General features: G+C 47.3%; 7 protein-coding genes and 4 long non-coding RNA genes across 15 annotated transcripts; 1 reads left to right on the forward strand and 10 right to left on the reverse strand.

The window, feature by feature from the left end:
- Positions 1 to 5,296: 5,296 nt before the first annotated feature.
- LOC135384220 (neprilysin-1-like) lies at positions 5,297 to 14,115 on the reverse strand. The gene is made up of 2 exons (XM_064613430.1): positions 13,921 to 14,115; positions 5,297 to 7,495 (listed from the first exon to the last, which is right to left on the reverse strand). Exons 1-2 carry the CDS (start codon positions 13,948 to 13,950, stop codon positions 5,354 to 5,356), a joined length of 2,172 nt encoding a protein of 723 aa, XP_064469500.1. The 5' UTR covers positions 13,951 to 14,115; the 3' UTR covers positions 5,297 to 5,353.
- Positions 14,116 to 24,335: 10,220 nt separating this feature from the next.
- Positions 24,336 to 48,303, reverse strand: LOC135385127 (uncharacterized). Its single transcript, XM_064614303.1, has 13 exons — positions 48,107 to 48,303; positions 46,819 to 46,991; positions 43,723 to 43,809; positions 43,326 to 43,437; positions 42,791 to 42,823; positions 42,486 to 42,631; positions 41,782 to 41,850; positions 39,634 to 39,806; positions 39,506 to 39,543; positions 33,670 to 33,784; positions 25,610 to 25,747; positions 24,543 to 24,892; positions 24,336 to 24,478 (listed from the first exon to the last, which is right to left on the reverse strand). Exons 1-13 carry the CDS (start codon positions 48,189 to 48,191, stop codon positions 24,336 to 24,338), a joined length of 1,662 nt encoding a protein of 553 aa, XP_064470373.1. The 5' UTR covers positions 48,192 to 48,303.
- A 2,914-nt stretch (positions 48,304 to 51,217) lies between these two features.
- On the forward strand, positions 51,218 to 71,131 carry LOC135386322 (uncharacterized). Of its 3 annotated transcripts, none has more exons than XM_064616165.1 (3): positions 51,218 to 51,459; positions 55,679 to 55,808; positions 65,035 to 71,131. In XM_064616165.1, the coding sequence occupies exon 3, from the start codon at positions 66,148 to 66,150 to the stop codon at positions 70,369 to 70,371; it is 4,224 nt and encodes a 1,407-aa protein (XP_064472235.1). In that variant the 5' UTR covers positions 51,218 to 51,459; positions 55,679 to 55,808; positions 65,035 to 66,147; the 3' UTR covers positions 70,372 to 71,131. The 3 variants fall into 3 exon arrangements, with proteins under 3 accessions (XP_064472235.1, XP_064472236.1, XP_064472237.1); XM_064616166.1 differs by having other exon boundaries at positions 66,132 to 71,131; XM_064616167.1 differs by lacking the exon at positions 51,218 to 51,459 and adding an exon at positions 51,500 to 52,118.
- LOC135386324 (uncharacterized) lies at positions 61,049 to 61,942 on the reverse strand. The gene is made up of 2 exons (XR_010420664.1): positions 61,746 to 61,942; positions 61,049 to 61,671 (listed from the first exon to the last, which is right to left on the reverse strand). It is a non-coding gene; the product is annotated as an uncharacterized LOC135386324 (long non-coding RNA).
- Positions 71,132 to 79,077: 7,946 nt separating the features above from the next.
- On the reverse strand, positions 79,078 to 81,041 carry LOC135386323 (uncharacterized). Its single transcript, XR_010420663.1, has 2 exons — positions 80,876 to 81,041; positions 79,078 to 79,418 (listed from the first exon to the last, which is right to left on the reverse strand). It is a non-coding gene; the product is annotated as an uncharacterized LOC135386323 (long non-coding RNA).
- Positions 81,042 to 81,930: 889 nt separating this feature from the next.
- LOC135384221 (uncharacterized) lies at positions 81,931 to 85,467 on the reverse strand. The gene is made up of 2 exons (XM_064613431.1): positions 85,314 to 85,467; positions 81,931 to 83,913 (listed from the first exon to the last, which is right to left on the reverse strand). The coding sequence occupies exons 1-2, from the start codon at positions 85,368 to 85,370 to the stop codon at positions 82,048 to 82,050; spliced, it is 1,923 nt and encodes a 640-aa protein (XP_064469501.1). The 5' UTR covers positions 85,371 to 85,467; the 3' UTR covers positions 81,931 to 82,047.
- Positions 85,468 to 88,035: 2,568 nt separating this feature from the next.
- On the reverse strand, positions 88,036 to 93,571 carry LOC135384222 (neprilysin-1-like). Of its 2 annotated transcripts, none has more exons than XM_064613433.1 (2): positions 93,438 to 93,571; positions 88,036 to 90,269 (listed from the first exon to the last, which is right to left on the reverse strand). In XM_064613433.1, exons 1-2 carry the CDS (start codon positions 93,501 to 93,503, stop codon positions 88,104 to 88,106), a joined length of 2,232 nt encoding a protein of 743 aa, XP_064469503.1. In that variant the 5' UTR covers positions 93,504 to 93,571; the 3' UTR covers positions 88,036 to 88,103. The 2 variants fall into 2 exon arrangements, with proteins under 2 accessions (XP_064469503.1, XP_064469502.1); XM_064613432.1 differs by having other exon boundaries at positions 88,036 to 90,272.
- A 4,620-nt stretch (positions 93,572 to 98,191) lies between these two features.
- Positions 98,192 to 101,403, reverse strand: LOC135384223 (uncharacterized). The gene is made up of 2 exons (XR_010420295.1): positions 100,909 to 101,403; positions 98,192 to 98,636 (listed from the first exon to the last, which is right to left on the reverse strand). It is a non-coding gene; the product is annotated as an uncharacterized LOC135384223 (long non-coding RNA).
- Positions 101,404 to 104,761: 3,358 nt separating this feature from the next.
- LOC135384224 (uncharacterized) lies at positions 104,762 to 110,326 on the reverse strand. 2 transcript variants are annotated; one of them, XM_064613435.1, is made up of 2 exons: positions 110,182 to 110,326; positions 104,762 to 107,019 (listed from the first exon to the last, which is right to left on the reverse strand). In XM_064613435.1, the coding sequence occupies exons 1-2, from the start codon at positions 110,245 to 110,247 to the stop codon at positions 104,854 to 104,856; spliced, it is 2,232 nt and encodes a 743-aa protein (XP_064469505.1). In that variant the 5' UTR covers positions 110,248 to 110,326; the 3' UTR covers positions 104,762 to 104,853. The 2 variants fall into 2 exon arrangements, with proteins under 2 accessions (XP_064469505.1, XP_064469504.1); XM_064613434.1 differs by having other exon boundaries at positions 104,762 to 107,022.
- Positions 110,327 to 114,925: 4,599 nt separating this feature from the next.
- On the reverse strand, positions 114,926 to 118,147 carry LOC135384225 (uncharacterized). Its single transcript, XR_010420296.1, has 2 exons — positions 117,653 to 118,147; positions 114,926 to 115,370 (listed from the first exon to the last, which is right to left on the reverse strand). It is a non-coding gene; the product is annotated as an uncharacterized LOC135384225 (long non-coding RNA).
- Positions 118,148 to 121,597: 3,450 nt separating this feature from the next.
- Positions 121,598 to 123,712, reverse strand: LOC135385128 (uncharacterized). The gene has a single exon (XM_064614304.1). It carries the CDS (start codon positions 123,710 to 123,712, stop codon positions 121,598 to 121,600), a length of 2,115 nt encoding a protein of 704 aa, XP_064470374.1.
- Between the last annotated feature and the right edge of the window lie 13,353 nt (positions 123,713 to 137,065).

Raw genomic sequence — 137,065 nt, forward strand, 5'->3', positions numbered from 1 at the left:
GTTCCGGCAACTTTCCTCTACCATAGCTAAGGTTACGCGACCTAGACATCTTAACTTATACCCTAGTCAGACAGCATTTCAAATGTCAATTGCGAGAAATGGCCTTCGGCCTCTCAAATGACCTTTGTTCGGGGGCGCCTGCCAGACAGGCGGGAAAGGAGTGCTCCTCCAACTGACTGCCCTCACCGGCTCCCTTTTTCGGTTTCGTTTTCCCTGTCTGCTGTGGAAATTTGAAGTTGGTCTGTGCGCCACAAATCAAGATGCAGAAGCCATATGCACTTCTCTAAATAGGATCTAAATACGTTCACACAGTTTCACTCCATTATCCGCATTTTATAGGTTTTCCTACATTCAGATGCGAAGGTAGCGAGGGTACAATGGCATAACACTGTTGTCGAGATTGCTCCTTTCTGCACCTCAAATGTCGTTGGGGGCCTCCTTTCGCGTTGATGGTCATTTCTTAGAAAGGTCCTTTGAGCTGCCGTCTGACACGGCTCTGAGAGGTCATTTTTTGCAAATGAAAATTCCCCGAAGTCCTTCGAGCATGCCGTCTGACTGGGGTATAAGACATCCAAGGTCTTGCGCTAGCGCAACTTTAGACTGAGGCGGCTTCTAGCCCTGTACTAGAACTCGCGCTGGATGAGCCCTGGGCCGATCGCTGGTGACTGGGCCGTTTGCCATTTTACCGCGGCCGTATACGCCGAAAGGCCGACGATGAACCGTTTCTTCCCATCCAGAGTGGGCGCTGGGTGAGCCCCTGGGCCGATCGCCGGTAACTGGACTTTGCCATTTTAGTTATGTTGCACGTTTTATCAGATCCTGCTTGGTGGGTACATCAACGGCATGATCGGCGTCTTCACCGCACGTGTCATCTGTGTCAAACGCGTGATCTACACCAGCGTTGATTGAAGCGGCGCTACTGAACTGACGCCATCCCTTACGTGAAGACTTTCAATAGAAGATCGCACTGGCGCTAAGGAAATTTGGCAGCAACGCCCTCTTATCGTGGTTTTACTGAGAGGCTAGACACTGCACGTTTTAACAGGTGGGTGAAGCGTTCAGAAGAGCGTTAACATATTATCTGAAAATATTCTTTTTGATGCTGATGCCATTAGAGTTATTTACCTTTTGTTTCGCTACAGTTTTATTCGCTTAGATACAATCGTCACTGCGAGTTCAATCATGTCTATGAAAGAGATATCGAAGACATTGGAAGAATTAAAGACAGAAATTCAAAGAGCTGGTGGAATTAAATCAAAGCATTTGTCGTCCGCGATGACAGGAAATATGTAAGAGAAATGAAACAATCCCTTGACTTCGTTAGCACTAAATATGACGAGCTTCACGCCCAGGTCAGGGCCAGGTTTCACCAACCCTGATTACCACTTCAACCGAGATCAGCGGCCCATCAGCTTGAATTTAACCATTAACACTGCTTGACGAATTAGGGTGTAGTCACGGAAACATTCATAATCTCACTAACGTCGCAAAAACAAAATAATTCATTATTCATTTTAGCGACCTTGATCTCGGTTCAAAGTGAACTAGCCTTGGCGAAACTGGGCAATAGTAACGCCATAACGGCAAACATGAGCCAGTTAAGCCACTTCCCCCGCTTATAAAGGTAACACGAATAGACCCTGGTTTTATCTTTTTAACAAGGCTCGGAGGGAACCGTTATTTTTTGTGGTTCGGTCCAAGTTCCGGTTCGAGGTTATCGGTTCGGTTCGGGTTTGGGTTCAGAGCAACCAAAATAACGGTTTGAGCCGATATTAATCGGTTCGAACCGGTATACGTGTGCTGTGCTAATCAGTGTACGACATGTGAGTGATAATATCAGGTTCCGGCGATGGCTTGCTCCTCCTTCCATCCTCTTACCCCCTCACCTCTACACTTCATAGGTACGAAGAGCCATGATGCAGTTCACGACAGCAGATCATCCTTTACTGTACCGAAAAGTGCTGGGAAATGGCACACAGCGTACCACTGAACTCCATTGCAAAAGGCTATCACTAATTTCCAAAGGAAAACTGGGAAGAAAGCGGTCTCGTGGTAGACAGGAGTACCCCAGAGTCCCATGCGCAGGCCGGCACGTTGCTCCCCGTTGAAAAAAGGGAGAGAGGCCGCTCCTGTGTTTTCTTCCTCCATGCTCTGGACTAGAGCCCTGCGCGGATGAGATTTTTGGCATCCGCATCCGACCCGCATCCGCGCACACGTTATCCGCATCCGATCCGCATCCGCTGCATACACGACCGCTTAAATCCGCATCTGATCCGCTGAGCAAAACGCAATATTCGCATCCGATCCGCAAAGTCCGCAGGTTTCGAAGGACGCGTAAATACCGCCGGAAGAATGTTGGTATAATTTCGGATGCATCCATGGTGTCATGGAAGGACTCACGACGACAAGCAAAGGTAAACCTTTCAACAAACGCGACATGGGGAGACTTCTGGAACGCGTGGAACGCTGCCTCGTCAGTGCTCGCGTGGACGCCAGAATGCCTCCTCTCCCGTCTTGGCCGTGCATGGTCAAAGGTGAACCCGAGCCTGCGCTCGCTGTCGGCTCGCAATACCAATAAATTGCTAGTGGAAAAATTACAGGACGCGGTATATCCGCATCCGATCCGCTGCCTTCGCATCCGCATCCGATCCGCATCTGACCTCGAGCCATCCGCATCCGATCCGCACACCGCAGAAAGTGATAAATTTTCATCCGAATCCGCAAGTATCTTGCGGATATCCGCGGATATCCGCTTCCATCCGCGGATGGTGCAGGGCTCTACTCTGGACCACACGCCAACCCCTTTCCCGTGGTCGCTAGAGATCTGCGTTGCTTGTGGATATCGCTGTGGACTATTAAAATTTACGTCGCCTTCACAATGCGACGCTGAATGAAAGGAAGCAGCCGAGGCAACAATGCAAAGCGTAGCTGTTGTGCAGCACATTTTTTTTTACACTTTGAATCGCAAAAATGTACAGGGATGCCGTGAACCTTTTGGAGGTGAGGTTGTAGGAGGTGCATGGACTCACCACTTCTTGGTTTATCAATTTGTCGCGAAGATTCCGAGCGATGCAGGGAGCTGGTGCGCGGCAGTCGACGGCAGGTATAGGCCTTTGTACCGTCTGGCGAACCGGTTACCGCATCATATTTTTTTCGGTTCAGTTCCGGTTCGTTCAAGGGGAGACAAAAAATGTTTACGGTTCGGTTCGGGTTCGGTGCGGCGAAAAATAACGTTTTTTTTTTTTTGCGGTTTTCGGTTACGGTTCAGTTCCGGTTTCGACCCCTGCTTTTTAACGACAAAACTGTCTTTTTGTGCGTGTATGTGTGTGCTTCCTAGCAAATTATGCACTCAAAGTGCTGCACTTAAGAATTCTCTTTTTCATTTGAAAGTTCGATCAACTACAAATAAATACAACAGTTTGCTTACGTTACTGAATGAACTGCACTATGAGTATGATGCATTTATACCAAGACTTATCTTATACGCTGGGTATAAATCTTTCGACGTACATATATAGAACGAACAAACATGGTGGAGGTATAACCATACTTATGGAACCCAATGGATATGACGCGGTCCCTGAGCTTATAACAGTAACGTATCACTATGAAATGCTTAGCATATAACAGACGGTTCTCAACCACTACCGTCCACCCAGTGTGAAAATTCCTCGCGTTTTCCAGGACTTACGGCAATGGCGATTTCAATATTGAGGTGTCTGATGATCCTCCAAACTTCCCTAGCGACTTCAACAACCTCTTGCTGGCAAATGGTTTCCTGAATGTCATCAGTAGCCCCACACGAATTACCTCTATATCAGCCACAACTATTGGCCTGTAGCGTCACGAATATTCTTGAACATAACGTAGTATCATCCCGCACGTTATCATCCGATATCAGTTCTGATCTTCTAGTCTGTTTGTTCACAGCCATGCAATGCGGAGAAGAGATTCAGAACATTGTCCGTCAGGATGTTAATGAAAATATTTAACATGCATTTCGAGAGAATCTCCAGGAAGTCGCTGATGTTTATGAACAGATCGATGTAAATGACGCATACAACGTATTTTTCATACAGTGAAGACGTGGTGTCGAACGTCATGGGTTTCTCATCGTTCAATATCAATTGTATATAAACGGAAGAAACTATATTAACGGTTTCGAAAACCCAGAAACATAGCTGAACATACTAGTAGACCTACAAGAACCAGGTGAGGCGTGAACGTCTAAACGCAAAGTCAAATTATTACAATAAATTATTTGAAAATACTGTGCCGTAGACAATACAGCACTTATGGAAATCAATCGACGTACCTATTAAGCCAAAATCATATAACTGTGCAAAAAAAGAAAGAAAGAGAAGAGAAATATCTCGATCGGCGGAGTGATTCTTACAGGGCGAAGTCCCCGCTAACTAATTGAACGAACATTTTGTATCGGCAGTCGCATTTCAGCGCCCCCACGTCTAATCGGAATGGCTAAAATGTCAAGGAAAACAGATATTCGGTCTTCCTGACGCCTATACAGCGGAAGAAATCATAAAATTTACAGTCCTCAGGAATAATAAGAGTATAGGAATATCAATCATATATGAAATTTACTATTTTTTCGCTCCTCGCTCCGTGTTTAGAATACATTTTTAACGTGTCATTTTCACAGGGAAAATTCCCGGTGAGGACGAAACAGTCAGCGGTATCATTATCTTTAAAGGAGGAGACAAAAACAAATTTACGAACTACAGACCAATGCATCTTCTACCTGTTTTCTGAGAGCATGACTTGGAATATTCACGTTGATCATCTAGCGTCGCAAGTTATCTGAAGAGGTCGTTCTGTTCTACCCGTAAAAATCCTGAAACAAATTTAAATCTCAACTGTCTTGTTCCGGCCTTCCTTGTCGCGCAATAGAGGAACCATGCACGTATTGTAAATGGCATTTTTCTACCCTTGTATGGTCTTCAGATTAATAGCATTGTTTTCAGATGCTGTTAGTGCCGTAAACTTTCTTCATTTGTGATATCCTGCAGTTCTTTAATTTCGTATTCTTTTCCTTTTATAGGCTGTACGTACGTGCTTGCGGCTGAAATCGGCGGCATTTGGCAACTTTTTTTCTGCCATCCTCCCATGCATAATGGTAAACTGAAGAAAATGAAATAAGGGAAATGAATAATGAAATAAGGTCCGTTACGTCCTGGACCAGTTTGAACTTTAACCGAGCCAAAACTTCCCGAGTTACGCTAACTCATTTCAACGCCAATTCCACACCACCCGACCCAAACTCAAAAGACACGTGCACTGTGACATATCTCTTTTACTTTAATGGCTGTAGCAGTCCACAGTCGCGTAACGGTTATTACCAGAAGGAACACTTGTGCGACGGGTTCATGGGTGCGTTCCGTCGGCACCTAAAGGCCTGGCTGAAATGAACCGAGTTCATGTAAGGCAAGTTACACCTGTCTTCCGCCGGAGGGTGCACTCCGTCGGCAATCGTCTTCCCGCACCACAGGAGGCACCAAGAAACGAAGAAGATCTGATCCGAAGTCAGGCCCTTGACGTTGCCCAAAGTAGCGACGGATGTTTCCGTGGCCCTCCTGTACGCGTTGAAGAGGGACGTCCGGCCCATAGAATCGGCGAGGTACTCGTTCAGTTGCTCGTCAGAACGCCTCGCCTTTGGCGCATTGTCGATATTGACATTATGACACCTTACCAGAGCGCTGTACGAGCGCTTACTGGCATCCGTGAACCACCCGGTCACTTGTCCGTAGCCGTCGTGCTGACGACCGTAGATGTCGTAGCCGTGCATCAACTCGTGCGTCAGCACCGCTCCCAGTGCCCCGTAGTTTATTTCTGGCGGTCCTCCGCCCGCGAAGGCCGGCCTGTACAGGATTCCAGCTGGAATGAAAATGGTGTTGAACTGCGCAAAATATGCGGCGTTCCCGCTATAGATTGGCAGCTGTAGCTGGCTCCATCGTATAGATTCCAAACTGCCGGCGTAAACGTTGCTCCAGAGCGTGTTTGTTTGCGCACTTTTTGCATTGATGAAATCGACGATGAAGGGACCTCGTAAGTCGGGCATTGCTTGGAGCTGTCTGTTGACACCTGCGTCAGATTCGAAGCCCATGAGGAATCCGATACGCTTCCCAAGCAGCGACAGCTTTGTCCGTGCACCTGATCTTGTTGCGCTATCGAGCCAGGCAGATCTAGCGAAAGATGCGTCGATTTCTGCTACGAGGTTTTTAGTCATATCTTCGACTTCCCCTATTTTTTTGGGCGTGACACTGCGAAGCATTGCTCTGGAACTTGCGGCGTTTGGAAACACTTGAAGCACGGTTTGTAAACATTCGTTGGGGGTTGCCGCTTTGTTCAAAGTATTGTACAAGTACAACGTGGTCCTCCACGCGAAGTACGCCCGCAAGGCCCGCGTGGACACCTGACTGTTCTTCCCAAACACGCCGATGAAAAAGTTGATGTCATCGTTCCTGATACGGACTTTCTTCTGTCCTGGAAGATTGGAATTGCTATAAGTTTGAAGGAGAGTTGTCCAAGTTTGCGACAAGGTGGTGTCGGATTGTGTTGAACCAAGATGGGAAAGTTGAAGTTCGTAGTAGTCTTGTGAAGTCTGATAGTTTGATAATGACACTACCTGACTCTCTGCAGTGATGATGTCGTTTACATAATTTGTTCCCGCTGAAAATAACTCCCTGATTACGTTGTCGATATCGCTCGACTGAGTCTGCTGATTCTTTGACTCAACAAAAACTGGGTGCTGATCCATCAGGATCGCGATGGTGTTTCCGTCTAGGGCAGGCTGAAAGCTGAACAGCAAAGGAATGTCCAGGGTGAGCAGGAACTTAACGAAAATGTCGAGCGGAAGAAAATTCAGCTGATCCGTCAGCGCCAGCTGATATTTGCGCAAGAATTCCGGAATCTGTTGCACGTTGTAATCATACATATTCCGAGCGTCTTCGCAGTGCTGCAGCAACGCTGCCGCCTTTTGAAAGCCCGACTGGCTGCTGCTTCCTACGCGTTCGTTCTTCAAACTCCAGTATATGGCAGTGGTGATGTTGCCCGCCATTACTGACAGCATGCCGCCGCCGACGCGGTCGAAGTCCGCCTCGAATCGTCGATTGGCTCCCGAGCAGACGTAAGAGTAAAAGTTATCGCAGGGATCCAAACTTTTGTCCACGGAGAGGTTGATGAGCCACCGCATGTACTGGCAGTCGTCAGACCTGCATTTTGTTCTCTCTTGGCTAGACGTGTCCTCGTCGTCCCAAACCGGCGTGGGCCTGTTGCCAGAAGGGAACTTCTTTATCGTCACAATGGAATCGTCGGAGTCGTCGACGTCACGAGGTGGGCCCCTATTTGCCAGCACAAAGGCCGCTAAGCCAAGCACGGCCGCCGCCGCTCCAAAACACGCTATGCCAAAGAAAACCTCCTTGTTTGAACCTCTAGCTGCATTTCTCCCTGGTGTCTGTCCTCCGGTTTCTTCCTGTTGCTGAAAGAGCGAGCGAGTGTAAATATGAAGGTTAAGAACGAAGGGTTTGTTTGAGACTCTAGGCATAAATAAAGGTAAATAATATGTATACCTATATAAGTTACTCTCTGCATACCAATTTGGTAATGTTGCGTATCAGCACTTCCTAAAGACTACTTCAGAATTAGAAGAATTCAGTCGTACGATCTACCTCCGTGGTAACGACAAATGGAAGATTCCGTTCTTAAGCACAAATCACGCAAATCACTTCGTCATAATTTACCGCAGTTTCTCAATGAACAACTCAACAATAGTGCTGCTCTAAACATATGTACTAAGAAAGATCTTCTTAACTTTCTTTGTTAATAAATAGCAATTGTTATTTTTCATCATTACCAGTTTTTTCACATTGTTATTTATTTCATGCTCGATAAAAAATACTGATTTGTTATTATTAGTTTGTGTGTATAATATATGACATGATGTATGCTGCTGAAACTTTGGGCGGCACAGCCTTGTCAAGTTACTTCCGGTAACTTTTAGCTTTGTTGTCCCACCATGTAATGTGGTATATCAATAAATTGAAAATTGAAATTGAAATTGAAACATTAGCCATGAAATGCTTGCATGAAGTGTCGCGCTCGTTGCTGAAACGTGATCATGTATTAATGTTTCAGAAGGAACCGTACATTAGGGATGTCCATTAGGGCGATTGTAGTAACCAGTTACGCAGTGCGTAACATTAATACCTCTAAACAGGCCTATATTTAGCCATGAGGGAACTGAGGGTTCTGAGGCTGGAACAACATAGAAAGGACAAACACATACAAAGCCTCAAAAATGCCTAGGAAATTAACGAAGAAAGATGAAAGTCATTGAAATGGTTAGCCAGCTGTAGGACCCTGTGGTACAGCCCTGGACCGGTAATCCAGAAGATGTGGGTTCGTGTCCTACACTCTTAGAAATGAACTTCGCCGCATAGCGCGCCTCTAGCCAACCATCATCTCGTATGATATCGTTATCTGCCCTGATTTGCTGAAAACGGGAGGCGTACGCCATTTTTGTGACAATTATGAACCGCATAAGTGTCATAGAAAAGGCGTACGCCTCCCGTTTTGAACAAATCAGGTAACATAGCGATATCATTCGAGATAATGGTTGGCTAAGAGCGTGCTATGCGGTGAAGTTCATTTCTAAGAGTGTAGGACACGAACCCACATCTTCTGGATTACCGGTCCAGGGCTGTACCACAGGGTCCTACAGCTGGCTAACCCTTTCAATGACTTTCATCTTCCTTCGTATACCTATCAACTCGGACGCCGTGCATGAGAGCCGTGTTTAACAGAACTCGTAGGGTATAATCACACTGTTTTTATGTACAACCCTCTAGAATTTGCCGTTGTGATGGCACACACAAAGCTCAAGTTAATGATGATGATGATCACGATTAGTGGTTTTAACGGCGCAGCAGCGACGGAGGCTATAATGCGCCAAAACGTTGTTGTCGTCAGTTATGAATGGATCGATGAGGTTAGAACCAGCATATGACACAAATTAGCCCAACTGTTTCATTGTCATCTAATAGTTTGCTTAAAATTATGTGCCATTGAAGTAGCCGGCTCCTCTAGGGAAATTGTAGGCTCTGCTGAAGGATAAAACAGCTCAAGTTAAAGGGGCAGTAAACAGGTACGCAAGGTGCACTTTTTTGTAATGCAGCCTGATTCGCTTCCTGCAGTGACGTTTAGCAAAAATTTTTGTCGCAAAAAAGTAAATAGTGACTCCAAACCAACCGAATATTCACTGCACTCTTTCGCGGTCATGCCCCGCCCTGCGATGCCCTGGCGACGATAGCCATACGTCATTTTGACGTCGCGCACCATCAACCATTCAAAATGAGGGGCGCCTATATACTGATTTTGTTTTAATATCGGGTAGTGAGGTCAATTCTAAACACATTTACACTTGTCAAACCCAAAGTAGCCAGATCAAAAGGTACCAAAAGCCCACAGTATTGCATTTCATGGGCGCACTATGTTTTCAGCGCTGTGTTGCTCCGCGAGGTCACGGCGGTGTTCCCACAACCGGTTCTCCCCGCACGCCGCTGTTTGTGTCAACCAGGCCCGTCATTGGGTAGGAGTCCGAAGTCTCCCCCCATCTCCAGTGACTGGAATGCAGCTTTGCTACACGTGCGAGACGTGTGACCAGCTCCGGTGACTGGGAGGAGACTGGGAGGTCCGCGGTTCGAATCCGCGGGCCGGCTGTGCCGTCTGGGGTTTTTCCTGGGTTTCCCTCAGATGTGTAATAGGCGTATGCCGGCACAGTTCCCCTGAAGTCGGCCCATGGACCGAGCGGATTCCGCCCCCCCGAGCGGATTCCGCTCGGTCTTCCACTTCACCCTTTCCTCTCCTCCTCTCCACCACCTTTCCCTTCCCGAGAAACATGCCGCCTAATCAGGCAGGCAGACCTCTCGGGTTCCTCCCAAACGACACTCCTCCTCCTCCGAGACGTGTGACGTAGGTGCTCTCCGAGTAGGAAGGAAGAGACTCACGCGGACTACGCTGTTTGACTGGCATTGTTTCGTGGTAAAGGCGCTCGCTAGGAGTAAATGAATTTCATAATTCGATATCGTGAGCCACGTTCTTTCATAGAGCATACTAACTGGAGAATATTCCTGCCCCTTTAATGTATATGCCTTTCATCTTGACGCGTTTTTAAAGGAGCAGTGTAGAAGGCGCACATCTTTGTTTCTGTCTTTGGCCGGTATGGAATGTTAGGCGTTCAAAAACCGTTTTCCTATCATTAGTACAGCTGTACCGAACTTGCGTCGCCCACAACAGCGCCACGAATCTCCCGTTGCGTGAAACACCTTCAACATTGGCGCCCAGAAGTTTGGGAGTCGCCCCCTGGTGTTCACTGAACGAACCTCGTTCGTGAGGATGTCCCCGCGGGCAGTATTCTCACATTGCATTGCGTATAAAGGCATTGCACTTGTTAGGGGCTGTCCAGCATTGATATTTCCTGGTGATTCATGAAGAAACGACATATGTGTCCCAAGTAAATCGCATTTTTATTCCAATATGACAGTTTTTACTGTAAGTAACAGAAACGAAACCGAAACGGGGATCCCCACCAAGAGACGGCACAGTGGCGCCCCTAGTGAGGGTCTCGCCGCGAATAGCGCCACCACCACGGATACCGCCTTGACGGTGGACACCTGATGAGCGCCGGAACGTGTCTGGCATGTGAGTAGGGGACGCTCCTGAAATCAGGGAAAGGTATCGGTAATGGTAACGGAGGGTGTATCCAGTTTGAAACCATTAAAAATAATCTTTCAAAAATAAACGCGTAAGTACCCGCTGTTAAAAATATATCTCACAGAATATGCGCTTAAATATCAACGCACAAAAATAATCGCCGAAATATCCCCGTTTAAATAAAAACGCTGAGGAATCCACGGTTAAAAATACATCGTTACAAATAAATCGTTTCAGAATCCCCCCAAATCTACCCTACAGTTGCTAGGGTCATGCGGTATGGCCCATATCAATGTGAACTGCAAGCAAGGGGTTTAAACTAACCCTCACAGGACCAAACTAGCTTAAACTATCCCAAACTAAACTAAACCAAACTAAACTCACCTAACGTAACATGATCTAACCCGTCGCAAATTGCAATCAGGCCGCCTCCGTGCTAGATGACGAGGGGATTTTGAAACAGTTTATTTTTAATGGTGGATTATTAAACGGTGATCTCTAAGCGGGGATAGTAAGCGGTTTATTTTATGGGATATATTTTTAACCGTGTATTTTTAAGCGGATTATTATTGAATGTTTTATTCTTAAACGTTTATTCATAATGGTGGATTTCGGGGACCCCCCGTAACGGAAACAGAAACGGTATATCACCGAAATTGGAGATGGTAACGCTAACGGAAACGGAAACGCGTATCACTGTCCTTCATTACCGGAAACAGAAACGGACACGAAAATTATCGTCCGGTATTGAATTCGGGTAATGTCCGTTACCGTTGTGCGATGGCATTTCAGTGCTGATTTCATCGCTCGACAACACCGTCACGTACGCAGTAATCAGTCACTGTTAATCAAAAGCAGGGATGCCATGCGCATTGAAATGACGGGCATTAGGAACGGCGACGCACAAACGACAACAAAGCACGACACACAGCCCGCCGAGAGGAGCCGAGCAGACGCCGCAAAGGCCGGAAGAGAACACTCCTGACGTCACGACTGTTCCAAGTACGGGTTTTAGTCGGCGGCAAAAGATGCAAGTTGAGAAATGCATTGCAAATTATGCATTACAAGTATCAGAGTATCGAAGTATAGTCATGCTCATAAGAGCCCAATGAAATTATTCCATGACGAAAACCCGAGACTGGGAAAAAGACGAAAAACAGACGACACAACACAAAGTCTCAAAGTCTCAAGTCTCTGAGACTTTGTGTTGTGTCGTCTGTTTTTCGTCTTTTTCCCAGTCTCGGGTTTTCGTCATGGATCTTAGCCACCAGCTCGCTTGCTTTTTAACCATTTTATCTAAATTATTCCAACTTCGGGACTATTTCTCGAAGCGGAGGGTCCATTTCACTCGCGGCTATGGGCGGCGAGACCCTCACTAGGGGCGCCACTGCGCCGTCTCTTGGTGGGGATCCCCGTTTCGGTTTCGTTTCTGTTACTTACAGTAAAAACTGTCATATTGGAATAAAAATGCGATTTACTTGGAACACATATGTCGTTTTCTTCATGAATCACCAGGAAATATCAATGCTGGACAGCCCCTAACACGTGCAATGCCTTTATACGCAATGCAATGTGAGAATACCGCCCGGGAACATCCCCACGACAAGGTTCGTTCAGTGAACACCAGGGGGCGACTCCCAAGCTTCTCGGCGCCAATACCATGTGACTGTAGCAACCGTAGGGTGGATTTGGGGGATTCTGAAACGATTTATTTTTAACGATATATCCTTAACCGTGAATTCCTTATAGTTTTTATTTGCACGGGGATATTTCAGCGATTCTTTTTGTGCGTTGATTTGTAAGCGTATATTCTGGAAGGTTTCTTCTTAACAGTGGCTCCTTTCGCATTTACCTTTGAAAGCTTATTTTGTTCGGTAGGACGCTCACCTAATTTTGTTGGAATCTTTGTGAAGTCTCCGTTTAAGGCTAGTTACTGCAGTAGCTGTTAGAAGCGCTACCTCATATCATCGGGCACAAGAGACGACGTGCACAATATCATCATCGCTGCTACCTGGTTGCATGGTCTGCTACGCGCGCGCTACCTTTTTTTTCACTTTCCACGTTATTTATTTCGTAAGAAAAAGGATATATATATATATATATATATATATATATATACAGGGTGGGTGCAGATAAAGTAGCCCCACATTTATGCACCTACTTACCGCATGAACTTCCGTTGGCGCGGGATGATGCATTTACCGGATGAAAACGAAGAAAGAAATCGTAGTAACCACACTCCAAGTAACAAAAAGTTTTCCATGCAAACGTTGCTCTCCGTACATCCCGATTTTCCTATGCAGAAGTCAATATGGCGCGGTCAAGGCACAGTGGCGTCTAGCTCCCGGTAGGCGTACCAGAGCTCGTTTTGTTTCTGCGTGAGCGGCACCCCTAGCGGTAGGGCGATGTATCTGTGCTACGCTGCCATGGCCCATTGGAAATAGACAGAGCGAAGTTCGCGTTGCTAACGATTTTATTGAATGTAGTTCCGTATCGGGACCACTGGCTTTTTTTAAAGAAAAAAAAAAGAATACAAACAAAAATCAAACACTTTTACATGAAAGAGGAGCTAATTAGTAACGAAATTAAACAGGAATGACCCTCGTATGTTGCGTGAAACGTACAAAAATTAAATTTTATCGCCCGTTTCTTGAAGCCGATCCGCCATTTTGACTGAGGACCTTCTGATCTAACCCGAGGCGCAGTCTCGGCGCCAGTACCGCCCAGCGCGTGCCTGGGGTGGGGGGTGGGGGCGCTCCCCCAAATCTGTAGAACCTAACCTAGACCAACCTCACTAAAGTGAGGTGATTTAGCCGAATTCAACGACCCTACCTCTTGCAAGATGGCATGTATGGAGTCCGTTAGGCTTAGCATTCCCGTGTTTCTCCTGCGCTAAAAGTGAATCAGGTGAGGTTGTTGAAATGCATATATAAAAAAAAAAAAAACTTCTAGTCCACAGCATTTTATAATTCTTACATTTTTAGATTCCGTATATGACCTTCTTCCACTTCTGTGCAATATTTACCTTCCTAACGCTTTCGCTAATTTTTAAAGAAACGAGTGGTCCCGATACGGAACTACACACGGTATATCTTTTCGTTCCATGCAATATCGCGATAAAGTTTCATGTAATCGTCCGTTGATCATCGGTACTTCATGGCACCTCCTATCCCCGAGCCGCCGCTGACTTACCTCAGCTCCACTCAGTTCTTCAACACTCATCGTTGAGGTCTAGAGGACAACGTATTGCAGAGACACTCGATATCGTGGCTCACACTTCAAGTATGGAGCTGGTAGAGGTTGATGGCACTTCTCCTTCGCAAAGAGTGATAACGCGTACCAGCTTCTTCTTCTTCTTCTTCCACCTCAGAGGCCACGGCCGTTAGCTATCAGCCGCGTACCAGCTCTTTTCGAACAGATATCACGAGGCGTTATGACCGTCCTTCTTTCTTTCTTTTCAACTTCCGTCAGAACTGCCTCCACCTATAGCTTAGTTCTAAGTCCTCCAAGTCCCACTGACCTAAGTTTACAAGATTCCTCAGAACTAGCTCGACGAGACGCCAAGGGAGATCGGTCAGGTCTAAAGCAGCGCAACCTATAGATCCCGAAGGACTGTTTAATGCTTCTATCCCTCCTTCGCACATATAAAGTCATGTAACGACACATACGAAGACATATAATTACTTTGGTGCTTGAGACGTAACCTGAAGCATGCCTCGTGGCGCGCAAAACTAACTGCTACTAACTGCTCTGTAACTGAAACTCATATCAACTTCGTTATGCAGCACATGCAACACTCCGGAAGACACACTTCACATAATCATGCAGTGTTCCTCTTACGAGACTCACAGAGAACGACTTCAGGCTGTGCTCGATAAGCTTGACTCTCGACCTTTGAGCTTGTGCAAACTATTGGTTACTGGCGCTGCAAACAGCAACAAGTGAAAGTAATGAAAGCCCTCTGCGCATTTTTAAAAGACAGCGGTATCGTCAACCGCTATTAAGCTGTTCTCTCGCTGATGTGAAAATGAGAGAACGAAGGAAACAGTGAACGCTCATGGCAGAGCGTCGCACGTTCAAGACACGTCTTCACACTACGCTGAAACATTAAAAGAAATGAAGCTGCAGGTGCCCACCAGGGAGACCAAATAGCTCCAGACACTACGCAGTTAGATGATGAAGAAGAAGAAGAGGTTTGCAGAGGGGGAATTCCGGAATGCTCTGAACATACGTCATCTGCTCTTGCCATTCATTACATGAAAATTAGTAGAAACAACATCACTACAGGATGTCAACTGATGTTCTGAGGCTTGAACACATGGAAGGGACAAATACCTACAACGCCTCAAGTGCCTCAGAAATTAATGATAAAAGAAGGAAGTCACTGAAGAGGTTAGTTAGCTGTAGAACTCGAACCCACATCTTCTGGATTACCGACCCAGGGCTCTGCCAATTGAGCTAAGCTAACACATCCAGAACCCAGAAGATGTGGGTTCGGGTACCACTCCTGGCTAACCTTTTCAGTGACTTGCTTCTTTTAGCATTAATTTCTTAGGCACTTGAGGCTTTGTTCCTTCTATGTGTTCCAGTCTTAGAACATTAATTGCCATCTTCTGGTAACGTTGTTTCTGTTAAATTTGATCAGGGAAGGATAACGCACGTATTTTCGTTACCGTTTCCATCTTTGTTGCTGCTATGTTTTCGTTTCCGTTATCCGTTTCTGATACGTTTCCGTTACTGTTTCCGGTAATGGAACGGCTGTTACAGGGCTGCGGGAGGACAGCCCGCCCGGCTCTGTCAGCACCCTGGTTTGCCCAAGTGCTGCTTCGGCGTCATGCATACACAATACAGAAGTAATTTTACTTCGTTGGGTGTCGCACATCTTGCAAGATTTTTAAAGAAGTGTAGGAACATGTCTTCAGTCAGCCTTCCATCTTCAGTCACTCTGAATCCAGCAACCCTCCATGGGCGTAACCTTCATCCAATGTTGCATTCATAGGCGGACGCTCTGAGTAGTAAACCATACCCCCATAGCCACGGTGAAATGAAGAAAGTACAAAAAATCATATGCTGTCATCCTGGTGCTATTGTGGAGTAGAATGCGTGGGGTCTATGTTGTGTACGTCTCATGTCTTGATGTCATGTAGGTAGGTGATGCCACAAGTAGGTAAGCGAGTGATGCCCCCTCGATATACAATACTGCGCTTTGTTTCCATGCTGTCGTATAGTATTTAGAGCATTACAGGGAATGGAGTCATCAAAATACAAAAATAGAATGAAAAGTTACTGAAATGTCATCGCACAACAGTAATAGCCATTACCCGAATTCAATACCAGATGATAATTTTCGTTTCCGTTTCTGAATGGAGGATAGTGGTATGCGTTTTCGTTTCCGTTATCGTTACCATCTTCAAGTTCGGTAATATACTGTTTCTGTTTCCGTTACCATTACCGTTACTCTTCCCTGATTTTGATGTAATGAATGGATGTAATGAATGTTGAGAGCATTTCAGAATTCCCCCTCTGTAAATGTCATGTTGGACAAAACCCATCATGGGGCGACAGAGAGACCTTGGCGTCCTACAGCCGGGCGGGAGTGATGGCGCCTAGAGTTCGCGGAGAAGTCAGAGATCAGCTCGTGGAATGCTGTTTCTTGTTAGCGTACTTTGCTTTTGTACAATGAGGAGCGTAACACCGTGCTCTACGGAACATGGTCACGTCAACACTCACACTGGTAAGTAAGAGTCGGCATATTTACAGAGGACTTTTCGCTTAGTGCTCTGCGGTGCGATCGCAAAGCAGACGACCTGCGCTCAGAGAAGTTACGTACCTGCACTGCTCTCCCATTCATGTGTCCGGCTTGCATCATTCTGGCTTAACTGCAGAGGGAGTGCATATCCTTAACACTCGTTTACTTAATAAGGACGTTGTCTTCGGAAGAGAAACTTATCCAAGTAGACTGTGAAACCATGACGAACATTAATTACCGTATCGGTCTCTTACACACCTTTCCGGATGCGGGAGTACCTTTAGCAACAACCGTGGCGCAATAGGCGCCTGTCATGGCGATACTGACACAGCTTCCATGTCGTCTTGAAGAACCGTCTAAATCATGTTTTGTCAGAATCTTTTAAATCATTCGGTCATTTCACACGTCATTCGTCCTGGAACAGCTGTGACACCAGTGTGATCTACGTTTCCGTTTTTTTTTCCTTTCTATTTTTCTTCTATTCTATTCTATGTTCGAAGGGAGGTGTTCCTTCCCTTGAAAACTGCTGGACCTAGATGAGGCGCTTTAAAGAAGCCTGTGAGCACGCTTACCGAATTCCCTACACACATCAATTTTCATGCAGAAAACTTGAAACACCAGATTCAGTGTGTGTGTGCAAGGCAGTAGACATACATGGGTCTTGGTTCAATGGTTCGCACTAGGGCTCGAAGCCCACCAGTGTCCCATTGGAGGATTGAATCGATAAAGCACATCTTTCAGAATCGAGAAGAGGGCTCTGGTGGCCGTGGTCACATAAAATCTAGCAAATACCTTCTCAACTTCCAGACATTGTTTAACGTACCTGAGGCGAAATAGTAGCTCGGTTCTTGCGGGCTTATGTCAGAAGCCTCGTCAGCAATCACCGCATAAAACCCTGCATCCTGGACGTCTCTCATTATAGGGAGCGAAGCATGTTCCGGGTAAACAGCTCTAGCTTATCGTTCTCCACTTCCTGGGAAATCCGCTTATACCTTGTTTTGTTGAGCCGTGCCCATATACCTGGTATACATCAGCTTCGCGGAACATTAAAAGTTGCCTCAACTACCCCTCGTCTTCATTGTGAACGCGCCGTGCGAGACCTTGGCATGCCAAAAAGCGAACAGACGACAATACTGCCAACAGACTTCGGCGACTATCCAAAGCTTTGACCGTAAGAGCGCAGACGCTACGTTGAGTCCTGTGCTTGTAGTTCTCAATGTCGAACCGAAAGGTGCGCGATGAAGCGATGAATTTTCCTGGCTTCTGAAGCGCGTAGTGCTTTTTTTTTTTTCAGCTGTGGAAACCACCACTTCTAACAAATGCGATGTATAAATCCTTGTCTCGCGATGTGCATGGCAGCGGATATTTTTTTTTTGTCCCCGGCAGTGACACGGATGGCACAATGCACCTTACTGGTCTTTGTATTGCACGAAAGCCACTTGTAGGTGCTGTATTCCAAGCTATTCTTCTAGGCCCGCCAGCCGTACCTTTTGGTGGATGGCAGCACAGACTTTTCATGACAGCCACGAGTGCTTCGTTTGCCAAAAAGCGAACAGACGACACGGTAGCTGGAGACTGCCCCAGAATATCGCCTGCGTTAGCTGCTGACCGGCCAGCACCAACGGGCATGTCAGCCATAAAGGGACTGCAGGCGTTGTCATTGTTCGGTGAAACACTGGCATGCGCATCTCCAGAGCTGGGAGTTTCAGATGCTTTAGTTGCGCAACAGTGCGCAGTTGCGCAACAGTGATCCCTTGAATATATATGTGTTCATTGCACATACATCCCTCCTTGTAGACTGACGTGTCAAGCAGCGGGTGTCTCCAGCTCATCAGACGAGCGGCCAAGCTGTACATTCCTCGCCGTCGCGAAACGATGCGGACGCCGACACCGGAATCTCACAAACGTTTGGGTCTGTGTTAAGAGGGTAGAATGTCGAGCGAAAGCTGGTGAACGAAAACGCGACAACGAGACGAAGACACACCTGTGTCTTCATTTCGTCGTCGCGCTCTTCGTTTCGTCATGTGGGTTCATGTAAACCCCGCATGGTGAAAGGAGGGTGGAGGCGTTTCGAACTAACGCGCCGGAGGAAGGGGCACGAGTCCGGCTGCCCCTGTAGTCTACGCCTATGCCTGCCACTGTAGGAGTGTACCTGTCACGATAAAGCATTCCACACAGAGTCACCAAAACTGAGCGTCGTCGTTCTTAGCCATGTGGATGAACAGGTCGATGGACCATTGGGGTACCGAGAGGGGGGCATGGGGGCCTTGACCCCCCTGGAAATCCAAGGTCGCTTGTGGAAATAGATCGCTCTTTAGTCATAGGTCGTAATCATTGTTCTAAGGTGTCATAATTGAAACCTCTGGACACTCATATAGTGCGCAATGTCCGCCTCCAGCAAACATTTGCTAGGGGGTGGGGGTTCGCACGCTTCCCCCCTTGGAAAAAAATCCCGGGAACGCCCATGCGATGCACGCATTGGTATTGAACAAGTTTGCAGCAGTATGCAAGTCGTGGAACACAGGCTATGGAATATATATACAGACTATAAACAGAGACAACAAACGCAAGCTGTTTCGGGAAACAAAATCTTTGTTGCCAGTTCAGTGCTTTGTGCTTGGGTGTGTCACAGCACTGGAACTCTTTTCACCGCACACATTTATTCACCAGTATTTGCTCACGTCTGTAGCAGGGTCCACGCACTGCCCGTCATAGCAGACCTGAATGAGAGAGAACATACGTTGCACTATGAAGAAGAAAGACTGGAGAAACATGATGGTTACAAGAGCCCTTGTTTGACGTTAGGGTTGTAGGGTAGTGTATTACGTCTATTATTTGGTTTATTGCTTTACGGTTTATGAGCTGGATACAGTCGGGAGTAATAAGGATATAGCGTGGTCAAGAAATATGGTCATGAGCGATGCCACAGCTGTCTGTATATATGGATTAATTTTGTCCGCCTGAGTTTTCTTTGACGTGCTTTGAAATCAGCTTTAAAGATAATTAAACGCCAGAAATTTAAGGCACTCGCCTTTTCTTGCTTTTGTGCAGATCCTGCACTTCTTCATGTTATCGTACACTACAAGGCACGGCATATAAATATGGAACTTCCAGGAGAGGAGGGTGCAGAGGGAAAAATACAAATGAAAACTACAAATGTACATGTTTTTCGAGAATACCAAGAAGAGCACGTAAGTCACATAAGCCTAACCTCTAAAAGACAAAACAAAGGCAATGATAGGCTTGAAGGTGAGTTGCCGATCTTGCTACAGCTAACTTGATCACGAAATATTCCCATAATGAGGTACGATTGCTTCCAAACGCAAATTACTGAACACAGTCCAGGAAATTGTTCACAGGCGAGTCAAATGAAAAGTCCAGCTACTTTGGCAAAGATCCAGAATTATCTTTGAAATTTATCCTGGATCATCATCGAATTAGCTCGACTGTTCATCTCGGATTCGCCTGCGGACAGAAATTTCGGCGCACAGCAACCGTGTTTTACGTCTCTAGCAGAAGACTGCGTATCTAAATTACTTGTACACTGCCACCAAGTCGCAGGCGTCCTCGGTCGTGATCGTACCCGCACCTTAGGATCAGAAGGCGGACGCGCTACCAATTGATATCCACCAAGGCCTTGTTTTTGTTTTATTTTAACGAGAATACTTTATTTGCCCTTTACAGTTTCACTATATTCACACTGCAGGGACACGAAGCACAGCAGAGCGTGTTGCACTCCTTGGAGTATCGGGCAACACTGTGTTATCCCGTATCTTAATTCGACTATACTAAGAGTCCACTTCAACATTCCCAGGAAATAGTCCCAGGATGACGTCAGGTCCATTTCCCGGTCAGCCACAGCTGTGTCCAGGTCAGCCATTGAGAATGAAGACCGCGTACCGAGACTGATCCACCGAGGTCGGTGGTACAGCCGAAAACATGCCGCATCGTGAGCCTAGGCTGGTTAAGAGGAGTGAGATTGTGAGTTCACTTCTTCACGCTGATCGAGGACCTGGCGTTATTTTGTCTCAGTGGCCCCCCAGTTCCAAGTGGACAGGCTCCACAGAGATGCCTTCACAGGAGAACTCCCAAGGGCGGTCTTCTTAAGTAAGTCGTGCACCAAATTTCCAAGAAATCACGTGCCTTTCGTATGGGACGCGGAGCGCTGGCATCGATCGAAGCATGAAGACACAAGCGGTTAGGTTATGCATTGGCGCATATTCTCTTCGCAAACGTAGGCCCTAAGATTATTTTTCTGCAATCCAGCAGGTCCGTGCTAGCCGGTCAATCTCACCACCAGAGCGCAATTACCCCCATCAGAATGCCATGCCGTCGCTTGGGCTATATCAAAATTCAGGCCATACTTCCATGGCCGTCACTTTCATGTAGTCACCGATCACCACGCTCTATGCTAGTTTGACTCGCCTCAAGAATCCCACCAGTCGACTATGAAGTTGGATTCTTAAACTTCAAGGTTACTTCACCACAAGTCTGGTATCGAGCGTATGAATGCCGACGTATTGTTACGTTGTACACCTCCGTCGTTTTCACCAATGATGGCAGCAGTTGTAGCCTCGGCTATGGACTTATGAACATTACGCAAGAACAGCGTTGTGATCCTACCCTTACTTCGCTCTTTGGAACATTGACTGACGAAACACACCGCGCATCTTCAACAACAGGACAGTTCATCATTGTTGATGGCGTACTCAACAAACATAATTTAGGAACTACGGTTCTCCTCTGTGTCACTCGTCGTACCAGGCCGCCTACAACATGATGTCATCTCCGCAAACCACCATGGGTATAGCCAAAGCCAATGGCCGGCTACGAGAATGGTTCCGTTGTTCCGGCATGCATAAAACTGTAGAAAAGTATATAAGATTCTGCAAGCCGTGTGAGCTGAGACAAGCACCCACTCCTGCCCCCGCCGGCTTTCTCCAGCCACACGCAGCCACAGAAGCTCCATTCGATCGAGTTGGCGTTGGTTTACTGGTACCCTTCCCCGAGTTCTCTTCTGTAAACCATGAACAATAGTCCTAATTGACCACTTCTCTCCGTATGTCGAAACTAAAGCTGTTCTATCTGGCACAGCCACTGAAATAGTCCAATTCCTGCTCTGAGTCATCTTCTTACGGCACGTAACACCACAAACCCTTCTCAGTAACCGCGGCGCACAGTTCTTGTTACATGTTGCCAAGAATTCCCGATCCGCAACATCCACCGAACGCCCACACTTACCATCCTCAGACCGCTCGGCTGAATCGCACCATTGCCCAGATGATATCAGTGTACGTCACTGCTGACCATCGAAACTGGAACGGCATCCTTCAGTGTGTGGCGTACCCTTACGACACTGCCCGTCAATCCACCACTGGGTTTTCGCCCCTTTTGCTTCTGTAAGACTGCCGCCTCGAACGCCCTCATACGTGATGCCTTCCTTACTTAACCAGAAAACTTCCAACTGCATCCGTTCTCTGCTGCGTCCACCCATAAAGCTGAGGAGCTTGGCAACTCGCCATATGCCGAACCTTCTTATCCCAGGATGATCATAGCGACCGCTCCAACGATTTCCACTGAAGCGTGTCGTTAACGCTATAGCCGATCTCGTGTCCTTTTGTGGACCTCCATTCGTCAGACCGGCCTTACTGAAAAGCTCCTGCCGGGATACACGGAACCGCACAAGGACATTCGGACCTCGATTACCAGGTCGAAGACACTTCTACCCAAGAGACGTCATCATCAAGGCGGTAGACAGACTGAAACCGAAACAAATCGGAAGAGGAGGGCTGGGTTCCACGAACGGGCACCTGTTTGCTGCTTCCTCTAGAAAAAAAAGTAGGACCGAAGGTCGCGCCCCTTTCAGGGTCTATCGTAATCCCCTCAAGACCGTGGCTTTCAGGCGCGACCTTGTTCGCCCCCTAGCTCCGAGCATAGTTCAAGCCTACCAAACTGGTCGCGCTGTCGAACACTATGACGCCATTTGTTTACAGACAGGGAGAGGTCTATTAGAATGTGGACTCGTCGAGCCGGACGGTATTGTTAAGAAGCGTCCTTGAAGAGATTGAGAAAGATTCTCTTGGCATCAGCGCGGGCGCCCGCATCAGATCATTCTGGACGCGGAATACACAGTTTGACATGTCTGACATGCGGTAACATCCTGGCAGTTGCAGTGGTACAGGCACCGGGGGTGCACCAGACCGCTGTCTCTGAGCGGGCTGACAGCCACTTCCCCCAACACCATCCCCCACGCTCCACACCCAGAATAAATCTGTCCTGCCTCCTTTGACCTCACTATCTAGCAATACTGCTGTCACATGCTTCAGTGGATCAGTTCTTAGCGTGTCCCCCTACTGATCCCAATTGCGGGGTCGATACCGAGAGAGAGCGCCAGGTACATATCAGGTACATATCAGGTATACAGGTTGGTGGCAGGGTACATATACAAGTTGCTTAGACACGCCGCCTTCCGCGAGGGACGTCAAATACGCTGTGCTGAGATTTGGGACCCCGTTAAGGAACCCTCATATGGACGAAACACCAAACTACTACTTGAACCGAGGACTGTTGCGTCACTGATGATCACAGTTGTCTCGTCACGTAAACTGACGCCACGAATTATTGATATTGCTGTGTTGAGAGCATATCGCTTCATGAGGTGTCCCTCTCGCACTCAAAGATCGTTTCATGTCTTCGATGACACAATTGCTTTTCATGCCACTACGCAGAAATAAATGGGTAATTGGTTCACATTCCTTTGCAAATTACAAGTACTTCACCAGAAATTTTATATATGCTACTGTCGCTAGGATTTGTACCATCCTCCTGATTTCACCAGTGCTTGCTGTTTCTGTCTGTCTAACCCAGTCTTTAGTTTAACGTATTATAGTTTAGAAATATTGTTAAAGGTGTTCAGCACAGTCCGAAAAACGCTGCTACTGTTTCATGCATCTCATAAAGTCCCAGAAGGAGAATAGCTCTGCAAGTTTCGTCGCATTTAGTAGACGCAAACATATTTTAAAATTGTTCCCAAGTATGTAAAAACTCGCTGGTTCTCAGCTGTTGGCAACCTGTCCTGCACGAACGGAAGCTGCCGCCTTCGCGTCTTCGCAGTTGGCCGCAACCGGCTATTTGGCTCCGCTGCGACTTTGACTCGGGGCATTCTCCTGCGAAATGGCCTTCCAGTCTGGTTCACCTTGACCGCAACCGGCTACCCCGAGATCAGAAGCACACGCCTGACGGCTGTCATGGAGGTGTGACGTAGTATTACACACGGAAATGGCGCTTCTTTTGAGACGGCGAAACGGAACGGTTAAACGCAGTTAATTACCAGTGTTCTGTAACAATCACAGAAACCAATAGTAGCGGACTATGGGATTTGAGTTCACGCAAGAATTATGCACCCAACATTAGAAAAAGTTTCGGTCTCTCTGTGCAGGACTCCTGTAAGAGACAGGAAAGAGCAAGGGTAGACTGAACAGGCGAATGCCTGTGAATGCCTAGAATGAACAGGCGAACGATGGGGATGACAGCGATGACCCAGTCACACAATATTTCCAAACGCAAACCATTCGCGAATACAGGTTCCTTAAATAAATGAGGTCTGGATCACCATTTTGCTGTTGTGACATCTGAACCCGTCTAGCGACTTGTAGGGAATTTGATGGTACAGGCTCCAGTAGGATCCGTGGCATCAACGAGTAAAGCACTCGTCAGGCTTCCATCCCATAAGGTTGTAATAGTTCTGCAAAAGGGCGACACAAATGTTGTCCAAGTCACATTATTAACAGGTTGATTGCTCTAAATCAGAGGCAAATCAGTAGGAGAAGAAGAAACAACAACGAAGCGGGAAAACACGCTACAACGACGTGATGCCAACCACGTCTTTACGAATAGAGCCTCCTTGTCTCCTCCCGCGTTTGTGAACCATCTTGTAGGGCCACACCCCTCTGGGCTCACCCCAGGAATCACCACCATGATGACGCTGGTGATAAACAGTACCTGATATCGCGTGGGCGCTTTAGAGTAGGGTAACTAAATAGGGAGCAGAGTAGCGACACCGAACCAAACCGGGGAGCGAAACCGCCATTTTGGGTCCGGCGCGGCTGGGTCGCGTAGCAATGGGACGCCAATCTCTCCCTTTTCCGCCGGAGAAGTAAATAGCCTTTCCAAATGCCAGCAAATCTCGATTGCACGCATAAGTATTTGCTTACCCCGCAAAGGAAGACATATTTATCGTCGCGTGCCTGCATGAGATATTTGCAGAACTCATTCTCGTCGACTGTCTGGCCAGGCAATTTGTCACTGATAGATTCCATGGAGCTATAAGGCGACTCAAAGCATATCGTCTCTCCGCTTTCGTCAGTGTCCAGTGATTTATTTTCCTTCAACTTGAAACTCGTGAGCAAGCGACGCCTGAAATTCAAAGAACGCCATAACACTTTAACATCCGGCTTGTGTAAAACCTTATGGAAGTTCTTCGCTGAAACCAGTGGCGCCGGCAGTCCCTCACGGTGGAGGGGGGGGGGGCCCTAATCTAACCCAACTTAACCTAACCTAGAGTAGCCAATGATGTTCTAACGATTTGTGATGCAATGTGATGTCTCCGATGTCCGACCGAATCTTTTTCCCCGGTTCCGATGTAGAGCAAGTGCTTGAAACGTTAGTCGAGATTTATTTTCCTTCAACTAGAAATTTGTGAGCAAGCGACTCCTGAAATTCAAAGATAACCATAAGACTTCGATTTCCAATTTGTTTTAAGGAATTTTGTGGAAAGGCTTATGGAAGTTCTTTGTCGAAACGTCCCTTCATCTGGGTTTCATTCTTGACATGCGGTGCAAGGAGACTAATGCGTTCGACTGTTTAAGTAGCAATCTTCCGGTACAACAGCACAGGGGAATTCACAGAACTGTACGAATAATTATCGTTCGGCTCCAGTCTGAGCATATCGTCTTCTGTAGCACGCTAGTGTGATGCAAAACGTAGAATTCGCTCATCGACCACTTGATTATTAGTCGGACGCTCTTTGTTTTTATTGATAGCTATATGTTTCCATTCAACCAGAAGGTCAATTCCGACACTCAAGAGTGTGCAGCTTATTATGCACCTCCTAACCCACAAAGGTGTACTTACCTTAACGTCTCCATCATCCCCTTCATGCTGCAGTCAGAAAACTTGTACATATTTATAGTCAACACCGTATAATTTCCCATGATGTATCCCTTATTCCATTCACACCCTTCCGTGACGTTGTCAAAGGGGGCACCTAGCCTGAGAAACAATTTGATAATGAACATTATGCGAACAATTCTATAAAAACGCTCATCGAAGCATATGACAGTGTGCAGAAAGATGTCTCACAATCAAACTGCTTATGCTTCCAAAGATTTTCTGGATCATTCACCCATGCATAAATACTTGGGAATTGAAGGGGAAGCTTCATTAAAATATGTAGGCTGGCTATTAAAACAAATCTAGATCTAAGACACATTTACGCCTAGAGATCAAACACATTAATCTCGTATACGCCAATGCTGGCATGCAGTTTAGATGCATACAGAAATTTTCTAATTCCGAGGAAGTGCAGCACACTCCAAGAAAAAGCACATTTTTGGGAATTTTAGCAGAGACGACAGCACTCTACAGAACGATAAAGGAAGCTGTAAAATCAATGATCTACAACTCGATGTCAGTCACTTAAAAGGAGTCATGATTTCCAGAGCATTACCTTAAAGACCCTTTGAACTGCTAAAATACCGTACACGATCACTTGGAAGATTCCGTCTGCATGATCTTCAATTCCAGCGATGCGTGAATGCTCCACATTACGTCACCTACGCTGTAAATCCGTGCCATCCGTGGTATTGGACGACAGTGACGATATTACACGAAACGTACCATGCAGACACTAGGAAGTTTCAGCAGACCGCAACCCCTCTTTGAAAACGATACAATGAAGGACAAAACAATACTGAGTTTTAGTATAACGTACGTTGTCGCTTCTGCCCACAAGGGATAGCGTGGGATAGCGTGGCGGTTCTGCGCAATGCACGAAGCACTGCTTGTGGCTAGCACGTGCACAGAAACACCAACGCTATACGGAAAGGCGATAGTGTACGACTCTCTATCATAACGTTTTAATACAGGGGAAGGGCTCGACAAAAACGACCACGATAAAGAAAGTTATCAAATCCAAGCATACCAATGTGATATATCACCAAAGAAACAGAGCGATTGGCTTATAGTGTTTTAGAAATGCCGATGCACAAAAACTCTTCTATACAGGAAGGTGGACGGAAAAAAGGAGGCTGTCAAACCAACGATCCATCACGGGGTTCTAGTATATCATATGCTATTGCCTTTGCATACGAAAGGCATAGCGTTGATGGTTCTTTTGCACGCCCATAACAGAAAGAGAGCTCCGCCCAGTGCGCAGAACCACAAACGCTATCCGCTGCAAGGACCCAATCTAGACAACCGTGTTAATTTGGGCACGTTGGTATAACGCATCCATGTAGGTATGCAGCTCACAACACTGTGGGATAAAGAGAGAAGCACAGGACACAAACAACGTGTTATGGAATACAAGTTCATCTGCGTTGTTCGCACACAGGAGTGGCCTAACATTAAGGAGCTGCCACAGGGCGTGCCTTTATCCTGACAGTGATGAATGCACCGATCCACCTCTTCTGTCTGTTTCTTATCTTTCATCCCCCTGACGTGTGAACCAGGCAGATGAACATGTTACTGACAACTGGACAGCTGACCGAAAGAGCGCATTGTTAGGCTGCTTCACGCAAGGAATATGTAAACCAAAACCAATTCATTACTCTAAAGATCACTTGTGTCAACGCAGATTTTTTCATTGAATATCTTTTGGTGGAGGTCCCGATCGGTAAAACAGAGGTTCGGAAAGCATCTGAAGTAAAATTCAAAACTTAGGGAATTCATTTAATAAATGCGCGTATGCAAGTGAGCCGTTCTCTGCTCAGTTCATGACTGGTGTCGCATGGATGATGTCTAAAAATAAAGGTTGTCAATAGCGCCACCTGTTTACGAATTATTCAGCCATGGGACCTTTGTGAAACACCCAGTATGTGTGTCTGGTTTTTGACTTCTCCAAAGGGGACCTGTGACACCCTTCTCCTTAGAGTGCAATGCTGTTGACTAGAATTGACTGCGAAATAAACATCTTTGATTGTTCGTACTTCAGATGAACACGAACAATAATCTAGTACAGGAAACTGAACATCCCAATATCCAAAAAGGTGCTGCGATTTCCAGTGGTAGCTGTTAGCCACTATTGCTGACGCTGTTCTTTTTTTGTTTCTGTGGAATGTATTCGATTTTGCTTCTTGATTGCCAAGATCAGATTTCATGCATGGTCTTTCTTCTCTTTTGCTTGTTGAATGTTAATATAAGAGCAAATATCATTAAGGGTAGGACAAAGGAAATAATCTTGCAATTCAATAAATGATAGGAGGGCTTCTATAAGTGGTTTGCCGCTGCCAAGCGCGTCCTCAGACAGGATGTGATATTGTCATGTAGCGGCTCCATTGTTTCAGGTGTCTGTAGCAGTTGCGTGACCATTTGAGGAAAAAAAGTGGAACCTGAGAAAATGTGAGGATTGGTTATCGTGGTCGTGGTATCGGTGGTATTGGTATCGTGGTATCGATGGTGTGCATCTTTATGGACTTTGTGGTGACCGGATTTATGACAAGGACTCTTTCAGTAAGAGGAGTGTGTGTGTGTGTGTTTAGAAATAGTTTGATGCTGAAGAGTTTGTTTTCTACTTTGTTCAAGTGTTCCTCTGTACTTGCTTACCTCTGTTTAGCAGTCGCATGATTTTTCCTTGTGTGACAGTGCTCGTTGAGCAATTACCTGACGTGCCCAGTCGTGCTCAGTTATGCAGATGCATGCATGCTTTCCTTTTGTTGATGCATCTAGTTCTGTATATTTCTTTTTTTGACAAGAAACATTCCTGTTGAAGCAGTGTCTTGACAATGACGATGGTGCTGCCACAGCCTTCATCTGAATGGGAGCAGCGCTGGTATGATTCTTAATAATTTCGCTATTCAATCAGTTCAGAAAGTAACCTCAGGTGTGATAGATATGTGACTTTATTCAGAAGGAAAAAGGCATCATTATTCTGTTCTCTGGCTGGCTCTCGGATGGAGCGGACGTGCCTCACTGAGCTAGTTGTTATTAGTTATTCATGGTGCTCCTTGTTAGGATAGTTTGTTCTCTCTTAATTTTGGTAAGACTACATCATTTAGAAAGTCTTTGAGTTTAAAATGCTTAAGTGCTACATTCAGCTTCCATGCATGGTGCTTTATGCTTTTCTCCAATAGTTTTTCTGTTTTTATGCAGTCATGATAGTGGGATAAAAGAAATAACCTTGGAATAGTGATTCAATAAATAATATGCCTCCTAGCTACATAGGTCACCTATAGGTCGCCTGCAAAGGGCACAAGGATTCGCTTTTGTCTTAGCCACTCTCAAGTATGGACGGGTTACTGGTGAATGATGTGTACTGATTCTGTCTGTAGCAGTTGCGTTAGCTGTTAGTAGAAAAGTTTAGCCTCAGTGCAATTCAGTTTGCCTGGTGAATGACGTGAATCACAGTTACTAGTGTATCACGTGTACTGATTCTGTCTGTAGCAGTTGCGTTAGCCGTTAGTAGAAAGGTTTAGCCTCAGTGCGATTCAGTTTGCCTCTCACGGGGTATGAACGTGTGGCTCGTCACTGGTGGGTGGTGTGCGACGATTCTGGACGATTTTGTGTGGAGCGGATTTCAGATGAGGTAGTGCTCCGTATGTGAAAATTTTTCAATGCTGGTGAGTGTCTTTTCCACTTTGTTCAAGTGTTTCTCTGTGGTTGTGTTCCTTTGTTGCCCAGCTGTCGTTTGATCTTTTCCTCGTGTGGTTGTACTCTCGAGCAATGTCCTGACGTGGCCAGACCTGCACTGTCTTTCATAAGACAGAACTGGTCTGGGCATGCTTTGTTTGTTGACACATCTAACTCAATATTTTTTCCTTTTTAGACAACACAAGGTTCTTGCTCATCATTCTTGTGTTGACACCACGTGATGGTCAGCAGCCATTCTGGACCCCTTTCTTCAAAATGACGTGTATGATATCAAACTGTTTATCTCCAAAGTGATATTAAACCGTTTACTATCACTCTGTGATTGTCTCACCACCGGCAACTTGACATCGCCTATTTTTCTGCCTTTGTATCTTTCTGTTTTTCTCCACTGTAACTCTATCTATTTTGTTATTTTTTATGACCGCTAGGTGCCAGTAACACACAGGGTGATCTGGACACGAGTGAGATGCTCCCCAATTACTGTAATGACTCTCAAGATGATCCTAATTACTGTAAAGGGTCCTACCCTAGTAGCACAAAACGTTTTGTAAACGTCCAGGAAAGGTCTAGCCACAACGATATTTTCATCTAGGAGAAGTCTTCAATCTGATCTACATAACGTCTTCTACCCCAGGATAAGTTGACGCTTTCCCGAATCTTGAAGATGTGTTTGTGGCCGTCTTGAAGACGTTCAAAAAATTTTTAGAACACAAAATTCATCCCTGTGGATATCCACCGGATTCGAGATCTGCCTCTTTTTTTTCATTTTTCAATCTCAGTCACCGTTACCACACGTTCCATTTTCTGTTTCTCCAAGCAGAACTGCAAGCAACACTGTCACGTGGCGTTTCAGCCAAAATCGAAGACGCGGTTCACCAAGGTGAATCGCGTTAGCAGAGGTGCTCCCACCGTAAGAACACCGTGTTCCTCCACGGCGTTACACGTGGGAGAACCAGAGCGTAGAGGTATTCTATTCCCTTGCAAAGGGAAAACAGATACTATACATTTCTCGCCTTAGAATCCCTCATAAACTCGATAGCCGTGCTCACCTTTGAGTCAAAATGGAGGGTGAGGCGTCTAAGTTTATTTCAATTACACACACAAACAACACTGAAGTGGGAAATTTATGGGATTATTAAGTCAACGCCTGTGTTTACTACTGCTTTTGGTTTGAGACAGTCAGTAGGTCCACCGAAAGTAAACTTATTCAGTGTACACAAATCGTCCTCGTCTAAGATACGTCTTGAACACAGTTGGCAAAGACGGATTATAGATGGAAAGTTGGTACATCTTGCAAACGTGAACAGAAGATATTTACAGGATGTCTTCCTTAAGGATACCTCTTCAACAGAGATGTCGAAGACTTATTATAAACGGAAACTCGGTACTTCTTGCAAACGTGAACGGAAAAAGTTTACGGGAGGTCTTCCTTTACTATATCTCTTCAACAGAGATGCTGAAGACATATTATAAACGTTAAATCGGCGCGTCTTATAAACGTACTATAAATTACGGCTTCTAGACGTCGCGTTGACGTCCTGGTCGTCTTCTATCCTAATTTGACCAAATAAAGACGTTTCTGCGTCGTTTTGTGCTACTAGGGTAATTGTTAATTAAATGCTTTTAATTGTGTCCAGGCCCCTTGGTTTGACCAGCTCCGGTGGCGCAGCGGTAACGTGTGCGCTTGGAGACTGGGAGGTCCGCGGTTCGAATCCGCGGGCCGGCTGTGCCATCTGGGGTTTTTCCTAGGTTTCCCTCAGATGTGTAATAGGCGTATGCCGGCACAGTTCCCCTGAAGTCGGCCCATGGACGCAGCTATCCTCCCCCCGAGCGGATTCCGCTCGGTCTTCCACTTCACCCTTTCCTCTCCTCCTCTCCACCACCTTTCCCTTCCCGAGAAACATGCCGCCTAATCAGACAGGCAGACCTCTCGGGTTCCTCCCAACGACACTCCTCCTCCTCGCCCCTTGGTTTGATGTTGGCAGTGAGTGGTCAGTGCTTACTACTCCTGTTCAGTGGGAATGTTAAAAATGAGAAAGATTGTAAAAGATTTAGCAGATACGATAACAGTTCCGAAAACAGGGTATGCCAAGCACCCGATTCCCCTGCAGTGGTTGACATCACGCTGCTGGTCTCGGGTTTGAAAGCTTTTTGCTTTTTTGTTTTATTTCCGTGGAACAACTTCCATCTGTTAAAATCACATAATGTGTGCTTGTTTTGGATGTCTCAGCTACACAAGCAGATACCGCTCTCTAGCTCCGCTTGCCCTTCCCACACGTGCGTGCGCATCTGTTACTCTGTTATCCTCGTCTCCAGAGCGGAGAGGCGGGGAGTCCTTTTGACACAAGGACACGGCGATCCAAGCAGCGTGTAAGTACGTACGGATGCCATAATGTACTTGTGCTATGGCGCCTGCTACTTTCGCATGTCGCAATGCTCATTGGGATTGCCTTCCATCGCCTAGCTGAAGCGCCTAGGTGCGTGTCGCGGCGGCTCTGGGACGCACTAAGCGGGTGTACCCAAGCCGTTTATAGAGAAAGTTTGACCATTGGGAGGAGCCCAACTTCAAGCACGTAATGCGACGTCACAGCCTCCCTCCTCATGTTGTATTGTTGCCCCGTCGTCAGCCGGCCGCAGTCACCATTTTGATGCAGAGCTTTCTTTACGATGGAAGCAGGGAAGGTGCGTGCGTACTTCGTCCTAAGGAACATTGTCCTTGAAGTCTTTCAGTTTGGCAGCAGAGCTTCCTAATCACAGGCGGCTGTGGGTCATAGGACGGTTATTCATTAAAGATGTTCTGCACAGTCCGAAAAATGCTGCTACTGTTTCATGCATCTCAAAAAGTCCCTGAAAGGGAACAACTCTGCAAAGTTTTGTCGCATTTAGTAGACGCAAGCATATTTTAAAATCATTCCCAAGTATGTAAAAACTCGCTGTCTCTCAGCTGTTGGCAAGCTGTCCTGCACGAACGGAAGCTGCCGCCTTCGCGTCATCGCAGTCGGCCGCAACCGGCTATTTGGCTCCGCTGCGACTTCGACTAGCGACATTCTCCTGCGAAATGGCATTCCAGTCCGGCTCACCTTGACCACCACCGGCTACCCCGTGATCTGAAGAACGCACGCCTGACGGCTCGCGTGGAGGTGTGACGTCGTATTATACACGAAAATGTCGCTTCTTTTCAAACGGCAAAACCGAAACCGAACGGTTACACACAGTTAATTACCAGTGTTCTGCAACAACGACAGAAACCAATATAGAGGAATATGAGATTTGAGCTCACGCAAGCATTATGCACCCAACATTAGAAAAGTTTCGGTCTCTCTGTGCAGAACTCCTTTAAGATTACATTCAGCGCGACCACAAAGCTGTCGACCAGCTCGTGCACAGCATCAAAATGGCGCCCGCCAGATGGCTAATAAGCGGATTCCGCTTAGATTCAGATTTTTTGGGCGGACGACTCTGACCTCAAAACAGACTCAATCCACGAGGCTGCAAAAGAGCAGGTAATGGTCAAACTTTCCTTATAAATGGATCTCGTGCATCCTAGTGCGCCACGTTAAGACCTGTGCGGTTTATTGAAGATGGGGTGCGCAGCCGAGCGCAACATTGAGCACCAGTGCATTATATCGAATATTCTATACGCATTAGAAGCACGCTGCTCCACAAGTTTTACTTTCTCGTATAGTTTTTGCACAGGATTCCAGATTGTGAATCAAATTCGTTATCGCATCTGGGGCCTCTTCAGGGTCCGTTCCTGAACCAAGGCTTGACGTTTGCTGGCAGACGTGAGGAGGGGCCCGGGCAGGATTCATTCACGGGTCCTTAATTTCTCTCGCCCTCCTTCGTGTTATTTCGAGCGACTGTTATTTGTAGGGATCGAGGTATACAATGAAACCCTACTGCTTCAGTAAGTGCAGAAGCATCATGGAGACAGAAGAAAAAGCTGCACTATAATGGAAACATCATCATTTTCGGTTACCTTAAGCCATACACACATCATCACACCTCATGAGAGGACATGAAATGAAGCTGTTCTAAAAAAGACCCACCCAATGATACTGTCCATTTCTGTTTTTTCAGCCTGTCGTAGACATGGTCATTTTCGGAGATAGGGGACATATCGCAGGAGGCGAGGTACAAGAAATTTGGCGCGTTACAAAAATGCCTGCACATGTACATTCCAAAGGCCATTGGAATAACTCGGCTGACACGGAAGTCGGCTAATGTGTTGTTCTGAGCTGATCCATAGTGCAGCATGCTGATTACTTAGATTCGCAATAAAATAGACGGTCGACCGTTTGACCACGAGGTGGAAGTGAACTCACAAGTGGGCCATCATCCGTACAGCTATCTCTATTCCAAGATAGTACTTCGCATCGTCCCAGCCCATACCGACGTTGTAGTCTGTACAAATTCCACCAGGAAAGGCCATTCCTGGAACTGTGACAGGTAGACTTATGAGCATCCTTCTTCCGCTATTAGCGGCCTTTAAGCTGCCCGTTCCCCTTTGCATCTTCCCACCATGACCAATGGAATGAACAACGAAAGCATATGTAATACTGAGTTGCATTTTGATGATCTCTAAATGGAACTCAAAACAAGCCTGTTGAAGCTTTCTCTTTATTTCTTTATTACTTTTTTAGCTTTCTTAGAGTTGAAGCTTTTCTTTGTTAAGCAACTGTGACAACCCAAGCAGCACGCCAAAATTGGACTTATATTGGCTGCCAATTGCCAATATCCAGTGTTGGCCAATCCAATATTGGTCCAATATGGGGAGTGCAACCAGGCTCCATATTGGACCCATATGGGCTGCCCATACTGGCAAGCACATTTTGCGCAAATATTAGCAATATTCATGTGATAACACCAACAAGGAGCCCGTGTAATAATAAAGCATTATTCTGTTTAATATTCACCACTGAAGTTACTTCTCTCTTTTTTTATTTTTCATTTTGCAGATCTCATCGATCCACGTCGCATACAATTAAAAAAAAATGCTGCATCGTCCAAAAACGAAGAACGGGTGCTACACCCACCTTGCTGAAGGACACAAGCTGTCCCACGGAACCTCCAATGCCAAACATCCCTCAGAAGCCTTCATTGGGATCACAATTGTCTATGAACCAAAAATTTACAACCCGCTCCTAGAGCACAAAAGAACGGGACACTTTCGTGACGGTGACGGACGTACGGCAGAGCAACTCACACTGCTTGCAGCAACTTGAAAGCGCCTAACTTTACAGAATAGCCATCCCTTCCTATCAAACGTTTTTTTTTTACTTGACCCGCCGCAATTCCGTTATCATTACAGCAACCAGCGACATTTTATCTCGTATGAAACGTCCGATCAGACTCTCACGCATGCGGATTGGTTGTAGAACGCGTGATTTCGCTCAAACGACCACGCCCGCTCTCAGTCGGCTCAACCGGTTGACATTGGCGTCGCGAAGCAAAATGGCGGATACCTCCAGAACGTGGAAAGTTTAGTTGTAGAGTTAAACAACTTTATTGCGGGATGATGGGTGGGGAATTTCATCGCCTGGGGTGATACTCTATCCCATTGCTGGTGGTGACGTGGGGAATGAAATAATGAACCCCCTCACAATAAGGATCGAAGTCCTGTGCTATCCAGCTAGTTGTTGAGTTCCAGTGAACGTTACAATGGGATTGCCACGTATGTTAACTGTTTCAAACAATGTGTATCATGTGCGGGAAGTTCTTGGATGTAACCACGTACTGAATTGGGTGTGCACGATCACATTGGTAAACATATGCTAAACGTGCAGCTACGAAGCTTCGGCTCTTTTCACTTTGTATGTGTAACCATGGAACATTGTGGTCTCGTCGAGACAAACTGTTAGCGCCCACCCAAGATCGTGTCACTTCCCTGCGCCAGGCTGACGAGCTCCAAGTAGAGTGAAACAGCTGTCCTTCACTGGGAGTGCACGATCAAATTGTAAACATATGCTCAACGTGTATACTTCACTGGCTTTGCACTGGGCTTTCAGTGGTGAGTTAGCTCACCCTGACGGGAGGAATGGCGTGTTACGTGACCTTCTGACGCCATCCACTCAAACGTTGCCTGCCTGCGTACTGTTGATGAGGGCCAGGAAGGCTGAAACAGCTGTCCAGTACTGGCATGGCGACGTTTGACTTACAAACATATGCTATACGTGCAGCCAAAGAGCTCTGGCTATTTTTTCCCCTAGTATTCTTCACTGGCTTTGCACTGGGCTTTCACTGGTGAGGTAGCTCACCCTGACGGGAGGAATCACGTGTTACGCGACCTTCTGACGCCATCCGCTCAAACGTTGCCTGCCTGCGTACTACTGATGAGTCCCAAGAAGGACGGAACAGCTGTCCAGTACTGGCATGGCGACGTTTGACTTACAAACATATGCAATACGTGCAGCCAAAGATCTCCGGTTATTTTTTCCCCTGGTATATATACAGGGTGTCCCAGCTAACTGCGAACATATTTTTAAAATATATATAACACTTTCTCCAAGATGAAATCAATGGCAATATAGCATATGCTGAAGGGCACTCCTTTGGAGGGCATTAGCAAAGTCCTAAGGCAATGTCTTAATTAACTTTCATTAATTAACTTTTTAATTATAAAAGCTACGAAGCTGTCCCAATGAGACCATCTGTTCCTTTCGGTCACCTAATATCGTAGCCGTTTTCAGAACAAACATCCGTTCGATAGATCGCCCGCAAAAAAATCGTGAAGGAAAACAATTTTTTCTTTATTTTGTTCATGTTCATGTGATGTTCAACATGTCCCGAACTGGCTCGAAAGACGGACCTTTCTGTAGGAGCGTTGGACACTGTCATTCATGAACACCTCCAGTTTCGGAAAGTTAGTGCCCGTTGGGTCCCGAAGCAGCTCTCCGTGTTTGACAGGCAGAGAAGACTAGAATTCTTCCAAGAGCTAAGGTACTGTTTCGACACTGAAGGATAGCCGTTCCTTGATCGGATCATCACGTGTGATGAAAAGTGGGACACTATTTCACTCCTGAGTCTAAACGCGCATCAAAACAGTGGAAGCATCTGGGCTCACCAGCTCCCAAGAGGTTCCGAAGCACCCCATCTGCTCGTAGGGTCATCGCCACGGTTTTCTGAGACAAGGCTGGAGTTGTTCACGCTGATCTTCTGCCCAGTGGTACCACCATCAATAGTGCATATCACTGCCAGGTGTGCATAAAGCGCTGAAGCAAAAGCGGTCTTGCCTCATCAGCAAAGGGGTCCTCCTCCTACAGGACGATACCCGCATTCCACGCATCTTACGACACGCACCTTACAGGAACTTGGCTGGGAGCTGCTGCCACATCCCTCTTACAGTCCAGAGCTCGACCCCAGCGATTTCCATCTCTTCGGGCCACTGAAGGGGTTCCTTGGGGGCCGCCACTTCAGCTGCGACGACGAGGTCAAGAATGCGGTCCGATCATGGCTGCTACGCGCCGGGAAGGATTTCTACGCTGCTGGCATCCAAGCCCTCGTGAAACGCTGGGACAAGTGCATTAGTGCAGCTGGAGATTACGTTGAAGAATAAAACGAATTTCTCGCCTGTAAGTTCATTTTACCTTTGCGAAAAATGAAAGGTCCCGGTTTGACATGAACACCCCTCGTATATATAGGCAGAAGCCGCAGACCGAGCGTGGCTCATTCGACTGTTTTCGTAGCATCCTACTCCGTCTCTTTCCTCCTCGCATTCTCTTCCCTTTTGATGCCTGGCTTTCCTCCTCCTCTTCTCTTTACTCTCACCGTACGCTCGCCCGCTGGTTCCCTCCTCATTTTTCGGCTTCCTCATGCCTTCCTCCTCCCCTTCCTCCTCATGCCTCCTCCTCATGCCTTTCCGTACTTTCATCCTTCGCATCGCTCCTCGTCCGCTCTGCCAGTTACAACGCGGATGCCGCTCAACCCAGGAAGAACGCCTCAGAGCTGCGCTCTAATAAGACTTGCACAATGGCATGTGCGTGTCGACGCGGTTGGGAGGCGCAGGTGCAGAGGGCAGGTGCAGGAGGCAGGGGGGGGGGGTGACCTATATCGCGGTGAACACCTTGTCGTATCTAGGACACGACCTACTAGAATATAACAACCATGTCGTAGGCACCTCTTCCCGGCGCCGCATTTTTGGAAGGTAGCGGTGGCGCTACACATCGTCCCAATTATTGCTTCATCAACTTCTACAATACTTTGTACTTCAGCTTACCTTAGTATTTCTGTACAAGCGGTGGATGTTTCATTCTGAAGTTGATTATCATCATCATTCTACGCGTTTTCATAGGAGCTATTGCTGTCGTCTGCTACGGGAGTCGTACATACGCTTCTGCGCGTTCAGAATTCAAATTTCCATCGTCCAACCCAGGCAAAAATCTGGACTGGTTCCAGAATGGTTCCATTTGAATCTGGACTGGTTCCATTCGAATGTGGATGGTCCCGGAATGGTTCCAGTTGAATCTTGATGGTCCCAGCTGGACTCGCAAGTGGGGTGGCTGGTTCCACATTGGTGAAATCAGTGGTACCACTCTGGCCTCAAATGGTTCCAGAACTTACAGTGGGAGCCTCACAGGTACCATTTTGTTCCCACACTGGTCAATTGAACCACTTGAGATTCCAAGCTGGGCAGCTTCCCCCTTTGAGATCCGTTAGGGGAAGAAGAGTCCACTCTTGCCATATACCCTTCTGTTTTTTTTTTGCTTTTTTTAGTCATTATTTTGATGTATTTTAGTATACGTATGATCTATATTTCTTGTTTTTTATCCGTTTACGTCTTCGATAAAATATATGCTGTAACTTCAATTCGTGCTCATATTCTCATCTAAAGGCAAATGTCATAAAATGTACCAGCAAAATGCCAAAATGCACAATCAAAAGATGACACACTCCGCCAAATAATTAGAAGAACTAAAAACAAAGAGGTAATTGCACGGGCTGACCCAAAGCAGATGCAATAATTATATGAGGGCGCTCCGGTGCGGCGGGAGGCAGAGCGGGAGGCTTTCAATTCAAATTCTAACGGCGGGCCTCGAGAGGGGAGAGGGAGCAGAGAGGGCGCAGACGTCAGTTTGAACTTTGACGCGTCGTTGCGAGGTCGTTTTTTCTCTTCGGTTGCCGTGGCAGAGATCGGGCATCTCCTGTGCACTATTTACGTGGTTTTAGTGCGTTTTCTAAGACATCGTGATGACAATGAGTCATGTGAAACATATTGGCGATATCTCGGAGAAGTTTCGACGCCAGGAAGACACGGCGTCCGCAGAAGAACCGGACGATGAAACGCCAAACGGACTGCACAAAATGCTTCTTCCGATGTTAAGAGGTATAAGTGCTTACCGTGGTGCTTCGATTACTACTGATTATATGTTTTATTTCAGGAGCTAGAGGAACCTGAGAGACATGGTTAAGACGAGTATAGAGATTAGGATCGTTTGGTGAAGAGGAAAATGGTACATGCCGCGACCTACATGGACGGAGCTGTCATCTTCTCTCAGAAAATACAGGTGTGAGGTGGTCAACAAAACGCCGTGTTCCCTGTTGTTCATGTTGTCCGTGAGTGCACCGCAAATTCAACACAAGCACATGCCTCGTCTGAACGCAGTGAGTGATTACCCGTGTGCGACTAAGCACGTGAGAGATGTATCGATTATTTCTTTATCCTTAGTGTATGCTCATAGCAGAATAAACAATAGTTACTTGAACTGTATGTGCTTTTCTACGCATTACTTTCGGTCATGCATTCAGTGGTCCCATCTGCTAAGTGGTCGGATCCGAGACCACTTAGCAGAGGGGACCACTGGATAAATTCCATTGGTTCCACTTCAAGTGGCACCACCGTGAAACTGGTTCCACTTTTAACTGGTCCCAGCCTGTGAATGGTTCCACATTCCAAGTGGTTCCTGTCCGATAATCCACTTCGAAGGGGTCCCACTCCAGATTTTTGCCTGGGAATCGTGGTGCAGATCTCGCGCGCGAAGAGTAGCACCCCTAGCGGATCGCGCGGACGGGCTCCTCATAGGGTTTGCTGATTATGACATGGTCGTTATAATCTAGTAGGTCGTGATCTAGGAATCTAATTGCCCGCTATACTCAACTAGATTATACTACGTGTGTAGAGACATTAAATGATATTTGGAGAATAAATCGTAAAAATCGGCGTACCAAAAATCTTCTCTTCCCAGTCCATGATTAAGTGTTCCCTGCAATATAGTGCACATAGATTGGAAGGATAGATCGAGTATCGGTATGCTTTGTTATTTCGAACGGATACAAGTAGGCGCGTTACTTACTTTGTGATCAGGTACACAATGTGCGGGTTTGGTGTACTCTCAGTGGCACTTTGGTTAAAAAATCCTCTGAGCCTTTCAAGTGTCCATTCACCATCCACTTGAATAAAGTTAGGATTGTTGACCTCGCTCACTACTATATTGCCTGATCCCAGCAAATATTGAGTTTCGTTTTCCTAGCAAGCACGAGAGAGAGGTTAAGCACTGCAGTTCAACACTGCCCACAAATCTTAAGACGTCCGTGATTGGCTTAGACGGGTGCATAACGCCTCCGAGTCACAACATAGTGCGCCCGCACATGCTTAAAACCGTTTCTTGTATACTAATCGTGTTGCGAAAACATCCCTCGGATACGGTGTACGTCGAGCACATTTGGATGCTTTTAAAGCAAACACACATAAAATATTCGCGCTAACAAAACGTGGCGATCGTCTTCGTCATTCGCTGCCTTCTTGTATGTCCTAGAGCCATCTGTTAGAGCCATCCTAGAGCCATCCCGGTGCCGGCTGTGCTGTCTGGGGTTTTTCCTGGGTTTTCCTCAGACGCTTTCAGACATATGTCGGCACAGTTCCCCTAGAAGTCGGCCCAGGACGCACATTCCCCCAGGGCGTGAGTCGTGACGTTGCCCACATACGTGAGGCCGACAACGGCAAGCCCTATCACCACCACCACCACCACCACCTGTTAAGACCCGACGCTCGGATTACGTTCTCTGCCTGCAATTCCTGTGTTGTCTCTGAGTATACACCTGAAGACGGACATGCTGCATGTTACCGATAAGAAACAGGTGATAATGTGTTTACGGAATCGTCAAGAGCATTCGTACCATGCGCGGACAATGTTTCGCCAAACATAAAAATAAAGACATACCAATCGGAAGACATCGGCATGAAATCATTGTGCAGATGTGGCGTACGCTCATTGTGCTATTCACTAGACTGCAAGCACATAGCGACCACTACTACAACTCTGTGCTGGAGAATAATGGTGAATGGTTCTCTGCAGGATCATCGTATAGTTAAAGTCGCCAGGAGATGCAAATGAAGGCAAACCCGAGTCAGGGAGCACAAGGACAAGGCATGCACGTCTTCGTGCTCGCTATCTCGGGTTTTTCTTCTTTTGCAATGTACCAGCCACTGATCTCTATGGTACCAGCTCGCCTGCGCCGATAGGGCTTTTGACGTCGAGAGTTGCTTTGGTGGCAAAATAGTTTGAGCATAGTATGACCACTTTGAAGACAAATATGGTATTCATTTCATGGTATAAACCAAAGGCACTTAAATCTACGACACTCATACTATAAATGAGCTTAGTGAACGCTAGTTCCAGTCAATTTCTTAAGACAACGTGATCTTGCGCAAGTTTTGACTTGAAGAAAAACAGGTGAACAGACCACGCTAGCGAAGATTTCGTCTCCTAGCAATGGCGCAAGATGTGTTCTCTCGGTACGTGTTCCTCCGACACGTTCCAGGACAACCTTTGGCTTTCGTTTGGAGACGGAACGCGAACCTGGAGGAACAATGTTCCCAAGAAAGAGGCAAATCGCGCGCCTGTTTACGACATATTTCTTAAAATTAGTTTTGAGTGACCTCCCAAGCAGCACAACGTACTGAAAGTCGAGTGCGATAGGTGTGGACGGTATGTCGATGCCCTTTAGTTGTCTGTTCAAGGCCTTCCACCTACCCATTCACCTCTATTGCACTCGACTTTCAGTACGTTGTGCTGCTTGCGCTCCGTGTCACATACAGGATCGGTATCCCGCGAGATTCCTAAGTGAGACGCGTAGATTATAATGGCATAAATTTGAAAATATTTGTAAGGCACTACATTTTTTCCGGAGAAGAATTTTAAGATGAAGTACCCATTTGCAAAGCTCAATATAATTTACAATCACCGTCCCTGCTGTGTACATCACATTGCAATTTATTGCCATCCCATATTGCTTACGCTAGCAGTAACGAATAGTTCATTGCGCTGAATGATGATAAATGTGCTGTACAGCGACCCCTTAGCCCCGAATTCCATTTGCCTTTCAGGCATCCGTTTCAACTTAACGCGAAAGGCGTAATCCACAACGTGTGTCATTCATCCGGATCCAATGAATGGTACCAGAAACATAAAATAATTTGTTTAGTCAAGAATCTTCCTTACCAATGCCACATGTAGACCCACAAGCCTAAACTTTATCCTGGGTATGAATGCGGTGAACCTCAAAGAGACCTGGAGTGATACAAAGACATTGACAACGTACCATGTTGTAACAGCATCACAGTACCCTAGCCATGTCGTTACACCTCTGATGCACCAGATGGCCAGGAAATACGCAGCTACATCAAACGATGGACACAGGCAAGAGGCCGTTGAAAGTTGAAAGCATACGCAAACAATCCACAATCAGCTATCAAGCGATACCAAAGGAAGGGAAATAGATAAGCTTCAGAACGGGAACTGTCGACGTTTTGAGCACGACCATGCTGACTACTTAAGGTCCTTGTATTAGGAAAAAGCACCCCTACCTGCAAGTGGTATACGTTTCAACCGTCACGTCATCTTCAACACGTCACACGTCAATTTTTCACGCTGTTATTTGCTTTGGTGCATTCCACATTAACCCGCGTTACCGCCATAACAAAGCTCCCAAGGACGAAGGTCTTCACCTTAGTCCCAGGGTCCAGCGGTTGAAATTTTCTGCCAATACAAGATTCGACGCACGGCGGCCCTATACCTACCATGGAAATGGCCAGAATTGTGCAAACGAGAAGAACGACCTCCAGATTGAATTATGCGGCCTTCCAATCAGATGATTCCCTGTCCGTCAAAGTATACTACAAGGCTCAAGGTACTACAAGACTCACCGATCTCATGAAGACTACGACGTAGGTTATGTGTGCTCTATCAGTCTTGAATTCCGCACGATGCCTGGTGGTGCAAACAACACCCACGTCGATTGGAACCGTCACCGGTAGCTGTGGACCGTGAGGACCCCACCGGTAGGAGCGCTCTAACAGGGGAATAAATTGAAGCGAGGACGAGTAATATTCCTCAATAATACCTAATACAAGTTAACCAACCCATAGGCATCAATGTGATCCACATAAATCGATTAATATTGTTGATCAAGCGCGGCGACAATTATTGTCCGGAATGGTCCTATTCCTACCTGACACCTCCACTCCTGCTGTCCACCCTGTTCCTATAACAAGGATAGAATAATGAACGTGCTAATGGCGGGTATCACATCGCTGTATTATGCAAAGAACAACTTCAGTGGACATACTCGTGAGATGCATGCATTCCGAGAGGGGTACCATTTTGACCTAAGGTTTCGCTGAAGATACAGGCCGTTTAGAGATCGATCAATATGTTCGTCTTTCTGAAGCGAACTTTTTTCCAAAGAGATCAAGTCGTTTAGTACTCAGCTCGTTGATATTTTTCCCTCTTGTCGTGGGAAATGCAATCTGCATCTTGGCATAGTGATTGTCTGACACCAGTGGCTAATCTAGGGACCGCTCTATTAGCTCCTGGTGGCAGGAAAACCCAATCAAATGGCTGAATATGGGTGGCAAGCGATTCAAATGCATGAATCAATATGGTACTCCTGTGGTACATAGAGGGTAGATAGGAAACCAGTACACATATTCCATAACAGACAGAACGGGACATAACGACATTGATTTCGTCAACTCGTATCTTACCGATTGGACTCTGTTCGCGCACTTTGTAAATTTTGTGCGCCATTCTACCAGCGTCAGAGCGTTCCATGGTGTAGAGAGGTTCAATGTAGAGGGATGGTGTCAGAAGGCCTCGCTAGAAAAGCACGACAGAGCGTGGTTTTTAGTCCAAACCGCGTTCTGCGCCAGGCTTCACACGCTTGGTTAGCCCACATGAACGTATTCGATATAGTATTTAATCCGTGCGAAAATTATACTCCTATAAAATAGGTTCTCGCCGTTCAGACGCGTGGCGTAGTCCTTACCACTTCTGACAAGGCCTCAGTACAACAGAAACAGTTCTCACTCCTTCCGTTCACCCGCACTGAAGCATTCACGAAATTACGCTGTCTTAGTCCGCACTGGATATTTGGTAACTCACCAATTGCACACCACGTTGCAGCTCGTGCAGCAGAACGGCGGAGAAGTGCTCAGGGTCATCGTGCAAGCCGAAAATAGCAGAGTTCACCTAGTTGACAATGAAAATGCAAGCTGACATAAACGTAAGATAATAAGTGTATATGTATATAACACTGTATAAGTGGGGCAGATAAACAGTGATACAGAACAAAAATGAGACACAGACAACAGATGTGGGAATATCAATTAAAATTATATTTATTAAGAGCTAAACTAATTAATTAAAAAAACGCCAAGGGAGGTTTACGATAATGTCTACGTTATGACGGATGCTCTACCTTTGTCAGGACGAAGGCGGAGCAGCTGTTGCGACGTAAACATTGTAAATCTCCTTTAAAGGGACTATGAAACGATTTTTTTCTTGGTTTCGTTCGAAAAAAGACATTTTTCTGAGTCTAGAACCGAAATTTTACTTTCGTCGCGCGAGCGGATTTCTCGGGAGCGAATTTAAGCGGAGCGGCGAAGGGAGGACAGCTGGCGCCGCGCCGTGACGAGCTGCCGAGCGGAGACACAACGGGTAACTTGACGCGACCACGGCCGGCTCAGCAACACGTCATCGTGACGTGTTGCCGAGCCGAGGAATCCCGCCAGGAGCATGCGCCGTAGGATCCCGAGTATGCGTTCATCGGGAGTGGAAATCTCCATGACAGCAGCTTTCGCGCGATCGGCAGATTTCGGCAGTGGCGGCAGCCACAGCGCGAGCTCGCGGCATTACTTGCCATTGTGCAACACCAGTGACGTAACGGGGAACCGAAGAGCGGTCCGTACAGTTACACCATCGGCAGGGAAATATGCGCGGGAGAGGAGGAACGCGGAAGAGACATTTCCAGCGCGCGCTCCTCGCAGAGTGGAGTGATTTCGTCCGGAAAATTTGTGGCATATTAGTTTCTCTGCGGGAAGAACAGTTTCCATCGAAAAAAAGTATGGGGGTTCGGGAAATTTCATAGTCCCTTTAAAGGGTCACGAAAGTGCAAAAACAATACCTTGCCATCAAATGAAAGTTCGTGTTTTAATTACTACAATTCCCAAAAAAAATTAGTTCACACAACGCAACCGTTTAGAAGAAAAACGCAATGAAAACAGAGCCGTCTTCGGCGGCCACGTATGGGATCCCCAGGAGGGAAATATTGGTGCCATCCAATCAGATAAGGGAGAGGTGCGCGCATGCCTATATCGCACGCGTGTGGATATGGAACGGGTCCGACCGTAGTGTCCCGTATATGCGCGGCATGATGCGCACTGCTGCATTTTTCAATACCGATTCACTGAATAGGCGATTTCAGATATTGCCCTTGTGCTCCGCACGGGGGCCCTCCGTCGCCCAAGTCACGCGCATCGCGCAATGCGTCGTGGGAAACAGTTTATATTCGTACTCGTCTGCCTGTTGCTCGAAGGTGCGGGAGGTGAAGGAGAGAGAAAACCGAAACCGTTTGCGCTCTTCTTCTTCTCTCTGACTCATGAAAACTAAATCCCAAGGTGCGGCGGGGCTTTCGCAACACGGCGCTCTCTGGTGGGCCATCCATGCAATTTCTGAAATCGTCTATTGTAGTCCACAACAGTTCTCGCGAATGCTCCACTGACAACATTTATCTTCAAAGGTGCACTATGTTTTTCACCTGGACTGCTGCATGGCGCGACACATGCGTGCACGCGCAGCATGGACTAAAAACGCCGATGCACGAGCTGAGACCACGTACATTGCTTAGCGTCGAAGCAAGAAAGAGTCAGGTATAATTTTGATTGTAGCTTCTAGCGGAACCAAAGTTTTGAATTATGATAATTATGATAACAAGTGCGAAATTAACATAGCGCGTAACGTAATTTGAAGTGAACTTGTTTTTGTATTTTAGTGCCGCTTTAAGAATCGTTCACATATGCGTTTCTTGAGGAGGCACCCCGCGCTCTGAGATCGCGAGGCAGCGGTGGCGCGGCGGTTCCAGACTCGTTTCGATAAGCGCTTCGTCCGGCATCATCGCGGCGCTGTTTGAGAAACGCTTTTTCATCCAGCCGATGGGTGCGCTCAGAGCGGTGGAAGTGGCTTCCCAAGCAGCACAATGTACTGAAAGTCGAATGCAATAGCGGTGGACGGGTAGGTGGAAGACCTTGAACAGACTCTTGAAACTAAGGAACATTGATAAGACATATACCGTCCACCCCTATTGCACTCGACTTTCAGTACATTGTGCTGCCTGGGTTTCCTTTTGGGCCGGCGGGCCTTCTGATACCGCGCTGGGATCGTTTGACTTGTGTGTGTGTTTGGTTCTACCGTGTGTCAGCAGTAGTTCTTTGCGGTCTGAGCTGTCAACTAAGCTTGGACTTTGCGCAAATAACGGAATCGACAAAAATAAGTACTTAGTAGGGAACGTGAAGAAAACGCATCTGAGAGTAACTATTAAAACGACTGATAGGGTAAGTCATCAGGAGTGTCAACGTTCCAGAAGATGCAAGCTATAGATCATGGAGTCACTGCAATCACTTTTGAAGGTTGGCGTCACGGCGTCACAACCTGGAACCTAGCGAGGCTGTCAATAGGTCAAGCTATGTAATCTTCCTGACTTTCGACAACTACCCCAGCCTAACCTAAGCCCACTTACCTGACCTCACTCAGCCTGACCTAGAGGGACCTAAGCATACCCGAAGGGGGAGTACATAGTCTACGCAAGCACAGGGACAGTGCACTATCCTCGGCGTAGAGATACATATCTATCACTATGCTGTCGTTTTGGACTACAGGATATATTTTGAAACAGTTTATTTTTAACGATATATTTTGCAACGGTATATTTTTCATGGCCAGCAATACCGCTGCTGGGCAGCCTCGCGGGTGCCACCACTCACGCAGCAATCGCTTTTATAGGGTGACGTAGCCGCTATGGTGTGCTTCCAAACCGGAGCACGTTTTCAACCAAGCGTGGTTCTCAAGGTATTACATAGATGATGTTACCTGAGCGGTGTAGGACATCAAGATCAGATGTGTCTCCATCGATTGTAAGCAGTTCTCCTCCGCGTGTACAATACAAGTCAGCCCATGCACGCAGTATTAGGTAAACTTGCGTACAGCGTCATGGTGCAATTCTCCATCTTTCCAGTAGGACGTGATCAGTTCGCTTCCTAGAAAGTCGCTTCTTCGCAGATTGAGTGTCAGGTCATCATTGATGCGGACCACTTTGATTCCATTGGAGTCCCTACCTTCTACCAGACTTGGGTAGACAATCTCGTTTGCCGTCGCTCCTATAAGGGTAGACATGGAGGAATATGTTGGTGCATGCCACAGATACCTCATATATTCGCTTCATATGTGTGACCTGAAAATATGCATACGGAGCACCAAGACGAACACTGCGCGTGACTTAGGCAATACAAAGATGCACGTCTGCATACGGTGGTACAAGCACCGCAGGAATGCGGAACACAAAATGCAAATTGTTATGGTCTCGTTGTCTCGCACAACCTTGTAATGTTTTAAGAACGTTAGCAGCTCAACAAAAACATAACTTTTCTCTTACCAGAACAGCTGACGAAGGGAGGTCCCTCTATTCCAACCCTTTGTAAGCTGCTACTGGAAATGTTCGCCATTCAAATGGCGTTCGAAAACGAGTTCCCCCCCCACCGGTTTGTCCGATTTTCAACTTCCCACATATGTGAGGAGTCCTGTATACCATCTTGGTGGCCACAGGAGACAAAAGGGACATATGTTGAGTGACACATGCGATAGGAATTCCATGTTCTCAAGCGCCACACAACACAACACAAATGCCTCCCTTTGCAGACGTTCTGTGCGGCTGCAATAAGAGTGCCAGTTGCTCTGCGCTTCCCCCACGTCTTCGTGTGCCTTGCGTTTTTGTAGCGTTTTTTTGTAGCGCTTTGTTCCAAGCGCTAGCTGTAGCGCTTGGTAACATAGAAAACCACCAACGGGCACATCTTCATGTTTTTCTCTTTCATGTTTTCCGGATGCGCCAGCGCGGGTAAACATTTCTCATTGCGTTCAACTTCTCTATCAGTGTGACTCGAGCCGCCGTTGAGTCTACGAGTCGAAGGAAGAAACAATTTGAAAATATCGATCTGGAGAAGCAACAAGGCCACGACCTCGGCGCGCTATTGTCCCCAGTGGCAGTTGGTAAGTTCAAAAATACTCCGTGTGGCCACAAGGCAGTGCGAAATGCCTTCGCAGAATGCACATTTTCCCGCCTTTTTTTGGGCTCTCTTGAAGCCACAGTTAGATGTCGAGATGGAAGATGAGAAGTCACCAGGAGACAGCACATTATGGTAGGTACAAACTGACATTAACGGATAGGACCCGAAAGCATCGGACGTGCGGGTTAGCGAGTACATGAATAGTGACTCACCGTAATCGAAGAGCATGAGTACGTTGACAATCGCAACGAATATGTGCATCTCGATGTTAAGCAGTTTCCAAATGACAAGACGCATTACTGAGACTTTATCGACAACTGAGTTCGCTGTGGCCCGGTAACATGTGCATCCAGGTCACCGTAATCCAGGTGCATGCGGCAGGACTGGAAAAGGCCAAATGATTGGTACGTGCAGTTATGTTTTGATCTTTCCTCGCGTCAGTACATTGTTCTTGTTTAAAAGTTTCCAGGAAGCCGGACCAAAAAGCAGTGCGGTCTTACTAAGGCCTTACATGACACAGCTGTCATGTCTTCCTTAGTAAGGTCAAAGCATTGTTCAAATTGAGCAAGTTGCGGAAATCGACTCACATTTCGAACGAAATATATATATATATGTGTATACTGAAGAATAAAAGTTCAGAAGGTCACGAAGTAAATACAGTTATGAAGGCATGAAAGGCAAACAACGAAGGTAGGGGAAGTAAAAAACAGGGTGATTTTTTACAATCTAAACTAATAGAAAGGTATCTTGGGCTATGGTCAACGTTGCGGTGGAAGCTCCGCCTTCGTCAGGACTAAGAGATTAGAAGGGTGTCTTGAAGCTCTTGTACATGTCTTGTGCATGACGTCACAGTCGAGGTCCCAAGCAGCACAATGTACTGAAAGTCGAGTGCAATAGGGGTGGACGGGTAGGTGGAAGACCTTGAACAGACTCTTGAAACTAAGAAACATTGATAAGACACATACCGTCCACCCCTATTGCACTCGACTTTCAGTACATTGTGCTGCTTGGGGTGGGACTCGTGCGATAACTGGGGCAAGAACCGCGAAACATGATTCATCATTCCTAGGAACCTCGCAAGTTCCGTAACACACGCGGCGTCGTGAGCGGGCGGCGGAAGCAGAGGCGCATTTCCGCCACCCCGTCAGCGCGCACGATTTTCATGTTCCCACCACAGTGGCATTCCGTCGTCCAAAGCAGGCGGAAAATCAGGAGGCGTGGCCTTTCTGTGTCACCTAATTGGTCGCCAGCCGTCGTTCTCGGCAACTCTCGCCAACGTCGTGAAAGAAGGTCGGCATGGCAGTTTTTTTGGCTCGACGTCTCTCCTCTCCCGACTCCGGAAATGCGCGACTATATTCGCCACCCGCTCACGACGCCGCGTCGGGCGTCGCAAAGTGAGAACTGGCCCTAACTACTCTCAAGCGTGTGCCTTTAGCAAAACTGCCATCTTGTCCTGGTCGTACGTCATAGAAAACGTCATTTTGAGGTCATGTGACTTTGTTTAGATCTCGTTTTGCCGCTTACCGACATGTCTCCTTCGTCATAAAGCCAAGAAATGAACATATTTTGCCAGCGCAAACCATGCGGTGCTTCTTCCGCAACATTTCTCCTTGGTTTAAGTACATCGCATTGGCTCGGTGAGTCTTGACGCGTGACCGTCATCACATCTTTGAAAGTTGTGAACAGTCCGAGGCCTTATGTGCAAAACTACACGTTTTACTGCGAGATTATCGGATAAAAATAATTACCGTGATCGGAAGATATCCAAAACGTCGCGCAGAAACAGCAACCGCATTATTTACAAACGTTTTTTTTTTCGCCGGTCACGGGCGCCGCCATCCTTAAGGTCACCTGTGCCTCGACGTTTGCTGTGACGTGCGACCAGGACCTGTCCAGGATGCATTGCGTTCACCCAGCACGCTTTTGTCTATGGAGCAATACGCTGAGGCTGCGTTCGAATACCTCGCGCCCGCGAAGCCGTCTGACCAGGCAGCTCACTAGGCAGCTGAGTACACCCCTTTGCTTGCCACTATTGGAACAGGCTTGCCTAGCCGAGGCGCCTGTGGCGCCATCTCGTTGCTCACGCAAGAAATGCGTACGGCGCAAGCGCAGCAGGACTCTAATGCGCTAAGTTTGTAGGACATCGTGCATAAACTGTCACCTTCACAACTAAACATCTGTTGCAACTCTCTACGCAGTTTTAAAGAACATACCACTATGTGTAACTTTACATTTAAAGCCAGCAGAAACAGCGAGCACGCTGGTACCGTCAACGCACGTCTCCAGCCCGGCTGTCAGATGGTCAGGCGTATAACTAGACTGCATCGATGCGCACTAGGCGGTAGCCGACGGAATAGCGGACTTGGCGAGATTTGGAACGAGACTTAACATGGCGGCACTTCCGGTTAGACTGGGTTAGACCCATGGAGGAAGGAAACACAGGAGCGGCCCTTCCAACTTTCTGCCATTGGGAAGAGCGTGCCAGCCTTCGCATTGCATTCTGGGATGCTCCTGTCTACCATGTGACCGCTCACGTGACCCCAAGAGCATGCGCGGGCCAGCTGTCTGAGTCTGAGCAGACGACGGGAGTAGTGATTCTATTGCAGTTGCATTGTGATGAACGCCGCGCGTGCAGTTTTATTTGTGTGTGTTCAGAGGTTTACTCTTGGTTTTTTCTTCCACTACGAGACCGGTCACGGTCTGTAGGACAAGCACGCAGTACCAGAAACATCATCTGTGGCAGCGACGTTTGTGTAACGACGTCGCTACGTTTTGTGTCGTTGTTGCTGAAGTGGTAAAGCATGCCAGTAATCAAACTTGCACAACAATGGAGGAAATCAAATTAATCTGCAGCTGTAGCACAGCGCCAACTTGCAAACGAACGATTCAAGATGACTACCACAGACAGAGGTACGAAACAACCGATCAAGTACGTACTGACGAATGAAACGTTAATCCCATGACAAAGCTGCTTTCTGTTGAACGACAGCCGCAGCCGTGGTGCAGAATACGTTAACATAACGTTGTCTCCGCAATGGTGCTCACATTTTAAGAATAAATGACGTTTGAAATGCATAAAAGCACGGAAAGCAGCGCGAGCAACAAAGCGTTGCGAAACCGAAACTTTAGAGAGCATCACGTGGTGGACAGGAAGTAATGGCGGATTTGACAGAAGCGACCGCCAGAGGGGTCCCACGGAAATCTGTTCGAAACGGCCGCTCCTGTGTTTCCTTCCTCCATGGTTAGACCGCTAGGCAGTCGACTAACCGGGGTATTGGAACGCAGCCTGAGTGTCACCCCTGTGGGCTAATCCTACTGTTGTTTAACGCCATTTCCATAATACACGCTTCCGTCACCTGGCGGAGCTCCATTTCTCCTTTCTCAGCTTAGTCCGAATTTCTCAAACAAGAGGGCGCTACACTTATATGCACGCAGCGAACGATAACGGTCATCAGCCTTCCAGATAAGCAGGTGTGGCATAACAGCGTTGCTTTAAAACCGGCCTTGTAATCGGTCTCCATCTCTACATGGAAGTTCTAGTGGACGTCCGAAGGCCAAAATTGAGGTGAGATATTTGCACGCTAGTAATCCCAGTGTGTCTTCTGTTAATTTGGTTAGCCTTTCCCCTTGCTGCAATATCATATCGCTTTTGAGCAATTATACTCTATATGTGTATCTTGGTTAGTGATATGTGATATTAGTCTTATGCTGCTACAGTGATAAACTCCCTCCCATGTTCTTGTTTTTTCTTCTTACATTTGGCAACAGTTAATGACGGGGTTAGCACGGATGAATCCATTAATCCATGAAGCATCATCTTCACCCGTGATCTCTGAGACGGCCTCATCCATGTCCCAACGTATCCCTTTCATTTTCCCAGGTCATTTAAGGCTCCACACTCTGTAGATCCGCCGTACCGGCCGAGGTGTTTCGACGCAATATGAAACATTGTCGGTGGTGGAACTAAGCCATGCATACAAGCTCGTCTTGTACTTGTAGGAGATGTTGTGGTTGTCGAAATACACGCTGTTTCTACCCTTCCAGGACAGTTTCTAGTTCGCCGCCTATTAAAAATTGCTAAGTACAATGTTCTCTCCATTATATGAAAGGTCACCTTGGGGCCCGCAGGTACAGAAAAACAACTGATAAGACGTTGAGGACGCACGAAGGCATCACGTGAGATGCCTCTTGAAGCTTATCACCTGCTTTGTCAACACCAGACTGGTAGGGTCACTATGAGCGTTATACAGGGTGTTTTATCTAAAATGATAAGAAAATTATCACCGGCGACGTACTTGTCCACTTGCAGAGTGGCACTATCGCCCATTACCTTCAGGAAACTTCCAGCGCCATTTAGGAATGATTTGGACACCTTTTAATTGAGTTATTTTTAGTTTGTTTTTTGTATTTTCAATCGAACCGTGAAAATTGCCGCGCGAGCCTCACTTGGTTTTTCACATAAATATGAATGCCTCTACGGACAGCGGCAGTATCAACAAAAAACTATGCGCAGTAAAGCAACAGAAATAGTCAAAAGTATTAGTAACTGTGCTGCTGTGGTCCCGCCTGCTCGTCGCGAAAGAGCGCGCGCAAAAGATGCTGCGAGAGGAGGAAGTTCTCACTAGAGTCACTAAATAGGGGTACAGAGTATCGCCTTCCTTTTCCCGCGCCGCAGCCACCGTGCGGTGTCCGCGATTGGGCCAATCGTGTCACGTGATTTCTCCTTCCAAGAACTCGCCGACCATGTTGAATCACCTCCATGCAAAACCGGTTTCCTGGGTTGCGAGCTGGCTCGACAGTGCGTTGTTCGACATCGGAGAAGGGGGGAGATTGGAGTCCCGTTGCTAGACGACGCAGCCGCGTCGGACTCGCTCGCCGGCGTGGCTGTGTGTCGGTACTCTGCTCCCTATCGAAAGAAGTGACAGGGCGCTGACAAGCTGGTGCATGATGAGAGAGGCGGTACCCGAGACGGGGAGGGAGAGAGACGACACAACAAGAATTCTCGAATCGAGAATCGAGAATTCTTGTTGTGTCGTCTCTCTCCCTCCCCGTCTCGGGTACCGCCTCTCTGCTCCCTATATTTAGTGACTCTAGTTCTCACCTCTTGCGTCACCGTTACTCCCCGTTCGCGCGCGCGCGCGTTTGACCTTTACGCTGGAGACAACAGTCTTATCACAAAGAAAATAAGGCGACGGTCTTATCACGAAGAAAGTAAAACAAATGAAGGTGCGGACGCTACCTCCTCTTGGCACACACTTCGCGCTTTTTGGCGTCAATAAAGCAGGTGGGGCTACATCAGCAATGTTACTAACTTTTTTTTTCAACTATTTCTGACGATATGCTGTGCACAGTGTTTGTTGGGTCTCCGGTTATCCGTGGAGGGCTCAAAATTTTTGAAAAACAAAAAACTAAACAAAGGAGGTGACTTTCGCTCGGCAATTTTCAGAGTTCGGTTGAACAAAAAAAAAATTGCCTCAATTACGAAACGGTCCAAAGCCTTCCTAAGCAGCGGCCAAAGGCTGCAGAAGGAAATGCGGAAGACATTTATCATTTTATCAGTTAGACATTTTATCAGTTTAGGTGAAACACCCTGTACTTAATGCATAATGTAAAACTCCCGCGACTTAGGGAACACGAAAGGACTGGCGTGTTCTCTAGAGTCTCGGGGTTTTACATTATGCATCATCTTTACCAGCTCGCTTACTTCTTAGCCATTTTTTTTCATTACCCTGTATTTATTCACAAGGAGAAAGAGAGAATCGAAGGGGTGTGAAAGGGGTGTGACATCAAACAGAATGTCACTCGGCCGAGGGAAACCGAGCAGGGGCATTTATTACAACAAAAGATAGGTTTTCCTCGTTTGCCTGTTACGTACTGACAGTGATGGCCAGTAGTTAACTACATGTAGTTAAACTACTAGTTCAATTACCTGATTGCAGTTAAAAAGTAGTTATCAACTACTTGCAGAAATGTAGTGGCAACTACTAGTTAAACTACTATTTTAAGTAGTTAACTACAGTAGTTAGGTTACTGATGGCGCCAACTACTTCCGATTGTGCCGCAAGCTTTACGGCACGATTGTGCTTCCGACTTTTACCTTGAGCGACTTTGTTTGATGAGAACGGAGGTGCAGAGCAATTGTGCCGTGCATGTGTACTAAATCTTCACTTTTAATGCTTGTCTAGTGAAGCCTCATTTGCTGCGAAATAATTCTGCAACTAAGTTTATCGCGTAGGCACAGAAAAAATCCCGCCGCAAGCTTTGTATTTGACGATCGTAGCAATGGCTTGAGCCAAAGTTTATTATTGCTCGTGATTCATACTTAGGTGTCCAAGTACACTACAAGGGATTGGTGTTGTTGGACAACGTTAAGTAGTTATAGATGTAGTTAAACTACATTGCAGTAGTTAAAAAAGTAGTTTTAACTACTCCCCTGAAAAATAGTTGGAACTACTAGTTAAACTACTCAATCACAAAGTAGTTAGTAGTTATAGTTAAATTACTGTAGAAGTAGTTAGTGGCCATCACTGCGTACTGACTATAAACGGCATTGTTCATTTAGTATTTCACTTTTGGTTGTTGGTTGTTTCCCTCACTCATGACACTTCGCGTGCAATAGAAACGCTCGAAACGCTCTCATTCGGACATCCCGTCCGTCTCGACGGAACGCCCTGCAGGAAGAATCCTATATTTAATACACCATATCAATGTGGATAAACACACCCTGAATCGGCATGAAAGTAAATGCCGAAAACCACAAACCCATGAAAGGACACTGCGAGTGTAAAGCGGGAACGGCCGGAAAATGTCAACACGGTGCTGCACTGGTCATATTCCTCAATCGACGCCAATTTTCCACGGTGGGGGGAACAGTCATAGTTTCGAAAGGAACTAACAGGAGTCTTATTGTTTTCAACACCAGTCATTTTTTTTTTTTTTTGCTACGATGAAACTTTTGTACAAACAATATGTACAGCAGATGACATGTGTTATAAAGAGGTTTCACCTCGATGCTTTTGATACAACGTATTAAAATAAATGATATGCAGACTGTAGAAATTAAGGCGTTCACATTTACTGTAGAACAGGACACTTGCCTGTATCACATCAGTAGAATTTGCAGGACATATCGCGCCGAATGACGTGTATACAGCGATACCCCCGGTCACGCTTGTACAGCCGGGCAGGGGAAACGATAAAACCTCATACTTGCTTTGGTCCTCGGAGCTGCAAAGACGCAGCAGTATGAGCCATGCAGATTTGGGGTACCGCAAACGTACTGGTCATTGCAAAAAAAATAAATAAATAAATAAATAAAGATCAAACGAATTTATCGATGGGAGGCAAACTTATCGCACAAAGCATGGAACAAACATTATGGGATATATCGCAAGCAGCACGGCATCTTAGCCCAATCTTAGACCAATCCTGGGCCGCGGCATTGCCAATATCGGGCAAATATTGGGCCGAGATGTTGTGCTGCCTGGGTTTTTGAATTGAATGTTTATTTTCATCGAAACATATTTGATGGGGAAAACTGAGGAAAAAAAGCTACAGCTAGCTTGACTAGTTCCCAGCTCCCAAACGCTTGACATGCGAGAAAAAATAATTGATCTGAGCATACATGAGGATACGAGCAAAAGGGAAGACAACAGCAAAAAAATTAAGAACTGTTTAAAAAGACAGGTGGGTTGACACGAACCAACACACACGTAGCGTCATGTCAGGTCTCCAACGGTGGAAAATGATGAGGGTTGACTTGTAAGTGACAACACACATTGCAGGTGGAAGACAGGACGCCAGGTTCTAGGAGAAGCGCTTGGCGGCACACTGAAAGGATAATATGACTGGAGCTATCGTCACGTGACCTATACCTGAGACTTGAACAAATCTGACGTCATAGAGGACAGAAAGGTTAGTGAGCCTCGAATATATGAAGCGCTTTTGCATTGTGCGACGCAATGTAATCGAACCGTAACCGTGGCCCGCGGGGCTTAAGTCGTCTGATTTTATACTCTTGCAGTTTTATCTTTCGTTGGTTAGTGATCAAAACTTGTTGTCACTGGTCTGTAAAGGCCGGTTACTCTCTAAACCCGCGTCTGATTTTTACTTGGTTGATATCACTATAGTACCAGTGTTCCGGGTAACTCGTTACTGTAGGCTGTATTAGGCAATCTTTCTTTTTCTTTTCTTTTTTTTTTGAAACTATTAACTTTTTGCTCTCGAGCTCAGTAGTAGTGTATCAGCTCAAGAAGCCGGCAAGTCACACAGTCGCCTGGACGCCACTAATTAGCAATTAGAGAAATTTGGAACCCCCCACAGTAATTAGGATCATTCAGGGAGTCATTACACTAATTGGGGATCATCTAAGACACGTCCAGACCACTGTGTGAGTTTTCGGCTACTTGAGCTGATAAAAAATAAAAAAATAGGTAGAAAATAAAATGAAAAGATAGAAATAGAGTGGAGAGAAGGAGTTTAGTTGAAGATCAACGACGTCATCTTGAAGAAAGCGGCCCGGAACGGCCGCTGACCGTCGCTGGGGAACCGGGGCACAGAGGCAGGTTGCAAAGCATCGCAGCACCAGTTCCGGACATCCTGTGACGTCAGCTGTGACGTCATCATGGCATGTCTGGGCAAGTTAGGACAGCTCTGGACATGCAAGGAGAAAAACACTCGTAATACAGAGGCTGGGAAAGCAAGAGTATGCAAACCATCAATAGCTAACAAGAAAATAGAACTAGTTACACAACAAATGATCCCACCACAACAGGAGCGCAGAACCATGCGACTGCTCCGTCCGAGAGGCAGGCAGAAACTGACTTGTAATGCTTTTTTGTCCTGTATAAAGCCCCGCAGCTGCACCCCCTAGCGGTTACTTTCTCAACTAATCTCACAACAAAATTATTAAGAATCACGCCAGCGCTACTCCCGTTCCCAAGGCAGAAGATGATAGAAAATGCCGGGGATGCCCGGACAACAGCAACCAGCACTGGCACGAAAATCGCAAACAAAGCGGGAACAAAGTTGACGAAAGCATTAGTTACGCAACAAATCACCTCACCACAGCAGGAGCGCAGACCGATGCGACTGCTCTCCGTGACAACCAGCCAGAAACTGAGCGAGCGCGGGGAGCGCACGTCTGCTTTCCGCGACAGCCGGAGAGAAATTGACTGGGGCGCCGCTCCGCGGCCGCTACGCATACGCGCTCCTAGCGCCCTCTGGGGCGACCACCTCCGAGAGGCTAAGAGTGAAGAGCATTCCTGCGCCCCCTGCTGGCCGTTCTCATTGGTCGTGAGGCTAAGAGAGAAGAGCATTCCTGCGCCCCCTGCTGGCCGTTCTCATTGGTCGTGACGTCATCCTATTGTCTCAGGGCTACCCTATTTTTTTCCACTAATGCTCCTTTGGTCAATCTACAATGAAGCCACAGTATGACGTCATCATGCACCTGCGTGGCTCAAGGACGCGTACGCTCTAGACAGGGGACCTATTATTTATTGAATCACTATCCCATGATTATTTCCTTTATTCTTCTATAACGATTGAATAGGAAACTATTGCAGAAGAGCACCATGCATGAAAGCTGATCGTAGGAATTCCAAAGTCTTGCTAAATGAGACTTGCAAAAGAACAAAATATCCTAACACGTAACTCCATCAACGACAAATAAGAGCACTAGACACTCAACAAATCAACACAGAGTACGGGTAGCCAGGAGCGCAGAACTCAGGGCAGCACTATCGTCAAGACAACAATGTTCCTTGTCAAAAGAGAAAAAAATACTAAGCGTCAACAAAGGAAAGCATGCATATCGGGGCATGTCAGGACAAATCGTACGACTGCTGGGCAACAGAGGAAAACAAACACTTGAACAGAGTGAAAAAGGCACTCACCATCATTTTTCCCGTTCACAGCATTCCCTCATTGTAAATCCGCTCGTTACAAAATCCACCTGCATCGTCGTACACCATTCACCAGTGACGAACCACACATCCGCACCCCATCAGAGGCAGACAGACAGAACCCCACCGAAGCTACGCTCTTCCACTGACGGCCAACGCCAGGAGCAGAATTTGCGTGTCGAGACCCGTCAGTGTCCAAGAGAGAAGTGAATCCTTGCGCCCCCTGCAGGCCGTTCTCATTGGTCGTGACGTCATCCTATTGTCTCAGGGCTACACAGTTTTTTTCCACTAATGCTCCTCTAGACAAGGTCAACCTGAAACAATAGTCTCTCGGTATGACGTCATCATGCAGGTGCGTGGCTCAAGGACGCGTACGCTCTAGACAGGGCACCTGTTATTTATTGAATCACTATCCCTAGATTATTTCCTTTATTCTACTATAATGATTGCATAGGGAACTATTGCAGAAAAGCACCATAGACAAGAGGAGATTGTAGCATTTCATTCCCAAAGTCTTACTGTACAGGAAAAAAAAAAAGGTTCAGCAAGACATAAAGTCACACACCTGTCCCCCTCGCGGTTACTCTCTGAACTAAATGAATCGCAAAATTATTAAAAATAGCTCTACTCCCATTCAAGGCAGCACTATCGTCAAGAATATTCCTTGTACAAAAAGAAAAAAACTACATGTAGAAGGAAAGCATGTCAGAACAAGCCCAGGCATGTCAGTACATGTTTGTCAGGCAAGGGGGGAAAAAGCGAAAAGAAGCAAAGAAGGAAACCAGCATCAAACTATTTCTAAGCACACGCACTCCTCTTATTCAAAAACAGTACTCATCATAAATCTGCCCAGGACAATACACACTATTTTTCTATTGTCACACTTTCTTCCAGTAACGGTCAATGCATTGCTACAGACTGCGTGACGTCATCACATCCTGTCTGAAGAAGACACCGGCAAAGACTCCTATTATTTATTGAATCCCAAGATTATTTCCATTGTCCTACTCTTAATGACATTGATTCTCTCATTAAAATTCAACAAAAAAAGCACCCCGCATATTAACGATTTTCACTCCAAAGGCTCATCATGGTCATTAGAATTACAGTAAACTGCCACTGCTCTTTTAAAATAATAAGTGAGACCACTCAACATCACCTCCAGGCTTATGTAATACATGACCCTTTCTATGCTCATACATTCGTTGTCTGAGGCTACACCTGCGTGCAAAAAGGCTCGAAAGCCGGGGGCAAAGTTCCATTCGCGCATTGCGAGCAAAAAGGCGCGAAAGCACAAGACAGAACGCCTTTACGGGAACACGATGGCATTCCTATACTATATTAATGATTATTGCATTGCAGTTTAGAAAAACTACAACTAAACTATAATTTTAGGAGTCCATTAAAATTCTACTTTCTATGGAAACTATAATTGCCCTATTACTTGGATCGCTATTAATGAAGCGCTCCAATTTTTTCTCTCTTCCCATTTCAGCCTTGTCATGCAGGGAAGCAGACTCACATCCAAAATAATTAATTTACACTGAGGGTGCCGTGCTTCAGGAATTCCTATCCTGCGCTCAGATGCAAGCATTTCTTCATGGATACCTTTAACAGCTGACTTCCTCAACATATCGAACACCCAACAAAATCAAACAAACAATCAGAGAAACCCTCTTCTCAGCTGTACCATGCGACTTTCTTCTGCGTAAAATCGGTGATTTGAGGAAGAGAGCAGCGAAAAATTGCGCGCACTTGTGCTTGACTTAAAAAACCTGAAGCATATGCCAATAAACCAAGAAAAAGACACTCATGTCTGCTATCTGATAGTGCCACATACACAGACGCATTGTCGCAAAGAAAGCACAGGACAGGGATACACAACTTTCCTTAGGTGAGCAGGGAAAAGGCTTAAGACCTCAGGTCACCACACATCGCCACGCAGCTAGCACAACATGACACCAACAACATACTAGCGGTGGGAAGAACTGCAACACTGCTAAACAAGTCCAGACATGCCACGATGACGTCACAAATCAGGGGGAAAAAGCACACGCATGCACGCACAGAGGAAAACGCATTAAACACACGGAGCGCTCAGGAATAATCGTAGCGTTACCGCACATCGCTACGAAGCTCAACGTCTAACACAAGACGGCAGCAACAAGATATTAGCGAAGGGTAAAAATTGCAACACTACTGAACAAGTCTAGACATGCGAAATCGAATGCGAAAACACTGGTGATCGGGGAAAAGGCCTAAGCCTGCGGCGGATCATCATAGAGCATACACAACTTCATTTTTCTATTTTGCGTAAACTAAACGCGGTCTGCTTGGAAAACGACCTACAAATTTTCTTAGGGAGCAGAGAAATATATAAATTTGTACTCCGTGCTCAGATACCAGCATTTCTGCTCAAAAACCTGCAAAATTAAGCTCTGCTTACTTCGTCAAGATATCGAACACCCAACAAAATCAAACAAACAACCCCACTTCCACTGGTAGAACACTATTCAGCTTTTACGCAGGAGGCTTTCTTCTACATAAAGAGTAGAGAAAATAAGAAAAGAGAAGCGAAATATTACACGCACTTTTGCTCGCATAGCTATAAGAGAAAAAAATAAATAAAAGAACGACGCACACGCTAATAAACTGTGACAAAGACACCCTTTTCTGCTATCAGATAATTATTGCATAATGCTAAATACTCATTTGCATTGGCCCTGCGTGAAGAAAGCACAGGACAGGGATACACAATCTATCTTAAGCGAGCACGGAAAGTCACTTCTACTCGAACAGCTTAATACCATAAAGTCTGAATTTTTGCAAAGAAAGCCTGAACAGCGCTACGAAGGTGACAGACACATACTAACAAACAAACAAACACTTCTTCGAGTCTGTATTATCTTTTAAAAAATAACGAAAGCACACATAAAAAAAAATCAAATCGGCTCGGTAGCCTACCAGACGTTGTGCCTTAAAGGAGCATGGAAATAATTTGGAACATATATTTTTTCACCGCTTGATATGAACATACTACCTTCATAAACTGTTACGGAAAATATTTCCTTCGAAAAGCGCGAATTTCCTGAGAAAATTAGTTTGGAAGAATGCGCTCCGCGGCGACAGTCTCCCCCAAGCCGAGTCTGGCGTGTGGTGACGTCAGGCGTCCGAGCACTTCATTGGCTGCCGGAAGCGTCCGCTCCCCGCCAGAATCGTCTGCTAGCTCAGGAATCGTGGCAACTTACCGACTGAGACGCTGTTGCTATTTATTTGCGTTTGACATTCACTTGCGTTCTTACATGATTTGTCTCGTAAGTTTTGCATAAAACAAGACTGCGGGCAGTGTAAAAGGTGTAGCCAGGCCTCTGTGTTGCAGTGACGGCCCGGGTTGAGGTGGATCGTACGCGGTTGTGATTTCTGTTCCGATTGTGCTGAGGTGTCGTTCATTAGTGAACAGTATTGTGCCTGTGTGTGCAGCATATATATATGTGATACGACTAAATACGTTCCTGTCAGTTGGAGATTTATTCCATGTGCCAGTGTTGTATTCTGCGTATGACCATTCAAAAAAGAAAATGATTATTTGACCATGTATTTTGGGGTTTCCCACAGATCGCTAGCAGATGAACTTTACTAACTTTATTTTGGTATTCATGTTGTAGTGTTTGTGGAGACGTTACGCTCCTGGTATCACTAAGATATGGTAAGCGCAATGTTACACAGCTATGCGTTCATCGGTCCGCTCTTTCGCCTCAGAGATGCCAGTGTCCATGCGGTTCAGAGCCCATAGTGTTGACCACAACACGGAGAAGTCATGATGGTCGGCAACATCTCCAAGTGAAAACACTGGTCACTGCGCCGCGTCTTCATGACTATGCATTTGTAAACAAGAAGAAGCACTATATTTCAATCCGAATGTTCGTTCACACTTAGCAGCATCATTTACCAGCCTCCGGTACATTCGTGTGGCGAAATCGAAGCTCGAGGAACTTAGCCTCCAACTCCATAAAACGTTTCGTCGAGAAGAGCAGACGTGTCGCCTAAAGAGTGTTCAATTCATCACCTGTCCTTCGCACGGCGTCCGATGAGCAACAACGCTTCCTTCCCGGTCGGCTTGCCAGCGCGCGCCGGAGAAATCGCAAAAAATAAGGAAAAAGACGGCGCGGTCACATGACGTCAGCGGCTGACAGCCGAGTGAGGGGTCATTTCTGCTGCGAGATTCAAAGCTCCCTCGCGCTCCAGGATTGCGCGCTACGCTCAAACTTTTTGTGCGAATATGTATCACAGGGCTCAGAATCATAATTTCTACTTCTCCCGTCATATTTTATTCCGATCATTTCCATGCTCCTTTAAAGTTAGCTGCACGCAATGCGCGGAAGCATGCTGTGAAGCCAACTTGCGGTTTTGCTGGATGCACATGAAGTCCGATTCCAATTGGAAATCGCGCTAAGGACGTGCCAAACGTGGAATTTTCGCAAGATTAATCCAAATACCTGGAATTCTGTCCATTTTAGCGGGAATGCTGGCGCTTGTGCTCCATTATTCGAAATTTTCGAATATTCGAATTTCTCGATTATCAAATTTTCGAATACCGAATAGGGTTCGAATATCAGCAATATTCGAACAATATTCGAAATTTCGAATATTCGCACACCTCTAGTGAATACTGACACTCAACGATATATAACAAAACACAAACAAGTTCCATTCTCATGAACTCTCCTCTGCCGAGCGGCTTTCTCCTGCTCTACCTGGATGCTGACTTTTTCCCCCCTCACCTACATTCTGAGTAAAAGCAGTGACAGAAGAAAAGAACCGCGAAAAATTACACGCATTTGTGTCACAGGACAGGGATACACAAATTTCCTTAAGTGAGCAGGGAAAAGGCTTAAGTCGTATCGCTCAGGAATAATCGGAGAATCACCGCTTATCGCTACGCGGCTAGCGCTTGAACAGCGCTACGAACGTGACAGATACATACTAACAAACAAACAAACATACAAACAAACAAACAAACAAACAAACAAACAAACAAACACTTCTATTCATTTCTATTGATAAAGGCGTAAACCACACTACAAGAACAAAGCACGCTGCTTCAGGAAAGCGTATCAAATGCATCGCAACAGGACCGGCTCTCATAAAATAGCCTGCCCAAAACGAAGACTTCACCAGGTTCGCGAGGTAATTCCATTAAGAACGCTCTCGGTCTATCCTACAGATAGCAATGCAAGCGCTGCTACCCTTATTTTTTAAGCCACTATTCCACGCAATAGTACATAAATGTATCACTCGTGTCACATGGAAAGGCACACACAAAGAACTTACTTGTCAAGTGGGATCCCTGGTTCAGGAAAGCGCGCGCGCCCGCGCGCACACATACACAGACACACACTCACATTTTCACACTCACAAACACAAAGTCTATTCTCACAACCACATAAATCCATATTATTCCTCAGGTCAATAATTATCCTACCATCGTCAAAAGATGGCTCACTCTTGTATGCGATCGCAAAGCGATAGGTCCTCGTTCCGGATGTAATAGGATATCGCCACTCGGCCGACGCGAACCAAAAAAGAAAGAAAAGAATGCGCGTTCGCTATACCTCCACAAAGAAAACGGTGCCGTGCTTCTACGCAGCGCTCATCATACAGGAGTGAATTGTCTTCTTCGTTTTCCTTTTATTTTCTTGCACCCATATATTTTGCAAGAATACTATAGAGCAGAACGGACAAATGTGAACATCATTCGCTACACACTGTAGCTCTCATCATTTTTAAACCAAACCACTTAACATGTGTTCATAGGTCTTCACTAAATAGGTGAGCCGATAATGACTCAAAATGAAATGAAATCAAACAAAATAATCATTCCAGCATCGCTGGCTGCAAGCTTGGGTACCCTGCTTGGGTCTGCTGGCGCTGGAATAAAAGATTTATCGCGAGGGTACTACAATGGTGAGCTCTGCTGCTGTTTAAGTGATAAAACAGTGCTCCCGAACCGCGCCCCACGCGAGCCGCGCGCGGACCCGTTCTCGGGACGCGACGCGCGTGATTCCCCGTGCGAGCGCAACGCGGGGCTCGCGGTTTGGACGCGCGCGATCCCTTCCCCCGAGCAGGCGCACTGTTTTATCACTTAAACAGCAGCAGAGCTCACCATTGTAGTACCCTCGCGATAAATCTTTTATTCCAGCGCCAGCAGACCCAAGCAGGGTATCCAAGCTTGCTTGGAGTTACGTGTTAGGATATTTTGTTCTTTTGCAAGTCTCATTTAGTAAGACTTTGGAATTCCTACGATCAGCTTTCATGCATGGTGCTCTTCTGCAATAGTTTCCTATTCAATCGTTATAGAAGAATAAAGGAAATAATCATGGGATAGTGATTCAATAAATAATAGGTCCCCTGTCTACAGCGTATGCGTCCTTGAGCCACGCAGGTGCATGATGACGTCATACTGTGGCTTCATTGTAGATTGACCAAAGAAGCATTAGTGGAAAAAAACAGGGTAGCCCTGATACAATAGGATGACGTCACGACCAATGAGAACGGCCAGCAGGGGGCGCAGGAATGCTCTTCTCTCTTAGCCTCACGACCAATGAGAACGGCCAGCAGGGGGCGCAGGAATGCTCTTCACTCTTAGCCTCTCGGAGGTGGTCGCCCCAGAGGGCGCTAGGAGCGCGTATGCGTAGCGGCCGCGGAGCGGCGCCCCAGTCAGTTTCTCTCCGGCTGTCGCAGAAAGCAGACGTGCGCTCCCCGCGCTCGCTCAGTTTCTGGCTGGTTGTCACGGAGAGCAGTCGCATCGGTCTGCGCTCCTGCTGTGGTGAGGTGATTTGTTGCGTAACTAATGCTTACGTCAACTTTGTTCCCGCTTTGTTTGCGATTTTCGTGCCAGTGCTGGTTGCTGTTGTCCGGGCATCCCCGGCATTTTCTATCATCTTCTGCCTTGGGAATGGCAGTAGCGCTGGCGTGATTCTTAATAATTTTGTTGTGAGATTAGTTGAGAAAGTAACCGCTAGGGGATGCAGCTGCGGGGCTTTATACAGGACAAAAAAGCATTACGAGTCAGTTTCTGCCTGCTTCTCGGATGGAGCAGTCGCATGGTTCTGTGCTCCTGTTTTGGTGGGTTAATTTGTTGTGTAACTAATTGTTTTTTCTTGTTAGCTATTGATGGTTTGCATACTCTTGCTTTCCCAGCCTCTGTATTACGAGTGTTTTTCTCCTTGCATGTCCAGAGCTGTCCTAACTTGCCCAGACGTGCCATGATGACGTCACAGCTGACGTCACAGGATGTCCGGAACTGGTGCTGCGATGCTTTGCAACCTGCCTCTGTGCTCCGTCGCCCAGCGACGGTCAGCGGCCGTTCCGGGCCACTTTTTTCAAGATGATGTCGTTGATCTTCAACTAAACTCCTTCTCTTCACTCTATTTCTATCTTTTCATTTTATTTTCTACCTAGTTTTTTATTTTTTATCAGCTCGAGAAGCCGGCAACTCACACAGTGGTCTGGACGTGTCTTAGATGATCCCCAATTGGTGTAATGACTCCTTGAATTATCCTAATTACTGTGGGGGGTCCCAAATTGCTCTAATTGCTAATTAATGGCGTCCAGGCGACTGTGTGACTTGCCGGCTTCTTGAGCTGATACACTACTACTGAGCTCTAGTAACTTCTTGAGGGACTCGTTCCTCCTTTTTAAAGCGACTTTCTCAAAGCAACATGAGGTAAGTTTTAAGTTCCTTTCATTAATTCTGGTCTACAAATAATACATGGGACGTCTTCCCCCGCCCATTAGACGAGAGTCATGTGCTTGTCGGTGGTATACGTGCACGGCGCTGCAGCTTCAAGTTGCTGTTGCGCGATGAGCGCTATATATTGTGTACGGAGACTCAGGTGAGGCTCATCATAGCGACGAGCAGGGTATTTATAATACGCACTCTGGGCGTTTCTACGATGTACGCGCACAGCGCTTCGCGGCCACCTAAAATTCCGATGCCTGCTTTCTGATCGGTTGAATAATTTTAGTGCAACATGAAGAGACACTCAAATGCCGCCCCGTGACTTGCAGGTCTGAAGGACTGATAGACAGGTCAAGAACTAAAAAGGTAGCCAGTAACGTGAAAGTAATTTCAATTTCATTTCCATAACTATAGTAACTTTGTTGACATCTTACTTTTTGTACACATTAGATCGACCTGTAACGAAATCTTTCAGTCGAGTAATTCCCCATCTTTGTCTAAAGCACATTAATTCCGAAATTTTTGAAACTGTAACGTACTAGTATTGCACTGTTTCAATAAATGTGCTTCTAATCGGCTCCTTCAAAATTGCAGGAACGCATCGAGAAGAATGGCTTCATCATCTGAATTTGATTTAAAAACGGAACGGTCAGAGCAGTGGGAAGATCTCAGGAGGGAGATGCACCAAGCCATTATGCACGGAGACTGGACTGGTGTTCTTCGGTGCCTCGACGCCGTGCCTGCACTCAGGTTGTGGCTGGACCCCGAGCAAGATGTATCAGCCTGTTGCAGGGCGATTCAAGTGAAAGACTTCCATATTCAGCGTCTACTAATATCACGTAACTGTACCATACAAGAAAGCGAATTGTCGTGTTACAACACCCCGCACCCTACTGAACGCGATGATCCCTATATTGCATATTTGAAATGCAGAAGTCGTAGCCGAAACAGTCGTGATGACTTCGACATACGGTTGGAGAGTATGTTTAAGAAGCTCTTCAATGTAGATTTGATACAGCCAATTTTGAAGGCGGTGGCAACAGCGGAACACCTAGCAATAGTATTCGACTGCAAGAGTGAAAACCTGCAGCATGTTACGAGGCGTACGACTGGATCAATACTCGGTGCTACCTTTTCCGAAGAACAAACGATTTTTATCATGGAGAGTGAAAAAGAAGACGAAGTCTTGGGAACGCTGGCCCACGAACTGTGCCATTTCGCGCTTCATCTGGTGTACGGAAACAGTGGCAAGCCATATCTTGGCTTTGATACGGAGAAGGAACAGCTGTACAAGAGGGTCGTCGACGACGTCAGAAAGAAGAAACAATTACACTTCATCATAAAACAAGCTCTTGGTCAGGATGAGGAAGAAGAAGCGATCGTTCGCGTTCCTCACGTACTGGCTCAATATGGCACAAGTCCTGGAGAATCGATTCTGCAACAGGAAGTACCGGAACTATATGGTTTCTTTAAGGACGTTGTCGTTCCAGACATGCAGACGTACATTCACAACAGGACCTCGTTGACGGATTTTCGCAAAATCGAAACTGAAAATGCGAGGTTACGAAAGGCTTCCGAAACAGCCAAACTCAACCTCGCGTTCAAGGAACCACTTCGCCCGGACGACCTGGAAAATGCGCCTCTTCTTATATTTACGAGTGCGGAACTCAGGCTTCTCGAAGTAATGGTTCACAACGCTGTACGGTCTAGTCTACAACCATACTTGTTTTTCGAAGCAATCCAGTGGGACTTAAGGCTCAGCGATGTGTTATCCGACTACAAATGTGCATTTGCACTCGTGACAGTAAACCTGACAAAGGACTTCCGAGATATCCTCGAACTTCTGGCTATTGCTTCCTCCGAGACAGGAGTGAAAGTTGTCTTGCTGGTAGAGAAGAACGGCGAAGAAGACCTGATGAATCTAGTGCGGGAAGATACCTTCTTCGCCGAGAGACACGACGTTCGCAGCAACCTCTCAATAGGCTTCGAGCACCTCACAGAGAAATGCAAAACAGTTGTTTTTCAAAAATCTCGCGTAAAACTTCAAGCGCAAGATGCTTGTGCGCTCCCAGAAGCAATGAACTTCGACAGCTTCTTCCGTTGCATACACATTGCGATTTTCCTAAACATGTGCGAATCGAGCTACATTGACGTGGGACCGCATCTTCATGAACTAGAAGGACATGTTAAGAATTATTATGTAGAACGACTGTGCACAAGGACTGCGGAAATAGACCTGAAACAGTGTGAATTAGATGACGACAACGAGGCTTTCGCACTTCTGGGGTGTCCGCATGACCCCGTGACCAAACTTCTTCCTTGTGGTTATGAGGCAAAAGACATCAATGATTTGCATAAATTCGAAAAATTCGTAGTCCTCCGAGAGTCGCGTGACTACGAAGATCTCACGGAAGTCACCTATTACAGGAACAAAGTAGTGCACCTACTCCAGCTGAATGAAGAACGTGACGGACTCGTGTGGACGAAATCAAATGGTCGTCTCAGTCACCTTCCAATGACCGGAAATAACGAGTACACCTTGGAAATGTTCTTGGAGGTGAACGAGAAGGACGTCGTGGTTTGTGGTTCGCCCGGGATAGGAAAGAGTGTGCTGGCGTCTCGGATGTGCTCACCAATAAAGGAACAACACTGGAAGAGGTGGGTGCTCTACGTCGACCTTCCCCAGAGAATGGCATCCGTTAAAGACAAGCTGCCCAGTCTCACATTTCTAGCGGATCTGTGCCAAGTACAAACAGACGGGCTGGAGTTTGCTTTGTTCGAGAAAAGCTTGAACAACGGAAGCCCTTTCGAAGTTGTTGTCATCTTCGACGCGTTCGATGGAATCAACGCGAGATGCCGCAAACGTGTCCTAGATCTTGTATCATTTCTGAGTGAGAAGAAAGTATATAAGTTGTACATATTTACTCGTACCGTGTTTAAGTCCGAAGTACAAGATGCCCTGCACACAGTGGCGTATAAACTCGCTCCCTTTTCTGAAGAAAACCAGGAGGAGTTCCTTACGAAATACAGGGAACAAAGAGAACATTCACTTACGAGGAACGCTGCAGTTTCTCAGCTGTGGGAGCGATTGTTCACGTCCTTGAAGGAGACAAACAAAACGATCCTCGAAGCCCCTCTCCTACTTCGCATGATGGCTGAGATGGAGAGCGGGAAAATTGCAGATGATTACTCTTCACTACTTGACACCCCTGCTGGTACAAGTGTGTACCCTATACATATTTACAAGGTGTTTGTAGAGTACAAATACCTCGTATACAGAAGAGAGAAAAGGAAAGAAAACATCCGCCTATATCACGTGCAACAGGACGAAGACGACGCGAAGCTTGCGTTCTATGCGAGTCATGGTCTGCTTGCTATGAAGTGCGTGTTTCGTGGAGATGAATTGGCATCTCTGTTGAACGAGGATGAATTAGAAAAGTTAAAGCCCGGTGGAACTCTGTTCAAGGACCTAGCTGCCAACCGCCTTAAAGAAGGTTTTGTGGACGGAATTAACGACGGAGTTCCAATGTTCGTCCACAAGACTTTCGCTGAATTCTTCGCAGCTGACTACCTTCTGCAGAAAGCAAAAGCCAGGGAGATTCATTATTCATTACTCTGGAAGATCATTGGGAGACCGGACTGTACAGAAGATTACAGGAGTGTTAGGCTGTTTTTCGATGGGCTGGCGTCGGCGTCCTTTCCACTTCACTCTGCTGTTATGAACAACGACACTTCGTATTTTGAGCAACATGTTATCGGAAGGGAAGATATGTGTAAGGTCGATGAACTCAAAAGGACTCCATTGCACGTGGCGGCCGTGTATGCCGATGAAACAGTATTGGAGAGGCTTCCAATGGATGATGACCTAATCACACGCGATATCTTCGGTATGACGATGTTCGAATACGTGCAGAAGCTTCCAGTGAGTGACTCTTTCAGAGAGCTCGGTAGGACGTTTGACCCATATATGTGGAGTTCCATTGACCTACATAAACTTAACATATTATACACTCGATGTAGCGAGGAAGCAGTGAAACATTCCGACGCAATTCTACGCACATGTGAAACCTTGACGGAAAAGAGACGTTTTGTAAAGCGAACAATATTCGAAGCTGTCAGACAGGACCTACAGGGCGTTTTGGACGTATACCTCAGCTATGTGTCCCCAATAAAAAGAACAGGAGCTTTGGACAGAGAGACCCTGGATAAGTTGAACGCACGAAAGCTTAGGAGATCCAGATGCTCTTCGGAGCTTCCCGTAATTGAGTACCTCGATAGATTCAGAGGAATACATAATAGAACTGTTCCTTTCTTCGCACAGTCCGAGGCTGTTTGCAAAATGCTGATTCCTTACTGCGATATGGGAATGATTGACAAGCATGGCAATACAATGTTGCACATTAGCGAGGAAAAAGGAAACCTGGAAACAACCAAGTTTCATCTTGCACATTCGTCCATTCACCTCAGAAATAGAAACCTTGACACTCCTATGCACTTGAGTGCACGTGAACGATGTGCAGAGGTCGTCAAGCTGCTGCTCCCTTTTTATGCTTCAGTGAATGTTCAGAACTTTGGTCGGGAAACACTGACGCAAGCAGCTGTCGGGGGAAACCCGATGAGTATTTTCGGTTCATCTCAAGAAACTGTCACACGGTGCTGGTTAGAGACCGTAAAGTTGTTACTCCTGCGCGCCTTGGATTACGAGCTTGTCCCTGTACATGGTGCCCTCAATATCGCGATGTGTTTTTTTGTTTTTTTGTTGTCTTTTTTTGCCTCATACGTCACCTTATACGGCTGTCTACCATGGGAACCAGAGAACTGTTGCCGAGTATGAATGGCGATCCCCAAGGAGAAATTTGGTGTCTGAAACTCCTTCTCCTCCACTTAAATGTCATTGCTGCCGATTGTTATGGTGAAACACTGCTACGTCACATTGCACTGCGTAAGTTACATCCTACGGCACAAGTGAATTACAGGAAGCTGCTCCTGCCACATTTAAGTCACCGTGCTCAAGATGTTGAAGCTAAGGAAATGCGTGAGGATGATGGCGTACGTGGCTGACATCGATGATTCGGACGCGGGCGATGCCGATAGTGGAATCCTCGATGATGATGACAGATCGGTATTGTCCTTTAAAGGAAACTAGGGTACTGTGGAAGCGGTGAAGTATCACGTCTCACGATCATGCGTGTGAGTTACAGATGACGCTGTGGACTCTCTATCGCTCTTGACTGCAAAGTCTGGACACGCCGATGTGGTCAAGTTTGTAATTCCTTCTCGTGCTTCAGTCCATGGGCCCAATGCGCTGCAGTATACGCCGATGCACACGTGCGCCCAATATGGACACCTGGACGTCGTAAGGTTTTCTCCTTCGCTCGGGAATGAGTGACACGCCTCTTCACGCGGCCTCTCGATGTGGTGCCCTTCATGTCGTGGACTTCATTTTACCCCACTCGTTCGCCAGGATGCGCAACTTCTCTGGTCAAACGTGCTTGCATCTTTCCGTGCAGGGAAACAGTGTGAACATTATGAAATGTCTAATCCCACACTCCCTCGTCAATTGTCCTGATATCCACGGCGTGACATCCGTGCGATATACGTCTCTCACGTCTCAAAGTCTCGTGAGTGAAGAACTGGTCACCTTACTGCCTTATTTTTGTGATCGTGATTGCGATTATGATGTCGCGAATTTACCGGTGTTCCACGATTTTCCTCGCAATATGGAGTTCCTTTATGGAAGTCGCAAAACGAAGCTGTGTGCGAAACTCTTAGTACTCCATTCACACACGAATGCTATAGATGTGTATTGTAGAAGAGTGTTGGTCCATTATATAGACGCGCAGGTATATAGAACAAAAGACGCAAAAGCCTCTAAATATTTTGCGACCGCATTCAGATGTTTCCACTGAGGACGATCGAAGCATGGCAGGAAGTCATGATCATGTATTTCACACTTATGATACTCATGATGTCAACAACCCTTGTCCACTAAAAGGCACCCCGCTGATGTCATCCCCGGGTATGTTCAGGAAGAGAAGCGCCAACAGTCGTACCGATGTTCTACCATCCTCCAAAGTATCTAAATTATTGGAGAAACCAAAGGACCGGGCAAAAAAAGTAGTGAAACTCCGACTTAACATAACTAAAATAACAAGGTTTACTCGGACGTTGCGTCCGTCATGCGACGGACATCATCAGCGCCAAACTGACTGAGAGATTACAGAACCGGTCGCCATTTAAGGAGATGGGAGTATTGTTCGGGAAGGGGGCCACGGTTTTTGTTACCAACCGAGGGATCGCCACGTATGTGCCAAGACTCTAAAAGCTTTTAGAGTATTGGTACATACATGGTGACCCCTCGGTTTGTAACAACACCCGTAACCCCTTCCCGAACACTACTCCCATCTCCTTAAATAGCGACCAGTTGTGGAATCTCTCATTCAGTTTAGCGCTGATGATGTCCGTCGCATGACGGACGAAACGTCTGAGTAAACCTCGTTACTTTGTTATGTTAAAGGTGTTGCGACACTTTCTCTGATGTGTTGAAGCATAATATATATGTATCGTACTCATTATGAGAACACCGAGGAAAAAAATTTTTCATCTCGCTAGATTGGTTCGGAAAATAGGTGCAGCAAAAACGACGACCCACGGTGTGACCTCACGGACCCCTCTCCCCCATTTGGCTTCGGAGACGCGCGTCTTCCCTCGCTGCTCCCGTGTGACGTCACCAATGTCGCTTCTTTGGGGCCGTTTTTCTCCGTACCTGCTCACGTCATGGACCTGAAAACTTGAATATGGGATGATGTCAGGTGATAGAATAGTTCTTTGTATTTATCTGGGAAAGCTGGAAACCAACTGTCAGAACACCTTTAAGTCGGAGTTTCTCTGCTTTTTTGTCCAGTTATGTCGTCTCCCGGCTTTTGGAATATTTTTGCAAACCGAAGGACACTGTCCTGATGCGCATGTCTGACATCTTTGGGTTTCCGAGTAGAGTTCGCAGGATGTGGGCCCAGAAAGTGTTCTGGATACGTGCCGACGCTATACTTTGTTTGTTATATTGTCAGCAGGGCCTGCGATAGGGTTAGGCGAGAAAGGCGACCGCCTTAAGCCCCGCGCACAAGGCCCTCAACCAGGTATTACTTTTTTTTTAAATGTCAAGAATGCACTTAACCGCACGCGGGATGTTCGACTAAAACAGAAATGAGAGAAGAATGTGTTATATGCCGTTCCGTCATGTAATGAGAAAAAGTCCAGTTTTAAAAAGTTTTAAGAAGAATCCACCAACCCTGCAAGCTATACTGAGGATTTCGCACCCGTCTCTCCTGCTACCCTTTCCCGTACTGCTAAAATGTCCCACTGCAAAAATCTTAGTTTCTTATCTCTTCATTACTGCTGGCGTGAAACAGGCCCCGCGATGTGCCTTTGCCTCAGGCCCGGCGCACCCCTACCACCGGCCCTGATTGTCAGTTATTGTATACCTGTACTTATTGCATTACGCAGCCAAGTATATTCATTTAGTGTATGCCATAACGAAGCGAACTGTGCAGTGACACAGACGTATCAGACGCCATGAACTGCAGCCCATCTATGAAAGCATATGAACAAATGAACTATGCAGTGAACGCACAGGAGACTGCGGGCCGAACTGTTTAAACGAAATAAAGTGTTTTTCGCAGACTGATGTAGGTTTCATTAAAGTTATATTCCGACGCCGTATATTCTTCTGCATAAGAATAATTCTGCATACTTGAAGAAAACTATGTATATGAAGTTGGATGAAAAAAAAATACAATTTGAAGGAATTTAGAGGTTCGTGTCAACAGAATAAATGTACAGATTACGCCATCGACGTATGGTTCTTGGAGGCCACACAGTCTGTCTTTGTAAACGTGCTTCACAATTTGGAATCTTGCCTGCGTGATTCTCTCATGCAAGTAGTATAGAAATGTATCCTATAGCCAAGAGTTTTTTTAATCCAATTCGAATCCCATTCTAAGCCATAATCCATTTCTAATCGAACACAAGCCAAATCCAAAGCCATCTGATTGGCCGCCATTAGCTCCGCCCACTTCACGTTGATTGGCCCATGCTAAGCCTACTGATCTTTGATTGGTTGACCATTGCGCTGCTCCTTTATGCTAATTAGTTGGCTCGGCTCCGCCCACTTCACGCTGAATGGCCTGTGCTAAGCCTACTGATCTTTGATTGGTTGACCATAGCGCCGCCCCTTTTATGCTAATTACGTTGCTCCGCCCACTCCACGCTGATTGGTCCCCCCATTCTAAGCCTACTGACCACTCTTCACATTTTCCAGACTTTCTAAGCCCTCTGGTTAGCCGTCTCCAATTTAAGCCTACCGACTGGCCCGTTCTAAGCCCACTGATTGGCTGATTAAGCCCACTGAACATCCGGTTTTCTTTCTTCAACAGCATAAATCACGCCGGTTGCGCGGCCACAATGGACCATTTCCGACAACACGTTTGCGCATGCCCAGCCCTTGAGTCCACCATCTTTGAGCGGAAAACATCGCCATGGACCCACCTGCGGGAGACTGTCATGTTCATTGTGGGGAAATAATCGGTTGCAAGGCTACGCGGACGCTTGAGGTCTGGTAATCAGTACAATGCGCTTTCACTCTTTCCGCATTTTTCTTCCAATCTTCTTTTGCTACTTTCCCACGCAACGTATGTGCCAGTTCGTAAAGCGTCACCATTATTGAGGGGAAAGGCATGACGTCCGACATTCCACCGCCAGGGGCGACGCGGATATGGAAAAGGTCCATTTAGTTGCGAGATGGACACGATTAACGTCGTACACCCCGACACTCCTCTGTTGGATAAGTGGAAACACAGTTATTTTCCATGCCGGGAATGCAATGGCATATACTGAGGGGGGAATAAAGTTTTTCTACCCGGTCGCTGACATATCCTTCGTTATAGAGTTCCAGCTTTAGAATTTGGGGCATCACTATCTCTATTTGTACTCCGCGTACATAGTGGCGAAAGTCCGCATCGTACGTGACGATGGGTCGCTACCGGAAACACACACTGGTGATTGGACGACATACGACGAGGTATACCTTGTCAACGCGTTCGCCAGCTCGCTTTTCAAGAACGTAGCCGTCTTCTTGAATCAGATCATGATTACGAATAATGATTTGTATAGCTAAGAAGTTACCTGGATATTTTGCTTCACGCCGGAGCAAAATACTGTGCATAAAGCGGGTCTGTACACGCAAGACCAAGCGCGTCAATCGGAATACAAAATTCGCGCTCGTGGACCGACCGAGCGATACAATCTTACACGGGGTGGCAAGATCAACTCGGACATTTTCCTGCAGCAAAAGCTACTCATGTCAGGAGTAGAAATTAAGGTTGTTTGTTATCAAGGCTCCGACTAATTCCGTATTATGAAGACCGATCAGGAGCAGCACACGCATAAAGTCGAAATCATGAGTGCCGCCTTGTACATAGAGAAAATCACCGTGTCTCCCAGCCTATTCCTCGGACACGAAACGGAATTGCAGCAGCGCAAAGCTCTCTACACACTGGCCGGAAGTGAATCGCGTATTCGTTCGGTAGCTGTTGGAAACCTGGATGCATGCCAGGAAGATTGATTTCCAGAGAAGATACCGTCTATGGTGGTGGTCGCATTCGTGCTTCAGCAATCCTGCAGCAGTACTTCAGCAATAACCTGAACCACCGAAGCTACTTCAACCTCTTGGAGCAGCTGTGTGAGAAGCACGTCTCCTACGAATACGACCACTACGTTGGAAACAAGTTCCTACTGTACTACGACCTGGGTCCCGATCAATCCTCCGTCCACCTGGCCCCGATTTGGCATGAAAACGTTCGTCTGCAACTCAAGTTCCGACGCGCCTTGGCCGAACCCACGACCGTATTGATACTGTTCGAGAGTGTGAGAATCATGTCCATCGATAAGAACAGGAACGTCACTAGATTAGCGATGTTCGAGCAAGACATCGAGAGACTCCCAAAGTACAACGACTACACTTCGGCACTCTTCCGTGGTGTATACGCTCGAGACGGTCGTCTGCCCGCGCTGGATAGACCGGGTATAGTCGTGGTCAACACCGATCGGCGACAGCAAGCTCGTAATTTCTCGTCCAGTTTGCCTTTTTCATTCAACGTCGGGGAGAAAGACCTTCATTACCAGCTCGCGACGACTCCATCCATTGCCTGCCGCTTCATACGGACTTGACCTGCAAGAAAGACCATTTCAAAAATACATTGCTAGAACTGCATGTCAGTGCGAAAGAGTCATCATGATAACATGTAACATACCGTTTGCACAGAGAGCAGTAAGTAAAAGTCGCACCGCATTGCATCTTGCGATCTCAGAGTTGGCGCTCACAATGCCTGGAAGAAGAAATAAAAGTAAAAATAAATAAATAAATAACGGGAGTGCCTGACATTCATAAAAGCATACCCGATACGTCGTCTACGTACCTGAAATATATGCTGAAATCATGTAAACGAACCCGGGAAATAGCTTCAGATTCGGAACTAGCACCCAAGACAACCGCAAACTCCGCCGTTGCACAACCGACGGATTAGACAGATTAAACCGCACGCGACTGGCCCGAAGCGCTTTCACGTACATGGAGTACAATGTTGCATGGATTGCAAAAACAATAGCTAGAAGTAAGAGGTTCAGTATGAAGTTACAACAGAACCTGTACAATCAAGGAATTGCTCACAAACATTTGAAATCACGCGAACTTTTTCCAACGCGGACGAGGTGACTCTGAGCGCGAAAACCGCGGGTACCGACTTGCAAATTCAAAAGGAGAGGGTCACGTGGTGTAGAAGTCAGGTGGCGCTGCGCCGACCGAAAGGGAGGAGGAGAGGGCAAACCAGAGAGGAGAGGAGAGGCAAGGAGTCAGAGAGGAGTTCGGCTTTTTTTCTTCTGTTCTGTCAAAGCGTCGAAGCTTGGAAGCTCCGTCAGTCTGTGGGAGGTTTGCTGGTTGTGGGCGGCTACTTTGAAAGGCATCTTGACGTTTGTAATTTCATCCGCAGTGCATATACACTATTTCATTGACTACCTTCAGGTGCTCCTAGTGCATCGAAAGCTGTGGATGTGCTCGTGTAACACGCAGCAAATATGTGTGCGTTTTGTCTTCTTTCAGCTACCTCCTCCTCCTTCTAGTAACACGATGGTTTCTGGAGCTATGTGTCCTCCCTGGCGGGCACCTGCAGCTCCATTTCTTTTAAACTTCGGCGTTAATTGCGAAGACGCCAATTGAACGTGCGGCGCTCTGAAATGAGCGTTACGATGATTTCCTTCTGCCTCTCTCTCATGTGTGCTTTGTGCTCACTATTTACATTTAAAAAATGGGAGAGCACAAGAACGGCTCACAAGCTAATTACGTTGCGTATTGCTCCAAATGGTCTCTTTCGTCTCCACTTCTGCTTCAGGTACTTCGCTTTGTGTGAAAACTTTTACTGCGTATGCTACCTGAACCACTTGCTTTCTTCAAAAAAGTCAGAGAAAAAGCTAATGTTTCTTCTACAATTATTACGCGTCGCATTTCCGAGCTCCGTGATGGAACTGGTTTCCCCTGAGAGGCCATACGCAGGAGGAGGGTGGGGAAGAGGGGGAGAGAGGGGGAGCTACAAAAAATACTGACTACACGGCTGTGGTCAAGCTTGTCTACTAACTCCTCCATCACCCGTGGGGATCAGTGCAGCAGCTATAGGAGACAGAAGTAGCCAGACAGAGTAGAACAATTTCAACGTTAATTCCAAATACGAAATAGCACCCGCATACGAAAGTGTCTGAAAATTCTTCTAGGGCTATGGAACAATCCACCATCCTAACGCTTTGCGGCACACGCCCTGCAACGGTTTCTGACAGACACAGTCTGGGCTCGACGTTAACTGTCACTCTTTGACTGACTACTCCAGTGTCCCAGTGACCACGTATTTCAGTGTGCACTGCCTGCAACCAGGGACGGCGAGCGAAATTACAGGCCCCGGGGATGGGTCATGCCCCCCCCCCCCCCCCGTCCTCACGATACCGTTGTGATAACACAGTTCACTACTACTTCTTTGTATGATTACCACAGGCCTTGGTTCTGCGGGCCCCATCCCCGGCTGCCCTCCAACTCACACCGGCCTTGCCTGCAGCCTCAGCAAACGAAAGCGGATCAGCAGGTCTTCGTAGCCTGCACGAACCTGGCAACTTTTTCGTGTATTTTGCCTCTACATGTCCCCCTGCACAAGCAAAAAAAAAAGAGAAAAACCACAATTCATACGAGGCGCTATACGACGCGAAAGGGAGATTATTAACGATGAAAGCCTTTAGCCTGGAACGCGCCGGGGGTGTCTCGTGGGCCATTTTTAGTACATGTCTAAATAACAGCTAAAACTGCAGAGGTCAAGTACACATCCAAATTGAAATGTCTACTAAACGTATAACCCCGTAGAGCTCTAGTAGACCTCTAGGTGCAGACATTCACGAAACATCTAACCCTGTAGAGGTCTAGTACACGTCTACTTTTACACCTACCCCTTAAAGTCTCAACTTATCCCTGGGTTAGACGTCTATTATTCCACCACGTGCTAAATGGGCAGGTTTCGTCGCGATATCGAGTTCCGGCGAAGATGATGTCGGGACAGCTACTGATAATCTGCACGTGGAGGATAGCGAGGCATAGTCTCCGCGGCAAAGTAGTTTCACGACAGACGTCTCATTTGATACAAACGCGCGATCGAAGCACCGGCGCCAGCCGTGGTTGTGTTGATAGGGGCCACACGCGAAGTAACTTGCAGCTCTCTTGACAGCTCTCGCTCCGCTTAACGACAGTATAGCCCATCATCACGACAGGGTAGACGCTATCGTTCCCGTGAGCGACACCGTACTTTACGAGCGCCGCGTTTCGAGCGCAGGGAATACCAAAGACTCATCGCTAGCGCTACGTTGCATCACACATAGGGCGTTTATGTTTAATCGCCCGGAGGCGCTCGGAGCGGATATGTCGTCACAGATCTGGCTCGAGGGCGTATGAGAATTGGCTCAGATCCGCCCGCTTTGTGTTTGGTTATTCGCTCAGAGTCACATCCGAGGCAGCTCGCTTCGCTCGGAGCTTGGAGGGCGAGCTCGCAGATCCTTCCCACAATTCCTGAGCTAGAAGATGGCGGCTATTTTGAAATTTTGAGGTGGCTTTCATCCAGACAATCTAGACCGGCGTACCACACGAACCAGTTGTGGAATTAGTGCTTGAAAATGCAAAACTCTCTGACAGATGTCGAGAAACTTTATGTAACACAGGCTTTGATGCAGAGTTTGCAGCCAGCGTCATGATGGACGAACGCGCGAGTGGCCCCGCGTGAACGACAAGAAAATCGGTCGTCGTCGTCTTCCACACACTACGTGCAACATGGAATGAAACGTGAAATGATGTAAAAAAGAAAAAAGAAGGAACACAAAATCAGAAAAACTGACAGAAGCGAAACCTTCAAGCCACTAAACGGTGCCCTACGACGAACACCAACGGAAGCAGACGACACAGCAATTCATACTGCGCAAGCGCAAAGCCGTTGTCGCTCAGTCGCGTATGGAATTTAATTTTCTCCTCGCTTTACACCCGACCGATCGATTTCCGGTTCGGTGACGCACTTCCGCTCAGCTCGGGCTTTGCTCCGAGCGAATAAACATAAACGCCCATAGAGGTGTGTGCCGCCGCGCCGATGCGCCGCCGCCGAGTGCATAAGCCTCGCCGTCGCTGCCTATTCAGAAGGATCGGCGTGGGGCCGCCGCCGACACCGCAAGAGCTGACGCCGACGACGTTACACTGGTTGCAGACAACAGTGTCGCTCCCATGCACTTGTTGTTGGCGTTCTTCACGGGCGAAACCTGTGTAGGGATAAAGAGGAACGTGGTCACTCGGAATGAGACCAAAGGAACAGGATTTTCCTTAACACTTGCTGTGTCTCTATTTGCAGTCGTTAGGAGTCGACGTTAAGATATAGGACGAGATTCCTGTGGCGGTACTAGTTTTTCGAAGCCGTGTTAGAACCTTGAAGCGACAGTGGTATTGAGCGCTGTATAGACGTCGATAGATGCTGAGAGTAGAGTTAAAGGAGAGTGAGGAACTATGTCTCCTGTGCAGACTTAAGAGGGCAGTCTTCGCGTTCCTCCACCAAAGTTGTTCTCCCTAATGAAATACTGACGGAACACCTAAGACAGCGGACCTTCTTCAACTACCAGTATTCAACTGAAATATGTACATATGAATTGCATTCGTTTCAGCCCGTTTTTACCGCACTTATTGCACGAGTTTCACCTAAGTTGGACTCAGTTCTTAAGTCTATGGAGGATTTGTGTTCGCACGGTTACTGTAAACTTCGCTGAACTTCAACAGGAGACAAGTACAGGCGTGTTCTCCTCGACTTTATCTAGGGAACCACACATTTTTGAAGGCCTGACGCGATCCACTGATTTTTGGTGAATGAAAGTCTCTCAAATTTTCAATGCATGGGAGTCTATGCGGGATGCAACAAAATCGCTTCTCTCTGCCCGCCCGCCCGTGATATTTGAGCCAAAATGATGTCATTCCCTACAGAAGCAGTCTAGGAATTGATTGTAATTGACAAATTCGACAAGCTTGCTGCTATTTTCCAGATTCCTAGGAATGAAAATAACTGCTTTGTCGTTTGCTAGCATGTTCTGCACGGTGGCGCCCATTATATTACTTCCATAGAGCGCGTGAGAAAAGCAAAGCGAAGAAAACAATGTTGGGACGGTGGAAGCGAACGTTATCTAGATCGCATGAATCCGCCTTAAACATTGACTGAAGGTTTTCACAAGTGGAGATAATTTCGCGCGTGACGCTATACCTACTTGGCAGACAGACTTACGATGCCACGCTGCGAATAATTTATAACGGAGAAACCTACGAAAGAATCGTGGTTGTCAGCCATTGCGTAACGAAAGAAATACGGCCACGTAAACTTTCGTCTTGATGGTTCCCCTATGCGCTATACATATTGCTGTAAACGAAGGTTTGCGTGGTCATTTTTCTCTTTCTTTTTTCCACAGTGCTTGGCAACGACAATTTCTTCGTACGTTTCTCTGGCACAAATTCTTTACTCTGAGGCAGAATAACTCTGAGTCAAGGAGGTATCCCGTCGATGAGGTATCATGTCTTGCACGAAGATACGTGGCTGACCTTTTAGAGCAGCCACCCAGACTACAACACTGAACGCCTCCACTTGTACGCCTCTTAGACTAAAGAATGGCCTTTGACAAAAGACAGATTCCAACCCCGCGATTTCCAGTCAAGTTGATGATGAATATTGAGCTGTGCTTACCTCATGGCGTACGCTTCGTCGAGCCTTCCGACGTCTCCGTCCGGGAATAGAATTCTCTTCTTCTTCCACCACTAGGAACAGTGGCCACAGTGGCCAGTGGAATAGAATTCATCGTCGATTGACTCCGGGATGCAGGCACGCAAGTGTTCTTTCTCATCTTCTACAGCGCAAGCGTTCATCGGCTAACGTAGTTCCCTCTTCTTCTTTCACACAGATAGAGGTTCAAAGTTGGTTCGTTCACCGAAAAGCAGCGTGGTTGCAGCAGCGCCATCCCATGGCTCAGTGGTTAGCGTGCTGGCCATGTCACGTCGAGACTGGGAGGTACCCGGGTTCGAATCCCGGTGCCGGCTGTGCTGTCTCGGGTTTTTCCTCAGACGCTTTCAGACATATGTCGGCACAGTTCCCCTAGAAGTCGGCCCAGGACGCACATTCCCCCAGGGCGTTAGTCGTGACGTTCCCACATACGTGAGACCGACAACGGCAAGCCCTTTCACCACCACCACCACCCACGCCACAAGCTTCCGCAGTCCGTGTTAGCCCCACGAGTCAGCTGCGGCTATCAGAGGTGTACACACGTCAAGAGCTGGAGCATGGAGAACACGAAAGCGTGGCAGACAGAGAGGTCTAGTACTTGCGTACCGTGCAGAGTTCAGGGGAACCACTAGCGTAGCCAGCAGAGGGGGTCCTGCGTGTTCAAACGCCTCGAAACAGTACCTTTGGTTGCACATTTCGTAAAGGGAAACGAGGCGGGTAATCCTCATCTCTCATGCAGCCTCCATCGAACCCTTTCGGAGATTTTTTTTTTTCGGGTTACGCCGCTAGGGGAACTATGCTGAGATCCAGCCTGTGAAAAAAAATTCAGAGAGAATCTTCCAACAGCAGAGCTTGTATCAGGCTGAGCAGATAAACAACGAGAATTACCTCAGACAGGCGACATTTATGGGTAAAAACGGACATATGCCTCCAGCGATCACAAATCAAGGAAAAAGGCACGGTGCGGCAAGGTTCGGTTCCTTGAGTCAGCACTTTTCATATTCAATTCCATCACAGACAGATCTTTTTAGGCAGCTTTATTCCAAGAACGGACATCTGCGTCCTCCAAGAGATCCATCCGCAAGAAAGAAAATGAAGGAAAAAAATGAAAGTAAAGAAAACGCGCAACCAGGTTCTCCCTACCTACATACACAGTACTGCTTCATAGTCCAAGATTCAACGCAGAGCGACAGATACTTATACACATTAAGCCGGCTTAGCTTCTCCAAGGATATTGTGCCATTTTGAAAAACTCTCACGGCACCTTCAAGGACGACGTCTTCAGGCCTAGTGACGATCGTAATCCAATAATAGGAAGAACTCATTGTGGCTACGCCGGAGATCTTACGGACGTCGGTTATTTCTTTCAGTACATGCATCTTGCACATTCCTGGCGCGCCATTCATCAACCATTCATTCACTGTCTTTACAATAAAGTTGGCCATCAATAAATGCGCGGCTCCGGTCGTGTTGTCGTCCTGTAGCTCGTGGCAGCAACAATAGTAGGGGTCTATAAAGGCGTCGTTGCAACTTCGATTTTCTGGTATTTCATGCAGGAGACTGAGTCCGTACCTCGTACGGTACTGGTAACGGGAACGCGGAAGCCGAGCCAATTCCACTAGGGTGGCATGTATGTCGAAAGGCGTGGTCAGCCTGTGCTGGTTGACGCGGAGGTTCTCCATTATTTCTGGGTACATTGCGCGAAAAGCGGGCGGGAACATCATAATGCACAGAGGCAGGCGGTCCTCGTAGCTTCCCATGAGGGTCTGGCGGAAGTCGCCATAACGCATACCATGATCGCTTACGAAGACGACCAGTGACCTGTTCATCACGCCGGACTTCGTGAGTGTCTCGAAAGTACGTCGAAATGGGAGATCGACGTAGCCAGCATCGTTGAAAGAGTCGTGTGTGAGATCAGACATCCACGAGTAAATGAAAGAGGGCCGGTCAGCCAGCAGTGTGAGCAGAGATGATGTGTACTGTAGGTAAGCCTCCGTTCGTAAGCGCTGATGCATGCAGTAGTCTGTATAGTTCGTGCTGTAAACTCCTAACATCAGCAGTCGTGGGTAGTAGTGTGTAGGAGCACTACGAAAACCAGTACAGAACATTGTGAACAGTCCAGATTCGGGCGTCTCTTCCAGGAACATTGTCCTGTAGCCCATGTCAGAATAGGTGTCCCAGAGGAAGCGTACATTCTCTATGGCATCCCTTTCACAAGTTCTCCATCCTTCATCATAGTTCATTCCGGACAGCATGGCGACTTGGTTAGGAAAAGAATTGGGGCCCACTTTGGTAAGCCCAAATAACTCGATCGTATGAAAATTGCGGAACAGGTAGTTTCTTGTGATCTCCAGGTGGCGCAGAGAGTTCAGCCTAGAGATGCTGTCGACACCGAGAAAGATTATGTTCATTCGGCTGACTCCATCTGTTTTTCTTGATGAGATTTTATTGCAGCGACGCTCCACTCTCTGCTTGAGCATCGGGATCAGGAAGAAGTCGTGAAAGGTCGAGTTACCTTCTAGCTTGCATTCCACCTTGATCTGCTCAAACTTTATCGGCCTCCCGAAGCGCAAGATGTGAGGGGCGCTAAAATACACCGTAAAGTCTGCAGCTTTACTGGACTCGTTCCTCTTAACGTAACGGTAGGAACAAGTGAGGGTTTCAGGGCTGGTATTGTAGTACTGCGTAAGTACGTCGGTGTTGAGGGAGAGAATATTCCTCTCTTGTTCTACGAAGGAAGGCCTGTGGAAGCACTTGTAGTATTTGACTCTGTCATAATACTTTGCTACGGAGGGGTCGAAAGGGCTAAAGTCGGGGATTCTGCAGGCACTGGTGTCCACGACATAGCCACGTACCACAGGTCGTAATGAGTTTGACGAGAACTGCTTGGATTTTGCTGTCAGCGCTGAACTGTAGGCAGCGAGGAGGAATCCAAACGTAACGATGGTTGCAGACAACAGAGTCGCTCCCATGCACTTGTTATTGGCATTCTTCACGGGCGAAACCTGCGTAGGGATAAACAGGAACGTGGTCACTCGAAAATTAGACGAAAGGAACAGGATTTTGCTTAACACTTGCCGTGTCTACATGCTATCGTGATCACTAGACATTACCGATATTCATGATAAAGAAAAGACATAGGACGAGATTTCTGTAGCAGTAGTTGTTTTTCGAAGCCGTGTTAGAACCGCGAAGCGACAGTGGCTTTGAGCGCTGTATAGGCGTCGATAGATGAACAGAAAGGAGTGAGAGAAGTATGCGTCTTGTGCACACTCCAGAGGGCAGTCTGCACGTTCCTCCACCCAAGTAGTTCCACCCTAAGGGACAGCGGACCTTCTTCAACTGCATCCGTTTCAGCCCATTTTTACCGCACTTATTGCACGTGCTTCACTTAAGTTGGACTCAGTTCTTAAGTCCATGGAGAATTTGTGTTCGCACGGTTACTGTAAACTGCGCTAAACTTTAACAGGAGACAAGTACAGGCGTGTTCTCCTCGACTTTCTCTAGGGAACGATACGTTTTTTTAAAGCCTGACGCGATCTCTTGATTTTTGGTGAATTAAAGTCCCTCAAATTTTCAATGCATGGGAGTCTATGGGAGATGCAACAAAATCGCTTCTCTCTGCCCGCCCGCCCGAGATATTTGGGCCAAAATGATGTCATTCCCTAGAGAAGCAGTCTAGGAATTGATTGTAATTGACAAATTCGACAAGCTCGCTGCTATTTTCCAGATCCCTAGGAATGAAAATAATGGCTTTGTCGTTCGCTAGCATGTTCTGCACGCTGGCGCCCAACATATTACTTCCATAGAGCGCGTGAGAAAAGCAAAGCGAAAGAAACAATGCTGGGGCGGTGGAAGCGTAGGTTAACTGTATCGCATGAGTCCGCCTTAAACCTTGAGTGCAGGATTTCACAAGTGGAGATAATTTCGCGCGTGACGCTATACTACTTGGCAGACAGACTGCCACGCTGCGAATAACTTACGACAAAGAAACCTACGAAAAATCGTGGTTGTCAGCCACTGCGTAACGAAAGAACTACGGCCACGCAAACTTTCGTCTTCATGTTTCTCCTATGCGCATTACGAATGGCTGAAAACAAAGTTTTATTTATTTATTTATTTTTTTGATGCACAGTGCTTGGTAGCAACATTTTTTTCGTACGTTTTTCTGGCACAAATTCTTTACTCTGAGGCAGAATAAGTCTGTGCGTTAAGCAGGTATCCCGTCGAGGAGGTATCATGTCTTGCACGAAGATATGTGACTGACCTTTTAGAGCAGCCACCCAGACTACAACACTGAGTGAAGCTACTTGTACGCCTATGTGACCTATGACGAAAGACAGATTCCAACCTCGCGATTTCCGGTAGAAGATGGCGTTGATGATGAATACTGAGCCGTGCTTACCTCATGCCGTACGCTTCCTCGGGCCTTCCGGCGCCTTCGTCTGGAAATAGAATTCATCGGTGATTGACTCTGGTATGCAGGCACGCCAGTGTTCTTCTTCTTCTTTGTCGTCTTCTACAGGGCACGCCCTCAGCCACTACCGCTGATCGTTCTTCTTTCTCGTAGATGGTGGTTCCAGCTGGTTCGTTAGTAGTAGTAGTAATAATTAACTGCAAAAAAAAAGGAACAAGGGGGAAAAGACTTGAAGCAGTGTGGCTGCCCTAAGGCAGTGTTTTCCAAAGTGTGGTCCGCGGACCCTTGGGGGTCCGCGAGAGTGTTCGTGGGGGTCCGCGACCGTCTCTCACATTTCAGTGAGGATTTTATTCCTCACAAATACGCGCTCGTACATGCTGCCCGATTTCCAAGCACCCAGAACTTCCAAAATTGCTACAAGCATGTTTCAACGGCTAGCTTCTAATTTCTGATAGAAAAGTCATGCAACGCACGTTTGTCCGCGTCATACACATACAAACAAGAAGAAGAAACCAGTCCGGAATCGTTTCTGAAGCTGTATCGAAAGCACGCAGCAGCTGACGAGGTTGCTGGTTATGCACTGGCTGTGACGGTGTGTGTGTGTGGGGGGGGGGGGGGGTCCGTGAATTCGTTCTCATCGCTTCCGGGGGTCCGTCACCGCCAAAAGTTTCGGAAACACTGCCCTAAGGGGCCTGCAGCTCCATCTCATTTAGGTGATTTTGAGGTTTACGATATGTGTGGCTGCTAATAGCTGCAGTATATACAGCTTTCTGGTTCGTTCGCCGAAAAGCGGTGTGGCTGCAGTAGCGTAACAATATCCACCACACCAGCTCACCACACCGGTTAGCGTGCTGACCGTGTCACGTCGCGGCTGGGAGGTACCAGAGATCGAATCCTCGTCTGGCACTTTGCCTGGATTTTCCTCAGACGCTTTCAGACATATGTAGGGACAGGTCCCTTGGAAGTCGGCCCAGGACGCACAATCTCCGACGGCCGACGATGGCGGGTCCCTTCACAGCCAGCATCCACGGCGCCGTTCGTGATCATAGTTGTCTCGCCACCCGAAAACTACGATCGTTATTGCAAGGTGAACCCCCGTTAGTGTGACTCCCGTTAATCAGACATTGTCGTTTTATATGACATCTTTCCTTGAGAACCGTTTCGCTGCCATCTAAGTCCACATCGTTTTCACGACCCATTGCGAGACGATTTGTGTCATAGTAGGGTCAAACACATGGTATATCATGACCACCCTTCACACTTCACCACCACTTGACCTCGGACTAGCCCCAGGGAGAGATTTTGCTCTTAACATCCGCTTCCCTTGCGGTACCATTACAACTCCGCGAGGGATGATTTCGCTTTATTATGGCACGGACTCACAGTAAGGGGGACCATCTATGAATGTGTACAGCTCTCGTCAACCTTAATAATAACACTGGGAAAAAATATGGCCTAGTTCCCGAGCACGATTACAGCAACCCTGGTGCCTTGAGGAAATTTTATTTTATTTTCTCAGATTTTATTCACTTAAAAATCCCCCAGTGCGCTCAGGGTGGCTTTTATCGCAGAACGGATATTCTTTTTCCACAGTGTCATTATTAAGGTTGACCGGAGCTGTACCAGCTTTAAAATGAACAACACGAGCACCTTTCCCACGCACATTTCTCGTCTGACCGCACCATCCGTACCATCCAGATTGATTACCCATTCCTTTTAGTCACAGTGAATATTAAAGCAACTCTCTTTCGTTGTCCTGCAATGCTGACTAGAATTCTTTGCCTTCAATTTTGTTGCGCATTTCCGGAAAGCCTTTTTGAAACGATTAGTATAACTGAATAAGCCGGTTTTCAACAAATCGGGAGAGAGAGAGAGACAACGATGTCATTTGGGATGATGGTTGGCTAGCTGCGTGCTTTGCAGTCAAGCTCTGTTGTGAGAACGATAGTGCTTGAGGGTCTATCCCAAAATGCCGCCGTTAAGGATCCGCCGTTTAAAATCCCATAAGTTCAAAATTCCAAACGGCGCTGTAGCGTAACCTTGCGCGCGCATGCCCAGCTGCGGGGAGCCTCCTATATATATATATATATATATATATAGCCACGTGAGGAACACTAAAAAAAAAAAGAAAATCTAAACTAATCTAGCCTAACCAAATTCCGACTATAGCTGCCGATCTGATGCGGCCGCCGTGCTAAGTCTAACGGTTGCCAAAAAAAAAGGGGGTTTTATTCACGACAATGACTTCTTAAAGACGTCATCACGCAAAACTGAGCGATTTGTCAGTATTATTCAACGCTATCGTCGCACGATTTTTCATATTGAATCTTTAACGTAGAAATCGGTGATTTTGAACATCTGGGATTTTAAACGGTGCAATATCGTGGTATATACCCGATAGTTTTCTTTCGTTAGTGCTTGTTTGCCGGCCTCATTTCACCACACGCACAGCTTATGCTGAATTTCACATTACACCAGTCGTAACAGTCCTATAATTTTTTTCCCTTCACATCAGGAATGTTTTTTTTCCAGATTTTCTAAACTCGCGAACCAAAAAAGAAACTACATGCGGATGTAACCGAGCACTCGAACATCTAGGGTGTCCCTCCGAAATCTTAAATCTGTGTTCACCACCCTCGTGGATGGGAGTTGGGACAAAAACCTTGGAGTCATTAAAGCACAAAAACGTTGTACCAATAACGAGACCAGCTCCGTCGATGGTCGTGCTTTAATAAACGCCGCATGGTTCGGAAATGGCGCCCATTTTTAGCGCGCCATTCACCAAAATAAGCATTTTTGCGGCGGATTCATCGGAGAGTTGGGTGGGCAAGAAAACGCCTTGCTAAAGTACGCAGAGTTCATGAGAGGCACGTTGCATCTCTCGTCCGGAGGTGGGTGTGTCTCTCCCTCAGATGTAGTAGGTGGTAGTCCGCACCATTGTACACAGAGTGCGACATAGAAAAGCTGATCTCTCGACAGGCCTTTCACGTCACCCAGATGTACCCTGGATTCTCTGGCAGCCTTCTGGTACGCCCTTAAGAGGGATAAAGTGCCGAGGGCGTCTGCCTGGTATTCCTGCGCGAAAGCAACGAGTGACCTCGCTTTCGGAACACTGTCTATGTGTTCTACATAGCACCGCTCCAGGATCTTGTACTCCGCGAGACTCTTCCGCGTAAACCACGGTGATAAGGCCCCGGTGCCATCCCTGAGACGGCCCCCTTGATCATAGCCGTGCATTATCTCGTGCGTCGTTATGAATCCCAGCATGCCATAGTTGATCTCAGGGGGGCCACCTGCGCTAAAGAGCGGTTTCATGAGGAAAGGGACACCCACTGAGATGAAGTTCGAGCTAATCATGTTGAAGCCATTGGCTTCGTTCGCGTTCAGAGGGACCGCCAGGTCGTAGAAATAATCGGAGAAACCATCCGCTGCACCTTTCCAGTCCTTCTTTGTTTGAAATGCGTTCAGCTTTAGATAATCCAGGACAAAAGGGCCGTTTAAGTCGGGGAAGTCCTTGTAGAACGCATCGACTTTTTGGGACGTATTCAGTTTAGGCGGGTATCCCAGGCGGACCTTCATCTTGGATATTTTCTGCAAGGCTCCGGAGCGTGTTTCCTCATCGAGCCACGAGCAGGTCTTAAAGGATTCTTTAATTTCGTTCACGATTCTTTCGGCCACTTCTCTGGCAGCGCTAAGTGTTTCTTCGTCAACTATCGGAAAGACCGTTGTAGAACCCGCAGCGACTGACATGGCCCCGAGGACCGTGTTAATGCACCAGAAGGTCTTGTACACCGCCACTTCATAGAGGTAGAGGATGCATCTCCAGGCGAATAACCATCTCAGTTCCTCATCCGAAATGAGCCTTTGTTTTCCGAAGACGCGATGAAAAAATCGAAAGTCGGCCTCGGTCATGCTTATCTTCATGTTTTGAAGGGGGCGAGACGATTCGTAGCGCTCGAGAGCTTTAGTCCATGCCTTTGAGAGAGTGTCGTCCCCGTTTTCCAGACCTAATTTCCCCAACTCCAATACCTTGACAGCGTTGCTGCCATTTGACACTGGGCTGCCAGTTCTTGACATGTTGCTGACTTCACTTCTCTTGTGCTCTGCCTCAGTGATGCGTTGGACAAGGTCATCGCTGACGGGCGTCAAGAATAATTCCGACATGATTTCGCCTATACTCGAACCTTCCAACAACAGTGAGGCCTTCGTGATCTGCCGCAGCGTAAAATTTGGAGAACCGAAATCTTCTTGTTCCAACTTGAAAATTAACGGAATGTTAGTTTCGAATATGAATTTAACCATGACGTCCAACGGGTCAAAGGACATGTTTCCTTTTGGATCCATCTGATGTTGGGCTAAGAAGTCTGAGGCGGCTTTCGCAGACTCATTTTTGTCAACTTGGGTGCAATGTCTGAACAGCGCTGCGGACTGCTGAAAAGGAGTTCTCCCACGTGCGGGAATGTGTTCTTTCTCCAAATTTTTCTGTATAGCTTCCGTCAAATTTCGTGTAGCAACATTCTGATACCTCTTATCTACGTACACGCCGCTCTTTCTCAGCTGCTCACTCATGCCACAGGTAAACGCGTAGAAGTTGTCACACGGGTCCTTGTCCGTGTCTATGATAGCCTCAAAGTACTCGCGGACGTACCGGCAATGATCGCTGTCGCAGACGTCTTCGCTCAGCGGGCTGGTTCTTTCCGTGGGCGTCGCGTTGGTATCTTCATAATCTCCGTAGTTCGCTTCAGGAGGTCTCGGCTTCGGCGAGAGTTTTCGAATCTTTACGTTTCCGGGAGATAGCGGTGTGTGAGCTTTCTCCGTCGTACTTTGTTCTTTGTTAACCAGAACCCAGACAGCTGCTGCAGCGATGCCTAGGACCAAGACGGCGAAAACCATCATAGCCACTATAGCGTAGGTTTTGTTGCTGGCTTGTCCGGCTGTCGTCCCCTGCTGGGAAGCGAGAATTTATAAACGACGTAAACAACGCGAAGTGACAGAGGCAGCAACGACACAGACACGTTATGTTTCAAACGCCCAGAAATTAGCGAATTCGAAGAACTAAGGGACAAGAGGCGCTGACACCAGGAATGGCCCCCTATTACTTGAAGCGCAAGGGAAACTGCGTGCTAGTGCGGTGTAGCATATCTGGCAACCATGTTAGATTCCTGGCGTCAGCACGTTTTTTCCCTGGATTGTTTTTGAAACAGAATTTGTTTCGCAGCAGTGTGGTGAGCCTTACACAAAATACAAGTACCACTCTCTGCAGTTCTTGTTCAGCACGCGCATTATAGCGCTTTCATAAAAATATAGGAACACCGGGCATGTGACCAAATAAACTATCCAGCATTGGCCATTCAGTTCCCCTAGCGTTCTGACGTACAGGCGTCGCCCACCTTAAGAGTATTGCGGGAGCGCGTGGCCTGCTTGCATGCCAGCGCCGCCATGTGTCGATGGGGACCCAAGCAGCACAATGTACTGAAAGTCGAGTGCAATAGGGGTGGACGGTATGTGTCTTATCCATGTTCTTTAGTTTCACGGGTCTGTTCAAGGCCTTCCACATACCCGTCCACCCCTATTGCACTCGACTTTCAGTACATTGTGCTGCTTGGGGAGGAGACTCTGGGGCCCTGGTGCACAAGCGCCCACTCTCGGCGGCGGCATGGCAAGCACGCACGAATCACTTCAGGACACTTCAGCGATAAGAGAATCAGTATACGAGCAAAAATATCGGTGTTTCCTTTTGCGTATTTGCATCCACACAAACACGTGACCAAACAAAAATTCTGTGATAACACATACCATAGTGAAGAGAACGCTCAGAGCAAACATGCGTGAGCCTACAGTGTTTGCATATGCCTCCAACTTATTTCAGAATATTGTGCCCCTGAAGCTCGCCCTTCCGCATTTAGATAACGCGTGGTCGATAACGCACACGCGCGGTTATTGTGCCTCTTTTCCGAGGGCGTAAGGTGATACTATACAGCAGGTGATCCATTCGTACCATGCCGATTACTCTGAGCTCAACCGACCGAGAGGAGGCGCACGTGTACCATGGTCTTAGAGCCTCCACCCCAGCATCGGCGCAAGGCGTCGCTGGCATGCAAGCAGCTACGGTTAAGGGTGGCGACGCCTGTACGTCACGTACAGCTTGTGCCAAAAGTCCACAGACCACGCGAGCGGCGTTTTTCTCCGCGCCGCGCCAGCCTAGCGGCGGCCGGAAGTTGGCGGGAGCGGACAGGTCCATTCATTTTGAGAGAGAGAGAGAGAGAGAGAGAGAGATTATGCGTTTAATGGCACAAAGGCAACAAAGGCCAAAGAGCGCCAAAACTATGGTAAGTGTGTGGGAGATGATGATGGGAGAGATGATGTGGGAGATATGTGGGACGATAACAACAACAAATGTTAATAACAAGTGAGTGTGGTAGTTAATAGCTATCTGCAAGTGCGAGCGGTGAGAGATTTACATGATGATCTAGTTGAGTGACAAAGGCTAAAAGCGGAGGAATGCTGAACACCTACATATGTCTAAGTAACCCGCACGTGGTCAAAAATTGGATGACATTATCAAACGGTACAAGAGGAGTGTCACCCAGTAGAAGGGCTGCGTGGAGTGGGACATGGTATCTGTAGAATGCGGTGAAATACTGTTGGCGTTGGTGTTCGAAGTGAGGGCAGGATGTCAGTACGTCAAAGACAGTCAAGCTGTCACCGCAGTGCGCGCAAGCTGGCGGATTCTGACCTCTGAGTAGGTGGTGATGCGTGAGCCATGTGTGCCCCATCCTCAATCTCGGGTAAAGAACTTGGGAGGATCTGTTGACGTGTTCAGTCCGATGCGGAGGGAAAACGTGTGGCTGTGTAACGTGTAGCTTGTTATTTACTTTCATGTCCCACTCCTGCTGCCACTGTGCGTAGACAGCTCTCTTTAACACCGACAGGATGTCTTGGAAGGGTAGTCCTAGAGCTGCGCACGCACAGAGCTTAGAGAATCGAAGTAAATTACTGAATTTTGAAGCTCGTTTTGTTGAATGTGCCGCACAGCCAGGAGCATCGCGTAAAGCTCTGCGGTGAAAACTGTGGCGTTCGCGTTCAGGCGTGCAGTCATAATAGAATCACCTTCAAGGGCAACGGCCGCCACACCCTTGCTTACTTTGGTCCCATCAGTGTAGATGGCATGGTGGTTCCCGAAGTCATGGAGAATGACAGTGTGTGGATTGTTTGTCAAACTGTGTCATTTTCAAGTTGGATTTTATTAGGTGTCTCTGCCAAGGGGTAGCATCGAGGACTGCCTGCTGCAGGGGAACGCCAAAGGGACGGAATCCCACACGGGAACTAGCCGCCTGCACACGAAACGGAAACGAGGGTACAACAGAGGGCTTTGTAAGGAAGATTCACTCCAGAGCAGGGTTCACACTACAGTGTAGAACTGGGTCATCGCCCTGGCATCTGTACTTTAGCGCAGCCTTCACATGTTCAAATTGTCTCCGTCTCTCGAGCGACCATTCATTGCCCTCAACATACAAACTCTTCACAGGGGACATCCGGAAGGCACCGGTGGCGAGTCGTATGCCTTCGTGGTGGATGGGGTCCAACACCTTCAATGCCGAAGGCCGAGCCGAGCCATACACACCACTCCCCTTCTCAATTACCGATCGCACAACCGAGTCGTAGACCCTCAACAATGTGACTTTGTCGGCTCCCCACGACCGATGGGATAAAACTTTATGAGCACGCCCTCCGGCCACGCACTAGGCGGTGTGGGCATGAGAATGTGCCACCGGTTGGGTCAGAAGATGGTCTTCACGACACGGGCGTTAAAATTGCATACGGTTCACGCAATATACGAGGGTCATTCCCGTTTAATTTCCTTCATAATCAGTTCCTCTTTTAGGTGGAAGCATTCGATTTTCGTTTTTATTGATTCTTGTTTTAAAAAGTCAGTGGTCCCGATACGGAGCTACACCTCTTTATTATAATGACGGTGACTGGGGAATACCATCGCCCAGGCGGGATACTCGACCCGATATCGCTAGTGGTAATGGAACTATGAGTCGCCTCAAAGTGAGGACCCAAGTTCTACGGCGTCCAAAAAGGTCACAGAAAAGATGGTGCACATACCTCTGAGGAATTCCACGGAGAACCGTTGGCATCCTGGACAACGATGGAAGCTTCCGAATCCGCCATCCCTTCTTGTTCTTCTTCTCGGCCTCGGGGAGTGACCGTTCCTCTTCTTCTGCCACAAATGAAATGGCCCTTAGCCACACTTATCCACCGTTATCCACTAAGGGCCATACCACCTTCTTCGTCTTCTTCTTCTACCAAGGAGATGATGGCGTGAGCCACTAAGGCAGAATCGGCCAGGACAAATGGCGTAATTAGGCTAGATGAGACGCAGGTAACTAATGACATATACAGTATATGCGCCAAACGAACGCAGATCTTCGTCTCCTCGTCACATTGCCCAGATCTTGCAAGTCTCCACCACTTCTTCTTCTTCTGCTTGAAATAGGTGGCGCGGGAATAGGTGAGTTCACTTATGGCGGGTTTGTCTGGCGATTTCATGTCAAGATGGCCTGGCGCACAGAAATTGCCCGCGCTGGATCACGTGACCGTTGCCGCGCGAGTGCTAGGAAATCGCGGTTTTAGCCACTTGGGTGACGCTAATAGTCATCGTGGTCTTCGAGTTTCGTCGTCTGCTAACCCACGTGAACTATGACGGTGACTATTATAGGTGATTCCTCGCGCCGTCGTCCTGGATGCGCTCCGTCCACCTCACGTTGAACGTCCAGAAATCTGCAGTCCTGCTGTTCCCCCATACTATCCGGACTGGCCTTGACCATCGTTCTGAATGTTGCCGGCCAGAGCATCCGCGAGACCAACCTGCTGCGCTACTTATGTGTCCGGTATGATGACATGCTTCACTGGTGCCATCATGTCAAAGTCATAAGCCAGAAGGCTTCGAACGCAATTGGCACCATCCTCCGCTGTGGTATGCGCAGGAGCGCCCGGCTCTTCCTGTACAAGTGCTACATGCGGCTAATTCTTGAGTTTGGAAATGTTTTTTCTCGCACCTCTCTGGCTATCGTGAGCCTGAACAGGCCTCAGCCATAGCCTGGGCAGGCTATTCGCCGTAGAAAGAAGAGCCCTCCGCCTTTGCATACGTCTCCCCAAGTATACGGCCAACCAGGCGCTTTGTGCAGAAGCCCGTATTCCCCCTCTGAAGGTTAGTTCCGCCTACTCACAATGAACACTTTCTTTTTGCTCTGCCAGAGCCCTTTACCAACCAGAGGGAACCAGTCTCTCAGGCATCGGACGCAGTGGATCGCCCGGCGATGGCGAAAATCCGACACCCCGCAGGTCGTCTTTGTCGAATCCCTTCTGTCCTCGCTGAATGCCCCTCTGACTGCTCTTCCTGTGTCCACCACTCCGGTCTCGACCACGGCCATGCGAGTTGCCGACGCCTTCCAGCACGGCTTTGCCTACGCTCCGTCTCCCAGGCTTGAAGGTCACCTCTCGGCGCACGCCAACAAGTTCCCGTCTCGCTTTGTCGTCGTGGCCGATGCCTCTGTGTCGGTTCAGCTGGAGGGTGCCGGCGCCGTCTTCCCCCAGCTGGACTGTCACTGGCCCATCCGCTTCTCAGACTACACTCCAGTGTTCGAGAGCGAACTCTTCGCCATACTGGCCCTCAGAATGGTGTCCCGTGCATACCCTGCTCTTGTTCGACTCCCTATGGGTCATCACCGCCCTAGCCAGCCCCTCCTGCGAGTGGCTTCAGCTCCTGCAGGCCCTGAGTCCAAGCTACATCACGGATGAAGCTCTGACGTGGACCCCGGGTCACTGTGGCCTCTCTCCCAACTTGTTGGCGGACAGTCTGGCTATAATCTCATTCTCTGGCCCCTTCATTGATGTTCTTTCGCCCCTGCCCTCTATATCACGCGGGCGAGGTATAGAAGGCTACAGGGGCTGACTGCTCTCCGCTTGCTGCCAGCCCAGTATGCGAACATTTCCCACGCTTGGCAGACTGACCGCTGCATCTCCCGTCACGTTGAAGTCTTTCTGACTCGTCTGCGCTGCCTAGCCCTTCCCCTGAACTTTTATTTACACCATGCGGGTGTCAGCCGCTCTCCTGCGTGCGTCCACTGCGGTCAAGAGGAAACTGAGGAGCACTTTCTCCTGCACTGCCCCCTCTATGATCGCTCCCGTCTTAGCTACCTTGCCCAGCCGCTGGCGAGACAAGGCGTTCTCTTTTCCCTGGGCGTCATCCTATCGTTTGGAGCCTCCCATATTGAGAAATGGCGGTTTGAAATAGGATTGAGTGCCGCCGCCTTTCTTATCATCTGCGGCAGCTTCTGGATCACCACGCACCTTCGGCCTCCTTCCTTCCTGCTACTATGGCTGGAATCATACTATTCTACCATCCTCCTTGGCCCGCGTGTGAAGCCGTGGGTCTTATGAACCCCCAGTGATTACCCTGCACGGAACCATGGCCAATCGCCCTGTGAGGCTTGGGGCCACTGTGGTTAGTGGTGGAAGAAGAAGAAGGTGGTGGTGGTGGTGGTGGTGGTTGGGTCAAACATGACTTTTATACGGGTCGCAACTCATTCCTCTCAGCTCCGAGCTGCAGGAAAGCGCTACACAGACACATTGCTTTAACCATCGATGCGTATTGCTGAATATTGTGAATTCGTCCTTGGAGCACGCATGGATCCCCCAGGACTGGAGGCGGTCTCGAATTGTCGTCGTTCAGAAGGTGCCCTCCAGAGGCCTCTCTCTCGACAATACTAGGTCAATCGCACTGACGTCAATCCTTTGTGAGACTGTCTAGCGTATCATTCACCGCCGGCTGTCGGCGTTTGTAGAGTCCTCTGTTGTTCTCAACAGAACACAAATTGGTTTTCGCTCGCACTGCTCTATTCGGTTGGCCCACACCAGCCTCGAGTGCCAGATCCGCCTCACCCGCGAGAGGGAATTTCTCTCTGCGCTGGTGGCTCTATAGATGTTGCTAAAGCCTATGACAGCGTAGAGCATTCTATGCTCCTGCAGGAGGTAGTGAATGCTAACATTCCCCCTTACCTGACTGCTTGGGTCGTGGCCTTCCTCTGTGATCGCTCATCCTTCTGCTCTGCTGGTCACATTCTCCACCCAGACTCTCATCGCCAAGTCATAGTACAGGTAGCAGGGATGGGCATAAATACACTTCTTGTGTATTTAAATATAAATACAAAATACTACACGCTTTCATGCTTTAAATACAAAATATAAATACATTAAGACAGTATTTAAATACTGTAAGTACTTCCGTAAATATTTTGAGCAGTCCAGGCACACTATTGTTTTAAATTATTGTGTAAATAGAGCCACCTGTGGATGCACATCAGCTGCACATTGTGCCCGCATATTTGTTCATTTTTCCGTGGTGAAGTGTAATGATTTCAGCATCGTGCGTGGGTCGACTTTCCATTGAACGGAAACATCTTCTTGAGCATGAAAGAACTGATGTTACGATGCTCAGTTGGTAGAGCCCTGGACAGGTAATCCAGAGGATGTGGGTTCATCGACTTTCTATCTTCACCAACGATTGTGAAAAACTCCCCGTCAAAAATTGTCTCGCCATTGCCCGGAGTTCCCAATGAATGACTGAGTAGAATTGCCGCTAACGGTTGCATTTTAAGGGTTCCCTTTAGGCACCAGGCTTTGTCAAGTATCACAAGAGGGTTATGAATCACATTTTTTCCAAATTGGTGTTCTCATTTCTCTCCTCGCTTCTAAGACTGAAGCAACGGGGGCAACAATGCCCTCATTCGCGCATCGTACTGTTTTCTAGAAAGACTTGAAATCCCCGAACACGTGGGGATTAGTGACCTGTAGCCTCTTACAAGATATCCTTCATCACGGGAGGTTATTAATGTGGAGAAGCCCACAAATATGGGAAGATGGGCCATATGTAATTAAGTCTATTTTAAATAAAAATATCCCTAAAATGGTATTTAAATATAAATATAAATACATTTTTCTTGCCTCTATTTAAATACGTGTATTTATATTTTGCCATTTATATTTAGGCAACCTGATAGCCCTATGGCCGACCTCCCCTGTGGCTAATGGCTATTCTCCTTGGGACGAAGAAGAAGAAGAAGTTAGGGCTCGCAGTTTTTGGCCTCACAGACGTGGGCAACGTCACGACTGACGTTCTGGGGCAATGTGCGTCCTGGGCCGACTTCTAAGAGAACTGTGCGACATATGTCTGAAAGCGTCTGAGGATACTGTGACAAGAAGGTGAGAACTCGTTCTAATGCAGAAGTGACACAAATGGTGGTTGAATTCTTTATGCTCACGTCGCATAAAGGACCAAGCCTTGCTCCACCAGGTAGAAGGGGGGGGGGTATGTTTAGAGAGAGATTATCAGAGATTATCATTGAGCGCTGAATCGGAATAGTGCCGTATGCCTCGACTGGATGTCCTAGACCAAAAAAGTAGAAAAAGTGTACCGGTTTGTCCAGAATCACAACAACGAGGACGTCGCAAAACGTAATATACTGAATATAATTAAGCCTAGTTAGTTTTGTTGCTTCCCCTACGTTTCTTTTCTGTTCCTTACTTAATTTCGAGTTCAGCGTTGACGACTCCTGCACCTGTTGTTCGCGGACTTCACGAAGGAAGTCTTCGATTTGCATCTATAGGCAATGACGATAAACTTCCCGATGCCAGTACGGGACGTGTTATGGATCGTGTCTTCGTCTGGGGTAAAGCCTTCTTGTGGTTGTCAGGGCACCAGTTTCTCCAGTCTCCACAGGCTTCTATACTGTACATTGTTAGGAAATGCCCGTGATGAGCTCGTAAATGCTGTCGCATTTCAGTGACAATCCACACAGTTACCTTGATATTTTTATTAGAGAGCAGTACAGGAGCGCTGTCACGCTGGATGATTTTCAGGCAAATGGGTGCTTCAAGCTGATCCATGTCACTAAAAGGTTTTATCCGTGTCTTTAGGTGAACATTGTGCTACAGGGGCCTGCTCTTATTACTGCATTCTCTAATTTTATTGCACTCAATCACAAATTTCTCCAGGTGATAAGAGTGTCATCGCTGTTATTTCCCTTTTGGACATAATGGTATGTCAACATTCAGCTTCACACAAAGATCAACACACCCACCGTAAACTAGGTTTGGCGCGACCGAACAGAGATTTGCACAAAACCGGTTGCGACATGCTTCGCGTTTTTGCTGACGTCCAGTGAGAACCATTCGCGCCCAATGATGTCCGTTGCCCTGGTACGACGTGTCCTGCGGCGTGGACTTTATGCGTCCGAGGTGTTCCTGCAATGAAAGCATAAGCTGCATTGAAGGACAGCATGTGTCTGTAGTAACATATATTTTGTTCTAGAAGATAAAAATAACAGAGACGGTTAAGAGCATCAACTGTTTACTATATACATTGAAAACAAGACTTTCGTGCACTTCTTCAGTGATAACCTTTTCAGTGACTTCCATCTTTCATTGTTAATTTCTTAGGCAACTTGTATGTGATTGTCCCTTCTATGTTGTCCCAGCCTCAGAACATCAGTTCTCTCTTGTTCATCACATGAATAGGCACAGCAGCCATGGTTGGCACAAAGAGCTTTAGAATGCGTACGAGGAATTAGGGCTCAAGGGCGAAGGATTGAGGACAAGCAGCACCTTGATGGTGCTGCGTACTTCTCACCCTTTTTCTTGTACCATGTGACTTGTTCTTTGATATATGCTTCACCACTTGTAACAGGTCCTCAAACTTGAACAAGTGCAGCCTACTGCACGAAAGTCTTGTTTTTAATGTGTACATAGTGAACAGTTGATGCTCTTAACCGTCTTCGTTATTTTTATCTTCTGGAACAAATTATGTGTGTATTATTATATGTTAAAAACAGCGCTATTAATACGGCTTATTTTCTCGGTATCGGAGTGACTATTCTTACAATTTCAGGCATATCGGGGGAATAGAGCTTCCGTTAACTGACGGTTACGGATGGCGTAACGGGACGATCGTATTGTAAAGAAGAGAACGGCGATGTACACGAACGCACGTTTTTGGCAGCGTCCCCAAGAAGTACGCGGGTCAAAAACGAGCTGGCAAATAAACTGAGAATGGCTATCGGGGTACCCAACAGGGCTTTATTCGGTTACGCCTAAGATTTAGGAATGCATATATATATGGCATGTGCTCTTCTCCAAAATATGCCGAAAAACACCCAGTGATACAACGTTACGGGCAGTGAATCAAGCCAGCTAGCCTCCAACATATCGACATAATTAGTGCGGCGCAGCATTATCTCACGTATCCTTGCGCCAGAAAATAATTCCAAATCAAACTGAAAAATAAAAAATAAATAAATAAGTAAATAAAAAAAAACCACAGACCGTATTTTCGCACATTGGGGGTATTCCCGAGAAAATGCGGAGAAAATCAGCGAACTGTATTCCGGATAAATTAATAAAATAAAACAAATCAAGCAGCCCCCCACCCCTTTACAGTACGACACCACGCCCTGAGATAACAATCATGGATATATCGCTGAAGGAGGCCTCTCTTTCCTTTTGACCCAATGCAAAGAAAAGGTGACCCTCACTGACATCGACGAGTATACTGCAGACAGTAAAAACCTCGACCCATTTTCAGAGCAGTCGCACGACCAGCGTATGACAAAGCAGGATTTTTTAATACACTAAACGAAATATGAGCGCCGCTACAATTCCCTTGGGACCACAGCTCTACTTCCAACCTGTAAAAGATTTGGAACTCTGGAAGTGACAACCCGAGCTGGCAACACTGAGGAAGCACCTATATAATATCTCTTTCGCCTAGTTTCTCTCTCTCTCTCTCTTTCTTTTTATTATTACTATGAAGGAGACTGTATTTATTTGCACCTTTTCTTCTTTTGATCCTGTTCTTTGTCCCCGTTTTCGGAAGCAGCAAGCTATTTGTGGTGGATAATATATTTCCACCTTCCACTGTATAATTGGAATAATATTTCACAATCTCTTTTCCTTCTCTTTCATGTCATTAAACATATGCCCCACCCCACTCTCATGAACCAGTGAACTTTGTCCAGCCCGTGACCGACTCCGCCAACGAAGCGCGAACTGCAACGGTGGCACAAAAACATTAACCCAATATCATTAACCTTACATGAATCCATTCATCTAATAGCAGATACTTTCCAAGTGGGTCAATGGCATCGACAGGCTCGATATGTCTCAATGTTGCAGGCAGCTTGTAACGAAACGCGTTCAAGTCCCGTACCGGAATGTCCTGTGCCGAAACGCCCGCATACCGCTACGATGACACAAAATCTAGATGAGCGGCTGATTTATCTCACCCTATTGGCTGCCTTTTATACCGATTCGGCTGTGCCGTCCTGTGTTTCCTATGTCTCAATTCTTGGCGTTTCCGCACAAAAATATTGATACACCGCCATGCTTAAAAGAAAAGTACGTAGGGCTTAATGTATAAGCACAAATCAAATACGTACAACGTGACATAGCTGAGGTAACGAAGATTCAGACCAAGTACCCATACAGGGCAAGCTTGTTGAAATTTTGGCTATATACATACCGGTTCTTCGTTCGTGGCTGTGGTGTCCTGCAGATAGAAGGCTTGTAGGACATTGCACGAAAGCAGAAGCAGGACCAAGCCAAAACATAGGACGATCTTCATGTTGTTCGGGTCGTGAATGCTTGGTCGGAGAATGCTCGCTTCTTATAAAGCGACTCTCGGCGGACAGACACACTGAAGAATGCTATTGACGTCAGTGCGGTAAAAACTTCCATATAAGTGCATGACCGAAAGTATACTGAACATTGCAAGAAACGGGAGGAATAATGTAAGCACACGCTGCGCTGACGTTTCCTATACGTCACGTCTGTCCAGCTAGACGGTCTAAAGTGTATGTAACGTGTAAAGCGTATGTATAAGAACGTGATGATTCGCATATACAGAAGTGCTTCTGAAACTTTGCTAGTTTACATAGACACACACAAACAAAAGCGGTCTGTCTCTCTTGTGGTGTAACATGCAGTAATCCGATGGCAATCGTTGAACTGCCGATAAAGTGCGGGGATCGTTTTAACGCGATGGAAAGTAATGAATCGTTCAGAGGCAAACAGGCAGACAAACACAACAGAAGCCTCAAATTGCCTTTATCTGCCACATTCCGGTAGTTTCAAATTGCGTGTAACGGAAATGAGTCAAACATAGAAGCACCAGTGCTACGATGTAATGCTACAAAAGAGAAAGCGCAATGTGGGGGTTTGGCGTTAAGAAAAAATATTTTGGCCGCATCATCGATATGGTGAACTAGAATGAATGGTGTGCTGAACGGCGATTATATACGACAAGAAAGGCCATGTGGGCGCTACCAAGGGCTCACTGCCGCTCATCGCACCGTCATGGCCACATGACCCCATGTGCAAAAGGGCACCTGGTACCGCTAGGGAGTACCCGCGATGGGCGAAATTGAAGCAATCAACGTCTGATAAGGGGGGGATGTGGCCGTGCTGATATACGTCACACTTAGCAGATATGACTATGACAGTAGGACATTCGCGCTTTGAAATGTGGTGGTATAGAGGCATTAGAAACTTTTAGGAAACCGTCGATAAGGTTGTATACGTGGAACCGTATCAGTCGGAACCATTCAGTAGATAAGATTCCCCGTAACACTCACACACCACCGTGATTGGCTCCGATATACGCACGATAACCTAGGGATAACCTAGATAAGCTTTCGCATACAAGTCCAGAACGGGGCTTATACACTGCTTATACGACTATGTCACTGCTTCCCCCTTTTTCCAGGCTGTTCCCGATGCCACAGGTATTCCATTGCTGTGCATGAACGCCAGTACACAAAGCTGAGGGTGAAATTGTATTATTTTATTTGACAGTTAATATAATCCGAGTGAATCAGCTGGGCTAGAAACCATCCCAGCAATGGGCAACAACACGTGCCAACAGAAGTAAGTCTTCCTACTGACTGAACTGAGATTACGTGTTATAGTAGAGTTTCTCATAGAAGTTCTCAGTACGGGCTCCATTCTGAGCACAGGGGTGACATCCTATGCATTGTTCCGTAGACGAAAGCGCGTTGGGCGAACGCAATGCATCCTGGACAGGTTCTGGTCGCACGTCGCAACAAACGTCAAGGCGCACCACGTGACCTTAAAGTGGCGGTTCCCGTGATCGGCGACCAAACGGTTTGTAAGCAATGCGGGTGCTGTTCCTGCGCGACGTTCTGGATGCCTTTTGATCGCGGTAACTATTTTTATCCGATAATCTCTGTTTCTTAATACTGTTAATAATACTGTTTCTTCGATATTTTCAAGAACTGTCCCAGTAATTCTTGTGATTCTAAAAGTAATGTTTATTGGAGATTAGTAGTCGGTCATAAGTTCATTGTGTATTACTTAGCTATCACGTGACGGGAGTATACTCCCATCATGACTTTTTTAGCTGTTGCGGGGCGCAACCCGCCGCCGCCCGATTTAATTTTTTCTAATTGATGCTCTGTAATAATTAACGCGCTTTGAGTGCTTAGGCTCTATGTGAGGCATCACACAGGCAAACACTACCAGGTCGCACACAGAAACAGGGGGGTAAAATTTCACTTTACAGTTTATTTAACATCCGCTTCCCTTGCGGTACCATTCCAACTCCGCGAGGGATGATTTTGCTTTATTCTGGCACGGACTCACAGTAAAAGGGACCATCTATGAATGTGTACAGCTCCCGTCAACCTTAATAATAACACTAGAAAAACAAAATATGGCCTCGTTCTCGAGCGCGATTACGGCGACCCTGGAGGCCTTGAAGAAATATTAATCCACCTAAATTATTGCGACAATTTTACCCGATGATTTTATTCCCCCCTCATGCCCTCAGGGTGGCTTTTATCGTACTCAGAAATGAGAACGGAGATTTTTTTCCCCCCAGTGTCATTATTAAGGTTGACCGGAGCTGTACCAGCTTTAAAATGAACAACACGAGTACCTTTCCCGCGCATATTTCTCGTCTGACCGCATCCGTACCATCCACATTGATTACATATTCCTTTTAGTCACAGTGAATATTAAAGCAAACTCTCCTCGGTTGTCCTGCATTCCTGACTGGAATTCTTTGCCTTCAAGTTTGTTGCACATTTGCGGAAAGCCTTTTTGAAACGATTAGTATAACTGAATAAGCCCATTTTCAAGAAATCGGGAGAGAGAGAGACAACGATGTCATTTGGGATGATGGTTGGCTATAGCTGCGTGCTTTGCGGTCAAGCTCTGTTGTAAGAGCGATATAGTTTGAGGGTATATATCCCGAAATGCCGCCGTTAAGGATCCGCCCTTTAAAATCCCATACGTTCAAAATTCCAAACGACGCTGTAGCGTAACCCTGCACGCGCGCGCGCCCAGCTGCAGGAACCCTCCTATATATATATAGCCGCGTGAGGAACAGTAAAAAAAAAAGAAAGAAAGAAAAGACCACACCTAGCCTAACCAAATTCCGACTATATCTGCCGATCTGATGTGGCCGCCGTGCTAAGCCTAATGGTTGCCAAAAAAACTCGTTTTTATTCACGACAACGACTTCTTAAAGACGTCATCACGCAAAACTGAGCCATTTGTCAGTATTATTCAACGCTATCGTCGCACGATTTTTCACATTGAATCTTTAACGTAGAAATCGGTGATTTTGAACATCTGGGATTTTAAACTGTGCGATATCGTGGTATATACCCGATAGTTTTTTTCTTTCGTTAGTGCTTGTTTGTCTCGTTGTACACCAACCTCGTCTTCCCAGAGCGCGGTATAGCGCTGCCGTGTTTAAACCTCACACGTGTGGTTATATGGTCCGTGGAGTCAGACGGAGGTTCTTGGAACTGCATCAACGCCGGAGATAGAGATTGGTGGCATGTTATGGTTTCCTCCAATCTGCGTTTTTGTGCGATTCTTCGACTGCTACGAAGAGTGCGCAGCAAAAAAACGAAACCAGGGCCTCGTACGCGGCAGCACAACCCTCGTTCAGGACACCGCTCATCTCGCCGACAATTTCAGCGAGCGACCACAAATAAATCGATCAATCAATCCAGTCAATCAATCCAGGCCGATTAGTCAGCCAGTCAATCAATCAGTCAATCAGGGAGTCGATTTCTCAACGCTCTTTCACCCGGCCTCATTTCATCACACGCACAGCTTACGCTGAATTTCACATTACACCAGTCGTAACAGTCCTATAATTTTTTTCCCTTCACATCGGGAATGTTTTTTTCAAGATTTCGAAACTCGCGAACCAAAAAAAAAAAACTACATGCGGATGTAACCGAGCACAACATCTAGGGTGTCCCTCCGAAATCTTAATCTGTGTTCACCACCCTCGTGGATGGGAGTTGAGACAAAAACCTTGGAGCCATTAAAGCACAAAATGTTGTAGCAGTAACGAGACCAGCTCCGTCGATGGTCGTGCTTTAATAAACGCCGCATTGTTCGGAAATGGCGCCCATTTTTAGCGCGCCATTCACCAAAATAAGCATTTTTGCGGCGGATTCATCGGAGAGTTGGGTGGGCAAGAAAACGCCCTGCTAAAGTACGCAGAGTTCATGAGAGGCACGTTGCATCTCTCGTCCGGAGGTGGGTGTGTCTCTCCCTCAGATGTAGTAGGTGGTAGTCCGCACCATTGTACACAGAGTGCGACATAGAAAAGCTGATCTCTCGACAGGCCTTTCACGTCACCCAGATGTACCCTGGATTCTCTGGCAGCCTTCTGGTACGCCCTTAAGAGGGATAAAGTGCCGAGGGCGTCTGCCTGGTATTCCTGCGCGAAAGCAACGAGTGACCTCGCTTTCGGAACACTGTCTATGTGTTCTACATAGCACCGCTCCAGGATCTTGTACTCCGCAAGACTCTTCCGCGTAAACCACGGTGATAAGGCCCCGGTGCCATCCCTGAGACGGCCCCCTTGATCATAGCCGTGCATTATCTCGTGCGTCGTTATGAATCCCAGCATGCCATAGTTGATCTCAGGGGGGCCACCTGCGCTAAAGAGCGGTTTCATGAGGAAAGGGACACCCACTGAGATGAAGTTCGAGCTAATCATGTTGAAGCCATTGGCTTCGTTCGCGTTCAGAGGGACCGCCAGGTCGTAGAAATAATCGGAGAAACCATCCGCTGCACCTTTCCAGTCCTTCTTTGTTTGAAATGCGTTCAGCTTTAGATAATCCAGGACAAAAGGGCCGTTTAAGTCGGGGAAGTCCTTGTAGAACGCATCGACTTTTTGGGACGTATTCAGTTTAGGCGGGTATCCCAGGCGGACCTTCATCTTTGATATCTTCTGCAAGGCTCCGGAGCGTGTTTCCTCATCGAGCCACGAGCAGGTCTTAAAGGATTCTTTAATTTCGTTCACGATTCTTTCGGCCACTTCTCTGGCAGCGCTAACTGTTTCTTCGTCAACTATCGGAAAGACCGTTGTAGAACCCGCTGGGACTGACATGGCCCCGAGGACGGTGTTAATGCACCAGAAGGTCTTGTACACCGCCACTTCATAGAGGTAGAGGATGCATCTCCAGGCGAATAACCATCTCAGTTCCTCATCCGAAATGAGCCTTTGTTTTCCGAAGACGCGATGAAAAAATCCAAAGTCGGCCTCGGTCACGCTTATCTTCATGTTTTGAAGGGGGCGAGACGATTCGTAGCGCTCGAGAGCTTTAGTCCATGCCTTTGAGAGAGTGTCGTCCCCGTTTTCCAAACCTAATTTCCCCAACTCCAATACCTTGATAGCGTTGCTGCCATTTGACACTAGGCTGCCAGTTCTTGACATGTTGCTGACTTCACTTCTCTTGTGCTCCGCCTCAGTGATGCGTTGGACAAGGTCATCGCTGACGGGCGTCAAGAATAATTCCGACATGATTTCGCCTATACTCGAACCTTCCAACAACAGTGAGACCTTCGTGATCTGCCGCAGCGTAAAATTTGGAGAACCGAAATCTTCTTGTTCCAACTTGAAAACTAACGGAATGTTAGTTTCGAATATGAATTTAACCATGACGTCCAACGGGTCAAAGGACATGTTTCCTTTTGGATCCATCTGATGTTGGGCTAAGAAGTCTGAGGCGGCTTTCGCAGACTCATTTTTGTCAACTTGGGTGCAATGTCTGAACAGCGCTGCGGACTGCTGAAAAGGAGTTCTCCCACGTGCGGGAATGTGTTCTTTCTCCAAATTTTTCTGTATAGCTTCAGTCAAATTTCGTGTAGCAACATTCTGATACCTCTTATCTACGTACACGCCGCTCTTTCTCAGCTGCTCACTCATGCCACAGGTAAACGCGTAGAAGTTGTCACACGGGTCCTTGTCCGTGTCTATGATAGCCTCAAAGTACTCGCGGACGTACCGGCAATGATCGCTGTCGCAGACGTCTTCGCTCAGCGGGCTGGTTCTTTCCGTGGGCGTCGCGTTGGTATCTTCATAATCTCCGTAGTTCGCTTCAGGAGGTCTCGGCTTCGGCGAGAGTTTTCGAATCTTTACGTTTCCGGGAGATAGCGGTGTGGGAGCTTTCTCCGTCGTACTTTGTTCTTTGTTAACCAGAACCCAGACAGCTGCTGAAGCGATGCCCAGGACCAAGACGGCGAAAACCATCAAAGCCACTATAGCGTAGGTTTTGTTGCTTGCTTGTCCGGCCGTCGTCCCCTGCTGGGAAGAGAGAATTTATAAACGACGTAAAAAACGCGAAATGACCGAGGCAGCAACGACACAGACACGTTATGTTTCAAACGCCCAGAAATTAGCGAATTCGAAGAACTAGGGGACAAGAGGCGCTGACACCAGGAATGGCCCCTATACTTGAAGCGCAAGGGAAACTGCGTGCTAGTGCGGTGTAGCATATCTGGCAACCATGTTAGATTCCTGGCGTCAGCATGTTTTTTCCCTGGATTGTTTTTGAAACAGAATTTGTTTCGCGGCAGTGTGGTGAGCCTTACACAAAATACAAGTACCACTCTCTGCAGTTCTTGTTCAGCACGCGCATTATAGCGCTTTCATAAAAATATAGGAACACCGGGCATGTGACCAAATAAACTATCCAGCATTGGCCATTCAGTTCCCCTAGCGTTCTGACGTACAGGCGTCGCCCACCTTAACAGTATCGCGGGAGCGCGTGGCCTGCTTGCATGCCAGCGCCGCCATGTGTCGATGGGGACCCAAGCAGCACAATGTACTGAAAGTCGAGTGCAATAGGGGTGGACGGTATGTGTCTTATCCATGTTCTTTAGTTTCACGGGTCTGTTCAAGGCCTTCCACATACCCGTCCACCCCTATTGCACTCGACTTTCAGTACATTGTGCTGCTTGGGGAGGAGACTCTGGGGCCCTGGTGCACAAGCGCCCACTCTCGGCGGCGGCATGGCAAGCACGCACGAATCACTTCAGGACACTTCAGCGATAAGAGAATCAGTATACGAGCAAAAATATCGGTGTTTCCTTTTGCGTATTTGCATCCACACAAACACGTGACCAAACAAAAATTCTGTGATAACACATACCATAGTGAAGAGAACGCTCAGAGCAAACATGCGTGAGCCTACAGTGTTTGCATATGCCTCCAACTTATTTCAGAATATTGTGCCCCTGAAGCTCGCCCTTCCGCATTTAGATAACGCGTGGTCGATAACGCACACGCGCGGTTATTGTGCCTCTTTTCCGAGGGCGTAAGGTGATACTATACAGCAGGTGATCCATTCGTACCATGCCGATTACTCTGAGCTCAACCGACCGAGAGGAGGCGCACGTGTACCATGGTCTTAGAGCCTCCACCCCAGCATCGGCGCAAGGCGTCGCTGGCATGCAAGCAGCTACGGTTAAGGGTGGCGACGCCTGTACGTCACGTACAGCTTGTGCCAAAAGTCCACGGACCACGCGAGCGGCGTTTTTCTCCGCGCCGCGCCAGCCTAGCGGCGGCCGGAAGTTGGCGGGAGCGGACAGGTCCATTCATTTTGAGAGAGAGAGAGAGAGATTATGCGTTTAATGGCACAAAGGCAACAAAGGCCAAAGAGCGCCAAAACTATGGTAAGTGTGTGGGAGATGATGATGGGAGAGATGATGTGGGAGATATGTGGGACGATAACAACAACAAATGTTAATAACAAGTGAGTGTGGTAGTTAATAGCTATCTGCAAGTGCGAGCGGTGAGAGATTTACATGATGATCTAGTTGAGTGACAAAGGCTAAAAGCGGAGGAATGCTGAACACCTACATATGTCTAAGTAACCCGCACGTGGTCAAAAATTGGATGACATTATCAAACGGTACAAGAGGAGTGTCACCCAGTAGAAGGGCTGCGTGGAGTGGGACATGGTATCTGTAGAATGCGGTGAAATACTGTTGGCGTTGGTGTTCGAAGTGAGGGCAGGATGTCAGTACGTCAAAGACAGTCAAGCTGTCACCGCAGTGCGCGCAAGCTGGCGGATTCTGACCTCTGAGTAGGTGGTGATGCGTGAGCCATGTGTGCCCCATCCTCAATCTCGGGTAAAGAACTTGGGAGGATCTGTTGACGTTTTCAGTCCGATGCGGAGGGAAAACGTGTGGCTGTGTAACGTGTAGCTTGTTATTTACTTTCATGTCCCACTCCTGCTGCCACTGTGCGTAGACAGCTCTCTTTAACACCGACAGGATGTCTTGGAAGGGTAGTCCTAGAGCTGCGCACGCACAGAGCTTAGAGAATCGAAGTAAATTACTGAATTTTGAAGCTCGTTTTGTTGAATGTGCCGCACAGCCAGGAGCATCGCGTAAAGCTCTGCGGTGAAAACTGTGGCGTTCGCGTTCAGGCGTGCAGTCATAATAGAATCACCTTCAAGGGCAACGGCCGCCACACCTTTGCTTACTTTGGTCCCATCAGTGTAGATAGCATGGTGGTTCCCGAAGTCATGGAGAATGACAGTGTGTGCAGTGGATTGTTTGTCAAACTGTGTCATTTTCAAGTTGGATTTTATTAGGTGTCTCTGCCAAAGGGGTAGCATCGAGGACTGCCTGCTGCAGGGGAACGCCAAAGGGACGGAATCCCACACGGGAACTAGCCGCCTGCACACGAAACGGAAACGAGGGTACAACAGAGGGCTTTGTAAGGAAGATTCACTCCAGAGCAGGGTTCACACTACAGTGTAGAACTGGGTCATCGCCCTGGCATCTGTACTTTAGCGCAGCCTTCACATGTTCAAATTGTCTCCGTCTCTCGAGCGACCATTCATTGCCCTCAACATACAAACTCTTCACAGGGGACATCCGGAAGGCACCGGTGGCGAGTCGTATGCCTTCGTGGTGGATGGGGTCCAACACCTTCAATGCCGAAGGCCGAGCCGAGCCATACACACCACTCCCCTTCTCAATTACCGATCGCACAACCGAGTCGTAGACCCTCAACAATGTGACTTTGTCGGCTCCCCACGACCGATGGGATAAAACTTTATGAGCACGCCCTCCGGCCACGCACTAGGCGGTGTGGGCATGAGAATGTGCCACCGGTTGGGTCAGAAGATGGTCTTCACGACACAGGCGTTAAAATTGCATACGGTTCACGCAATATACGAGGGTCATTCCCGTTTAATTTTCTTCATAATCAGTTCCTCTTTTAGCTGAAAGCATTCGATTTTCGTTTTTATTGGTTTTTGTTTTAAAAAGTCAGTGGTCCCGATACGGAGCTACATCCCTTTATTATAATGACGGTGACTGGGGAGTACCATCGCCCAGGCGGGATACTCGACCCGATATCGCTAGTGGTAATGGAACTATGAGTCGCCTCAAAGTGAGGACCCAAGTTCTACGGCGTCCAAAAAGGTCAGGGAAAAGATTCTGCACATACCTCTGAGGAATTCCACGGAGAACCGTTGGCATCCTGGACAACGATGGAAGCTTCCGAATCCGCCATCCCTTCTTGTTCTTCTTCTCGGCCTCGGGGAGTGACCGTTCCTCTTCTTCTGCCACAAATGAAATGGCCCTTAGCCACACTTATCCACCGTTATCCACTAAGGGCCATACCACCTTCTTCGTCTTCTTCTTCTACCAAGGAGATGATGGCGTGAGCCACTAAGGCAGAATCGGCCAGGACAAATGGCGTAATTAGGCTAGATGAGACGCAGGTAACTAATGACATATACAGTATATGCGCCAAACGAACGCAGATCTTCGTCTCCTCGTCACATTGCCCAGATCTTGCAAGTCTCCACCACTTCTTCTTCTTCTGCTTGAAATAGGTGGCGCGGGAATAGGTGAGTTCACTTATGGCGGGTTTGTCTGGCGATTTCATGTCAAGATGGCCTGGCGCACAGAAATTGCCCGCGCTGGATCACGTGACCGTTGCCGCGCGAGTGCTAGGAAATCGCGGTTTTAGCCACTTGGGTGACGCTAATAGTCATCGTGGTCTTCGAGTTTCGTCGTCTGCTAACCCACGTGAACTATGACGGTGACTATTATAGGTGATTCCTCGCGCCGTCGTCCTGGATGCGCTCCGTCCACCTCACGTTGAACGTCCAGAAATCTGCAGTCCTGCTGTTCCCCCATACTATCCGGACTGGCCTTGACCATCGTTCTGAATGTTGCCGGCCAGAGCATCCGCGAGACCAACCTGCTGCGCTACTTATGTGTCCGGTATGATGACATGCTTCACTGGTGCCATCATGTCAAAGTCATAAGCCAGAAGGCTTCGAACGCAATTGGCACCATCCTCCGCTGTGGTATGCGCAGGAGCGCCCGGCTCTCCCTGTACAAGTGCTACATGCGGCTAATTCTTGAGTTTGGAAATGTTTTTTCTCGCACCTCTCTGGCTATCGTGAGCCTGAACAGGCCTCAGCCATAGCCTGGGCAGGCTATTCGCCGTAGAAAGAAGAGCCCTCCGCCTTTGCATACGTCTCCCCAAGTATACGGCCAACCAGGCGCTTTGTGCAGAAGCCCGCATTCCCCCTCTGAAGGTTAGTTCCGCCTACTCACAGTGAACACTTTCTTTTCGCTCTGCCACAGCCCTTTACCAACCAGGGGGAACCAGTCTCTCAGGCATCGGACCCAGTGGATCGCCCGGCGATGGCGAAAATCCGACACCCCGCAGGTCGTCTTTGTCGGATCCCTTCTGTCCTCTCTGAATGCCCCTCTGACTGCTCTTCCTGTGTCCACCACTCCCTCTCGACCACGGCCATGCGAGTTGCCGACGCCTTCCAGCACGGCCTTGCCTACGCTCCGTCTCCCGGGCTTGAAGGTCACCTCTCGGCGCACGCCAACAAGTTCCCGTCTCGCTTTGTCGTCGCGGCCGATGCCTCTGTGTCGGTTCAGCTGGAGGGTGCCGGCGCCGTCTTCCCCCAGCTGGACTGTCACTGGCCCATCCGCTTCTCAGACTACAACTCCAGTGTTCGAGAGCGAACTCTTCGCCATACTGGCCCTCAGAATGGTGTCCCGTGCATACCCTGCTCTTGTTCGACTCCCTATGGGTCATCACCGCCCTAGCCAGCCCCTCCTGCGAGTGGCTTCAGCTGCTGCAGGCCCTGAGTCCAAGCTACATCACGGATGAAGCTCTGACGTGGACCCCGGGTCACTGAGGCTTCTCTCCCAACTTGTTGGCGGACAGTCTGGATAAAATCTCATTCATTGATGCTCTTTCGCCCCTGCCCTCTATATCACGCGGGCGAGGTATAGAAGGCTACAGGGGCTGACTGCTCTCCGCTTGCTGCCAGCCCAGTATGCGAACATTTCCCACGCTTGGCAGACTGACCGCTGCATCTCCCGTCACGTTGAAGTCTTTCTGACTCGTCTGCGCTGCCTAGCCCTTCCCCTGAACTTTTATTTACACCATGCGGGTGTCAGCCGCTCTCCTGCGTGCGTCCACTGCGGTCAAGAGGAAACTGAGGAGCACTTTCTCCTGCACTGCCCCCTCTATGATCGCTCCCGTCTTAGCTACCTTGCCCAGCCGCTGGCGAGACAAGGCGTTCTCTTTTCCCTGGGCGTCATCCTATCGTTTGGAGCCTCCCATATTGAGAAATGGCGGTTTGAAATAGGATTGAGTGCCGCCGCCTTTCTTATCATCTGCGGCAGCTTCTGGATCACCACGCACCTTCGGCCTCCTTCCTTCCTGCTACTATGGCTGGAATCATACTATTCTACCATCCTCCTTGGCCCGCGTGTGAAGCCGTGGGTCTTATGAACCCCCAGTGATTACCCTGCACGGAACCATGGCCAATCGCCCTGTGAGGCTTGGGGCCACTGTGGTTAGTGGTGGAAGAAGAAGAAGGTGGTGGTGGTGGTGGTGGTGGTTGGGTCAAACATGACTTTTATACGGGTCGCAACTCATTCCTCTCAGCTCCGAGCTGCAGGAAAGCGCTACACAGACACATTGCTTTAACCATCGATGCGTATTGCTGAATATTGTGAATTCGTCCTTGGAGCACGCATGGATCCCCCAGGACTGGAGGCGGTCTCGAATTGTCGTCGTTCAGAAGGTGCCCTCCAGAGGCCTCTCTCTCGACAATACTAGGTCAATCGCACTGACGTCAATCCTTTGTGAGACTGTCTAGCGTATCATTCACCGCCGGCTGTCGGCGTTTGTAGAGTCCTCTGTTGTTCTCAACAGAACACAAATTGGTTTTCGCTCGCACTGCTCTATTCGGTTGGCCCACACCAGCCTCGGGTGCCAGATCCGCCTCACCCGCGAGAGGGAATTTCTCTCTGCGCTGGTGGCTCTATAGATGTTGCTAAAGCCTATGACAGCGTAGAGCATTCTATGCTCCTGCAGGAGGTAGTGAATGCTAACATTCCCCCTTACCTGACTGCTTGGGTCGTGGCCTTCCTCTGTGATCGCTCATCCTTCTGCTCTGCTGGTCACATTCTCCACCCAGACTCTCATCGCCAAGTCATAGTACAGGTAGCAGGGATGGGCATAAATACACTTCTTGTGTATTTAAATATAAATACAAAATACTACACGCTTTCATGCTTTAAATACAAAATATAAATACATTAAGACAGTATTTAAATACTGTAAGTACTTCCGTAAATATTTTGAGCAGTCCAGGCACACTATTGTTTTAAATTATTGTGTAAATAGAGCCACCTGTGGATGCACATCAGCTGCACATTGTGCCCGCATATTTGTTCATTTTTCCGTGGTGAAGTGTAATGATTTCAGCATCGTGCGTGGGTCGACTTTCCATTGAACGGAAACATCTTCTTGAGCATGAAAGAACTGATGTTACGATGCTCAGTTGGTAGAGCCCTGGACAGGTAATCCAGAGGATGTGGGTTCATCGACTTTCTATCTTCACCAACGATTGTGAAAAACTCCCCGTCAAAAATTGTCTCGCCATTGCCCGGAGTTCCCAATGAATGACTGAGTAGAATTGCCGCTAACGGTTGCATTTTAAGGGTTCCCTTTAGGCACCAGGCTTTGTCAAGTATCACAAGAGGGTTATGAATCACATTTTTTCCAAACTGGTGTTCTCATTTCTCTCCTCGCTTCTAAGACTGAAGCAACGGGGGCAACAACGCCCTCATTCGCGCATCGTACTGTTTTCTAGAAAGACTTGAAATCCCCGAACACGTGGGGATTAGTGACCTGTAGCCTCTGACAAGATATCCTTCATCACGGGAGGTTATTAATGTGGAGAAGCCCACAAATATGGGAAGATGGGCCATATGTAATTAAGTCTATTTTAAATAAAAATATCCCTAAAATGGTATTTAAATATAAATATAAATACATTTTTCTTGCCTCTATTTAAATACGTGTATTTATATTTTACCATTTATATTTAGGCAACCTGATAGCCCTATGGCCGACCTCCCCTGTGGCTAATGGCTATTCTCCTTGGGACGAAGAAGAAGAAGAAGTTAGGGCTCGCAGTTTTTGGCCTCACAGACGTGGGCAACGTCACGACTGACGTTCTGGGGCAATGTGCGTCCTGGGCCGACTTCTAAGAGAACTGTGCGACATATGTCTGAAAGCGTCTGAGGATACTGTGACAAGAAGGTGAGAACTCGTTCTAATGCAGAAGTGACACAAATGGTGGTTGAATTCTTTATGCTCACGTCGCATAAAGGACCAAGCCTTGCTCCACCAGGTAGAAGGGGGGGGGGGGTATGTTTAGAGAGAGATTATCAGAGATTATCATTGAGCGCTGAATCGGAATAGTGCCGTATGCCTCGACTGGATGTCCTAGACCAAAAAAGTAGAAAAAGTGTACCGGTTTGTCCAGAATCACAACAACGAGGACGTCGCAAAACGTACTATACTGAATATAATTAAGCCTAGTTAGTTTTGTTGCTTCCCCTACGTTTCTTTTCTGTTCCTTACTTAATTTCGAGTTCAGCGTTGACGACTCCTGCACCTGTTGTTCGCGGACTTCACGAAGGAAGTCTTCGATTTGCATCTATAGGCAATGACGATAAACTTCCCGATGCCAGTACGGGACGTGTTATGGATCGTGTCTTCGTCTGGGGTAAAGCCTTCTTGTGGTTGTCAGGGCACCAGTTTCTCCAGTCTCCACAGGCTTCTATACTGTACATTGTTAGGAAATGCCCGTGATGAGCTCGTAAATGCTGTCGCATTTCAGTGACAATCCACACAGTTACCTTGATATTTTTATTAGAGAGCAGTACAGGAGCGCTGTCACGCTGGATGATTTTCAGGCAAATGGGTGCTTCAAGCTGATCCATGTCACTAAAAGGTTTTATCCGTGTCTTTAGGTGAACATTGTGCTACAGGGGCCTGCTCTTATTACTGCATTCTCTAATTTTATTGCACTCAATCACAAATTTCTCCAGGTGATAAGAGTGTCATCGCTGTTATTTCCCTTTTGGACATAATGGTATGTCAACATTCAGCTTCACACAAAGATCAACACACCCACCGTAAACTAGGTTTGGCGCGACCGAACAGAGATTTGCACAAAACCGGTTGCGACATGCTTCGCGTTTTTGCTGACGTCCAGTGAGAACCATTCGCGCCCAATGATGTCCGTTGCCCTGGTACGACGTGTCCTGCGGCGTGGACTTTATGCGTCCGAGGTGTTCCTGCAATGAAAGCATAAGCTGCATTGAAGGACAGCATGTGTCTGTAGTAACATATATTTTGTTCTAGAAGATAAAAATAACAAAGACGGTTAAGAGCATCAACTGTTTACTATATACATTGAAAACAAGACTTTCGTGCAGTAGGCTGCACTTCTTCAGTGATAACCTTTTCAGTGACTTCCATCTTTCATTGTTAATTTCTTAGGCAACTTGAGGCCTTGTATGTGATTGTCCCTTCTATGTTGTCCCAGCCTCAGAACATCAGTTCTCTCTTGTTCATCACATGAATAGGCACAGCAGCCATGGTTGGCACAAAGAGCTTTAGAATGCGTACGAGGAATTAGGGCTCAAGGGCGAAGGATTGAGGACACGCAGCACCTTGATGGTGCCTCACCCTTTTTCTTGTACCATGTGACTTGTTCTTTGATATATGCTTCACCACTTGTAACAGGTCCTCAAACTTGAAGAAGTGCAGCCTACTGCACGAAAGTCTTGTTTTTAATGTGTACATAGTGAACAGTTGATGCTCTTAACCGTCTTCGTTATTTTTATCTTCTCGAACAAATTATGTGTGTATTATTATACGTTAAAAACAGCGCTATTAATACGGCTTATTTTCTCGGTATCGGAGTGACTATTCTTACAATTTCAGGCATATCGGGGGAATAGAGCTTCCGTTAACTGACGGTTATGGATGGCGTAACGGGACGATCGTATTGTAAAGAAGAGAACGGCGATGTACACGAACGCACGTTTTTGGCAGCGTCCCCAAGAAGTACGCGGGTCAAAAACGAGCTGGCAAATAAACTGAGAATGGCTATCGGGGTACCCAACAGGGCTTTATTCGGTTACGCCTAAGATTTAGGAATGCATATATATGGCATGTGCTCTTCTCCAAAATATGCCGAAAAACACCCAGTGATACAACGTTACGGGCAGTGAATCAAGCCAGCTAGCCTCCAACATATCGACATAATTAGTGCGGCGCAGCATTATCTCAGGTATCCTCGCGCCAGAAAATAATGCCCAATCAAACTGAAAAATAAAAAAATAAATAAGTAAGTAAATAAAAACACCCACAGACCGTATTTTTGCACATTGGGGGGTATTCCCGAGAAAATGCGGAGAAAATCAGCCAACTGTATTCCGGATAAATTAATAAAATAAAACAAATCAAGCAGCCCCCCCCCCCCCTTTACAGTACGACACCACGCCCTGAGATAACAATCATGGATATATCGCTGAAGGAGGCCTCTCTTTCCTTTTGACCCAATGCAAAGAAAAGGTGACCCTCACTGACATCGACGAGTATACTGCAGACAGTAAAAACCTCGACCCATTTTCAGAGCAGTCGCACGACCAGCGTATGACAAAGCAGGATTTTTTAATACACTAAACGAAATATGAGCGCCGCTACAATTCCCTTGGGACCACAGCTCTACTTCCAACCTGTAAAAGATTTGGAACTCTGGAAGTGACAACCCGAGCTGGCAACACTGAGGAAGCACCTATATAATATCTCTTTCGCCTAGTTTCTCTCTCTCTCTCTCTTTCTTTTTATTATTACTATGAAGGAGACTGTATTTATTTGCACCTTTTCTTCTTTTGATCCTGTTCTTTGTCCCCGTTTTCGGAAGCAGCAAGCTATTTGTGGTGGATAATATATTTCCACCTTCCACTGTATAATTGGAATAATATTTCACAATCTCTTTTCCTTCTCTTTCATGTCATTAAACATATGCCCCACCCCACTCTCATGAACCAGTGAACTTTGTCCAGCCCGTGACCGACTCCGCCAACGAAGCGCGAACTGCAACGGTGGCACAAAAACATTAACCCAATATCATTAACCTTACATGAATCCATTCATCTAATAGCAGATACTTTCCAAGTGGGTCAATGGCATCGACAGGCTCGATATGTCTCAATGTTGCAGGCAGCTTGTAACGAAACGCGTTCAAGTCCCGTACCGGAATGTCCTGTGCCGAAACGCCCGCATACCGCTACGATGACACAAAATCTAGATGAGCGGCTGATTTATCTCACCCTATTGGCTGCCTTTTATACCGATTCGGCTGTGCCGTCCTGTGTTTCCTATGTCTCAATTCTTGGCGTTTCCGCACAAAAATATTGATACACCGCCATGCTTAAAAGAAAAGTACGTAGGGCTTAATGTATAAGCACAAATCAAATACGTACAACGTGACATAGCTGAGGTAACGAAGATTCAGACCAAGTACCCATACAGGGCAAGCTTGTTGAAATTTTGGCTATATACATACCGGTTCTTCGTTCGTGGCTGTGGTGTCCTGCAGATAGAAGGCTTGTAGGACATTGCACGAAAGCAGAAGCAGGACCAAGCCAAAACATAGGACGATCTTCATGTTGTTCGGGTCGTGAATGCTTGGTCGGAGAATGCTCGCTTCTTATAAAGCGACTCTCGGCGGACAGACACACTGAAGAATGCTATTGACGTCAGTGCGGTAAAAACTTCCATATAAGTGCATGACCGAAAGTATACTGAACATTGCAAGAAACGGGAGGAATAATGTAAGCACACGCTGCGCTGACGTTTCCTATACGTCACGTCTGTCCAGCTAGACGGTCTAAAGTGTATGTAACGTGTAAAGCGTATGTATAAGAACGTGATGATTCGCATATACAGAAGTGCTTCTGAAACTTTGCTAGTTTACATAGACACACACAAACAAAAGCGGTCTGTCTCTCTTGTGGTGTAACATGCAGTAATCCGATGGCAATCGTTGAACTGCCGATAAAGTGCGGGGATCGTTTTAACGCGATGGAAAGTAATGAATCGTTCAGAGGCAAACAGGCAGACAAACACAACAGAAGCCTCAAATTGCCTTTATCTGCCACATTCCGGTAGTTTCAAATTGCGTGTAACGGAAATGAGTCAAACATAGAAGCACCAGTGCTACGATGTAATGCTACAAAAGAGAAAGCGCAATGTGGGGGTTTGGCGTTAAGAAAAAATATTTTGGCCGCATCATCGATATGGTGAACTAGAATGAATGGTGTGCTGAACGGCGATTATATACGACAAGAAAGGCCATGTGGGCGCTACCAAGGGCTCACTGCCGCTCATCGCACCGTCATGGCCACATGACCCCATGTGCAAAAGGGCACCTGGTACCGCTAGGGAGTACCCGCGATGGGCGAAATTGAAGCAATCAACGTCTGATAAGGGGGGGATGTGGCCGTGCTGATATACGTCACACTTAGCAGATATGACTATGACAGTAGGACATTCGCGCTTTGAAATGTGGTGGTATAGAGGCATTAGAAACTTTTAGGAAACCGTCGATAAGGTTGTATACGTGGAACCGTATCAGTCGGAACCATTCAGTAGATAAGATTCCCCGTAACACTCACACACCACCGTGATTGGCTCCGATATACGCACGATAACCTAGGGATAACCTAGATAAGCTTTCGCATACAAGTCCAGAACGGGGCTTATACACTGCTTATACGACTATGTCACTGCTTCCCCCTTTTTCCAGGCTGTTCCCGATGCCACAGGTATTCCATTGCTGTGCATGAACGCCAGTACACAAAGCTGAGGGTGAAATTGTATTATTTTATTTGACAGTTAATATAATCCGAGTGAATCAGCTGGGCTAGAAACCATCCCAGCAATGGGCAACAACACGTGCCAACAGAAGTAAGTCTTCCTACTGACTGAACTGAGATTACGTGTTATAGTAGAGTTTCTCATAGAAGTTCTCAGTACGGGCTCCATTCTGAGCACAGGGGTGACATCCTATGCATTGTTCCGTAGACGAAAGCGCGTTGGGCGAACGCAATGCATCCTGGACAGGTTCTGGTCGCACGTCGCAACAAACGTCAAGGCGCACCACGTGACCTTAAAGTGGCGGTTCCCGTGATCGGCGACCAAACGGTTTGTAAGCAATGCGGGTGCTGTTCCTGCGCGACGTTCTGGATGCCTTTTGATCGCGGTAACTATTTTTATCCGATAATCTCTGTTTCTTAATACTGTTAATAATACTGTTTCTTCGATATTTTCAAGAACTGTCCCAGTAATTCTTGTGATTCTAAAAGTAATGTTTATTGGAGATTAGTAGTCGGTCATAAGTTCATTGTGTATTACTTAGCTATCACGTGACGGGAGTATACTCCCATCATGACTTTTTTAGCTGTTGCGGGGCGCAACCCGCCGCCGCCCGATTTAATTTTTTCTAATTGATGCTCTGTAATAATTAACGCGCTTTGAGTGCTTAGGCTCTATGTGAGGCATCACACAGGCAAACACTACCAGGTCGCACACAGAAACAGGGGGGTAAAATTTCACTTTACAGTTTATTTAACATCCGCTTCCCTTGCGGTACCATTCCAACTCCGCGAGGGATGATTTTGCTTTATTCTGGCACGGACTCACAGTAAAAGGGACCATCTATGAATGTGTACAGCTCCCGTCAACCTTAATAATAACACTAGAAAAACAAAATATGGCCTCGTTCTCGAGCGCGATTACGGCGACCCTGGAGGCCTTGAAGAAATATTAATCCACCTAAATTATTGCGACAATTTTACCCGATGATTTTATTCCCCCCTCATGCCCTCAGGGTGGCTTTTATCGTACTCAGAAATGAGAACGGAGATTTTTTTCCCCCCAGTGTCATTATTAAGGTTGACCGGAGCTGTACCAGCTTTAAAATGAACAACACGAGTACCTTTCCCGCGCATATTTCTCGTCTGACCGCATCCGTACCATCCACATTGATTACATATTCCTTTTAGTCACAGTGAATATTAAAGCAAACTCTCCTCGGTTGTCCTGCATTCCTGACTGGAATTCTTTGCCTTCAAGTTTGTTGCACATTTGCGGAAAGCCTTTTTGAAACGATTAGTATAACTGAATAAGCCCATTTTCAAGAAATCGGGAGAGAGAGAGACAACGATGTCATTTGGGATGATGGTTGGCTATAGCTGCGTGCTTTGCGGTCAAGCTCTGTTGTAAGAGCGATATAGTTTGAGGGTATATATCCCGAAATGCCGCCGTTAAGGATCCGCCCTTTAAAATCCCATACGTTCAAAATTCCAAACGACGCTGTAGCGTAACCCTGCACGCGCGCGCGCCCAGCTGCAGGAACCCTCCTATATATATATAGCCGCGTGAGGAACAGTAAAAAAAAAAGAAAGAAAGAAAAGACCACACCTAGCCTAACCAAATTCCGACTATATCTGCCGATCTGATGTGGCCGCCGTGCTAAGCCTAATGGTTGCCAAAAAAACTCGTTTTTATTCACGACAACGACTTCTTAAAGACGTCATCACGCAAAACTGAGCCATTTGTCAGTATTATTCAACGCTATCGTCGCACGATTTTTCACATTGAATCTTTAACGTAGAAATCGGTGATTTTGAACATCTGGGATTTTAAACTGTGCGATATCGTGGTATATACCCGATAGTTTTTTTCTTTCGTTAGTGCTTGTTTGTCTCGTTGTACACCAACCTCGTCTTCCCAGAGCGCGGTATAGCGCTGCCGTGTTTAAACCTCACACGTGTGGTTATATGGTCCGTGGAGTCAGACGGAGGTTCTTGGAACTGCATCAACGCCGGAGATAGAGATTGGTGGCATGTTATGGTTTCCTCCAATCTGCGTTTTTGTGCGATTCTTCGACTGCTACGAAGAGTGCGCAGCAAAAAAACGAAACCAGGGCCTCGTACGCGGCAGCACAACCCTCGTTCAGGACACCGCTCATCTCGCCGACAATTTCAGCGAGCGACCACAAATAAATCGATCAATCAATCCAGTCAATCAATCCAGGCCGATTAGTCAGCCAGTCAATCAATCAGTCAATCAGGGAGTCGATTTCTCAACGCTCTTTCACCCGGCCTCATTTCATCACACGCACAGCTTACGCTGAATTTCACATTACACCAGTCGTAACAGTCCTATAATTTTTTTCCCTTCACATCGGGAATGTTTTTTTCAAGATTTCGAAACTCGCGAACCAAAAAAAAAAAACTACATGCGGATGTAACCGAGCACAACATCTAGGGTGTCCCTCCGAAATCTTAATCTGTGTTCACCACCCTCGTGGATGGGAGTTGAGACAAAAACCTTGGAGCCATTAAAGCACAAAATGTTGTAGCAGTAACGAGACCAGCTCCGTCGATGGTCGTGCTTTAATAAACGCCGCATTGTTCGGAAATGGCGCCCATTTTTAGCGCGCCATTCACCAAAATAAGCATTTTTGCGGCGGATTCATCGGAGAGTTGGGTGGGCAAGAAAACGCCCTGCTAAAGTACGCAGAGTTCATGAGAGGCACGTTGCATCTCTCGTCCGGAGGTGGGTGTGTCTCTCCCTCAGATGTAGTAGGTGGTAGTCCGCACCATTGTACACAGAGTGCGACATAGAAAAGCTGATCTCTCGACAGGCCTTTCACGTCACCCAGATGTACCCTGGATTCTCTGGCAGCCTTCTGGTACGCCCTTAAGAGGGATAAAGTGCCGAGGGCGTCTGCCTGGTATTCCTGCGCGAAAGCAACGAGTGACCTCGCTTTCGGAACACTGTCTATGTGTTCTACATAGCACCGCTCCAGGATCTTGTACTCCGCAAGACTCTTCCGCGTAAACCACGGTGATAAGGCCCCGGTGCCATCCCTGAGACGGCCCCCTTGATCATAGCCGTGCATTATCTCGTGCGTCGTTATGAATCCCAGCATGCCATAGTTGATCTCAGGGGGGCCACCTGCGCTAAAGAGCGGTTTCATGAGGAAAGGGACACCCACTGAGATGAAGTTCGAGCTAATCATGTTGAAGCCATTGGCTTCGTTCGCGTTCAGAGGGACCGCCAGGTCGTAGAAATAATCGGAGAAACCATCCGCTGCACCTTTCCAGTCCTTCTTTGTTTGAAATGCGTTCAGCTTTAGATAATCCAGGACAAAAGGGCCGTTTAAGTCGGGGAAGTCCTTGTAGAACGCATCGACTTTTTGGGACGTATTCAGTTTAGGCGGGTATCCCAGGCGGACCTTCATCTTTGATATCTTCTGCAAGGCTCCGGAGCGTGTTTCCTCATCGAGCCACGAGCAGGTCTTAAAGGATTCTTTAATTTCGTTCACGATTCTTTCGGCCACTTCTCTGGCAGCGCTAACTGTTTCTTCGTCAACTATCGGAAAGACCGTTGTAGAACCCGCTGGGACTGACATGGCCCCGAGGACGGTGTTAATGCACCAGAAGGTCTTGTACACCGCCACTTCATAGAGGTAGAGGATGCATCTCCAGGCGAATAACCATCTCAGTTCCTCATCCGAAATGAGCCTTTGTTTTCCGAAGACGCGATGAAAAAATCCAAAGTCGGCCTCGGTCACGCTTATCTTCATGTTTTGAAGGGGGCGAGACGATTCGTAGCGCTCGAGAGCTTTAGTCCATGCCTTTGAGAGAGTGTCGTCCCCGTTTTCCAAACCTAATTTCCCCAACTCCAATACCTTGATAGCGTTGCTGCCATTTGACACTAGGCTGCCAGTTCTTGACATGTTGCTGACTTCACTTCTCTTGTGCTCCGCCTCAGTGATGCGTTGGACAAGGTCATCGCTGACGGGCGTCAAGAATAATTCCGACATGATTTCGCCTATACTCGAACCTTCCAACAACAGTGAGACCTTCGTGATCTGCCGCAGCGTAAAATTTGGAGAACCGAAATCTTCTTGTTCCAACTTGAAAACTAACGGAATGTTAGTTTCGAATATGAATTTAACCATGACGTCCAACGGGTCAAAGGACATGTTTCCTTTTGGATCCATCTGATGTTGGGCTAAGAAGTCTGAGGCGGCTTTCGCAGACTCATTTTTGTCAACTTGGGTGCAATGTCTGAACAGCGCTGCGGACTGCTGAAAAGGAGTTCTCCCACGTGCGGGAATGTGTTCTTTCTCCAAATTTTTCTGTATAGCTTCAGTCAAATTTCGTGTAGCAACATTCTGATACCTCTTATCTACGTACACGCCGCTCTTTCTCAGCTGCTCACTCATGCCACAGGTAAACGCGTAGAAGTTGTCACACGGGTCCTTGTCCGTGTCTATGATAGCCTCAAAGTACTCGCGGACGTACCGGCAATGATCGCTGTCGCAGACGTCTTCGCTCAGCGGGCTGGTTCTTTCCGTGGGCGTCGCGTTGGTATCTTCATAATCTCCGTAGTTCGCTTCAGGAGGTCTCGGCTTCGGCGAGAGTTTTCGAATCTTTACGTTTCCGGGAGATAGCGGTGTGGGAGCTTTCTCCGTCGTACTTTGTTCTTTGTTAACCAGAACCCAGACAGCTGCTGAAGCGATGCCCAGGACCAAGACGGCGAAAACCATCAAAGCCACTATAGCGTAGGTTTTGTGCTTGCTTGTCCGGGCCGTCGTCCCCTGCTGGGAAGAGAGAATTTATAAACGACGTAAAAAACGCGAAATGACCGAGGCAGCAACGACACAGACACGTTATGTTTCAAACGCCCAGAAATTAGCGAATTCGAAGAACTAGGGGACAAGAGGCGCTGACACCAGGAATGGCCCCTATACTTGAAGCGCAAGGGAAACTGCGTGCTAGTGCGGTGTAGCATATCTGGCAACCATGTTAGATTCCTGGCGTCAGCATGTTTTTTCCCTGGATTGTTTTTGAAACAGAATTTGTTTCGCGGCAGTGTGGTGAGCCTTACACAAAATACAAGTACCACTCTCTGCAGTCTTGTTCAGCACGCGCATTATAGCGCTTTCATAAAAAATAGGAACACCGGGCATGTGACCAAATAAACTATCCAGCATTGGCCATTCAGTTCCCCTAGCGTTCTGACGTACAGGCGTCGCCACCTTAACAGTATCGCGGGAGCGCGTGGCCTGCTTGCATGCCAGCGCCGCCATGTGTCGATGGGGACCCAAGCAGCACAATGTACTGAAAGTCGAGTGCAATAGGGGTGGACGGTATGTGTCTATCCATGTTCTTTAGTTTCACGGGTCTGTTCAAGGCCTTCCACATACCCGTCCACCCCTATTGCACTCGACTCTTCAGTACATTGTGCTGCTTGGGGAGGAGACTCTGGGGCCCTGGTGCACAAGCGCCCACTCTCGGCGGCGGCATGGCAAGCACGCACGAATCACTTCAGGACACTTCAGCGATAAGAGAATCAGTATACGAGCAAAAATATCGGTGTTTCCTTTTGCGTATTTGCATCCACACCAACACGTGACCAAACAAAAATTCTGTGATAACACATACCATAGTGAAGAGAACGCTCAGAGCAAACATGCGTGAGCCTACAGTGTTTGCATATGCCTCCAACTTATTTCAGAATATTGTGCCCCTGAAGCTCGCCCTTCCGCATTTAGATAACGCGTGGTCGATAACGCACACGCGCGGTTATTGTGCCTCTTTTCCGAGGGCGTAAGGTGATACTATACAGCAGGTGATCCATTCGTACCATGCCGATTACTCTGAGCTCAACCGACCGAGAGGAGGCGCACGTGTACCATGGTCTTAGAGCCTCCACCCCAGCATCGGCGCAAGGCGTCGCTGGCATGCAAGCAGCTACGGTTAAGGGTGGCGACGCCTGTACGTCACGTACAGCTTGTGCCAAAGTCCACGGACCACGCGAGCGGCGTTTTTCTCCGCGCCGCGCCAGCCTAGCGGCGGCCGGAAGTTGGCGGGAGCGGACAGGTCCATTCATTTTGAGAGAGAGAGAGAGAGATTATGCGTTTAATGGCACAAAGGCAACAAAGGCCAAAGAGCGCCAAAACTATGGTAAGTGTGTGGGAGATGATGATGGGAGAGATGATGTGGGAGATATGTGGGACGATAACAACAACAAATGTTAATAACAAGTGAGTGTGGTAGTTAATAGCTATCTGCAAGTGCGAGCGGTGAGAGATTTACATGATGATCTAGTTGAGTGACAAAGGCTAAAAGCGGAGGAATGCTGAACACCCTACATATGTCTAAGTAACCCGCACGTGGTCAAAAATTGGATGACATTATCAAACGGTACAAGAGGAGTGTCACCCAGTAGAAGGGCTGCGTGGAGTGGGACATGGTATCTGTAGAATGCGGTGAAATACTGTTGGCGTTGGTGTTCGAAGTGAGGGCAGGATGTCAGTACGTCAAAGACAGTCAAGCTGTCACCGCAGTGCGCGCAAGCTGGCGGATTCTGACCTCTGAGTAGGTGGTGATGCGTGAGCCATGTGTGCCCCATCCTCAATCTCGGGTAAAGAACTTGGAGGATCTGTTGACGTTTTCAGTCCGATGCGGAGGGAAAACGTGTGGCTGTGTAACGTGTAGCTTGTTATTTACTTTCATGTCCCACTCCTGCTGCCACTGTGCGTAGACAGCTCTCTTTAACACCGACAGGATGTCTTGGAAGGGTAGTCCTAGAGCTGCGCACGCACAGAGCTTAGAGAATCGAAGTAAATTACTGAATTTTGAAGCTCGTTTTGTTGAATGTGCCGCACAGCCAGGAGCATCGCGTAAAGCTCTGCGGTGAAAACTGTGGCGTTCGCGTTCAGGCGTGCAGTCATAATAGATCACCTTCAAGGGCAACGGCCGCCACACCTTTGCTTACTTTGGTCCCATCAGTGTAGATAGCATGGTGGTTCCCGAAGTCATGGAGAATGACAGTGTGTGCAGTGGATTGTTTGTCAAACTGTGTCATTTTCAAGTTGGATTTTATTAGGTGTCTCTGCCAAAGGGGTAGCATCGAGGACTGCCTGCTGCAGGGGAACGCCAAAGGGACGGAATCCACACGGGAACTAGCCGCTGCACACGAAACGGAAACGAGGGTACAACAGAGGGCTTTGTAAGGAAGATTCACTCCAGAGCAGGGTTCACACTACAGTGTAGAACTGGGTCATCGCCCTGGCATCTGTACTTTAGCGCAGCCTTCACATGTTCAAATTGTCTCCGTCTCTCGAGCGACCATTCATTGCCCTCAACATACAAACTCTTCACAGGGACATCCGGAAGGCACCGGTGGCGAGTCGTATGCCTTCGTGGTGGATGGGGTCCAACACCTTCAATGCCGAAGGCCGAGCCGAGCCATACACACCACTCCCTTCTCAATTACCGATCGCACAACCGAGTCGTAGACCCTCAACAATGTGACTTTGTCGGCTCCCCACGACCGATGGGATAAAACTTTATGAGCACGCCCTCCGGCCACGCACTAGGCGGTGTGGGCATGAGAATGTGCCCACCGGTTGGGTCAGAAGATGGTCTTCACGACACAGGCGTTAAAATTGCATACGGTTCACGCAATATACGAGGGTCATTCCCGTTTAATTTTCTTCATAATCAGTTCCTCTTTTAGCTGAAAGCATTCGATTTTCGTTTTTATTGGTTTTTGTTTTAAAAAGTCAGTGGTCCCGATACGGAGCTACATCCCTTTATTATAATGACGGTGACTGGGGAGTACATCGCCAGGCGGGATACTCGACCCGATATCGCTAGTGGTAATGGAACTATGAGTCGCCTCAAAGTGAGGACCCAAGTTCTACGGCGTCCAAAAGGTCAGGGAAAAGATTCTGCACATACCTCTGAGGAATTCCACGGAGAACCGTTGGCATCCTGGACAACGATGGAAGCTTCCGAATCCGCCATCCCTTCTTGTTCTTCTTCTCGGCCTCGGGGAGTGACCGTTCCTCTCTTCTGCCACAAATGAAATGGCCCTTAGCCACACTTATCCACCGTTATCCACTAAGGGCCATACCACCTTCTTCGTCTTCTTCTTCTACCAAGGAGATGATGGCGTGAGCCACTAAGGCAGAATCGGCCAGGACAAATGGCGTAATTAGGCTAGATGAGACGCAGGTAACTAATGACATATACAGTATATGCGCCAAACGAACGCAGATCTTCGTCTCCTCGTCACATTGCCCAGATCTTGCAAGTCTCCACCACTTCTTCTTCTTCTGCTTGAAATAGGTGGCGCGGGAATAGGTGAGTTCACTTATGGCGGGTTTGTCTGGCGATTTCATGTCAAGATGGCCTGGCGCACAGAAATTGCCCGCGCTGGATCACGTGACCGTTGCCGCGCGAGTGCTAGGAAATCGCGGTTTTAGCCACTTGGGTGACGCTAATAGTCATCGTGGTCTTCGAGTTTCGTCGTCTGCTAACCCACGTGAACTATGACGGTGACTATTATAGGTGATTCCTCGCGCCGTCGTCCTGGATGCGCTCCGTCCACCTCACGTTGAACGTCCAGAAATCTGCAGTCCTGCTGTTCCCCCCATACTATCCGGACTGGCCTTGACCATCGTTCTGAATGTTGCCGGCCAGAGCATCCGCGAGACCAACCTGCTGCGCTACTTATGTGTCCGGTATGATGACATGCTTCACTGGTGCCATCATGTCAAAGTCATAAGCCAGAAGGCTTCGAACGCAATTGGCACCATCCTCCGCTGTGGTATGCGCAGGAGCGCCCGGCTCTCCCTGTACAAGTGCTACATGCGGCTAATTCTTGAGTTTGGAAATGTTTTTTCTCGCACCTCTCTGGCTATCGTGAGCCTGAACAGGCCTCAGCCATAGCCTGGGCAGGCTATTCGCCGTAGAAAGAAGAGCCCTCCGCCTTTGCATACGTCTCCCCAAGTATACGGCCAACCAGGCGCTTTGTGCAGAAGCCCGCATTCCCCCTCTGAAGGTTAGTTCCGCCTACTCACAGTGAACACTTTCTTTTCGCTCTGCCAAGCCCTTTACCACCAGGGGAACCAGTCTCTCAGGCATCGGACCCAGTGGATCGCCCGGCGATGGCGAAAATCGACACCCCGCAGGTCGTCTTTGTCGGATCCCTTCTGTCCTCTCTGAATGCCCCTCTGACTGCTCTTCCTGTGTCCACCACTCCCTCTCGACCACGGCCATGCGAGTTGCCGACGCCTTCCAGCACGGCCTTGCCTACGCTCCGTCTCCCGGGCTTGAAGGTCACCTCTCGGCGCACGCCAACAAGTTCCCGTCTCGCTTTGTCGTCGCGGCCGATGCCTCTGTGTCGGTTCAGCTGGAGGGTGCCGGCGCCGTCTTCCCCCCAGCTGGACTGTCACTGGCCCATCCGCTTCTCAGACTACAACTCCAGTGTTCGAGAGCGAACTCTTCGCCATACTGGCCCTCAGAATGGTGTCCCGTGCATACCCTGCTCTTGTTCGACTCCCTATGGGTCATCACCGCCTAGCCAGCCCCTCCTGCGAGTGGCTTCAGCTGCTGCAGGCCCTGAGTCCAAGCTACATCACGGATGAAGCTCTGACGTGGACCCCGGGTCACTGAGGCTTCTCTCCCAACTTGTTGGCGGACAGTCTGGATAAAATCTCATTCATTGATGCTCTTTCGCCCCTGCCCTCTATATCACGCGGGCGAGGTATAGAAGGCTACAGGGGCTGACTGCTCTCCGCTTGCTGCCAGCCCAGTATGCGAACATTTCCCACGCTTGGCAGACTGACCGCTGCATCTCCCGTCACGTTGAAGTCTTTCTGACTCGTCTGCGCTGCCTAGCCCTTCCCCTGAACTTTTATTTACACCATGCGGGTGTCAGCCGCTCTCCTGCGTGCGTCCACTGCGGTCAAGAGGAAACTGAGGAGCACTTTCTCCTGCACTGCCCCCTCTATGATCGCTCCCGTCTTAGCTACCTTGCCCAGCCGCTGGCGAGACAAGGCGTTCTCTTTTCCCTGGGCGTCATCCTATCGTTTGGAGCCTCCCATATTGAGAAATGGCGGTTTGAAATAGGATTGAGTGCCGCCGCCTTTCTTATCATCTGCGGCAGCTTCTGGATCACCACGCACCTTCGGCCTCCTTCCTTCCTGCTACTATGGCTGGAATCATACTATTCTACCATCCTCCTTGGCCCGCGTGTGAAGCCGTGGGTCTTATGAACCCCCAGTGATTACCCTGCACGGAACCATGGCCAATCGCCCTGTGAGGCTTGGGGCCACTGTGGTTAGTGGTGGAAGAAGAAGAAGGTGGTGGTGGTGGTGGTGGTGGTTGGGTCAAACATGACTTTTATACGGGTCGCAACTCATTCCTCTCAGCTCCGAGCTGCAGGAAAGCGCTACACAGACACATTGCTTTAACCATCGATGCGTATTGCTGAATATTGTGAATTCGTCCTTGGAGCACGCATGGATCCCCCAGGACTGGAGGCGGTCTCGAATTGTCGTCGTTCAGAAGGTGCCCTCCAGAGGCCTCTCTCTCGACAATACTAGGTCAATCGCACTGACGTCAATCCTTTGTGAGACTGTCTAGCGTATCATTCACCGCCGGCTGTCGGCGTTTGTAGAGTCCTCTGTTGTTCTCAACAGAACACAAATTGGTTTTCGCTCGCACTGCTCTATTCGGTTGGCCCACACCAGCCTCGGGTGCCAGATCCGCCTCACCGCGAGAGGGAATTTCTCTCTGCGCTGGTGGCTCTATAGATGTTGCTAAAGCCTATGACAGCGTAGAGCATTCTATGCTCCTGCAGGAGGTAGTGAATGCTAACATTCCCCCTTACCTGACTGCTTGGGTCGTGGCCTTCCTCTGTGATCGCTCATCCTTCTGCTCTGCTGGTCACATTCTCACCAGACTCTCATCGCCAAGTCATAGTACAGGTAGCAGGGATGGGCATAAATACACTTCTTGTGTATTTAAATATAAATACAAAATACTACACGCTTTCATGCTTTAAATACAAAATATAAATACATTAAGACAGTATTTAAATACTGTAAGTACTTCCGTAAATATTTTGAGCAGTCCAGGCACACTATTGTTTTAAATTATTGTGTAAATAGAGCCACCTGTGGATGCACATCAGCTGCACATTGTGCCCGCATATTTGTTCATTTTTCCGTGGTGAAGTGTAATGATTTCAGCATCGTGCGTGGGTCGACTTTCCATTGAACGGAAACATCTTCTTGAGCATGAAAGAACTGATGTTACGATGCTCAGTTGGTAGAGCCCTGGACAGGTAATCCAGAGGATGTGGGTTCATCGACTTTCTATCTTCACCAACGATTGTGAAAAACTCCCCGTCAAAAATTGTCTCGCCATTGCCCGGAGTTCCCAATGAATGACTGAGTAGAATTGCCGCTAACGGTTGCATTTTAAGGGTTCCCTTTAGGCACCAGGCTTTGTCAAGTATCACAAGAGGGTTATGAATCACATTTTTCCAAATGGTGTTCTCATTTCTCTCCTCGCTTCTAAGACTGAAGCAACGGGGGCAACAACGCCCTCATTCGCGCATCGTACTGTTTTCTAGAAAGACTTGAAATCCCCGAACACGTGGGGATTAGTGACCTGTAGCCTCTGACAAGATATCCTTCATCACGGGAGGTTATTAATGTGGAGAAGCCCACAAATATGGGAAGATGGGCCATATGTAATTAAGTCTATTTTAAATAAAAATATCCTAAAAATGGTATTTAAATATAAATATAAATACATTTTTCTTGCCTCTATTTAAATACGTGTATTTATATTTTACCATTTATATTTAGGCAACCTGATAGCCCTATGGCCGACCTCCCCTGTGGCTAATGGCTATTCTCCTTGGGACGAAGAAGAAGAAGAAGTTAGGGCTCGCAGTTTTTGGCCTCACAGACGTGGGCAACGTCACGACTGACGTTCTGGGGCAATGTGCGTCCTGGGCCGACTTCTAAGAGAACTGTGCGACATATGTCTGAAAGCGTCTGAGGATACTGTGACAAGAAGGGTGAGAACTCGTTCTAATGCAGAAGTGACACAAATGGTGGTTGAATTCTTTATGCTCACGTCGCATAAAGGACCAAGCCTTGCTCCACCAGGTAGAAGGGGGGGGGGGGTATGTTTAGAGAGAGATTATCAGAGATTATCATTGAGCGCTGAATCGGAATAGTGCCGTATGCCTCGACTGGATGTCCTAGACCAAAAAAGTAGAAAAAGTGTACCGGTTTGTCCAGAATCACAACAACGAGGACGTCGCAAAACGTAATATACTGAATATAATTAAGCCTAGTTAGTTTTGTTGCTTCCCTACGTTTCTTTTCTGTTCCTTACTTAATTTCGAGTTCAGCGTTGGACGACTCCTGCACCTGTTGTTCGCGGACTTCACGAAGGAAGTCTTCGATTTGCATCTATAGGCAATGACGATAAACTTCCGATGCCAGTACGGGACGTGTTATGGATCGTGTCTTCGTCTGGGGTAAAGCCTTCTTGTGGTTGTCAGGGCACCAGTTTCTCCAGTCTCCACAGGCTTCTATACTGTACATTGTTAGGAAATGCCCGTGATGAGCTCGTAAATGCTGTCGCATTTCAGTGACAATCCACACAGTTACCTTGATATTTTTATTAGAGAGCAGTACAGGAGCGCTGTCACGCTGGATGATTTTCAGGCAAATGGGTGCTTCAAGCTGATCCATGTCACTAAAAGGTTTTATCCGTGTCTTTAGGTGAACATTGTGCTACAGGGGCCTGCTCTATTACTGCATTCTCTACTTTTATTGCACTCAATCACAAATTTCTCCAGGTGATAAGAGTGTCATCGCTGTTATTTCCCTTTTGGACATAATGGTATGTCAACATTCAGCTTCACACAAAGATCAACACACCCACCGTAAACTAGGTTTGGCGCGACCGAACAGAGATTTGCACAAAACCGTTGCGACATGCTTCGCGTTTTTGCTGACGTCCAGTGAGAACCATTCGCGCCCAATGATGTCCAGTTGCCCTGGTACGACGTGTCCCTGCCGGCGTGGACTTTATGCGTCCGAGGTGTTCCTGCAATGAAAGCATAAGCTGCATTGAAGGACAGCATGTGTCTGTAGTAACATATATTTTGTTCTAGAAGATAAAAATAACAAAGACGGTTAAGAGCATCAACTGTTTACTATATACATTGAAAACAAGACTTTCGTGCAGTAGGCTGCACTTCTTCAGTGATAACCTTTTCAGTGACTTCCATCTTTCATTGTTAATTTCTTAGGCAACTTGAGGCCTTGTATGTGATTGTCCTTCTATGTTGTCCCAGCCTCAGAACATCAGTTCTCTCTTGTCATCACATGAATAGGCACAGCAGCCATGGTTGGCACAAAGAGCTTTAGAATGCGTACGAGGAATTAGGGCTCAGGGCGAAGGATTGAGGACACGCAGCACCTTGATGGTGCCTCACCCTTTTTCTTGTACCATGTGACTTGTTCTTTGATATATGCTTCACCACTTGTAACAGGTCCTCATACTTGAAGAAGTGCAGCCTACTGCACGAAAGTCTTGTTTTTAATGTGTACATAGTGAACAGTTTGATGCTCTTAACCGTCTTCGTTATTTTTATCTTCTCGAACCAAATTATGTGTGTATTATTATACGTTAAAAACAGCGCTATTAATACGGCTTATTTTCTCCGGTATCGGAGTGACTATTCTTACAATTTCAGGCATATCGGGGAATAGAGCTTCCGTTAACTGACGGTTATGGATGGCGTAACGGGACGATCGTATTGTAAAGAAGAGAACGGCGATGTACACGAACGCACGTTTTTGGCAGCGTCCCCAAGAAGTACGCGGGTCAAAAACGAGCTGGCAAATAACTGAGAATGCTATCGGGGTACCCAACAGGGCTTTATTCGGTTACGCCTAAGATTTAGGAATGCATATATATGGCATGTGCTCTCTCCAAATATGCCGAAAAACACCCAGTGATACAACGTTACGGGCAGTGAATCAAGCCAGCTAGCCTCCAACATATCGACATAATTAGTGCGGCGCAGCATTATCTCAGGTATCCTCGCGCCAGAAAATAATGCCCAATCAAACTGAAAAATAAAAAAATAAATTAAGTAAGTAAATAAAAACACCCACAGACCGTAATTTTGCACATTGGGGGGGTATTCCCGAGAAAATGCGGAGAAAATCAGCCAACTGTATTCCGGATAAATTAATAAAATAAAACAAATCAGCAGCCCCCCACCCCTTTACAGTACGACACCACGCCCTGAGATAACAATCATGGATATATCGCTGAAGGAGGCCTCTCTTTCTTTTGACCCAATGCAAAGAAAAGGTGACCCTCACTGACATCGACGAGTATACTGCAGACAGTAAAAACCTCGACCCATTTTCAGAGCAGTCGCACGACCAGCGTATGACAAAGCAGGATTTTTTAATACACTAAACGAAATATGAGCGCCGCTACAATTCCTTGGGACCACAGCTCTACTTCCAACCTGTAAAAGATTTGGAACTCTGGAAGTGACAACCCGAGCTGGCAACACTGAGGAAGCACCTATATAATATCTCTTTCGCCTAGTTTCTCTCTCTCTCTCTCTTTCTTTTATTATTACTATGAAGGAGACTGTATTTATTTGCACCTTTTCTTCTTTTGATCCTGTTCTTTGTCCCCGTTTTCGGAAGCAAGCAAGCTATTTGTGGTGGATAATATATTTCCACCTTCACTGTATAATTGGATAATATTTCACAATCTCTTTTCCTTCTCTTTCATGTCATTAAACATATGCCCCACCCACTCTCATGAACCAGTGAACTTTGTCCAGCCCGTGACCGACTCCGCCAACGAAGCGCGAACTGCAACGGTGCACAAAAACATTAACCCAATATCATTAACCTTACATGAATCCATTCATCTAATAAGCAGATACTTTCCAAGTGGGTCAATGCATCGACAGGCTCGATATGTCTCATTGTTGCAGGCAGCTTGTAACGAAACGCGTTCAAGTCCCGTACCGGAATGTCCTGTGCCGAAACGCCCGCATACCGCTACGATGACACAAAATCTAGATGAGCGGCTGATTTTATCTCACCCTATTGGCTGCCTTTTATACCGATTCGGCTGTGCCGTCCTGTGTTTCCTATGTCTCAATTCTTGGCGTTTCCGCACAAAAATATTGATACACCGCCATGCTTAAAAGAAAAGTACGTAGGGCTTAATGTATAAGCACAAATCAAATACGTACAACGTGACATAGGTGAGGTAACGAAGATCTCAGACCAAGTACCCATACAGGGCAAGCTTGTCGAAATTTTGGCTATATACATACCGGTTCTTCGTTCGTGGCTGTGGTGTCCTGCAGATAGAAGGCTTGTAGGACATTGCACGAAAGCAGAAGCAGGACCAAGCCAAAACATAGGACGATCTTCATGTTGTTCGGGTCGTGAATGCTTGGTCGGAGAATGCTCGCTTCTTATAAAGCGACTCTCGGCGGACAGACACACTGAAGAATGCTATTGACGTCAGTGCGGTAAAAACTTCCATATAAGTGCATGACCGAAAGTATACTGAACATTGCAAGAAACGGGAGGAATAATGTAAGCACACGCTGCGCTGACGTTTCCTATACGTCACGTCTGTCCAGCTAGACGGTCTAAAGTGTATGTAACGTGTAAAGCGTATGTATAAGAACGTGATGATTCGCATATACAGAAGTGCTTCTGAAACTTTGCTAGTTTACATAGACACACACAAACAAAAGCGGTCTGTCTCTCTTGTGGTGTAACATGCAGTAATCCGATGGCAATCGTTGAACTGCCGATAAGTGCGGGGATCGTTTTAACGCGATGGAAAGTAATGAATCGTTCAGAGGCAAACAGGCAGACAAACACAACAGAAGCCTCAAATTGCCTTTATCTGCCACATTCCGGTAGTTTCAAATTGCGTGTAACGGAAATGAGTCAAACATAGAAGCACCAGTGCTACGATGTAATGCTACAAAAGAGAAAGCGCAATGTGGGGGTTTGGCGTTAAGAAAAAATATTTGGCCGCATCATCGATATGGTGAACTAGAATGAATGGTGTGCTGAACGGCGATTATATACGACAAGAAAGGCCATGTGGGCGCTACCAAGGGCTCACTGCCGCTCATCGCACCGTCATGGCCACATGACCCCATGTGCAAAAGGGCACCTGGTACCGCTAGGGAGTACCCGCGATGGGCGAAATTGAAGCAATCAACGTCTGATAAGGGGGGGATGTGGCCGTGCTGATATACGTCACACTTAGCAGATATGACTATGACAGTAGGACATTCGCGCTTTGAAATGTGGTGGTATAGAGGCATTAGAAACTTTTAGGAAACCGTCGATAAGGTTGTATACGTGGAACCGTATCAGTCGGAACCATTCAGTAGATAAGATTCCCCGTAACACTCACACACCACCGTGATTGGCTCCGATATACGCACGATAACCTAGGGATAACCTAGATAAGCTTTCGCATACAAGTCCAGAACGGGGCTTATACACTGCTTATACGACTATGTCACTGCTTCCCCCCTTTTTCCAGGCTGTTCCCGATGCCACAGGTATTCCATTGCTGTGCATGAACGCCAGTACACAAAGCTGAGGGTGAAATTGTATTATTTTATTTGACAGTTAATATAATCCGAGTGAATCAGCTGGGCTAGAAACCATCCCAGCAATGGGCAACAACACGTGCCAACAGAAGTAAGTCTTCCTACTGACTGAACTGAGATTACGTGTTATAGTAGAGTTTCTCATAGAAGTTCTCAGTACGGGCTCCATTCTGAGCACAGGGGTGACATCCTATGCATTGTTCCGTAGACGAAAGCGCGTTGGGCGAACGCAATGCATCCTGGACAGGTTCTGGTCGCACGTCGCAACAAACGTCAAGGCGCACCACGTGACCTTAAAGTGGCGGTTCCCGTGATCGGCGACCAAACGGTTTGTAAGCAATGCGGGTGCTGTTCCTGCGCGACGTTCTGGATGCCTTTTGATCGCGGTAACTATTTTTATCCGATAATCTCTGTTTCTTAATACTGTTAATAATACTGTTTCTTCGATATTTTCAAGAACTGTCCCAGTAATTCTTGTGATTCTAAAAGTAATGTTTATTGGAGATTAGTAGTCGGTCATAAGTTCATTGTGTATTACTTAGCTATCACGTGACGGGAGTACTCCATTCATGACTTTTTTAGCTGTTGCGGGGCGCAACCCGCCGCCGCCCGATTTAATTTTTTCTAATTGATGCTCTGTAATAATTAACGCGCTTTGAGTGCTTAGGCTCTATGTGAGGCATCACACAGGCAAACACTACCAGGTCGCACACAGAAACAGGGGGGTAAAATTTCACTTTACAGTTTATTTAACATCCGCTTCCCTTGCGGTACCATTCCAACTCCGCGAGGGATGATTTTGCTTTATTCTGGCACGGACTCACAGTAAAAGGGACCATCTATGAATGTGTACAGCTCCCGTCAACCTTAATAATAACACTAGAAAAACAAAATATGGCCTCGTTCTCGAGCGCGATTACGGCGACCCTGGAGGCCTTGAAGAAATATTAATCCACCTAAATTATTGCGACAATTTTACCCGATGATTTTATTCCCCCCTCATGCCCTCAGGGTGGCTTTTATCGTACTCAGAAATGAGAACGGAGATTTTTTTCCCCCCAGTGTCATTATTAAGGTTGACCGGAGCTGTACCAGCTTTAAAATGAACAACACGAGTACCTTTCCCGCGCATATTTCTCGTCTGACCGCATCCGTACCATCCACATTGATTACATATTCCTTTTAGTCACAGTGAATATTAAAGCAAACTCTCCTCGGTTGTCCTGCATTCCTGACTGGAATTCTTTGCCTTCAAGTTTGTTGCACATTTGCGGAAAGCCTTTTTGAAACGATTAGTGTAACTGAATAAGCCCATTTTCAACAAATCGGGAGAGAGAGAGACAACGATGTCATTCGGGATGATGGTTGGCTAGCTGCGTGCTTTGCA

Source organism: Ornithodoros turicata, chromosome 2 (assembly GCF_037126465.1).
Source record: "Ornithodoros turicata isolate Travis chromosome 2, ASM3712646v1, whole genome shotgun sequence".
Classification (NCBI taxonomy): domain Eukaryota; kingdom Metazoa; phylum Arthropoda; class Arachnida; order Ixodida; family Argasidae; genus Ornithodoros; species Ornithodoros turicata.

Coding starts and splice junctions, on each gene's coding strand:
- LOC135384222 (XM_064613432.1), bottom strand. CDS start 93,503: ATGGCGGATTCGGAAGCTTCCATCGTTGTCCAGGATGCCAACGGTTCT. Junction 90,273..93,437: donor CTCCGTGGAATTCCTCAGAG/GTATGTGCACCA, acceptor CTCGCTTCCCAG/CAGGGGACGACAGCCGGACA.
- LOC135385128 (XM_064614304.1), bottom strand. CDS start 123,712: ATGGTTTTCGCCGTCTTGGTCCTGGGCATCGCTTCAGCAGCTGTCTGG.
- LOC135384224 (XM_064613434.1), bottom strand. CDS start 110,247: ATGGCGGATTCGGAAGCTTCCATCGTTGTCCAGGATGCCAACGGTTCT. Junction 107,023..110,181: donor CTCCGTGGAATTCCTCAGAG/GTATGTGCAGAA, acceptor CTCTCTTCCCAG/CAGGGGACGACGGCCGGACA.
- LOC135386322 (XM_064616165.1), top strand. CDS start 66,148: ATGGCTTCATCATCTGAATTTGATTTAAAAACGGAACGGTCAGAGCAG.
- LOC135384220 (XM_064613430.1), bottom strand. CDS start 13,950: ATGAGTGTTGAAGAACTGAGTGGAGCTGAG. Junction 7,496..13,920: donor AAGAACTGAGTGGAGCTGAG/GTAAGTCAGCGG, acceptor TCGCTCTTTCAG/CAACAGGAAGAAACCGGAGG.
- LOC135384221 (XM_064613431.1), bottom strand. CDS start 85,370: ATGAATTCTATTTCCAGACGAAGGCGCCGGAAGGCCCGAGGAAGCGTA. Junction 83,914..85,313: donor GAGGAAGCGTACGGCATGAG/GTAAGCACGGCT, acceptor ATCCCTACGCAG/GTTTCGCCCGTGAAGAATGC.
- LOC135385127 (XM_064614303.1), bottom strand. CDS start 48,191: ATGCGTCTTGTCATTTGGAAACTGCTTAACATCGAGATGCACATATTC. Junction 42,632..42,790: donor AGCAGGAGTGGAGGTGTCAG/GTAGGAATAGGA, acceptor TTCCCCTGTTAG/AGCGCTCCTACCGGTGGGGT. Junction 24,479..24,542: donor CGGTTTCGCTCCCCGGTTTG/GTTCGGTGTCGC, acceptor ACGCGATATCAG/GTACTGTTTATCACCAGCGT.